Genomic DNA, 144,179 nt, shown 5'->3' with positions numbered 1-144,179 from the left:
GCAGCAGTAGATCAGGACCAGCTTCCCCACCTGAGCATAGTGGGGGGGAAGAGTCCCAGGTATCGGGGGTAGCGTCTCCCCCAGCAGGGAGAGAAGAGGAGTCAGGGCTGACCACGCCTCCATCGGAGAGTCAGGCAACGGAGGGGAGGTCAGGTCCAGCTAGCATCCCGGAAGAGGGAAGCAGTGACAGAAGCAGTGTAACGGTCAGGAGGAAGGTCACTGGGTGGGCGCGAGAGCCAAGTTCAAAAGTACAGGCGCGCAGGGCAGCAGAGAACGAGGATTGGGAACCGGGTCCTAAAGCCCGCCGGAGACAGGGGGAGGAGTCAGGGGACTCGGCGTCAGAAGAGTCCAGAAAGGGGAATGCCCCAGCGGACAGGAGGACCCAGAGGAGAAGAGAGCAGAGGAAGAGGTGGAGCAGGGCTAGAATCTTAAACTGGTGTCAGGGGGGAGGAGATTCAGACGGAACTTCGGCGATCTAGGGTTTAAGACGTAGAGCTGCGCGCTACAGCTTTGGAATGGAAACTGAACTTCAATAAAGACTTTTGTATATAACGACGACCTGGCTTTGGTCCTCTGTGAGCTGGGACCTTGGGCAGCTCTGACAGCGTCTTTTCCAGGGAGTCTTCTCTTCTCATGAGGTGGCCAAAGTATTGGAGCCTCGGCTTCAGGATCTGTCCTTCCAGTGAGCAATCAGGGCTGATTTCCTTAAGAATGGATAGGTTTGATCTTCTTGCAGTCCATGGGACTCTCAAGAGTCTCCTCCAGCACCATAATTCAAAAGCATCAATTCTTAGGTGATCAGCCTTCTTTATGGTCCAGCTCTCACTTCCATACATCACTAATGGGAAAACCATGGCTTTAACCATACAGACGTTTGTTGGCAAATTGTGGTATCAATCTTAAATTTGTGGTATTCCATTACTGATTATGTTTTACTCCAGGGGTGGAGAATGTATGATTCTCCAGATGTTTTTGGACCCTGGATTCCAGTTCAGCAACATCTGGAGGACCATGAGCTCCCCATCCCTGATCCCCCCTTCCCCCTCTCTCTTTCACTCACAGGGTGTTTGGAGTGTACAAATATGCATTTTTCCAGAGTTTGACAACATATAAATAAAAAAGAAAGGGACTATATAAATGAAGGAGAGATCTAATGCAAGAGAATAATTAGCATTAATTGAATTTGTCACATGAAACTATATTTGCTTAATTGAAAAATAATGGTCACTGATGCCTGTCACTGTGAGACTGATTGTGAATGTCACAGTATGAATCCTCATTAAAATTCACCTGAGGAGAACCTATATTGTAGATATCAAGCCGGGAGAGGCTGTCGTTAATGGTCTAATAATGGACAAGAAGCTGTGCTGGTGACTATAAATATGCTTCCAAGGAACCTTTTGGATAATTTGCGTACATTTAAATAATCTGGAAACTTGAAGATTCTCAAATTGCTTAGTTACTTACTAGAATGACAGGTTGCAGTCACCATGCAGGCGACAGCAGGATATAGCTATGTGAGGCTATAACCGTGTGTAACACAACAGAGGGGAAACAGCTCAAAGCAATGTATCAGACTATAGCTTCATCAAAAATGCTGTATTACACAATAAATGACAGGATAGATAGGAATTGTGGCTATGGACAACAGGATTAAAATTTACAGCATGTTACACTTTGAAGGAGAATTATATGAAAATGATGTATTGTTGGTATTTAACTCCTAGAAAATTAGCTAAGATGTATAAATCAAAGTCTAAAACATGCTGGAAATGTAAAGAAAAAGAGGGTACTTTTTATCACATGTGGTGGTTATGTAAGATGATAAAAGACTTCTGGGAAATGATATATAATAAATGGGGGGGGGGGATGCTGAAAATAACTTTTCCTAAGAAACCAAAAACTTTTCTCTTAGGTATTATAGGACCAGAGATCCCAAAAAGACCAAAAACTATTTACAGTATGTTCGTGACCACAGCTGTTCTGTTATCCCAGAAATGGAAAGAACTCCGACCAAAGAAGATTGGCAGATAAAATTGATGAACTATGCCCAGATAGCAAAACTTACAGGAAGAATCAGAAACCAGGAAGAGGAGGTCTTTAATAAAGAATGGGTGAAGTTTATAATTTATTTGAAAAACTATTGTAAACAATTACATACATTGGTAGGACTGACAGAAAACTTGTAGTAAAAATTTGAAAAAGGATTTATAAGAATAGAAGAGAAGAGATGCAGAGCTGAAAATCATTATACAGTGGTACCTCGGGTCACATACGCTTCAGGTTACATACGCTTCAGGTTACAGACTCCGCTAACCCAGAAATAGTGCTTCAGGTTAAGAACTTTGCTTCAGGGGGCCACTAGGGGGTGCATTGGAAGATGGCCGACAATACCATCTCTCCGACTCACACGGGGTAATTAAGAGGCTGTTATGGGAGTAGGCAGCCTCCCTTGTTGCCCCAAGGAAATGGGGAACACTGCCCTTGCCTGCTGTGCCCATAAATCACCCCCTAATTTGAAAGAAGGGAGTGAGGGCCCTAGGCAGAATGCCCCCATGTGGACCTCGGCTCTCCTGGACGCTGTCTCTGATCGCGCACTAGTTGCAGCAATTTGGAATAATTAATTACAAAAGAAGCAAATGCACATATTTCAAGTGAAGAAGGGGAGTGAAGTCTGCTAATTTAAGTGACCTCTGCGAAAGAAGACGACGGGTTGGAGAAACAGGAATATTTTACGATGAAGATACACCAAAGGCTGGGTATGTTGACAACGGGACTGAATGGGGGGGGGGCTTTTTTACTTTCCTTCTATGTGATTTACAAGAACCCCTCCTCATTAGAATCGTTGGTTGAACTGACCCAAGCAGGATGATTAAGGTCTGTGTGGAGATAAACTTTAACCAAAAGTATGCTTTATGGAGATCAAGAAGCAATAAGAGCTTTTGGAATGGCGCAGCAATTAATTCGGAGTCGCCATCTCGCCAAAGGATTTATAGCCGAGAGAAGGAACGGACTTGTTTTCAGACTGCATTTCTGGTGAATCTCCTCAGAGGTTTTGAGAAAGGAGACAGATTGGTGAAGATTAATGACGCTAAGACTGTTTTGATGTATGGAAGTGATGTTACATGGAAAACGTCTGGATATGGCTACTGGATAAAAATAATAATATCCACGCAGGATTACAAACTGTCTAACCAGATTCTGGAGACTATCAGAGGTCACAAAGAGAAAGGAAAAATATATGAAAATAACAACAAGAGATGTGGAAAAACAAGAAGAAAGGACTGGATAGTACTGTGAACATCATAAGGTTAGATTTGTGGACATTAAAACAGCAGTAAGAAGCAAGAAGTTGATTGGATCCCCTTCAGAACTTGAAATATGGGTACCCCCAACAAAAAATTAAAATTCGGTTGTGTAATTTGGACTTTATGTAATTTGGTTTGATTTGATGTGATTGGTCGGTTAATAAAAAATTATTCTTAAAAAAAAAAAAGAACTTTGCTTCAGGATGAGAACAGAAATCATGCTCCGGTGGCGCGGCAGCAGCAGGAGGCCCCATTAGCTAAAGTGGTGCTTCAGGTTAAGAACAGTTTCAGGTTAAGAACAGACCTCCAGAATGAATTAAGTACTTAATCCAAGGTACCACTGTATAAAGATCCACAATGGGGAGGAGGGAAGTCAAAGGGGATTATATTTCTATGTTTTTAATTTGTTTGTTTATGTAAAATAGAAAATGCAAAAAGAATTTATAAAAATTGTGGCTAATATCCTGTGTATACCAAAATTAGGGGTGGAAGGATCTGTTGATTTTGGTTTCTCGGTTTTCCACCTTCAATTCAGATTTCCACATTTCTGCAACAATTTGATTTTGATTTTTTTTTAAAAAGTCATTAAAAATCCTTCAGCATTTTTGTGCAGGTTAATCCTGATGAGAGAACGGGTGTTTTCTGTGGTGGCTCCCCATTTGTGGGGTACTGTCCCCAGGTAGGCTCACCAGGCACCTTCATTACATATCTTTAGGCATAGCTGTCAACTTTTCCCTTTTCTTGCGAGGAATCCTATTCGGAATAAGGGAATCTCCATTTTAAAAAGGGAAACGTTGACAGCGATGTCTTTAGGTGCCAAGCGAAAACATTCCTCCTCTTCTAGGCCTTTGGCTAATTGCACAATCTATGGCCTTTTAAATTGTAGGGGTGGATTATTATTAATTTTTTTGTTACTATGTTGTGTGGGTTTTTTGTGTGTTTTTTAAAACCACCCTGTGATCCTCAGATGAAAGTGTCAGTTTGCATTTCATAGTGCAGAAAGTATTGATTTGATGTATGGAGATTTTTTCTATTCTGATTAATACGAGAGGATTCTAGAAACTACTAGAAGCTTCTCTGTGTGAGAGAAGCAGGCAGAAGGGTCGTGATATATTAATAATAATAATAATAATAATAATAATAATAATAATAATAATACTTTATTTATACCCCGCCTATCTGGATGTTACCATAAAGAAGCAATGCAGCAGCAAGCAGCAGCTACGTCAGCTGCTGGTGGCTGGAAAGCCAGACAGGATGTTTGTGACTGTTACCATGGCAAGGAAGGGGCAGTCCATTCTCCGTACTGAGCACCGGACGTTAGCTCAGTGTGTGTCTTATGACCTGTACAGGATGTACATGGGTGGAGTTATATTCTCTCTGCTGTTGTTGTAAAAAGGGTGCAGACATCTTTATCTGTATGGCTGCTAAGGACAGGAATAAAAGCATGTAGATACATTTCTGTCTGTCTGATTCCCCTCCCTGGGGATAGCAGGGAGGAGAGAGAAGCAGTGGTGTGTTTTTCTCACGTCTGGGAAAAATCGCCGATTACAGACCTCGTTTGTTTTCCTGCCGGGAGTCGCAGGAGGGAGGTCAGCAAGGAATTCAGCCGGTGCCCTGAAGAGTGGCACATTCCTCTGACCGAGGCAGAATTCCAACGCTGGCTGGGTTTCCCCAGCCACTCTGGACAGCTTCCAACCAAATATTATACCAGGCTTCCTCAACCTCGGCCCTCCAGACGTTTTGAGACTACAATTCCCATCATCCCTGACCACTGGTCCTGTTAGCTAGGGATCATAGGAGTTGTAGGCCAAAGACATCTGGAGGGCCGAGGTTGAGGAAGCCTGGATTATACCTTCTGGGAAGCTGGTTTGAACTGTTTCTCTTATCTCTTCCAATTAAGGTCATGCTGACTATAAATATAGGCCGGAAGGAGCCTGGGTTTCACTTTCTCTTTCTATCTCTCTTCCTTCTGGTGTGGTGTTCTGTACATAGTATGCTTAGTGTTAAGTTTTAGTCTTGTTATAAGTGTATAAGTTTTGTAAGTGCTGCAAATGGATTTCTTATGGACTGTGCCAATCCTGATTGTGACGAATTTGTGACTATTACGCTCATTTGCCTTCAGCACAAGTAAAAGCTCTGCTGGGTGAAATATTGCCTCTGGTCTATGTTTGCGGACTCTGCTGAACTCTGCAATGTGTTTAAGTTTTTCCTCCACACGTATGACAGAAAGATGACATAGAAAATACATACATACATACATACATACATACATACATACATGAGTTACATCCCTTCTCCTTAATGGAAAACTGAGCTGGAGGGGAATGAAATGGAATATCATGGCAGGAGGATGGCATATTGGCAAGAACGATGAAGAGGAACACTTCACAGTGCAACATTTCATAGCAGTTCCTATTCCGATGCCATAGTAACATCCTAGATTCTAACAAAGGAGATGGAGGAGGGTTGGATGATTCAACCACCAAATCAGGGGTGGATCTACACACAGGGGGGGAAACTAATTAAATTGTTATAACACAAGAAAAAAACGCTATGGAAAATTACAAATAAATTTATTTTCCTCTCCAGCGCCATCTGGTGTTGCATGTTTATAACGCATTCAAAACTTTTTTTTTACTAATGCAGCCGAGTCCCAGATCTCAGCTGAGCCATTCAGTCCAGAAGGCTAGTTCAGTCCCTCCAGTTGTAGCACCAGTTACAACAGTGAAAAATGTGTCCACTTAAGAGAAACAAGAGTTTCCAGGAAGAGACATCTGTGGCCTGTACAAATTTAGCTATTAGCTTGTTGTGACAGTTGCATTAAACAAAACAACTTTGTCAAAATGAAGATGGGTTCAGGCTGGCATGTCAGCAGCTTAGAAAGCATATAATGATGTTGCATAGGCAAATTGTTCTCCTTTGCTTGTAAGTCTTCAAGCCCATAAATCCTTGGCCCATTAAAGATGTTGTCCCTGTCTGGCAGCTAGCATACAGCCGCTAGATGAAAATAAAACAAGAATAATGCAATTGCCGTTGCAACTGTCAAAAATATCAATTACATTTTTCCGTCTTTTGAGTGTCCTACTGCTGTGAATATATGTTGAGCTCTGAGTGAAACACTCAGAATGTTCAGTGTTCTTATCTATAGGATTTTAGCATGCCATTGTGAGACAAGGCATGGGCAATAATAACTATCTTCACATTTTATGGATGCTCACATACTTGTGAGGAGTAGTAACAACCAAGACATGGCATTTCATTGGCCAGCCCCACTGAAAAGCTTTCTAGGAGACCTGTTAAAATGACATGATTTAGCACATTGCAGTTTCAATTGGGGCCTGCTGACATTGCACTTTGTGGAACGGAAGATAAATGTATGGCATAAGGAAGATGAATATAAATTGAAAACATGGTAGTTAAAGAATGTTGGATTACTTCAGTGATATTAGCTTGTCCATGTTTGTTGGAAAGCACTCCCTAAATGTATTAAGCTTTGTGGATTTAACAACAACAACAACAACAACAACAACAACACTTTATTATTTATACCATGCCCATCTGGCTGGGTTTCCCCAGCCACTCTGGGCGGCTCCCAACAGAATATTAAAAACATGATAAAATATCAACATTAAAAACTTCCCTAAACAGGGCTGCCTTCAGATGGCTTCTAAAAATCAGATAGTTGTTTATTTCCTTGACATCTGATGGGAGGGTGTTCCATAGGGCGGGTGCCACTACCGAGAAGGCCCTCTGCCTGGTTCCCTGTAACCTCACTTCTCGCAGTGAGGGAACCGCCAGAAGGCCCTTGGAGCTGGACCTCAGTGTCCGGGCTGAATGATGGGGGTGGAGACGCTCCTTCAGGTATACTGGGCTGAAGCTGGTCCGGGCTTTAAAGATCAGCACATTACATAGTACATCCACTAGACTGTTATGGATTAGAAGGGATGTCTAATATTAATACAATACTATTCATACTGCTGAGATAGCGCAACAGGAGCTAACTCCATCACATGGAACTGAACTAGGTTCTGAGTCAGTGAATAGTGACAATTTGCACAAACTGAGGGGCCAAGCCTGAAGCAACAGTTATATAGACTCAATCAATGGGCACTGGTTCCTCAAGTAACTTCTCTGACCATTAAAAGAGACACTGTGGGCCAACTGCTTGATTCTCTGGTTTAAGGAATGTCACACATTCTTCCAAACTTGATTTTAACATTCTCAGTGTCACACTGTAAGTTAGCATTAATGTGTTTGGAAGAATTCAAATGCAGTTTTAAGCTGCATTTAATCAGATGGCTTATTTATACAGGGAAGATTACATGAGTGGAGAATGATTAAATATTGTAGAATGATTTATTAGAATTTTTAATTTGCATAGTGTTTTTGCTTAATGATATTTGATGGATATTTTTCTTTATATGTAGCTTGTTAATGAACCAGAGAAGAATCACAATGGAAGTGTTAATTTCCCTTGTGCACTTTTGCCTAACTACTGGAGACTGGAGATTTATCAAGGTACTTGTCAAAGCTCTGTGAGATAAATTACACTGACATGACTTTTTGATAAATTAAGGAATGTCATGAGCATAATATAGAAGTGTTGTTTCTGACATCAGCACATGTTCTGGTACGTAGATTCCTTTAACAAAGTGGGACTTTTATAACTGCATTTGTGTAATTGCACTTTGTTTACATTTGGGTTAATAAATTGTGTGCAAAGGCAATCACTCAGTTCTGCCTGCCAAAATGCAACCTTGCACAGTCTAGTACATTTCTGAAAAATTGACTACTCTGTATAAAACTTTGATAGGAGAATATATGCTCTGAGATAGATACTCAAGAAATGGAAGAGCCCTTCTCATGGTCTCTTGTGGAATAGAAGTCAGTGCGATGTATCAGAAGAGATTTGCCAGATGGGGTGAAGCTACTCTACTAGCTTCTGAGGTGTAGTCAATATTGCTTATGAAGATGGAAATGAGTAAGAGGAAGGCAGTGAAGAGGTTGGCACAATGCAAATGCACTGGTGAGGGGAATTCAACACTCCTGCTAGTGCACCTGAACTGCGCCAACCTCCCTGTTGCCTTGTCCCTCTCTTTCCCAGTAAGCCACAGGAATGGCGATTGACATCATGCTGTTATGACTCCTGTGCTATGAAAGTAATGTCAGAAGATCAGTTTAGAACCTATATCCCAGCAGTTCTCAACCTGTGGGTCCCCAGATGTTGTTGGACTACAAATCCCATCATCCCCGAGCTCTGGCCTTGCTAGCTAGGGGTGATGGGAGTTGTAGTTCAACAGCATCTGGGGACCCACGGGTTGAGAAAGGCTGCAATATCCAGTCACAGACTCTGTTGACTATTAATACCCATATTACCAACAATGAGGGCCACAGACCTAAAACGTGCAATCAGGAATATCCCAGCTGCAACTATTTAGACACATATGGGCTCAGAAATTGTGTGTGTCTTTCCCCCATTACAGCTTGTATTAGCCTACATCCTGCCTAAGACTATGGAGTTCCTGGAGAGCTTCATTATTACCTCTTACTCCCATTCTGTCTGGGAAGGAAAGACCAAAGACCAACTCCCTTCAAAATGGTGATTTGAAATTCAATGCCTTAATCACCTGATCTAAGGTTAAACACTCATGTGTTAGACAGCAGAAAATAACAACAGTTCATTATCAACCTATCTAGGTGCTTAGAGAGCTATCCTTGCTCTTCTTTAGCTTCCATGGAATCTTCCAGTTAAACCCTTTCAGCAATACATACAGGCATGCTCCACTGCAGTGTGAATTAAGCATTCTTCAGTTCATTCTTAAGCAGAATTAAGCATTCTTCATTCTTCAATTCTTGAACCTTGTAAGACTCTTGCTGTGCAAACAGCCTGCAGGTCAGAGTAATCCTAAGAGCAGAAAGGGCTCACTAGATCAGGAACGCTACTTCTCACCAAATCCAGGTTTCTTCTCTTTTGCTTTGGGACAGCTCAGAAAGATCATTTGGGAGAAGACTGCTTAAAGGAAGGTAATCACCTTAAAAATCCTTAGCAAGACTTTGAAATGGATTTTTGCTTATTACAATTGCCACTCTTGTGTTTTGATCGATGTTCTACAGTCTGGCACCATATCATGAAAATATTGTTTGATAATTTGAAGCAAGTAAGTTTTTATAAAGACCTTTTCTCAAGCCTGGCACAAACGGATCTGTCTTCCTCAGAAAAACCATAAGCCGTAGTTCTGTAGTAGATTGTAAATGTTTCCGTTTTTTGGTACATTTGGTTTATAGCCTCTATTGCATTCCATATCTCAAAGGCTTCAAGTTTAGGGGGTGGAAGAGCAGTGAGAAATAAACTGGTGCATTGTCCTTGGCTGAACAAAACTATATCAGCCACAATATATTTTTCCCTCCCCCTACAAGACTTTTCTTCCAGCACAAATCACTCCCTTCTCCCCTTTATTCAGCCTCCCACATCCCCCTTTTAAAAATTGTCTCCTTTTATATACCACAAGCTCTGCTATTGCACACACACAAACACACACACATAATTTACTCTTCTTTTAAATTACATGCCACTGGGGAAATCTTTCAGGCTTCTCTACTGTCATTGATTCTTTGTTAAACAATTAAGCAAGTCCCAATAGGACATGTGAAACTATCTCCTTACAGTACACATTCCAGGACATGTACCAAAATAACATGCAACCATTATCCCACCACATTCGTTTTTCTTGATAATAACAAATAGTCTTAGGGATTGGTTGCAGCTGTGAGGGTATTGGCGGCGAGCCTCTTGGGCTCGGGTGGCGGTTAGCCATTGGAATGTGTTGTTGGTGAGTGGAACGGCAGGTGTGGCCATCGCCTACCCCTTCAATTTTGGGTATTCCGTTAAAGGAATCCGGCAGCCGTGGAACCTGTCCGATGCCCTGTGTGGCGGGGGGCCATGGCACGACCCCCGGTGACATCAGGGGAGAGCTTACAGTTGTATTTGCATCAACAGGCTCCCCCTACTGGTGGTTAACCCCTCATCAGACTCACCCCTCTTTGAGTGGGTGTAGTCAAATCTGCTGTTCTCCAATGCCTAAACCAATACCTTCTCACATGCTGTAATCAATAAAGTTGTGGCCTTTTCTAGCCCATTAACCTAATATTCTGTGTCAACGTGTCTTTATTATTCCCAAGCGGGGGTGGGTCCTCGAATCACAAACAGTATTCCAAGTGTACCCACACTGTGTAAGAGGGAGAGCCAATCTACACATCCAGACAACTCTTGTGGTGTAGCCTTTTGGAGGCTGTTGTGCTTTAGTCTGTAGGTGAGCTGTTGAATCCCACCAATGGTAGAAAGATCCCTTTGCAGACAGAAAAGAAAAAGTCCAAAAAGAGTTCGACTCTGGTGCAAATGGATGAGCTCCTTCCCTCTCTTGATACAGAGATGATTAAGAGTCTGCTATTAGCACTTCAAGCATTTCCTGACAGCAAAAGGTCATAACCTCATATTCATTAGCCTTGTCACAAATTAGAATCACCACAGATTTACATATTAGCAATAAAAAGATATGTAATTCATATAATTTATGTTCATTTCTACTAGGACCTTTTGCTTTAGTCTTAATTTCTGCAGATAAATAAGTCAGAAAAGCATAAAAGGGGTCGTGCCCAACACATAAGGTTAGCAAGGCAAGTGCTAGAAGCTATAAATATGCAATCTGCAACATGTTAATACTGGGCATGCTTTTTAATTTTTAAATGCCATTTTACTTCTCTGTGAATACTCATGCTTCAAATTTCAATCAGTGATGAGCTAAACAGATGTAGTGCCTTGACTCAATTATGAATCTGAGATTGTTTTCATAAACACACTTATGTAGAAGTAGGATCAACTGAAATCACATAATGAGTATAATCCCATAATTTATTCCTTTTTATCTTTCTGCCCCATTCTAGTTTTAACAGCCATTACTGATGTTATCCAATCAATCTGCCTACAGCTCAGAATTTCTCTTACTCCCTTTCATTACTGAGAAGGATATTACATTAGTGGGGAGTAAGAGAGGAGACTAAATCACAGGAGCAACTATTAACTTTAAAATACATGATAAAAATGTTATGGCTGCCCCTATCCAGAGCTTAGACTAGACTAAATTTCTATACTATTAAGTTATATACAGTTTAATGAAGCCACCAAATGTTAATCTATTAATTGGTTTGATTAGTGGTTAATATCTATTAACACTGTAAAACGCAATATATTATTTGAAGTAATTCTCAAGGTTCAAGGTAGGTCATACATGATGTTCAGCATGGATGTTTGCAGAATAACAAGTCAAGAAGAAAACAAAACTTCTTCTAAGCCAGTGTGTGATTTGGGAGCAATCTGACTTCAGGCTTGGCTTCTGAAACAAACTGAGTGTGCTCAACTTCAGTCTTCGTCTTCTTGGTAATCACTCGTAGCCGAGTAAGATTGCCTTCCATGGAAACCATCTTAACAGTGAGTCTGTAAGTGACTGTGGAGGCCAGTTCTGGATCCACATGTCCTTCCACAAGCAGGGACATAGGTGATCACAGTGAGGGTTTGCCAAACGTGCCTTCCTCTTAGTTCATTTCTCCTTTTCGCCCTTAGTTCATGCTTCTTCAAAGTCCATGACACCTTTGAAAAAGGCTGTTCTCCAACTGGAGAGCTCACAGGCCAGTGCTTCCCAGTTACCACTGCTTAAATTACTTTTTTTTTTTTAGATTTGCCTTGAGAGCAACTTTAAACCTCTCTCTAAACTTAATCACATTCAAGGTTGAGGGGCTGGTTGGGAGGAGAGAGTGGCTAATGTTGAATGTGCAAACAGAGAGCAGCATGTAGGGGAATGAAGGCTTTCTATCAGGATACGTCCAAGCTTGCATTTTATCATGGCAAGCAGGGAAGAAATCTGCATAGCCTGCCACTCTAAACCTCAGCCACAAAATTATGGTTTTCACCTAATACATATACATCTTTTAAAAAACCATATGCTGCCATTCTTATTTTTCTGTGACTTCCCATATCACTCAATAAGACGTTATATCTCCACTCTCTGAACTGCCCATTTGTTTCTAACATTACACAAAGCATAAACTATAAACCCGAAAATAACATATTCTTGTTCTTCTGTTGCTGTTGCATCTCGTATTGAAAATGAATGAAAGTATTTACTTAAATAATCTGAAAAGGGCTTCCATTCTTCCACTGACATCTCATTATTAGAGACTCGTCATTTAGCAGTTAGTTTTGCCATTTCAGCATAATCCATTGGTTTGTTAATCCATTCTTCTTTTGTGGGTGTTGCTGTTCCCTTCCACTTGCCCCCTCAAATATTTTATTAGAAGGGGCCAAAGTGAACTCAGTCCCTAGGCATTGGCTCCTATGCTTCTCTGTCTGCAACAGAGTTACAGGCAGACTGCAGTGTGTGTGAAAGAGAAGAGAAACAATTGCATAACACAGGAAGGCATAATCATTGGACTTTTTGACCTGAGTCCTCTTCCCTCCATCCCTAAACCATTCTGGTATTTTCACCATCCCTGATTCCTTGAATACAGCGGTACCTCGGGTTACAGATGCTTCAGGTTACAGATGTTTCAGGTTACAGACCCCGCTAACCCAGGAATAGTACCTCGGGTTAAGAACATTGCTTCAAGATGAGAACAGAAATCGCATGGCGGTGTTAGTGGGAGGCCCCATTAGCTAAAGTGGTACCTCAGGTTAAGAACAGTTTCAGGTTAAGAACGGCCCTCCAGAACGAATTCAGTTCTTAACCTGAGGTATAGCCTTCAGAACAAATGAACAGGAGCTACCCAGATGAAGATGAATTACACATCACCTTGACCACCCAGGATCAATTAACATGGCACAATGTTGCAGTTAGCACCGAATTTTGAAGGCTGGCTGGTGAGGAGGAACGCAGGGAGAATTGCTGAGTACAGCTATTGGCCCCCAACAGGTTAGCTGCACTTGTGATATTACCAACTTCATTGGGTGAGAAGGAGTTAAAATTGCTCTAAAGTCTCCTGTGACCCTATAGTGTAAGGCAAATAAATAAGTTGGAAGACCCTCAAAGGCATCAAGATCTAGCCAATGCAAAGAATGTAAAGGAAAATCAATTAGATTTCTACACTGTTGAAAGATAACAGCTCTGCACAGCATGGTCTCTCAGTTGTTTACCCAGCTAACTGTGAGGCATTAATTTTATCCCAGCTATACAGTACAATATGCCCTTGCAGCTTGTTGCAGTTTCTCTACAAAGCAATTGGAAATTTTCTTTTGTTTTAATAGGGGTTGGGAAAGGTCGAGCCCACAGAGGCATTAAACAAACAACTCTAAGGAACAGGCAGAACACTTCCATTTCATTTCACTCAAGTCTTTTCTCCTTTGTTACTTCAGACACAAAATTGCAAAATGTCCAAGTTTTCTTTATTTCCTTTTCTTCTTTTAGGCAGGCAGTCCCTGTTTTCTCGCATTCTTTTTCTTTTCCAGCCTGACTTTGGTTGCGCTGCAATGGAGAGCAGAGGCAGCCTGAATGCAGCTCATGTTGATAGACCATGGGGAGTCAGACCTTCTAGCTCAATATTGTCTACACTGACACATAGCTGTCAACTTACAGATTTGAAAATAAGGGACCAGCAGCATCAAAAATAAGGGATCAGCAGCCAAAATAAGGGATTTTCTGGGCACAGGTATGTTCAACTTCTGAGCCCCTCTGAGCCAAAGACAGAAAGCCCAGCCAGCAGCCAAACAAAGCCTCAAGCAGTGATTCCCACAGCGCAGCAAGCCGACAAAGGGGATGCAGCAAGGAAAACCACCATCACCTCTCCGCTGGGAAGTGCTGAGCAAAGGCGAGTCCCCAAGCAACATGGCCGATTTGATCGGCACAAGGCATGCATTTTTTTTTTTTTTAATAATAATTTTTATTAATTTTCCACACAAATAATATAGAACAATATAAACCAGTACAACTTCAAGCTCGTCAGTTCATACCCTTCTTTCTTTGACTTCCCCATACCTCCCCATCCCTGCATCCTTGTTTAATGGTTCTTTAGCAACCCTTAGGTCCATTGTCCTAATTCCCTTTCATTAAAAAAAATTCTTAAATTTTCTGTTTACTGCTGCAATTCTTTACTTCTTACCCCCTGACATCTTAACACTCCTCAATTTTGCAATTATTTTTAAGATATATTTTGAATTTCTTCCAGTCCTCTTCCATTGTCTCTTTCCCCTGGTCTCGGATTCTGCCCGTCATCTCGGCCAGTCCCATAAAGTCGATCACCTTTGTTTGCCATTCTTCCAGAGTAGGTAGTTCTTGCGTCTTCCAATACTTTGCCAATAGTATTCTTGCTGCTGTAGTGGCATACATAAAGAAAATCCTATCCTTCCTTGACACCACTTGGCCCACCATGCCCAAAAGGAAAGCCTCTGGTTTCTTAGGAAAAGTCCACTTAAGGACCTTCTTAATTTCATTATAGATCATTTCCCAGAAAGCTTTAACCCTTGGGCAGGTCCACCAAAGGTGGTAGAAGGTGCCTTCAGTCTCATTACATTTCCAACACTTATTACTAGGCAGATGGTATATTTTTGCAAGCTTGACTGGGGTCATGTACCACCGGTAAATCATTTTCATAATGTTTTCCTTTAAAGCATTACATGCAGTAAATTTAATACCGGTGGTCCATAACTGTTCCCAGTCAGCAAACATAATATCATGACCGACATCTTGTGCCCATTTAATCATAGCTGATTTCACCATTTCATCCTGTGTATTCCATTTTAACAGCAAGTTATACATTTTTGATAAGTTCTTAGTATTGGGTTCCAACAGTTCTGTTTCTAGTTTTGACTTCTCTTTCTGGAATCCTATTTTCCTGTCCTGTTTAAATGTCTCATTTATCTGATGGTAGTGCAACCAATCTCGAACCTTAGGCTTTAATTTCTCATAACTCTGAAGTTTCACCCTTTCGCCATCATATTCTAAAATCTCATGATATTTTGGCCATTTAGAATCCATATTAAGCTTTTTTACTTCCCTAGCTTCCATTGGTGACACCCACCTAGGGGTTTTACTTTCCAGCAAATCTTTATATCTAATCCAAACGTTATACAATGCTTTCCTCACAATATGGTTTTTAAAGCTTTTGTACACCTTTACCTTGTCATACCATAAATATGCATGCCAACCAAAACTATTGTCATACCCTTCCAGGTCCAAAATGTCAGTGTTCTCAAGAAGTAGCCAGTGTTTCAACCAGCAGAAAGCTGCCGATTCATAGTAAAGTCTTAAGTCCGGCAGGGCAAACCCCCCTCTATCCTTTGCATCAGTTAAAATCTTAAATTTAATTCTGGGCTTTTTGCCCTGCCAGACAAATTTTGATATGTCTTTCTGCCACTTCTTGAAACAGTCCATCTTGTCCACAATCTGCAACGTCTGAAATAAGAACAGCATTCTAGGCAATACATTCATCTTAATAGTAGCGATTCGGCCTAACAAGGAAAGTTTCAACCTTGACCATATTTCCAGATCCTTTTTAACTTCTGACCAACATTTTTCATAATTATCCTTAAATAAGTTCACATTCTTAGATGTTAGGTTTACCCCCAGGTATTTTACCCTTTTTGTTATTTCCAAGCCTGTTTCATTCTGAAAACTCTCTCTTTCTTCCATTGTTAGGTTTTTTTCCAACACTTTCGTTTTTTGTCTATTCAATTTAAAACCTGCTACTCGGCCAAATATTTCAATTAGTTCTAATACTCTTTTAGTACTAGTGTCTGGCTGTTGCAAAGTCAATACTAGATCATCTGCAAATGCTCTTAATTTATAATGTCTAACTCCGACCTGAACTCCTTTAACCAACTGGTCCTTTCTGATCATGTTTAACAAAACCTCCAGGACTGATATAAAAAGCAAAGGGGATATTGGGCAACCCTGTCGTGTACCTTTTTCTATAGGTATTTCTTCTGTTACCACGTTATTTACAATTAATTTGGCCTTTTGTTGAGAGTATATTGCACCTATACCGTTTTCAAAACCTTGGCCTACCCCCATCCCTTGGAGATTCTTTTTCATAAAAGTCCAACAAATGTTGTCAAAGGCTTTCTCCGCGTCCACAAAAATCAAAACTGCTTTCCTGTTAATGTCAACGTCCAGCAGCTCCAAAATGTCTATAATGTTCCTCACATTGTCTGACATATGTCTACCTGGGAGAAAGCCTGTTTGGTCCTTATGAATCTCTTCTGCCAACACTCTTTTCAATCTTTTTGCCAAAATGTCTGCAAAAATTTTGTAATCCACATTAAGTAAAGATATAGGGCGGTAGTTTTTAACCTGGTTCTTCTCAGTCTCTGTTTTCGGTATAAGTGAAATGAAAGCCTCTTTCCACGATTCAGGTGCCTTTTTCCCCTTCAAAATTTCATTGCAAACTTCCTTCAATGGTTGTATCAGCCATTCTTTCAGCATTTTGTAGTATTTGGCCGTCAGGCCGTCTGGTCCTGGTGATTTTCCCAATTTCATATTTTGAATGGCACCCTCTATTTCTTGTTCTGTTATTTCCTCATTTAAGATCCTTTTACTTTGTTCTGGAATTTTTGGTAGGCCGTATTTTCTAATGAATTCTTCTATTTCTTGTTCGTTGATTGGCCCTTGTGTGTATAATTTCTTAAAGAAACTTTGAAAACAATTGTTTATCTCATTGGGTTTGTGGATAATTTTTCCATCCATTTCTAGACTTGTTACAGTGTTCATTTTCTGCCTTTTTTTCAATTGCCATGACAGAAGTTTCCCACATTTATCCGCTGATTCAAAAGTTCTTTGTCTCATTTGCTTTATCTTCCATTCTATTTGTTGGTTCATGAGCTCCATGTACTGCATCTGATAAAATTTTATTTCTCTCAAAATCTCATGAGACTTTGGTTTGGACCTCAACTTCTTCTCTCCTTCTTTTATTTTTTCTAAAAATTTTTCCTTCTTCTCATTTTGTTGCTTCCTCTTTATAGAATTTTGTTGAATTAGGAAACCTCGCATCACGGCTTTACTTGCGTCCCAGATTATTCTTTTTTCCACATCTGTTTTCCTGTTGATCTCAAAGTAATCTTTTAATGTTTTAAGGGCCTTCTTGTGGATCTCTTCATCCTTAAATAGGGTGTCATTCATTCTCCATCTAAAGGATCCAGTTGTTGTTAGTTTCATCTCCATCTTCACCGCATTATGGTCGGAGCACGTTTTTGGACATATTTCTACTTTTTTTGTTCTTGACGCCAGACTGCTAGAAATCCAAATTTGGTCTATTCTTGTCCATGTCATTTTTGCTTCAGAGAAGAAAGTTCCCTCTCTCTCTAGAGGATTCTTTGTTCTCCAAATATCAATCAAATCCATTGTTTCAGTCATTTCGAAAAAGATCTTTGGTAGTCTCCCTTCTTTTGAAATCACTTGTCTCTGTGCCTTATCCATGTTTGTTGAGACAACTCCATTCATGTCTCCCATCATTAGGATTTTATAGTCTAAAAAGTCAACTAATGTCTCATGCAACTTCCTAAAGAATTCGGCCTTCCCTTCATTTGGGGCATAAACTCCCACAATTAGTATCTTTTCTCCTTGAATTTGTATTTCAATTGCCAGGTATCTTCCTTGTTCATCTTTAAATATCAATTTTGGAGCCAATTTTTCCTTTGCGTAGATCACCACACCTCTTTTCTTTACTTTGTCTGATGAGATAAATTCTTGACCAAGTCTCTTGTTTATCAGTAATTTCCTATGTATCCTGGCAATATGAGTTTCTTGCAAACATATTATATCTAATTGTTCTTTCTTCAAAATATGAAAAACCTGTCGTCTTTTCCGAGGAAGGTTCAAACCGTTACAGTTCCAACTAAGGAGTTGCAGAGACATTTTGTATTTAAGTAGCTGTTCCTCCAACTGCTCCAAGCTTCTGCTCTTCCTCCGATGGTGGTGGTAAAAGTCCAAATGACAAATTTGCTATATCAGGTGGTTCCCTCTCCTCCACAGTTCCTTTCTGCAAATCCTCCAGGTATCTCTCCAGAAATTGTTCTTTGTCCTGAACTGTTTTTATTTTAATCTTCCTTCCTTTAAAGTTAAAGGACAATCCTTGTGGAAACTCCCATCTGAATGGTATGGTGTTTTTCTTCAGCAGATCTGCTAGGCTTTTGTAATATGTTCTCACCTCTAAAATGTATTTGGGAATGTCCTTAAAAATCTGTATCTGACAATTTTGTATCACCAATGCCTTTTGATAATGTAGATTCAATATTTTATCTCTTTCTTCTTTTGATCTCAATGTAATTAGACAATCCCTTGATTTTTTATCCTGCTTTCTACCCAGTCGAAAGGCTGATGTTATCTGAAATTCATCCTCTTCCTCCCATTCCTCCTGCCAAAAAGCTATAATGTTCTCTGTGAGAAATTGCACAAGGTTGTCCCCTTCCCCTTCAGGCACCAATCTAAGTTTTAGGTTCTTCTCTTTACGTTGAAGTTCCAGTAAGGAGAGGGCTGCATCATGCTCATTCACTTTTTTAATAATAGGCCCAAACTGTTCCCTTGTCTCTTCAGCCGTTGTTTTTGCACTTTCTGCAATCTTTCGTGTTTCTGAATTTTCCTGAATTAATCTATTTATAGAATCTGTGTTAGATTTAACACTAGCTGTATTCACATCCAATCTTGTTGTCAACTCTGTTAATTTTTTAGAATTCTCTGTCGATAGCTTTGTCAATGCTTCCAGGGATTGATTTATTTTAAGTAGTGCCTGAGTCATAGGATCCATAGAAGCTGGTGTTTTTTCCTGTGCAGCTGGAACAGTTCCTGATATAGAGCCCCTTTTCTTCTGAGATTGTTTTGCTTTCTGCCTTGTTACTATCTCTTCTGTAGGGGCACTCATATCCTCAAGGTCGTTCTCACAGAGTTGATTTCCAAGTGGAAAATCCCACTGTTACTTTTCCAAGTGCAACAGTTTCACTTAGAGCCCTCTAGAGGGAGCATTCAATTGTATCCAAATGGCAAAGATAAAGAAAGACAAAGAAGCAAGGAAGCATAACAATAGCCAAAAGTTTCCAATATCCAATATCCAAACTGTAACGTCTCTATCTTCTATGTGGCCAAAATGCAACAGGGTAAATCTAAGGTCCGGTAACTTTGTTACGAACAAATCCCCACTTCGCAAAGTTTGACAGTCCACGTCCCGGTGTCTTATTTGGGCAGCCCGACCCAGGGGGGGTTTGGCAATGGAAGATCTTAATTTTCCAATAATTTTCCAGCAGGTTAACAACGTCCCAATCCCTTCCCCCCTTCTCCTGCCAATCTGGGGGGAAGTTTTAAGTCCGATGTCAGTTTGACAGCTTAAAAAAAATAGAAAGGTTCCCTTCAAATGCAGCTTGATTTTCGTTGCTTTATCTCTCCTGCAGTTCCAGGGAGGCAGACTTCCTTAATTTATGCCTTTCCCGTTTTCAGCCGAATTTCTTATTTAATGTCCCGTTACTTTTTCGATCTTACTCACGGGTGCTGTGGTCAGATTCCAATTGCAGGAAGGAATCGGCGCTCTCCGCTCATGGCGACGCGGCTTCACTCCGTTAGCTGGGTGACGACTCTCAGCACCGCGCTTGCCCCGATGCCGCTCAGAAGCCTTTAAAAAGGCTCCCTCACAGTGCCGGGGGGCGCGAAAGGTGCCCACCGAATCTCCTTTGTTCACAGGCTCCGCGCCTGTGATTTTAGGGGTCCCCCGCTTGCCGTAGCGGGTAAGACCCGAACTAACGAAGCAGTCCTGCCTCGGAGCTCGAGGCTCGGACCGCCATTAAGCGCTGGCGCCGACCGGAAGTCCGGCACAAGGCATGCAAGCTCCACCCCCCAATCATTCTTAGACTCCTTATTGGGTGAGCAATGCAGCCAAGCAACACAGTTGGAGCCTCCCTCCTCCCTGGCCGGCAGGGAGGGAGGGAGAGGAGCTGCTTCCTTTGAAACCCGGGAAATTTAAGGGAAATCATCAATAAGGGACAGCAGTGGGACACGGCGCTGGGATAAGGGACTGTCCCGCCAAATAAGGGACGCTTGACAGCTATGCACTGACAGGCCATGGCTCCCCAAGCTTTCATACAATAGTCTCTCCATGCCTGAGATGCCAGTAATTGAAAATGGGACCTTCTGCCTGCTCTAGCACTGAACTACAGCCATTCCACAGGTTCAATCCGTGACGTCTCCTGATAGGGCTGGAAATGTCCTCTGCTTGAAATTCTAAAGAGCTGCTTCCATTCGGTGTAAACACTACTGAACTGGACAGTGGTGTCTGACTCTGTGTAAAGCAGCTTCCTATTTGCCACTCTTCTCCCTGCCACTGCATTCATATTAATGCACCATTGCTGAAAAATGTTTTAGCAAGGCATCCACGCAACTACAGGAAATTGAAATGACGTGGGAGGGGAGAAGCAGCTGTGTGTGTGTGATAACTATTCTTATAATGCTTTGGCTTTATATGAGTAAAGTACCGTATTTTTTTGCTCTATAAGACTCACTTTTTCCCTCCTAAAAAGTAAGGGGAAATGTGTGTGCATCTTATGGAGCGAATGCAGGCTGCGCAGCTATCCCGGATGCCAGAACAGTGAGAGGGATTGCTGCTTTCGCTGCGCAGTGATCCCTCTTGCTGTTCTGACTTATGGGATTCAGAATATTTTTTTCTTGTTTTCCTCCTCCGAAAACTAGGTGCGTCTTATGGTCTGGTGCATCTTATAGAGTAAAAAATATGGTAAATAAAATAAAAAAGGTAAAGGACCCCTGGTGAACGGCAACATTATAGGATCTCATTTTGAAACCAGATGGGTAGAAACCCACAAGAAGTGTGTTCTCAAGGTTAGGGAAGTGAAAGTTATATGCATTTTTCTCCAGTTTTGACTGTGTGTCACAGTGTTCCAGTAAATCATCTTTGTTGCTGAAATACACAGAACTAGCTTTTTTTCTGCAACTGCTAGTATAAATTCAAAGACTTTACAGCTCTGTGTTTGTGATTATTGAGGGTACAAATGAATGGAGAGGGATGGTGATCTCAGCCACAGATCGGACTTCTTAACCCACACACACATTTGCACTGAGGTATACACATGAATGTTTATCAAGCTCCCCACTTGATATCTCTTCTAAAAATGACCCCTAATAAAATTGGACCCTGAATGTTTTAATTTCCAGGGCTAGGTACAAGTTCTCGCCCTAGCCTCCGTCATTACACATACATTTGTATACTTGAAGATGTTCTGGACAGTGCTTACATTTCCCGCCTTCACCACAAATGGGAGAGATAGGTCATTAACATTTCCACTGTACACATGAGACTAAAAGAGAATGTTCTATCCCATAGGTAAGGTAAAGGACCCCTGGATGGTTAAGTCCAGTCAAAGGAGACTATGGGGTGTGGTGCTCATCTTGCTTTCAGGCCAAGGGAGCTGGCGTTTGTCCACAGACAGCTTTCCAGGCCATTTGGCCAGCATGACTAAACCACTTCTGGAGCAACAGAACACCGTGACAAAAGCCAGAGCGCATGGAAATGCCATTTACCTTCCCGCCATAGTGGTAGCTGTTTATCTACTTGCACTGGTGTGCTTTTGAACTCCTAGATTGGCAGGAGCTGGGACAGAGCAATGGAAGCTCACCCCATCGCACGGATTCGAATCGCCGGCCTTCTGATCGACAAGCCCAAGAGGTTCGGTGATTTAGACCACAGCGCCACCCGCATCCTGACTAGACAGAAGGCCTGTTGATTCCTCCTTTCTATCACAAATTATATTGGGGTGTCAGACCTGTAGGCCCATGCCAGAGACAGAGGTCATGCTGGGCATTTTCCACGGGGGGATTCCTAATGGGGCTTTGAGACTGAAGGCCCAAACATGCCACAGGGTGGCAAGTTTGCAGTGCTCTTCTAGAAGATGTTTTCACAATGTCTCTAATATACCACAAAAGACTGGACAAATTTGCAAAAACAGAGAAATTTGTATTTGTTAAATCACACTTAATAAACCACCAGATTCATAAAGTTCACAGCTGCTTTCATTTTAGGTGTTATGAAAACTATATTCACAATTTTGTTTATTAAAAAAACCCCCAATAAACTAAGGGGGGGGGGAGAAATGTATCATTGATAAATTCTGGTTAAAACGTTATTGAATCAGGAAGTTACTGAACAGAAATGCATTATTTAGTGGTCTAATATAGACAATGGATAAGCTTATACCACTAATTAAATGGAGCACATAGATGAAATATACATGGGGACATGGAATATTCATTAACAGTTCTTGTTATGTAAAACTTCCAGTCTAATCAAGGTCATATGTGCCTCCTTCCTATCTAATGTCATTACAAATTCTATAGAAATTTAAGGCGCTTGCAGCCTCAACAGAGAATGCAAGCTGCCAGGATTGCCAGGTTTCCAAAGTTGCCAAGAAATCCTGTTCTGAAGCTCGTCTTTTGACCTTAGGGAACTGATAGAATAGCAGGAGTAATGCTGGATGAGCAATTCAGAATTCCACTACAGTTAAAACTTGGGTGAGTATCTACTAGTGCAAACTGAGGGAACTTGAGCAAATTAGATCGGGTAGAGTCAGAGCAGAGCCACTGAAATTTTGGGAGCCAGCTGCACAGATGTATGTGTGTGACATGTTAGATAACACCATTATTTCTTCCCTCAGAGTCTTGGAGACATCATGCCACTATATGTTAAAGGGTAAAGGGACCCCTGACCATTAGGTCCAGTTGCGGATGACTCTGGGGTTGCGGCACTCATCTCGCTTTATTGGCCGAGGGAGCCAGCATACAGCTTCCAAGTCATGTGGCCAGCATGACTAAACCGCTTCTGGCAAACCAGAGCAGCACACAGAAACACTGTTTACCTTCCCGCCACAGTGGTAGCTGTTTATCTACTTGCACTGGTGTGCTTTTGAACTGCTAGGTTGGCAGGAGCAGGGACTGGGCAACGGGAGCTCACCCCGTCGAGGGGGTTCAAACTGCAGACCTTCTAATCAGCAAGTCCTAGGCTTTGTGGTTTAACCCACAGCGCCACCCGCATCCCCCACTATATGTTACTGTTTCTTTTGGACTGGTGGAGCACTTCAACGTTCCACGTGCCGTGCTGCAGGTGGGAAGAAGGGGAAGATTGGGTTCGCCCTCTGGAAAGAAGCAGAAGTCCCAACAAAGGAAGAATGGATACAAGAACTTACAGAACATGCAGAAATGACGAAACTTGTCGGAAGAATAAGAAATCAAGGTAAGAAGCTTTTTTTATATAAAAGAATGGAAATGGTTTATTGAATATTTACAAATAAATTGTAAACAGATAAGAACATTGGCAGGATTGTTGTAATAACCTGCAGTTTCATAAGAGTATATATTTAAAGAAGATGAATAAATGAGCAAATAAGCTCATTTGGAGATGCAGAAGACATTAAAAATAAATTTAAGGAACCGCAGAAAGAGGGGGAAGGAAGTCAAGCTTTGACTGTAATGATGGTAAAATCAGTGAAATGTATAAACCTGAAAAGTATAATTAATTTTTTTTTTTTAAAAAAAGAAAATTGGGTTCCCTCTACCCAGATCAAATACTTATGCTTCCCTCACCCCCAGCCTGTGTGCCTGTCTGCCTCTGATAGAGTGAAACAATAAAACACTTAGCAAGGTGGTGATACAATGACTACTGCAATCGACACAAGGTAATATCACCATGTGGGTAGGTGGAAGGCCTTCTAGCAGAAGACCCAGAAACAGGAAATTCTGGAGGGGCTGAGCCTTAAGCATTTGCACTGAGATAGCATGATGGCAGCAGGCCTAATTTAGGCTTGATGGTTGGTCTAGCAGCAGGCTGGCATAGCATTTGTCCTGCCCCCATGTTCCCTCTGGGTTGCTGTGCACAGCTAGGCTGTGCTTATGGTAGTGATGTTGCCACTCTGTAAAGTCCCACCTGTCCATTTGGATTGCCCCCTAAGTCCCAGAGCATCGCTAGCAAAAGGAAGTTTGAGTTATGTGACCAGAGACTAGAACAGTGGAGCTCAAATATATTTTCAAGTACAGTGGTACCTCGGGTTACATACGCTTCAGGTTACATATGCTTCAGGTTACACACTCCGCTAACCCAGAAATAGTGCTTCAGGTTAAGAACTTTGCTTCAGGATAAGAACAGAAATCGGGCTCTGGCGGTGCGGCGGCACTAAAGTGGTGCTTCAAGTTAAGAACAGTTTCAGGTTAAGAATGGACCTCCGGAACGAATTAAGTACTTAACCTGAGGTACCACTGTATATGGCAGTTAAGGATGAGCATTTCTTCCAACCAATGTTGGAAGCTTCCGAAGCCATTTGAGTTGGAATTGCCAACAAGCAAAAAATTCTAGGAAGAATGGTGCAATTCTGCAGAGGAATTTGTGGATTCCTGACTTGCTTCAAGTCCAGTTTGACACGATTTTTTAGGTCCCTGATTACCAGAGAAGTTAAGAGAATTTCAGGAAAACAAACACATTTTTCCCCCATGGCATTTCATACATATCATCCTAAAGTAGCTCCCCCCCCCCTTCTTGAAAAAAGAATGGTAGAATACCTTTTGGGTAAACTTGGTTAAAACTCAAAATATATCTCTTCTCTTTGAATCCTGATTTATTTTTCAGATCTCTTCCATTGTTCTCTGTGGTGAGGGAGCCAGTGAGGGGTGCTTAGCCTGGAGTAGGTCTCCGTCTACCATAGCACACATCAAATTGCCAAAGGAAGAAATGACAAATTACTGGACTGTTACACCAACAGGATGCCTGAAAATAGAGCATTGTATTTGTAGATGCTTCGACTACATAGTTCAAAACATGGAGTTCACCACAGTATTCCTACTGTGGAGAAGTTGCCTATCACCTTATCAGGCTTCCTGCTACTTATTCACTGCAGGAACTTCCATGTCACTTACTTTGTTCTTGGGTATGAACAGATCTGTCATGAAGTCTCTACCTCCTTCCTGGAATGCCTGCAACTAGTGAAACCTGAAGAGCTTTGTGTGTTCTCTTATAACTCCAAAACACCCAAAAGACAACTGAAAGATGGCCTGGAAGCTGATAATAGTGGATTACCAAGGAATGAGGGCTTTCGATGACTACCAGGAAGTAACTGATACTAAAAAAGACTGTAAGATGGTTCTTTTCCAGATAGCTATTGAATGCAATGTTTCATTCCAATGACTTCCTATGTTTCGGTAATATTTCAATGTGATTTTATTGATGTATTTTTTACATTTGATTTGTAAAAAGCAGGATATTAATTACAGTAATAAAGGGGTTTTTTATTTTTAAAAAAATCATTAAATAAATTTACATGCAGCCAATACTTTTCTTCTAGAAGAAACGGTGCCCGTGCTGTGTATCCTTGAGTACTCCTAGGGAAAAATGCTGCATGCATGCAGTGATATATCTCATTCAGGTAATCCCGGTACCAGGGTGGCGTATGTTTTTGATCCTGAGAGCCATGTTCCCTTTGAGGCAACCTTCCAGAGGCCATATGTCTATGGTGGATGCATACCCTTCAAGTGTCCCAATTTTCCTGGGAAATCCTGGACTTACAGAAGCCACCCCAGCTTCTGATTTAATCCCAGAATACCCTGTTTTCCCCCTCCAGTGCCGCCACCACTGAGCTTGGGCTGGTGCTTGCAGCCAACGCTGACACTTGCGGTGTTGCAGTGCTCTTACGAGAGTCAGCTGGCTCCTGCGAGAGCACGGCACCAAGATATGCACATCCCCATTTTTATCAGAGCGATGTTGGAGGGTATGGGGTGGCGCCAGAAGCAAAAGTGAGCAAAGCAAGAAATGAGATTTTTATCTTTTTACAGTCGGCTAATTTCTACTGTGCAACACACACACACCCTTGACCAAGGCAGGCAGGATGCATGATCAAAGTTCAAGGACACATTGCAGCCATGCAAAAATTCTCAAGGACTCTGAAGAACAGGGCCAAAGTTCAAAGTCCAGATAGGGAGACCTGTATGGCTTCATTTGACTCCCCGATCTCAGGTTTCCAAACCCTGGCCTCTGCCAAAACAATAAATTTTGATCAAGACCGGGAGGATACTTCCTCATTATTTCACCCATCAGATTTTTTGACAGCCCAGTAGTAATTAGAGCTGTAATTTCCATACTGCGCAAAATGCACACCCTCCGTGTTTCATCCTCCTCTTTCTTCGGAGCATTTAACAATTGGATGTTTGGGGCACTTACGATTTTCAATTTTGTATTCCTCACTAAACCCTGAACTAAGAATCTCTGCCCATCATTTAACAAATGGACTTCTAGTGTGGACTGTTATTAGCATTTTAATAGAGCTCTTTAGGGAGAAGCAACTTGGCCTCTTCTGGCAATGGAGGAAAATAATAATTGAAAAATATGCAGGGGAAAATATTCTTTTGCTGTTGCGTAAAGAGAAATTGTAGGTTGACTTACAGTGCTGAAAGTGCCTGTTAGAAAGGAACTGAAGTAGAGAGAACCATATATATGTAAATGCTGATGACATCCCAGCCTCAGGAAAATGTACTTTTATCAAGAGGGTGCATTTTAATGAAGAGTTAATATGCAATTGAAGGGAGGAAGAAAGGAATTATTGGCCTGCTTCTTATCTCACAGATATAATAGTACAACAGGAGCAATTCAATGAATGAAGGAAATTAAATTATGGCGGACAGGAATTGGAAGGCGTGTTAGCTTCAAACCTATTGGGAACATATAGACCAGAAGTAGGACTTCATTTTTCAAAGACATCTTCACAGATGATCCAATAGGAACTATCACATTCTAAGGGTGCTTGAGGAATTTGAACTTTATAAATTCCAATAGAAACTGGTCTGATCCACACCTCCTGGACTAATTTGTGTATTGTAAGGCAGCCACCCCTTTCCCAAATGTTCTAGTAAAGCTTCCAGTTTTGAAAACAAAGGCATATTATGAGAGTGAAAAAATATTTGGAAATAAGCTGCCTTGAGCATGGTTTGAACTATAGAAAGGTGGCATACAAATAAAATTTTGTACGTATGTTTGTTTGTAACGCCATCCAAGTTGGTGGCCATCACTGCCTCCTGCGGGAGCAAGTTCCATTGTTTGACTATGCGCTACATGATGAAGTACTTTCTTTTATTTATCCTAAATCTTCTAACATTCAGCTTCATTGGACATCACAAGTTACAGTGTTACAACTAGTTACAGGTAGGTAGCCATGTTGGTCTACCGTAGTCGAAACAAAATAAAAAAATTCCTTCCATTAGCACCTTGGAGACCGACTAAGTTTGTTACTGGTATGAGCTTTCGTTTGCATGCACACTTCTTCAGATATCTGAAGAAGTGTGCATGCACATGAAAGCTCATACCAATAACAAACTTAGTTGGTCTCTAAAGTGTTAGAACTCTTTGTGTCCCATGGGGGGGGGCATTGTTCACATACAGTAGCATTTGAAGGATCCAGAGTATGGTATTATCCATACCTGTATACCTAAAGCCTAATTGATCGCAGATACTGCCAAGAATGTTACCTTTCATCAGTCAGTTATGTCATGTGTGCCAAAACCCCAAAGCAACTTCAGGTACACTGTACAATGGAGGACTCTGATGTGGATAGTGATCAAGCTACTTCCTGGGTGAGGGACCACAAAACAAAGCCTCAGTACCATCTTCTGACTCAGGAGATGCGTCCCCTGGAATACCTTGGTCTTTTCAGCCTAACAGAAGTCCAAGACAACAGAATAAGGTTGTGCTCCTTGATTCAGCCAGCTAGCCAGCTCCACCAGTGAGATGGCGTCTACCATACTTCAGGTCTTCCTAGTCTACATAAGGCTTTCAGTTGGTTCTAGCTCTCTGCAAAAACACCTGTAGATGCCTCAGGAGGAGAATGCTTCAGTCAACTGGGCACCTTGGAGTTGTCCATGGTCCTGTTTCTGCCCACTCTCTTCTCAGGGCCATATTCTGTCTGCTTGCCCTGCAAGTCTGAAGCACCCATTGAAGGGGGCAAGCAAGAGCTATTCCATTCTGTTGTAGTTAGTTCAATTCCATTCTAGGCACGATGTGCTTATGAACTGGAAACTATTCATAGGAGAGCTTCCAAGATGATGAGGATCCAGAATAATCAAATATTTACAGGGAGGAAAAGTTTACCCTATTCACTGAAGACAAGATGAGAATAAATTGGTTTAAAGGAAAGGAGACCTAGAATTAGGCTAAACAGTAAGAAGAATTGCTGAGTAGTTCATCTCTGGGACAGATGTTATAGCTTTTACAAGAGTTGTGAGATCTCTTTTCTGGGAGGTTCTGAAGAAAAGTTTAGACCAGACTTCCCCAACCTGATGCCCTCCAGCTGTTTTGGACTACAATTCCCATAAGCCCAAGGCAGCATGTGGCAGAGGCTGGTGGGAGCTGTAGTCCACAACAGCTGAAGGGCACCAACAAAGGATCAGTTAGACAATCATTGATTGAGAAGGTCATATGTATAGGATTTTTGCTTTGAGGCAGGGGACTGGATAAAATGAGTTTTGCTTTGCCTGATCCCTGTGAGATCCAATTTCAGTATTTAAGTAGATCCTTTGTTTCCATGTTCCATAAGTATTTCTTCAGACTGTAATCCTATGACCATGCTGGTAATAAGTTGTGATCTTATTGGAGTGTATGCAATCAAGGCAGAATCTAGATTGATGCTGAACACAACAGAACTTACTTTTAAGTAAAATGTTTTGGATCACAGTTCACTGCACTTAACCCTGAGTTTAAGATGGACCCAGACTTGTCAACAGCGGATTAACTTCTAGGTTCCATGACTTTGAGACAGACTGTGAAATGTTGCTCACCATGTATGTATTTTAATGCCATGGGGTTAGACAAATGAAAAGCTATTATAAAATAAATGTGAATAATTCATGGATGTGAGGATGTTGGTGTGAAAGAGAGACTCACCCTGTTACATAAATTATTGATCACAGATTATTATCTAGGCTGTGCTCAGAGTGTATGAATGGAGACAGCACACAGGAGAATAAAATAATAGTGTGATTTGCATAGGACTCTGATCAAGCATCTCTTAGTGGCTGTGATACCATTGAGCATCAGTATGTAGCTCTGTAAGAAAGCACTACTTGTTTCTGAAGCATAAGAGATCTGAGGCTAGCGGGGATTTCAGCAAAGGATAGCAACAGCAGGCAGAGAAGAGTCCAGCGGTCCCAGAACTATACAAGGCTGAAAGTTCTTTTAAAAAACAAGCAAACCCTAAGAAATCATGTTGAATGACTCATTATCTCATTGCTCTGTTTGCAGGCTTGGTAGCACCATGACTGGTGTTTATTCTTTTCAAGCACACTCTATTTTTATCATTGTTATGGATTGCTGTTATTGCATAATCAATCATAACTGGGGCTCAGCTGCAAGGATGAGTGATTTTTGATAACAAGTTCATCAGTACAGAGGGGTGCCTTCTTGAAGCAATCTTTCATACATTGCTGTGAAAGGAATGTGAATATTTGTTTATTCAAGAAATATTGTCCTGCAGAGACTTCATTTGTCACTGCCTTCTGGATGGGCTAGGATCACAGATTCAACCAGTCCAGGAAGTTTTGCTTTCACTCTAAATCGGTTGGGTTAGTTCTTAGTGAAGTCAGCACATGGCTATATCTTAGTGACTATGTAGCATTGTGACATCACTACATGCTCTCTGATTGACTGGGAACATGCAGTGAAGGAAAAATTCAGGGGAGGACCAGCAGCAGCTGATGATGGAACCTGCAAACAGGCCAAAGAAGAACAACCATTCTGAGAAGCCAGATTTGTTGGAGGCAACATTTTGCCCTTCCAGAAAGCACTTTTTCTGTGCTCAAAATCTGAACAGTAGAATATTTGGCCGAGCCCTAATTATAACTGTTGCTTACAGTTCTTGTTATGGCTTTTATTTCATGTTGAGCCAAAAAAAAAGTAGCATGATTGATGACAAAGCAGGACTTTTCCAGGAAAAACAAAGCAAAACCTGAAAAGCAAAATAAATGAGAAAGGACTGGACAAAAAAGAAAGGAGGAAAAAGGTAATAACTGACATAAAAAATGTGCTTCTGTTCTCATTGGACCCAGTTGTAAAAAACCAAGCAACCTAAAATCAATAAGAAAAGTATGAGTCCTTGAAGGACCTTTAATATAGGCTGCATTTCCAATTATCTTTAAGGTTCAGCAGTAGTTTACTCCCACACTAATACTGCAGAAAAGTGCTTTGCTTTAGTATTAGTGAGGACAAATTACTGCTGTGCAAGAGGGAGGCTGAAGGGTTTGTTTCTTCCCCAATGACCCATTGTCAGGAGTGTGTGCAGGAGCCAGGCCTTGTGACTGGTAGGGCCTCGCAGGACTGGGGCCTTCCCGAGTTTGGTCTGGAAAGGCAAGGCACAGCCCCACAGGTGAGGCTTGACAGAAGACTCGGAGCACCTGGTGGCAAGGGCCAGGAGGGGTATATAAGACCAGCATTTCCCTCTGGCTCTTTGCCACAGCAACATTCTACCCACCTAGCTGTGCTTTGGCTTCCTGACTCCTGGTTTCCTGACTCTTGGACCCTTGGCTTCCTGACTTCTGGTTTCCTGATTCATGGACTCTTGACTTCCTTGCCTCTGGACTGCTGATTCCTGCTTCCTGACCTCTACCCCAGTCCCAATGTACCAAGCCAGGACTCTGACTGCCCGTAACCTGGACCGTGACACCCATTCCCTATGAGAGTCTTTCCTGCCTATTGGGGGAAAGGCAGTGAGGGTGTCCTTAGGTTGCAAGTCAGCCTGTATAGGATGGGATGCATGGCATTGCTATGCATCTCATTGCTCTATTCCCCAAATGCTAGAATCATGGGTAACCTGAAGTTGTAGAAGCATATTTGAAATGCTTCACGGAGCACTCTACTGTGAGATGTATAATTTCATTGTAAGTACAGGGCTCATCTCAGGAGTCTTCTCCATGTGCGCAACCAATGGGAGGAGAGGGCAGTGAGACCACACCTACTAGCCCTGATGTCGGCACATCTGCCATGCGCCAAACACAACATTGGACAGTGTGTGTGTTTGTGTGTGTGTTATGTACATGCAGCTGTACACAGATAAGATCTGCACTCCAAGGGGAGCCCTGTGCCATCAGGATAGCTTCTGGCATGAAGAACCTCCATGCATACAACTGTATGAGCACCAACCATCTTTACAGGGACATCCCTGATTTAGAGAAGCCATCCTGATTTCAGATTTGATCCTGGAATGTCCTGGAATGTCCTGCTTTTCCTTTAAAAGGTAAAGGTAATGGGACTGCTGACCATTAGGTCCAGTCGTGGCCGACTCTGGGGTTGTGATGCTCATCTTGCTTTATTGGCCGAGGGAGCTGGCATACAGCTTCCGGGTCATGTAGCCAGCATGACTAAGCCACTTCTGGCAAATTAAGATGTCCCTATTTTCATTGGAGAAATGTTGGAGGGTATGGTAGGATGTCCTTATTTTCATTGGAGATATGTTGATGGGTATGGAGTTATCCAACCCCTGAGTCAAGGGGATAAATAATTATACAACCTTCAGAAGACATCCAAAGGCAGTCCTGTACAGTGGTGCCTCGGGTTACAGATGCTTCAGGTTACAGACTCTTCAGGTTACAGACTCCGCTAACCCAGAAATAGTACCTCAGGTTAAGAACTTTACTTCAGGATGAGAACAGAAATCGTGCGGCGGCAGCAGGAGGCTCTATTAGCTAAAGTGGTACCTCAGGTTAAGAGCGGACCTCCGGAATGAATTAAGTTCTTAACCAGAGGTACCACTGTACAGGGAAGTATTTTTCAATGTTTAATGCTTTATTATATTTTTTATATATGTTGGAAGCCGCCCAGAGTGGCTGAGGCAATACAGTTAGATGTGTGGCGTATAAATAGTAACATTTTCATTATGGAATGGGATGTACCTATTTTCACTGGAGAAATGTTGGAGGGTATGGCATCAGGGTTAGGACTTGAAAGCTGCCCATTCATATGTTTGCTTTACAAACAGATGAGCCTGTTGTTGAAGACACCATATTCAGCAGAGTCTGCAACAGCGGTGAAGACTCAGTGCCATTTTTCTAGAAAGAGGTTCCAGAACCTCCCTTCTTCTCTTATAATGGCAATGGTTCCCACCTGAGAGGGGCCAGAACTGAGTTCCAGTGAGTTCTGGCTTTTGAAAAGCCTTGGTTATACTGAAGGGTTAGATATTCACATACCTCATTCCACCCAGGGCAATTGTGGTTTTACCCAGCTTGTCTGAATGCTACCATGTTGGGAATTGCTGGTACTACTTTGCTAAAATCAGCACAGATCCATTTTTGATGCCTGGTTGCAATTACAATTCTTCCCTCGCTTTCCTGCCTTTCCACAACCTTGAGTGTAGCTCCCTATCTGAAAAGCTTTACATTAAAAAACAACAACACGGACCTACGAACTAACTGGAATAATTAGTGCTGTAATTAAAGAGCTGAATTACAGTCTGTTGTTCTTGGAGTAAGATGAGCAGATGGCATATGTGCTAAAAAGCAAATTTTAGCAAAATGAGATGCCTAATTTGTTCTCTGCTTAATGGCACTGCTTATTGAAAATGTAAAATCCATGGATTAGGTATCAACAGGATTTGAGTGATTTTGCTGTACACCTGTATTTCACCTTGTGATTAGTCCTGTTTGAAAATGCTGCCTGCGTTGGAGGTATGTGATGACCAAACCGCTCTTGAAAACCTTATAAATAAGTAAGGGCTTTTGGAGACACCTGGGGATGTAATGTAATGCAGTAATAATGTGCTATAATCATTGCTTCATAGCAAAGAAAAGCTTATAGGCATGTAAAAAACCACATTTTTGCTTCTGTCTTAAACATAACAGAGTTTCTAGAACGTAGTGAAAAACTGAACAAAAATGTATACCATATTTTAATTTTAAAATCTTCATCTTTTAAGGAGCTGCAAGGCTCTCTGTTTATTTTGATTTGGTTTGGGTTTGGGTTTTTTTGCTGATATAGACTGAACAAGGCCACCTCTCTGGAAATTCTAGGAAGCAGACCATACATGACCTAATGAAATGGTATACATTTTTTTATTACTTTGGTAATTGCAAGAGTTCATTTTAAGTGACAATCCTATACATACTTATCTGGGAGTAAGCTCCATTGAACCTCGTGAGGCTTACTTCTGAGTAGACTTGCACAGCCTTGTGCTGTTAGTAGTATCTGAAGTATGGAGCTTTGTAATAGTAAATCCAGACATGCAGCTAACAAAAGCAGGGACTGTTACATTGTAAATATTTTCTTGCCTTGCTAAAATCTACTTTTATAAGAAGATGCATGTATAAAGAAATATACTAGAAGTTCCAATTATCTGATTGTGTCAGCTGTTTTGTGGAGCACAGGGGGGAAAAGCTGAAACCGTAAGTTTCAAATATCTAAGTAAGAGTAAAATACAATACCACATGGTGAATGATGATGTACACTGAGAAAGATGGGCATTCCTCTAGGAATTGCATTGTGTGGAGGAACTTCTAGAAAAACAAGGACCCATTTAAATCTGAAACTGACAATAAGGTATGTCTTAAATCTCGAAAATGATTTTTATTTGGTTTTACAAACTCATTCACACTCAAAATCACAAATAATAAAAATTACACAAGATTCTTCCGAATCTCTAGACTTCCTTCTTCCCCTCCGTGAGTTCTTTAGTTAACCTTTTCAACTACAAGTCCTCCTAATTTTTCAGTCCTCCATTGTATCCAAAGACTGTGTAATATTACAAGAGTTATTTAAGACCTGCCAAAGAGTTCAAGTGTTTACAGTGGTCTGTCAAATATAAAATAAATTTCTCCCGTTCTTTCTTGAAGTTTTGATCCTCCTGGTTTCTGATTTTCCCAGTCATTCTTGCCATCTCTGCACAGTCCATTAGTTTAGTCTGCCAGTCCACTCTGGCAGGGACCTTGTCGTCTTTCCAACTCTGGGCAAGCAGCATCCTTGCAGCTGTTATAGCATAAATAAACAGTCAGGTATGTCTTGAATCTCATTCTGGTTCTCAATTCTTAACTGTTCATCCTTACTTTGGTTTCTCTTCAGATCATATAAACCTTAACTGTACCTCTATTTGCATCATCACCTTCCCATTTGCTCCTGAAACAGATCCTACATTAACTCTCTCCAAACCCAATATTTCCTTTGTGACCGGCAAGGACCTTTCCAGTGTACTATTATCCTTTGTTTCTGTTCTCCTCACTCATTTCTTTTTTTCAAAATATATTTTTATTAGAGATTTCTTGGTTTACAAAAGTATGTGCAATGTCTCTTTTTTTTTCAAGTTACATTTTCTACAGATCAGTTTCATTTGTCAAGACATTAGTGTTACGTTAGGAAGAAAAGGGCAAAAGAGGGAGAAAGAGGTGAGTGGCGAGTGGTGAGTGGAGGCAATACTTGTATTCTACTTAGTGTATGTGTGGGGTTATGTGTGGGTTCTCTTTACTATTCGCTTGTATTTCTTTGGTGGTGAGAGAGGTTGGGGTTGGTCTAGGTGTGTTTGGCTGTCTTTGGTTGGCTGTGGTGAGCTTTGTTTTCAGGTGGGGGGGATGTGTGTGTGTTTTTGATCAGGTTAGCCAGATTGATTCAAATGCTGTTGTTGTTGTCTTGCTGGGCTGTGTATGTGATAAAGGGTAACCATATCGGGGTGAGGGTGTCTTCTTCTATTTGTCCCCATGTCAGTTTCAGTTTGTTGGTTAGTTTTTCTAATAAGGCTGTTTCCCATACTACAGTGTTACCTCAGGTTACAAACTAAGCCACTTCTGGCAAATTAGGACGTCCCTATTTTCATTGGAGAAATGTTGGAGGAGAAGAAGGGAGGTTCTGGAACCTCTTTCTAGAAAAATGGCACTGAGTCTTCACTGCTGTTACAGACTCTACTGAATATGGTGTCTTCAACAACAGGCTCATCTGTTTGTAAAGCAAACATTTGAATGGGCAGCTATCAAGTCCTAACCCTGATGCCATACCCTCCAGCATTTCTCCAGTGAAAATAGGTACATCCCATTCCATAATGAAAATGTTACTATTAATACCCACTGCAGCGGCAGTGCGGCGGCAGCAGGAGGCCCCACTAGCTAAAGTGGTACCTCAGATTACAAACAGTTTCAGGTTAAGAACGGACCTCCAGAATGAATTAAGTTCTTAACCCAAGGTGCCACAGTATTTCATACCATTGGTCTATGTTTACTCCTGACAGGCCCCTCCAGTATAAGGTTACCAGACATCCCTGTTTCCCGGGGACAGTCTCCGGATTTGCAAATCAGTCCCCTGACAAAATCCATCTATTTAGTAGGAAGTTGAAAAGTGTCCTCGGATTCATTGAAAAAAATCTGGTAACCTTACTCCAGTAGACGTAATCAAAAAACAATGGGAGGATGACATAGGCTATGAGATTAATCCTTACTCATTTCTGATGCCAACATCAGGCCCAGTGCTTGCCCGCTTCTTTTCTCTATAAACCTGACTGATAAATCCAGAATCATGTTCCCAGTCATTATTCAAAAGTAATCACCCTGAAAAATATGGTGTTTTACTGAGTTGATAGCAAACAGCTTACTTTTAGAGAAGGGGATAAATGATTCAGAAAAGAAAATACACGAGCATATCACCAGGACAATCTCGTCCCATTTCATATTGTTGAATACTTTGTTAATAAAAGTTAATCATGGTTTTAAATCTGATACATATTCTGGTCAAGTTGCAAGTCTCATTTTAACGGCTTGGCAGGATCTAAGAGTTTTATTTCCTCGTGCCTCTAAGTGCTATATAATTATATACAAAGCATTCGTGTCCATTGCTGGCTTCTAATGACAAGAGCAAAACATCTAAATAATAAGAAAGGAAGCCTGCACACTGTGCGTTGTCAAATTAAAAGCATGGTTAGCTGCTGCCTAATAGCATACCTTTATCCTTTAAGGTGGTGTGTGCTTTTAATTCCATTGGTACAATGGGGACAGACTTCTTAGCAGACTTCTTGTGTTCAAAATTGAAAGTTTTGAAAACTGTGGGACTTAACAGCACAATGTGAACCAGGTCTACTCAGAAGTCCCATTGAATTCAATGGTGCTAGTGGCAGACTTTGGGGTCTCAAATTTCAGTGGTGCCCTGCGCGATGCCAAAATTCAGCACACACACCCCTTTTCATTCTAAAGCATAGTTGCAGTGTCCCTAGTGGCACCCCAGAATTTTGCACCCAATGCGACCAAACCTGTAGCACTCACCTAAATCTACCTCTGATGGGGCTTACTTCCAAGCCAGTGGGCTAAAAGTGTTTACAGTAGATTATGCTATATAAAAATAATCAGTATTGATGCTTGTTTGGAAACTTCAGCTAGTGCAGAATTTAGGGGCCAAGTTGTTCACTGGGGCAAAATGGTTTGAGCATATTACCGCATTCCTGGTCTGACTGCATTGGCTACCAATCAGTTTCTGGGCCCAATTGGAAGTGCTGGTTTTCACCTATAAAGCCTTACATGGGGACTGCAATACCTCAAGGACTGCCTCTTTCCATATGAACCTACCCAGACTTTGAGATCATTATCTGAGGCAGATAATGTACCTTCTCCACGAGGTCCAGAGGGTGATAACATGAGAACAGGCCTTTTTTACAGTGGCTTCTCATTTGTGGAATGTTCTCCCCAGGGAAGTTCAGCTGATGCCTTCATTACACACTTTTAGGTTCCAGGCAAAAACTTTCCTCTTTAACCAGACTTTTGGCTGATTTGACATCCAATGCGCTTTTAAAATGTGTTGGGGGGTGGGGGTGGTTATTGAATGGTTGTTCCTGTTTTTATTATGTATTTTATGTTTTTGTTATGTATTTTATGTCTTTATGTTGCAACCGACCTGAAACCTGCAGGTATAGGGTGGTATACAGATTTATAAAATAATAAAATAATAATTATTATATATAAACTTTTACTTTTCATTGTCCTGTTTTCAAGGTTACTTCTATACTGTCACACTTCTGTGTAGATCCGTCACCCATTTAAAAAGAGCTGCGTAGACGTCCTTCATGCCATAAGAGTGCACCTTCATAATACCTTATAAATAAAGTAGGCACATTGCAGTAAATAGCAATGGCACTGCAGCACACTTGCACAACAAATCCATGTTTCGTTTTATTTCTGGGAATAAAAGTAATGGAAAATTATAGTAGAAAGTGCAGGACAACCACTTAACAGTGGTGGCTAATAAACTGTAAAAAAAAGAGGTAAAAATAAATCAGTACTATTACTTAATATGTGCTTCATCTAGATTTGAACCAAATGAGCTGAGAGGAAAGGATGTTTTAAGATTACTTAGAGAATTTCAAATACTGTTGCCTACCTGAAATCTGACTTTCTTTGGATTGGGTTCATCAAGTATTTTGGACTGGTCTGTAGGATAAGCTTATTGTATGCTTCCTGCCAATCTAGCAGTTTGAAAGCACAACAAAAATGCAAGTAGATAAATAGGTACCGCTCCGGTGGGAAGGTAAACAGTGTTTCCGTGCACTGCTCTGGCTTTGCCAGAAGCGGCTCAGTCATGCTGTCCACATGACCTGGAAGCTGTCTGTGGACAAACACTGGCTCCCTTGGCCAGTAAAGCTAGATGAGCGCCGCAACCCCAGAGTCGTTCGCGACTGGACTTATTTGTCAGGGGTCCCTTCCCCTTCCCCTTTGCCTAGCTGCCCAGGATAGCATAAGCAAAGGAAAAGGGGTGGGGTGGGGAATCTAACTCATGGCAGTAGAAATCCTTTCAGAAACCTGCACATCAGACAGGGTGAATTACAGAGCTAATATTAATATGGTTTTTCTCATTACAGTCATGAGGATGTGAGATTATAGAGTGCACCTACTCTAAGTAGCAATTGGGGGCGAGCAGTGAGGGGTTCAGGTTTGCTGATGACAGCCAAATATTCAGGGTGATAAAAATGAAAAAGCTATTCTGAGAAGCTCCAAAAGAATCTCTCCAAATGGTGTGACGATGCTTTAAAACAGCAACTACGTTTCAATGTAAGTAAATGCAAAATAGTACATATAGAGAATCTTAACATTACATCTGCACTGATGGGGCTGGAAATGGGCAGGAAAGAGACCTTGGGATAGTGGCAGATTGCTCAAAGAAAACATTGAACCAATGTGCAGCAGCTATGAAAATGGCAAATTTGGTGCTAGGGATAATTAGGAAGGGGACTGAAAATAAATCTGGGATTTGCTACTGTATCTCCGCTTGGACTCAGTGAACCCCCTCACATTGGTATTCCCATCAGGCAGATGTGGCAGATTTTCACCAGAATCACACTCTGCTATGTCTACAACAGACGACAAGATGGTTGGACAGTGTTCTCGAAGCTACCAGCATGAGTTTGACCAAACTGCGGGAGGCAGTGGAAGACAGGGGTCACAAAGAGTCAGACATGACTAAACAACAACAACAACAACATGTCTACCACAATGCTCTGCCCTGTGGCAGTTCTTTCCTCTCTCTTGCTGCCTGTGATGACTGCAGAGCATGGGATAGCTCAGTTGGTAGAGCACGAGGACTTTTAATCTCAGAGTCCTGAGTTTGAGGCCCATGTTAGGCAGGGAGTTCAACTAGATGATTCTCATGGCCCCTTCCAACTCTACAATTCTATAGTTCTATGATTATTCACTTATGAGTTAGAACAATTGACAATAGAATAAAGGTAAAAGGTAAATAATGGGAGCAGCTGGTTCTGTGGTCTAAACCACTGAGCCTCTTGGGCTTGACGATAGGAAGGGCGGCAGTTTGAATCCCAGTGGATGGGGTGAGCGCCCGTTGCTCTGTCCTGCTCCTGCCAACCTAGCAGTTCGAAAGCATGCCAGTGCAAGTAGATAAATAGGTACCACTGTAGTGGGAAGGTAAACAGCATTTCCATGCACTCTGGTTTCCATCACGGTATCCCATTGTGCCAGAAGCTACTGTTAGGTCCATCATGAGACGTCCGCCAGCTTCTAATCACAGATACCAGCAGCCTTCAAGCAAGCAAACTTGCCTTATTATTGCTCCATAGCATCCCACTGCCAGAGGATTGCCTCCTTCCATTCACCACTTTGCTTCCTCCAAGTGGAAGAAACCTGGCAGTGCTGAATGTCATATCCATTGCCAGGAGTGTCCTGTTGGAAATAGAAAAGGACTTTTCCCTTGGCCTGCCTTTATATCCGCTCAGTTGCCAAGTGCTTTTGTGACATCACAAGAAACCCACAGCCAATGGCAACAGCTGGGGAGGCAACATCTTCATTGCTTTGAGCCTCACAATGGTGGGTGGACCTATCAGTGATTGTGTGCTTGTTTATTCGGGACATGGGTGGAGCTGTGGCCTGAACCACTGAACCTCTTGGGCTTGCCGATCAGAAGGTCAGCAGTTTGAATCCCCACGGTGGGGTGAGCTCCCATGGCTCTCTCCCAGCTCCTGCTGACCTAGCAGTTTGAAAGCACATCAAAGTGCAAGTAGATAAATAGGTACCACTGTGGCAGGAAGGTAAATGACGTTTCTGTGCACTGCTCTGGTTTCGCCAGAAGCAGCTTAGTCATGCTGGCCACATGACCCGGAAAAACTGTCTGCGGACAAATGCCGGCTCCCTTGGCCTGTAAAGTGTGATGAACACCACAACCCCAGAGTCGTCTGTGACTGGACTTTACCTTTACCTTTATGCTTCCTCCCCACCCAGCTACATTTTGGCTTTAATCCACAATGTAGTGATTTTAACGGGATTTACTTACTTTTTCCAGACTAAGCTCATTGCTCTGAACTGGGCCTCTTTCAGCTACCTTTTAACCTCATCTATAAAAAAAATTCAAAAAACACATCAAAGTGCAAGTAGATAAATAGGTACTGCTCCAGCAGGAGGGTAAACAGCGTTTCCATGCGCTGCTCTGGTTTCGCCAGAAGTGGCTCAGTCATGTTGGCCACGTGACCTGGAAAAACTGTCTGCAGACAAATGTCGGCTCCCTTGGCCAAGTGAGATGAGTGCCGCAACCCCAGAGTCATTCACGACTGGACTTAACTGTCAGGGGTCCTTTACCTTTACCTTTTTATGAAAAAAGATAATTAATATTTAAATCTCATTGAAGTCATGGGTCTTCATTAAATGATCAGATATTAACCTCTTTATTTCAGCAGGGCTTATGTGCATCTTACCTTCTCTGGATGGAACCTGAAGCATGGTAAGGTAAGAAAGAAGATGGTTTTTATGTATAGATCTCTGATGCTTGCTGATCTTGGGGATCTGATGACCTCCAGCCAACATTTCAGGGGTAGGATCATGCTTTGAATCCTATACTTTTAACGGGAGAGGTTTATTATTTTATTTATATGCCACCTAATTAGAATTGCCTCTGCACAGTGTGCAAATAACTCAGTACAAAATGTAAAAATCATAACTGTAAAATCAGAATTCAGGTAAGATGTTTGCTGGAAGGCCTATTTGACCTCAATGGAAAGACAGTTCTGGAAAATTGGGCTAACAATGCTCAACAAACAATTCATTGTGGATATGATGTTTTATTGTGCTTTAAATTCTGTTGGGAGCTGCCCAGAGTGGCTGGGGAAACCCAGCCAGATGAGCGGAGTATAAATTCTTATTCTTATTCTTAGCCATGGGAGACCACTAACTCATACCCTCCAACATTTATCTGATGAAAATAGGGACAACCCATTCCGTAATGATAATTTTACTATTTGCACATCTTACTGGGTTGCCCCAGCCACCCAGGGCAGCTTCCAACACATGTAAAAACATAATAAAACATTAAACATTTTTTTTAAAAAAACTTCCTTATACAGAATTGCCCTCAGATGGCTCAGGGGTTGGATAACTCCATACCCTCCAACATTTCTCTGATAAAAATTGGGACGTCCTAAGGAAAAGTGGGACATTCCGGGATCAAATCAGAAACCGGGACAGCTTCTCTAAATCAAGGATGTCCCTGGAAAATAGGGACACTTGGAAGGTGTGCTAACTGTGACTTCCTGAAAGGCCTCTGGAATCAGGCAGGTATATAATGAATCAGGTGGTCCTTGAGGTATCCTGGATCCAAGATGTTAAGGGCCTTGTAAAATAATGCAAGAGATGTAAACATGTTATTTAATCATCCACTAACATAATGAAAATGGTAATCTATTAGCTTTGAGTGATGGTGGTGGTGGTGGTCTTTATGGTGACTTCAAATCTACGTGCAAAACACTGAGGTTAAAAATAAACATAAGCTCAGCCCAGGGCATACAGCATAAAGTAAAACAAAGCTTTTTTAAGTGTCTTCAAAGATTCTGGAATATTGAAAGCAGTTATTTTCTGACTTCCTTTTTCTGATTCACATCAGTTTCCCTGACTTCCTGATCCCTTTCATACAGCTGGGTATCAAGTTGACTAATTCCAAACACACACATTATAACTTTTGGTACTCTAACAGATTTATTATGACACAGTATTTCATTGACTAAAGCCCATGACATCCGATGTAGAGTTTGGGTTTATTTTCAAAGCCCCACATTTTCCCTCTCGCCTGTAAATATTGATATCTACACTCCGCACTGTTAGTCCCACTGCATTTAATAGACAAAGACAGATAAACTTTAAGAATCAGCTACTGCGACAGTGATGATACCAACATAGGCACACTGGATAATCCTTTTCATCTCACATGTTGTAAAAAAAAAAAAAAGGTGGGTGCATTATTAGGCTGACCTGTTATCGGGCCTTGATAAGGACCAGCCTTCTATCAACTGTGAAAACACAGTGATAAAACCTTACTACAAGCCTATGATTCACCATTATTATGTCGGAAATTACAAAAAAAGGAAAATGGCATAGGAAGTTAGAAATCCATCCTCTGGCTGCGTTTGACATTTCCAATTTAAAGAAAATGTCTTTTGTCTGAAATGGAAAGTATGATGATGTATTTAATCTGTACATCTTTTGGAAAGATGTAAGGGTGAAAAAAACCCAGAAACCATGACACACTCCTTTGCTAGTTTTCCTCTCATTCCTTGGAATAAGCAATGTGAAAAACTAGATACTAACCGTACAACTCTGCACTGTTACCCATAACTCATTCTTACAGGGTTTGATGGGACTTTCTCCCAGGTAGGCATGCATATGATTTATTATTTTATTTTATTTTTATGTATGTATTTGTTTACTTATAAAACGTATATCCTACACTTCATCACAAGTAATCTCAGAGTGGGTCACAAAGTGTATTTTTTAAAAATATAATAGCCAATAAAGTCAAAATACAAAAGTACAATGTAAAAATATTAGTCACTAATACATACATTAAATAGAATACAAACAACATGGCCATGTTGCCCAATGTCCAGCATGCCCATACACCATCAATTCATGAGGCCTAGTAGAAGAGGATGCTATTTAGTTGTTGCTGATTGATGGACAATGAAGGTGCCCATCAAAGCTGATCAGAGAGTATGTTCCACAACTGAGATGCTATTGCTGACAAGGCCCTCTGGCAAATTATAAATTTCTTGCCTTCAACCAACTAAACAGCCTCAGTTCTACCTACCTCAAGGCCTGAGGTCTCCACAGCTGACCTCAAATATTTCTTCTGGCCTATTGTTACACAGAAATTTGGGGGTCAAAGAAACATAAGACACAGCCCTAGTTTCTCTCTCTCTTTCAATTAATTTACAATCACTTATATTTAATCTTAACCACCTTTCTACTGCCCGTTAACCTAGCTAGGAAGAAATGACAAAATGGCAAATTATTCTCAATACTGAAAATTGTATTGTTGGCAATATCAAAACATTAGAAAGTAGATGGATGGGGTTTTTTCCCCCTGTAAAAGAATTAAAAACTACCGGCTTTCTGGATTTGTTACAAATAGAATAGCCTGTTTGAAAGATCAACACCGGCAAAAATTGAATTGCCATAATAGTTCTTTAATAGCCACAATTGAGCATTTGGTAACACATTGCTTTCCTCTGGAACAGCAACCTTAAATGCTGTAATTTATTATAGCTTAGCCACAGTGATATTTTTGCTAACCTTTCCAAGTATCCAAGAGTTCAACGAACAGCAGTGCTAGATGCTGTGCTATCCTGACCGATACATATTATTACAGCTCAGTCCGCCAAAGTTTCCTGTGAAAATTGTAGCTGGACCATGTAAGTGATCTGTAAGGTTCTGAAATCCCCCCGTATATTACTACATAAACTTTAATGGTAAATGAAATGCCTAGATAATAGGAGCCATGATAAAATGGTATGTAATCTGTTAATACAAAGGAATTAGGAGTCACAGGGAAAAATACAGCTACATGTTTGCCAGAAGTAGCTTATCAGAATTGAAGATTAAAGTTGAAATCCCTGTGGTGCAGCTTATGGTGTGAAAATCCTATTTTTGCTTTACAGATCATGCCTCTCAGTCAAATATTATCCATGCATTCAAGAAACGAATCCGGTGCCCAGTACAAGCGCAGGACTTTGCAGCACTGATTTCAGGAAAGCCGCTATTTTCCATCTGTTGGAAACCCTTCAGCAGACAATTTGAATATGACTCTATGCTCCATGGAAGCTGCCCTGAGAATAAAAAAAATAATAAAAAAAAAACAGAAGGAGAAGAGAAAGACTAATTGCCAAAGCCAGTTCAGTAAATGTAAAAGATGCATGGCTGTACATGACATGGTTTTTTTAGCACCGTGCTCTGAAATATTTGAAAGACTATTTCTTACCCACAGATCCCCTTGTGTGTTAAGATAACAGGGGTGGCAGTTCAGCAGGGTGGCAGTTTGGGAGAGGAAATTCTCTGTGGCAGCTCCTAAACTGTGGAATCCCCTCCTTGCAGAGGGGTGTGTCTTGCTCCTTTCTTCTATAGCTGTTGGTAACCTCTTTGACAGCTTAGGGACCCAGGTGGCACTGTGGGTTAAACCACAGAGCCTAGGACTTGCTGATCAGAAGGTTGGCGGTTTGAATCCCTGCGATGGGGTGAGCTCCCGTTGCTCGGTCCCTGCTCCTGCCAACCTAGCAGTTTGAAAGCCCATCAAAGTGCAAGTAGATAAATAGGTACTGCTCTGGCGGGAAGGTAAGTGGCGTTTCCGTGCGCTGCTCTGGTTGGCCAGAAGCAGCTTAGTCATGCTGGCCACATGACCCGGAAGCTGTACACCGGCTCCCTCGGCCAATAAAGCGAGATGAGTGCCGCAACCTCAGAGTCGGTCACGACTGGACCTAATAGTCAGGGGTCCCTTTACCTTTACCTTGACAGCTTAGGTATGTTGTGGTTTTCAGGATGCACTCTATTCTTCTGATTGTAGATCGTTTTAGCTAATTTTACTATTTAGTATTCTATTGTAAAAAATAAAGGTAAAGGATCCCTGAACAGCTAAGTACACTCAAAGGCAACTATGGGGTGCAACACTCATCTCGCTTCAGGCCAATGAAGCTGGACTTTGTTCACAGCTTTCCAGATCATGTGGCCAACATGATTAAACTGCTACTGGTACAAGCTCACAGAAAATGCACATAGGTCCTGCTAAAAGAAAGAGGCGTTGTGGTGTTCTTCTCACTTTATAGGCCAAGGAAGTCGGCATTTGTCCGCAGACAGTTTTTCCGGGTCATGTGGCCAGCATGACTAAGCTGCTTCTGGGGAAACCAGAGCAGCGCACAGAAACGTCACTTACCTTCCCGCCACAGTGGTACCTATTTATCTACTTGTACTTTGACATGCTTTCGAACTGCTAGGTCAGCAGGAGCTGGGAGAGAGCAATGGGAGCTCACCCCACCGTGGGGATTCAAACTGCTGACCTTCTGATCGGCAAGCCCAAGAGGTTCAGTGGTTTAGACCACAGTTCCACCTGTGTCCCGAATAAACAAGCATACAATCACTGATAGGTCCACCCGCCATTGTGAGGCTCAGAGCAATGAAGATGTTGCCTCCCCAGCTGTTGCCATTGGCTGTGGGCTTCTTGTGATGTCACAAAAGCACTTGGCAACTGAGTGGATATAAAGGCAGGCCAAGGGAAAAGCCCTTTTCTATTTCACTGCCCAGGTTTCTTCCACCTGCAGGAGGCAAAGTGGCGAATGGAAGGAGGCAATCCTCTGGCAGTGGGATGCTATGGAGCAATAATAAGGCAAGTTTGCTTGCTTGAAGGCTGCTGGTATCTTTGATTAGAAGCTGGCGGACGTCTCATGATGGACCTAACAGTAGCTTCTGGCACAATGGGGCACGGTAACAGAAACCAGAGTGCACGGAAACACAGTTTCCCTTCCCGCTGCAGAGGTATCTATTTATCTACTTGCAGTGGCGTGCTTTTGAACTGCTATGTTGGCAGGAGCTGGTACAGAGCAACGGGCACTCACCCCATCACTGGGATTCAAACAGCCTACCTTCTGATTGGCAAGCCCAAGATGCTCAGTGGTTTAGACCACAGCTCCACCCATGTCCCAAATAAACAAGCACACAATCACTGATAGGTCCATCCGCCATTGTGAGGCTCAAAGCAATGAAGATGATGCCTCCCCAGCTGTTGCCATTGGCTGTGGGTTTCTTGTGATGTCACAAAAGCACTTGGCAACTGAGTGAATATAAAGGCAGGCCAAGAGAAAAGCCCTTTTCTATTTCCAACAGGACACACCTGGCAATGGATATGACATTCAGCACTTCCCAGGTTTCTTCCACTTGCAGAAGGCAAAGTGGCAAATGGAAGGAGGCAATCCTCTGGCAGTGGGATGCTATGGAGCAATAATAAGGCAAGTTTGCTTGCTTGAAGGCTGCTGGTATCTGTGATTAGAAGCTGGCGGACGTCTCATGATGGACCTAACAGTAGCTTCTAGCACAATGGGACACTGTGATGGAAACCAGAGCTCACGGAAACACAGTTTCCCTTCCCACTGCAGAGGTATCTATTTATCTACTTGCACTGGCATGCTTTCGAACTGCAAGATTGGCAGGAGCTGGGACAGAGCAACGGGAGCTCACCCCATCGCTGGGATTCAAACCGCCAACCTTCTGACCAGCAAGCCCAAGAGGCTCAGTGGTTTAGACCACAGCACCATCTGCTCCCATTATTTACCTTTTACCTTTATTCTATTGTAAATTGTTCTAGCTCATAAGTGAATAATCATAGAACTATAGAATTATAGAATTGTAGAGTTGGAAGGGGCCATGAGAATCATCTAGTTCAACTCCCTGCCTAACATGGGCCTCAAACCCACAACTCCGAGATTAAAGGTCCTCGTGCTCTACCAGCTGAGCTATCCCATGCTCTGCAGTCATCACAAGCAGCAAGAGAGAGGAAAGAACTGCCACAGGGCAGAGCATTGTGGTAGACATAGCAGAGTGTGATTCTGGTGAAAATCTGCCACATCTGCCTGATGGGGATACCAATGTGAGGGGGTTCGCTGAGTCCAAGCGGAGATAAAGGAGCAAATCCCAGATTTATTTTCAGTCCCCTTCCTAATTATCCCTAGCACCAAATTTGCCATTTTCATAGCTGCTGCACATTGGTTCAATGTTTTCTCTGAGCAATCCGCCACTATCCCAAGGTCTCTTTCCTGCCCAGTTCCAGCCCCATCAGTGCAGATGTAATGTTAAGATGCTCCATGTGTACTATTTTGCATTTACTTACATTGAAACGTAGTTGCTGTTTTAAAGCATCGTCACACCATTTGGAGAGATTCTTTTGGAGCTTCTCAGAATAGCTTTTTCATTTTTATCACCCTGAATATTTGGCTGTCATCACAAACCTGACCACCTCACTGCTCACCCCCAATTGCTACTTAGAGTAGGTGCACTCTATAATCTCACATCCTCATGACTGTAATGAGGAAAACCATATTAATATTAGCTCTGTAATTCACCCTGTCTGAAGTGCAGGTTTCTGAAAGGATTTCTACAGCAGTGAGTTAGATTCCCCCACCCACCCCTTTTCCTTTGCTTATGATACCCTGGGCAATTAGGTAAAGGTAAAGGGACCCCTGACATTTAAGTCCAGTCGCAGACGACTCTGGGGTTGCAGCGCTCTTCTAGCTTTACTGGCCAAGGGAGCCAGTGTTTGTCCACAGACAGCTCTGGTCATGTGGCCAGCATGACTGAGCCGCTTCTGGCAAAACCAGAGCAGTGCATGGAAACACCGTTTACCTTCCCACCGGAGTGATACCTATCTATCTACTTGAACTGAGTGCTTTCTAACTGCTAGGTTGGCAGGAGTTGGGACCAAACAACAGGAGCTCACACTGTCGTGGGGATTCGAACCGCCGACCTTTTGATCGGCAAGCCCAAGTGGCACAGTCCTACACTGTGCAGCTAGTAAACACCAAAGCTAAGATCACATAAAGGAAACATGCTATATTTTGGTTACAAAAAGAATTGCCATTTGGTTTTTTATACAATATTCCTTAACTGTAAGATTGCATGGGGGGGAAAAAAAACAGAGACAATGAGAGCTCTGTAGAATCAACATTTACAACTGCCCTGTAGAATCAACATTTACAGAGTAGTGATAAAAATAATAATAAAGGAGATGACATTTTCTTCCAGGTTATTTGGTTCAACGTGATGGTGCTGTATGCATAGAATACACCCAAAACAATTCCTGCACAAGCCCCATTAATCTAAATATCAATGGAAAGGTATCTCTGAGCTTGCACAGGAGATGCTCATGGCAGATTGAGTTGCACATCATCAAACAACTTCTACTTCAGCTCATTATCTGCTGGATATGTGTTGCTTGTGTTTGTTTTATGAACTCCTCTCCATCCAGCAGGGTATGCAGAGAATAAGCTGGTGAGCCACAGAGAAACAGTGTCATAAAATGTCTTGTCGTCTTTTGAGTGTGTGTGTCTTACTGAAAATTCTACCCAACTCCCAGATCCTGAATGCTGCACAATACATTCCTTTTACAGTGTTCAAATGCAATTCTGGCTATATTTCTATTTAGAGCAATATTATGGAATTTCCATTTAAATGTTAATTTTTACATTATTTTCCACTTTCTATAAATGCCTTGGTGACTTGGGGCAGTGCTTGGAAGGTTTATTTTTAAAACAGAACTTATTCAGGTTCATCTCATACCAAAAGGAACTAGTTCCAATTAAATTTTGTACTTTTGCTAAATGAACTAGTTCAGCCCAAGTTCATCCAAAGGAACTTTTTTCATTCATAAAATTCATCATGTTACAAACTGCTGTGCTGAAGTAAATCAGCGGTCTCACACACAAGTAATAAGATGTCTAAAAGACAGGATGTCATCAAGTGAAGCGTTCCCCATAATTGCATTTTTATTAGAAATGGCTTGCCCTGTTTATTTTCTGCCTGCCACATAGCTCTTAAAGGCACAAGGTGTCATTGACTTTAGTCCTGTCCCTCTGGATCTCTCTGAAAACTGTTCCGATGGAAGAAAGCAAATCTCTTCAGCAGGGAAGATGCAGGGAATGTCTCATTCTATCCCTCTGATAGCTTAGCAACAGTGATTAAGGGGCTAAGCATCCTTAGTAAAAGCAGCACCTCTGCAGCTGAACAATGAGCCGTAGATTGTTGTCTCTGTGTTTCGTTTTCAAACTTTATAGATGCCTGATTGACTTACATTTGAACTTAATTCACCTTTAGTTCACCCAATGATTATTGGAACTACATCCATACCTACTAGCGAACTAGTTCAGTGAAGTTCATTTAGCTAAATTAGTTCATTCCAAGCATTGGCTTAGGGTAAACTTAGAGGGCTGGTCCCCATTTGAACTCTGTCATCCAGCTGGGTCCTATTTATTCCAGATCAGTCAAAGGGGAGGGATCACAGCTCAGTGGCAGAATAGGCATTTTGTGTGCAGTAAGGCCCAGGTTTTTTCTGTGCCATCTCCAGTTAAAACGATTAGGGGTTGTATCAGGGGATCAACAGAAGTAGAGTTTCCAGATCAAGGGAAGTAATAGTACCATTTTATTCTGCCTTGTTCTGACCACACCTGGAACACAATGTCCAATTCTGGCCACCAGAATTTAGGAAGGAGGGCAACAAAAATGATCAAGGGTCTAAAAGTTGAATGAGCTGGGTATTTTTAGCCTGGATAAGAGGAGACTGAGGGGAGATATGATAGCCATGTTCAAATATCTCAAAAGCTATCACATGGAAGATGGAGCAAGCTTGTTTTCTCCTGCTCTGGATGGTAGGACTCAAACCAATGGCTTCAAATTACAAGACAGGAGATTCCAACTAAATGTATGAGAAAACATTCTGACAATAAAAACTGTTAGACAGTGGAACAGTCTCCCCCAGGAGGTTATGGACTCTCCTTCCGTGGAGGTTTTTCAGCAGATGTTGGATGGCCATCTGTCATGGATGCTTTAGCTGAGATTCCTGCATTGCAGGGGTTGGGCTAGATGATTCTTGGGTCCCTTCCAACTCTACAATTCTATGGTTCTATGATGGGAAAGATCTTTGCCAATGATCCTGGAGAGCTGCAACCTATCAGTGCAGATGATTCAAGGCCAGATGAACAAATAGTGTGACCTGGTAAAAGCCAACTTTCTATTGTCCCATGACAATACAACCACCCAAGCCCTTAGTTTCCATTTTCAATGTTCCTGACTGTGGCGTTCATACGGAGCCCCCGGTCATCTCACGGACTATTGACCCGTACACCACTAATCCGCTGCCGCCAACCAGGTCCTCCCCAGTAAATCACTTAGTCTCAGTCAGTTTCTTAAGTTAACAAAGAAGAGTGTAGTTTATTGCAAACATAAATAAACTTGAATTGCATTCAAAACTTTGATAATCTTATTTTATTCTTAATCATATTTTAATTGTTTTAAGATTAAATCTTAATCTTAATCTTCTTAATCTTATTTTATTCTGTCCCTAACTCTTCTACCTCCCCTCACACAAGAACCAACTGCACTAACTGTCTCTCTAATTCCAACTGTCTGCCAACTGCTTTCCCAACTGCCTTTTCCCAACCAACCAACCAACGAACTACCAACCCAAACCTTGGGCTAAGCCCTTTTATAAACAGGTAGGCTCCGCCTCTGGCTTTTCTATTGGTCTACCTATTAACTCTTTCTCTCCCCCTGTACAGACATTTTAAAAAGAATGGGCAAATGCCACACTGACCTCCCCCCTTGTACACTTACATCAATTCAGGTCTTCCCTGAGAAGGTATAATCCATAACTCTAATTGACCATCAGTTGGAGTTGCTGTGGCTTATCACACTGCTACTGTCCTCACCTGGGAAGGGGCATCTGTTTCCAACCCTGTGTCCAACCTTGATGTCCCCAGTCCTACTCAAAGCCAGCATTTGGTGCCAATTGAATTCTGAGAGCCCTTGATAAGTAATATGAAATCGAAATATGGAATAGATGGGAGGTTGGGTCTTTAGTGTTAAGACCAATATATGTTTTATTGTTTGTTAAGAAAATTATGTGTCTATGGTTATTCCTGTGTGTAATTTGGTATTTGTGTTTTTTTTTCTTTTTTCTTGCTATATCAATAAAAAAATTTAAAAAATTAAAATTTAAAAAAACACAACAGAATTCTGAGTGCCCCTGGCTCTTCTATCAGAACTGTTTTGCACATACCTGTAGCAACTGTACTGGCCGTAGGAAGGGACACAAACCTCAGAAAGTGGTGTCAGTCATCAGTTTCTGAAACTTTAGCAATATGTCATTAAAACAGCATGCTCTTTTATAAAGTAAGAACTGAAACATCGAAATGAGGTTGATAAAACTCAGAAGCATTCTACCTAATCCCGAAGGCCTGTTTATGACTGAAATGAAATGTGTTACAGATTCCCCTCTCCTCTCTCCATGGGAAAAACACATTCAAGTATGTTTTCTAAAAGTCTACCCATTTTGGGGAGACACAGCCCTCACTTTTGGAAGGCGAAAACTGCTTTGGAGAAAAGAAAGGAGGTGGGGAGCTTCCATTTTCTTCTAATCTCTATGAAGTGAAAATCTGTTACTTATTTGATTAGCTCCTGTTCAATGAACTGAACCCAGTGTTCAAAGAAATACATTTCTGAAAATGGCAGAGCAACTACATTCGGTTATAAAATATGCACAGGCTACAGAAACATTGGAATGATTGCACACTTCAATTCATTAGAATGGCTGCAACTTCTCAGCTTTGCCCCATCGACTCACTGAGGTGAACGGTAACATTACAGGATCCCATTTTGAAACCAGACGTGTGGAAACCCGCAAGAAGTGTGTTTTCAAGGTTAGGGAAGAGAAAGTTATATGCATTTTTCTCCAGTTTTGACTGTGTGTCACAGTGTTCCAGTAAATCATCTTTGCTGCTGCATTACACAAAACTAGCTTTTTTTCTGCAACTGCTAGTATAAATTCAAAGACTTTACAGCTCTGTGTTTGTGATTACTGAGGATACAAATGAATAGAGAGGGATGGTGATCTCAGGCACGGATCTGAGTTCTTGACCCATACACATTCACATTCCCATTTGCACTGAGGTATACACATGAATGTTTATAGCACTCCCTATCTGTAATTTAAATGGGACGCGGGTGGTGCTGTGGGTTAAACCACAGAGCCTAGGGCTTGCCGATCAGAAGGTCGGTGGTGAGGAGCAATTATTTTGCATCTACTGACAATTCCTGCCCCCCCAATTAGTAGTCCAAAAACTGAGCCCCACATGCCATCCATAAGCCCAAACTCTACCAACGCTGGGTGAATTAAAGACAATCCTTTTATAAAAATGGAAAGCTATGAGCAATACTGAACACATTACTAGGCTTTTCTGCTAGATTCCCAGAATTCAAATTACCATATAATTCTGGTGCGACCTCTTTGGTTGCATACCTGTTTTGTGGGAGCATCAATAAAGGTTTTACCACTTCATATTTCCTGTGTGTGATGCAGGTTTTAATATCTTCCACTGAAGAATTACAGTTACATATAAACTGTTGATTCTTTAGGGGGTATAAAAAGCCCCCAATTGTTCATCCTCAGGGCTGCATATATGCTCCAGACAAATTAACTCATTTCCTGGAGTATTTTAACATTCCCTTCATGAGTTTTTAATTTTCTCACTAAAGTATGGAGAAAAATGCAATTGGCTGCAACATAGAGAAGGGGAAGATGGTATTCAGTTTCCTTCTCTACACAAAGGGAGGGGGAATACACCTATGTAATTGATCTTAATAAAAACAATGATAATCTAGTAGCTCTGGGTTACTTTAACATTTAAGTAATATGAGATATCAAGGTATGATTCCATGTCTTGTTTGTTTTAAAGTGACTCATAGTCATTGATAATCTTATTCTTCATGAATTTGCCCAATCCTCTTCACAGGACTGACCCACTCATGAGGCGGACTGAAGCAGCCACATCAGGCAGCAGAATTCCATGGGGCAGCACCACCACATTTGCCCCATCCCTGCCACTGGGGTTGCACCATGGCAGCGGCTTTCAGCAAAATCTTGCAAGATCTCATTGGAAGCCACTACAGCCTCTTGACCCTAGTGAGTGAGGCTTCAGTGGGGGTGGGGTGGGAGGGAGGCAGCAACACCTTCCTGTTTCACCTCTTGGCAGTGCTGGATTTATGTATAGGCTAAGTAGGCTGAAGCTAATGTCTCTAAATCTAGGGGGCCTCACCAGCCTGCCCGCTCCCCAGCAGGCAACCTCCCCTCTCCCAAAATTGCAAACCCAAGACTTCATGAGACTCAGGGCTAGCCAGTGGGGCCCAATATGAAGCAGTGGGGCACAACTTGATTTTTTTTTTTTTTTTGGCAAGGCCCCAGTTCACAGCCAAAGTCTGCAAAATCTTATAAATAAAATGCATCTAGATTGCCCTGGTGCGGGGGGCCCCTTAGGAACAGCACACGGGGCCTAATTTGGCCAAATTGCTCCAATTGCCTTGTCAGCCTTGATGAGACTGTGCAGGGGTTGGACTGACAAACCCTGCACCTTCTATGGTTTCACTATTCAGAGTACAGACTCAAGGACTTGTTATGGAAATAAAGAGGGGGGCACTTATTGGAAATCATTTTTGTCACCTCCCCCCGCAAATGGCCTGAGACGATGAACCCAGCCTCCTTTTATTCACAGTCACATAAGCACTACACTACAGCATGGCCATAAACCTATACGCTCAACCACTGAAATATATACCCAACATGTAGCAATGGAGATTTATGTTACTGCTTTATGAATGAACGTTGTGTTTTATGACTAGACTCTGTATTTTGTGAATTACCTAAGAGCCACCAATAGGGAGCTCTAGAATCTGACAGCTAACCAATTGGGTACTACCAAACAGCGACCCCTAAAGCTGAAAGCAAGTAACCAGCAGGAAACGCTTCAGCTCAGCCTTTGCACTGTTGACTGAACACCCCCTGCTGTGCAGATAATGGAGAAAACTCATAAACTGTATCCCTTCTGGCATCCTGGCCAACTCTATTACACTGGTGTAAACCCTGGTGCACCAGAAGCCCAGAACAGCAGCAAATAAAATCTGCTCATACATCAGAGACTGATAAGACTTGTCAACCAGTTCTTCCAAAGTCTCCCTAAATTATAAAGCTCCAAAATACAGGCCAAAAGAGAGCAGGTTTGGAAAGAGTGAGGCATACAATGGCCACCACCAGTGAAAATGCCCTCCTCCATGTAGCTCCTGCCTTGTCATTTGATAGGCTGCCCACTTGCCCTCCTTCTTGACATCGAATGCTCTATATTGGAGTCTCCAGGTTCAGTACAAAGACCATAAGAAGGGAGAACTAATCAGAGGCAGGTACAGTTGCAAATGGCAACAAAATATCTGTGAAAAGAAGAGGAGCAGGTTTGCTCAAGTGTGTTGCAGGTAGAAATCCTGTTTGTAATGAAGTGAGAGCAGTAGTTTACTTGCTCGAATTAATAAATAAGAAAGTTTTGAGAATTTAAATTCTAGATTAAAATTGGTTACTTAATTGAGAAGAGGATTGTAAGAAAAACACTGGGGCCTAATTTGAATAGTAGAGTGCCTGGTATCTGGTGAGCAATCTCAGCCTTTATTTCCACACTGTGGCTGCAGACCAAATCACCAGTCAGGAGAGTTATGAGATTCAGGTGAGGGTCAGATGCCTTGTCAATCCCAGCAGGTATATAAGAGGGAAACCACCCTGGATACCTCTTGGACAAATCCTTTTGCATATACCCTCTCATTTTGTTAAAAATGATCTTATTCCATCCCATTGATGATTATGCTGGACTTATCTCTGGCATGTACATATCAGGACTGGGTTCACCCTGAGGCATAATTAAAATATATCTGTTTTGAGTTTGGTTGTCTGGCCCAGAGTTGTTCAGTCTCTCCTGGGTTGTTCTTTCATACTCCCCATCAGTTGCCACCAGAGTTTTTTTCAGCCAGAGCTCACTGGAGCTCAGTTCTGGCACCTCTCAGTGCCACTGCCATTCTAAGAGAGAAAGTGTAAGCTCCATAACTTTTTCTAGAAAAATAGCACTGGCTGCCACTATATAATGGCTGGAGTTCGTGCGAGTGGTGGGCAGTTGTGTGGCCTGTGATGGCTGCTTGATGCTGGTTTCCCAGTTTGCTGTGTGTTAGTGCCAGTCATGTCTAGGAAAACAAATCATATATTACTCCTAGTGTGGCTGGGGTGCAGTGGGGGGTGGGAAGCAGCTCATTGTAAGAATTCTGTTCATGGAATATGCAAGACATATAATAGGATTTATCATTGCTATTTTAATAATATCGGGAAGAGTATTCTGAGTCCCACCACCTTCTGAGGTAAGGTGGGTTGTGACTGAAGACAGACCATTTTAGTTTTGGAAAGTTCTGGAATTTGTTCCTCAAGGAAGTTGCCATCCCTGTTTTCTTAATTTGCCCATGCTTTGGAGTATTTTAAAACCCATTTATACTGACATTTTATACTATTGTGGTCTGATTTGCAGCAGGTGGGTTGTTTCTTTAAAAGTATGTTATTCTATTTCAATTTTCTGAAAACACTTGGGCTATGCACACACCATTTAAAGCACATTAAAAGCACACTCATCACATAGTAGTTCACCATCACATAGTACCCCTTAACAAACTACCGTTCCCGTGATTCTTTTAAAATTTAAATTAACAGGCTTTGTCACATACAAAAAGCCAGCACATTGTAATGAAGAATTCTCAGTACTTCAGTGCTATCATGGTAAACAAGTCCTTTACACCATGTTCTTGAAACAGTTGTGCCTGAAGATCAGCCTGCAATGCTGTCAGACACAGTGCAATACTAATGTAATGTCCTGTTCAGAGATGTTGTGCTGCCGTTGAACTGCTCCATTCTAAGCACATATTTGCTGGTGCAGCAAATCTTGGGAGACTAATGCACTCAGTAAATTCTGCATACAAAGGAAACCTTGTCCTTGATAGCATTGCATTGTAGCTGTACTACCAATTTGAAAGGAGCAAGGCCCTGCCACAAAATAAATGGCCTAGGGCAGGAAAAAAAACCCCATGTATTTCATAATTGTTGTTTTATGGATGTGAGGAGATATCAAAAACCTGGAGAGACAGGGAATGGAATGAAAGTGGCTGGAACCCTATTCAATGTGTCAATATGAATGAAAGTTGTTAAAATTGCAGCTGCGATATAAGGGACTGTGGGTTAAACCACAGAGCCTAGGATCAGAAGGTCGGCGGTTCAAATCCCCATGACGGGTGAGCTCCCATTGCTCTGCCCCCGCTCCTGCCAACCTAGCAGTTCGAAAGCACGTCAAAGTGCAAGTTGATAAATAGTACCGCTCTGGCGGGAAGGTAAACGGCGTTTCCATGTGCTGCTCTGGTTCGCCAGAAGCGGCTTAGTCATGCTGGCCACATGACCCAGAAGCTGTATGCCGGCTCCCTCGGCCAATAAAGCGAGATGAGCACCGCAACCCCAGAGTCGGTCACGACTGGACCTAATGGTCAGGGGTCCCTTTACCTTTACCTAGACTGGAGCATTATTGGAATTTATAAGACTTTGGAATGCCGGAACAAAGGAAAGCATCAAACCATTCATTCTAGCACATGGGGGACACCTAAATTGTATAATTTGACATTTCAGTGATCGGTATTATTAATTGTATGATAATTTGGCATTGTTATAATGAGACTGTTATTGGATTGGATTGTTGTAATTGAAAACTAATAAAAATTATTATCAAAGAATGTGGCTGGAACCCTTAAAGGGAGCTTTTCACAATGCAACACTTTGTTGTAGGCCCTACCTGTTTCTCCTTATTATTAAGAAATCAGAAACTCACAGTAGTTGAAAGAGTAACTCTTAATCCTCACCATTCCTCTTTTTCTCCTTCTCTTCCTTCCTGTAATATATTCACCTGCATGTACACATTTACAGACACATACACCTGATAAGATCGTTATTCTTCCGCTTTTCCTTCTAGTCTAATCAGATGCAAAAAGGCAAATAGAATGCAAATAATGGAATTAAGCTGACTGCCCTCCTTGAAACGACATTCTGTCACACAAAATGTATACCACTATTGAACAACTCAATGCAGTGCAGAAACCAAGAAAACTCTAATAATTGCATGCAGGTAGAAACAAAATGGGCAGTTTGAACAATCGGAGCTCACCAGAGCATTTACTTGCGAAAAGAAGGGGCATGGTTGAATCGCCAGCTTCAGTTATGTCTTGCAATTTGCAATCTGAAGAATGCATTTTTGAAAAAAGTTGTACTTTAATTGTATATCAGGGGAATGACTGTGGCTCAGAGCATCTGCTTTGCATGAAGAAGATGCCTGCTTCAGCTGTAGGACTGTAGGAGAGTAGGATTGAGAGACACCACAGTCTAAAATGCCAATGATGAAATGCTTGGGAGAAATTCAATTCAGTCCACATTTAAAGGCATATCTACCTACCTGTATTTTTCGTTCTATAAGACGCACCAGACCACAAGACGCACCTAGTTTTTGGAGGAGGAAAACAAGAAAAAAAAAATATTCTGAATCTCAGAAGCCAGAACAACAAGAGGGATCGCTGGGCAGTGAAAGCAACAATCCCTCTTGCTGTTCTGTCTTCTGGGATAGCTGTGCAGCCTGCATTCGCTCCATAACACACACACACATTCCCCCTCACTTTTTAAGAGGGAAAAAGTGAGTCTTATAGAGCAAAAAATACAGTAATTCACACTTTCCAAAACAATATGTCAACTAAAACACAGATAACCCTCAAAATTTGCACTTCTCTGAATTTTGCAATGATGATTTCCATTCAAGTAATGTGTTCCAGAGTGCATATAATAGAGCATGTGTAGAAATGCATATAGGGATGAAATACCATACAATGATATGTATTAGAATAAAATGTTTTGCAAAATGCATCCATTAGAGAAAATTGCATACAAAGTCATGAATATTCATTAAATAAAACAACACAGACATATTCATTCTGTTAGAGAAAATTGCTTGTGAAAATATGAACATTAGATTAGTCACAACTGCATATAAAGTGAAAAACTGCATATATTTGCCCTACAAAACTGATGAATTTTCATAAAGAAATTTCTGTGGAAGTAGGGATAATTTAAGATTGGGAAAATTAAGACACTGAGAGAACCAAAACTGACAAATAAGTCCGTTTAATGGTGTCCATTTGTCAGGAGGCTGGGAGACCTTCTGGGGGAGAATTTTTGTGGGTGGAGGTGGGGATCTTCAGGGCAGAGGAGAAGAAACAAAGTCCCATTGCCTGTGGAGAAGTTTGTCTGTGTGGCATTGGATATCACCCAAAGTTTAGGAAAAAATGTTAAACCAAGCTGGGAAAAGCGGCATGAAGAAGCTTATTTATATGTCAGGCTTTGGGGAATCAGCTTCCTTCCCCGTGGCTGTAAATAAGATCAAATGAAAGGAAGTCTTACCAGTTAGAGTCTTTAATAATCACAGTGAGAGACAAAAGACCATGTCTCCCTAGAAATGGCGGTGCTCCCAATTAAGGCTTACTCCCCCCTCCATCCCTATTAATCTATGTCACTCCTACGTCTTGTAAACTGAGCTTGTACCCTCTGCGCTTTTTTCCCTGAGACTTTCTGAGCTCTTCTCAACCTTGGAGAGGGCGGTGGAGGAATGCTGTCCAACGACTGTGAATCTGTTAACCCTCCCTCTCCCAGTGTTTCTTCCTCTTCTAGCTGTTCCCCATCCAGTATTTCCCAGCTTCTGCCTTCTGAAGTATGCCCCTCTGCAAACCACTGTTCCAAATCTACACTATCCTCCTGCTCCTCCTGGAAAGATCCAGGATCCGGGGGGAGGGGGGCTCCAACCCTTCTTCTTCAGTGCAGCCTCCTCAGCACAGTCCCTGACAATATATGAAAGACACTGTAATTAGTACAGGGATAATGGGAGACAAATGTGAGATCAATATCACAGTCCTAAGCACTTTTACTTGCATTCCTTGGGACTTACTCACTGGGGTATGTGCGTGGGATTGTTGCCTGGATGAATGTGTCAAGGCTGCTGATCTGAATGCACTTGTTTTCAATCCAGAAAGAAGCACAGCCTACACAGATATATGATTATTTGAACTGGAAACTCTCAATTGCCCCATAAAAAAGGTAAAGGTAAAGGTACCCCTGCCCGTACGGGCCAGTCTTGACAGACTCTGGGGTTGTGCGCCCATCTCACTTAAGAGGCCAGGGGCCAGCGCTGTCCGGAGACACTTCCGGGTCACGTGGCCAGTGTGACAATGCTGCTCTGGCCAGAGCCAGAGCCGCACACGGTAACGCCGTTTACCTTCCCGCTGGTAAGCGGTCCCTATTTATCTACTTGCACCCGGAGGTGCTTTCGAACTGCTAGGTTGGCAGGCGCTGGGACCGAGCAGCGGGAGCACACCCCGCCGCAGGGATTCGAACCGCCGACCTTTCGATCGGCAAGCCCTAGGCGCTGAGGCTTTAACCCACAGCGCCACCTGCGTCCCTCAATTGCCCCATAGACATCTGTAAATTGGTTTGTAGCCCAGTCTTTCTTACTATTGGAATATTTTACTGTTTTTAAAGAAATTAAACTGAAGCATGCTAATCCCCCCAAGACCCTTTATAAATGCACCATGGGAAAATGTTCATTTCCATTATATTTCTGCAAGGGTAAAAAGTTAAGAATATCCATTTACTCATAATTGGGAATATTAGCTTGCATACTGATTTTCTCTGTGGACTCTAAATCCTTAGGGAACAATATATTCTGGAAAAAATAATTGCTTTGAGTTGCCACCACAAATTAATTTGATCCCATTCAGCGTAAAATATTGTAACGAGCTGCACAAGTTGCAGCCAAGTTTTCAGATTTATATACCTTGAAAGGTGGGGTAATGGATTGAGCGCAATAAGTCTGATATAGTTACCTCAGAGAGAAAAAGAAGTAGAGCATAAACAATTACCTTGTGTTCAGCTTTAAACATCCTGACACTACATATAATTCAAAGAGCAATGGACACCAGCAGGCTGAAGAAAAGGAGAGGGCAAGCTTATCTCATCTTTGGTAAAAGGGGCTTAAGATGTATACAAGTATTTAGAATAGGTTAGTTTCCGGCAGACTTAAGTAAAGGTAAAGGGACCCCTGACCGTTAGGTCCAGTCGCAGACGACTCTGGGGTTGTATGCTCATCTAGCTCTATAGGCTGAGGGAGCCGGCGTTTGTCCACAGACAGTTTCCGGGTCATGTGGCCAGCATGACTAAGCCACTTCTGGTGAACCAGAACCGTTTACCTTTCTGCCGGAGCAGTACCTATTTTTCTACTTGCACTTGACATGTTTTTGAACTGCTAGGTGGGCAGAAGCTGGGACAGAGCAAGGGGCTCTCACCCCATCGCTGGGATTCAAACCTCCAACCTTCCGATTGGCAAGCCCAAGAGGCTCAGTGGTTTAGACCACAGTGCTACCCGTATTCCTTATCTCCTACAATACTGTCTTAAATATTTTATAGTACATTACATTGATTATTGCTTTCATTTTGTGGATCAATGGTCTCATTAGATAGGAAAATTCGTGTTAAATTACTGCTTTAGGGGTTGTTTTAAAAGTCTGGAACAGATTAATCTGTTTTGCATCACTTTCTATGGGAAAGCGCACCTTTGTTTTGGAACACTTTGCTTTTGGAATGGACTTCCGGAACAGATTAAGTTTGAGAACCAAGGTACCACTGTATCTGAATCCCTTGTCTTCTGCCATTACTCTGGCTCTGGCTCATGTGACTTCACATTCCACCACCTCCAGGGTGAATTGTGAACCTCATAAATTTCCACCAAGGTGGATTCTCGATCTAATTCTTCTTCTCCTTTGTTTCCACATAAATTCTACCCCATAAATTAGATCTTGACTCATTTCACAGAAAGCAAACTATGAAAGCTTCTTGCGTTTAACCTCCGGGGGCTGGCTTATGAGCAAGCATGTTAACAGGCTCTTCAACAGCAAAATGGAGGTCCTCAGGCAAGGCAAGAATTTTGAGATAAATTTAAGTGGCTTCTTCTTGTCAGAGCATTACATGATGCTTACAGTTCTAAGGTTGTTTATTTGTTATTGTTGATTTAAACCACTGGATCTCATCTGAGGATTTTCTTCCCCCCTAACTGTTTCAGTGCTGTCCAGTGTGAAAGAAAAATGATTTCTGCAAGACCAATCCAAGTACAGAGTGAGCTTGTGATAATGTTCGATGTTTCCATTTAAATCAGAAGTGGGAAATCCATTGTCACAGTTCAAGGACACATTGCATAGAATCATAGAATCATAGAATCATAGAGTTGGAAGAGACCACAAGGGCCATCGAGGCCAACTCCCTGCCAAGCAGGAAACACCATCAGAGCACTCCTGACATATGGTTGTCAAGCCTCTGCTTAAAGACCTCCAAAGAAGGAGACTCCACCACACTCCTTGGCAGCAAATTCCACTGTCGAACAGCTCTTACTGTCAGGAAGTTCTTCCTAATGTTTAGGTGGAATCTTCTTTCTTGTAGTTTGGATCCATTGCTCCGTGTCCGCTTCTCTGGAGCAGCAGAAAACAACCTTTCTCCCTCCTCTATGTGACATCCTTTTATATATTTGAACATGGCTATCATATCACCCCTTAACCTCCTCTTCTCCAGGCTAAACATGCCCAGCTCCCTTAGCCCTTCCTCATAAGGCATCGTTTCCAGGCCTTTGACCATTTTGGTTGCCCTCCTCTGGACACGTTCCAGTTTGTCAGTGTCCTTCTTGAACTGTGGTGCCCAGAACTGGACACAGTACTCCAGGTGAGGTCTGACCAGAGCAGAATACAGTGGCACTATTACTTCCCTTGATCTAGATGCTATACTCCTATTGATGCAGCCCAGAATTGCATTGGCTTTTTTAGCTGCCGCGTCACACTGTTGGCTCATGTCAAGTTTGTGGTCAACCAAGACTCCTAGATCCTTTTCACATGTACTGCTCTCAAGCCAGGTGTCACCCATCTTGTATTTGTGCCTCTCTCTCTTTTTTGCCCAAGTGCAATACTTTACATTTCTCCCTGTTAAAATTCATCTTGTTTGTTTTTGCCCAGTTCTCTAATCTGTCAAGGTCGTTTTGAAGTGTGATCCTGTCCTCTGGGGTGTTAGCCACCCCTCCCAGTTTGGTGTCATCTGCAAATTTGATCAAGATGCCCTTGAGTCCATCATCCAAGTCGTTGATAAAGATGTTGAATAAGACCGGGCCCAAGACAGAACCCTGTGGCACCCCACTAGTCACTCTTCTCCAGGATGAAGAGGAACCATTGATGAGCACCCTTTGGGTTCGGTCAGTCAGCCAGTTACAAATCCACTGAGTGGTAGCATAGTCAAGTCCACATTTTACCAGCTTCTTTACAAGAATATCATGGGGCACCTTGTCAAATGCCTTGCTGAAATCAAGGTAGGCTACATCCACTGCATTCCCTTCATCTACCAGGCTTGTAATTCTGTCAAAAAATGAGATCAGGTTAGTCTGACATGACTTATTTTTCAGAAATCCATGCTGACTATTGGTGATCACAGCATTCCTTTCTAGGTGCTCACAGACTGTTTGCTTAATGATCTGCTCCAGAATCTTCCCTGGTATTGATGTCAGACTGACTGGGCGGTAATTATTTGGGTCCTCTCTTTTCTCCATTTTGAAAATAGGGACAACATTTGCCCTCCTCCAGTCTGCCGGGACTTCGCCTGTTCTCCAGGAATTCTCAAAGATGACTGCCAGCGGTTCTGAGATCACATCTGCCAGTTCTTTTAATACTCTTGGATGCAGTTCATCTGGCCCTGGAGACTTGAATACATCTAAACTAGCCAAGTATTCTTGTACTATCTCCTTAGTTATTCTGGGCTGGGTTTCCTCTGCTGAATCATTTGCTCCAAATTCTTCAGGTCGGGCATTGTTTTCTTTATCGGAGAAGACTGAGGCAAAGAAGGCATTGAGGAGTTCAGCCCTTTCTGTGTCCCCTGTTTGCATTTCACCATCTTCTCCTCTGAGTGACCCCACTGTTTCTTTGTTCTTCCTTTTGCTATGAACATACCCATAAAAGCCTTTTTTGTTGCTTTTAACCTCTCTAGCAAGCCTGAGTTCATTCTGTGCTTTAGCTTTTCTGACTTTGTGTCTACACGTGCTGGCTATTTGTTTTAATTCCTCTTTGGTGGTTTCCCCCCTTTTCCATTTTTTGTACACATCCTTTTTAAATCTTAACTCAGTTAAAAGTTCTTTAGATAGCCACCCTGGCTTCTTTAGGCACCTTCCATGTTTCCGTCTCGTTGGTATTGGCAGAAGTTGTGCTTTTACTATCTCCCTCTTAACAAACTCCCAGCCATCATGAACTCCCTTTCCTTTTAGTATTACTTTCCATGGGATCTCACCCAGCACTTCCCTAAGTTTTATGAAGTCGGCTTTCTTAAAGTCAAGAAATTGAGTCCTAGTATGCTTGGCTGCTCCTTTCCGCTGTATAGTAAACTTCAGAAGAGCATGATCACTCGTGCCTAATGATCCTTCCACTTCTACCCCACTAACCAGGTCATCAACATTGGTTAGGACCAGATCTAAAATGGCTGTTCCTCTTGTTGCTTCTCCCACTTTCTGGACAACGAAGTTGTCTGCAAGGCCAGTGAGGAATCTGTTTGACCTTATGCTCTTGGCTGAGTTTGACATCCAACAAATATCCGGGTAATTGAATTCCCCCATTAATACTATCTCCCTTCCTTTTTTCCTTCCACCACTAGGTCTGCGTGCTGTTTGCTCCATTTGGTCTATGATATTTGGATGATCATCTTCATCAATTGATAGACTCCTACCTTCAGGAGCACGGTCTCCCTCCCCCACATTAGTCAGTTTAAAGCCCTCCTGATGAGGTTTCTGAGATTTTTGGCAAAAACATTCCTCCCAACCGTTGTGAGGTGCAGCCCATCGCTTGCCAGAAGTCCATCTTCAAGAAACTGCAGTCCGTGATCTAAGAATCCAAACCGTTCCTGTTTACACCATTTGCGAAGCCAGCTGTTCACTTCCACTATTTTTCCCTCTCTCCCTGGGCCACGTCGTTCAACTGGGAGGACAGATGAGATGACAATTTGTGCATTTAATTGCTTCAATTTCCTGCCCAGAGCCTCGTAGTCTCTTTTGATCTTCTGGAGGCTATTGCCTGCAGTGTCATTGGTTCCCACATGAACCAAGAGGAAGGGGTATTTGTCAGTGGGTATTATGATTCCTTGCAGTCGTTCAGTTACATCTTGGATCTTAGCCCCGGGGAGACAGCACACTTCCCGAGACATCTTGTCAGGCCCACAGATCACTGCTTCTGGTCCCCTCAGTAGGGAATCCCCTATCACCACTACACACCTCCTCTTAGGTCTGGTTGGGGTTCTTCCGTGAGCTGTCCATTCCAAGGTCGCCTGCACATTCCCTGAGGACTGACTTTGCTGCTCGTCTTCATATACCTGATCGACTGTAATGAGGGAGAGATCCTCAAATGGAGTCTGCTCTTCATCTTCCATGTTAGGGGAGAGGACCTCAAAGCGATTGTGTATTTCTAAACAATCAGAGCGAACCCTGGGCCTCCTACTTCTTTGAGTCACGTTTCTCCATATATCTGGCTCCTGTGTTGGTGAACTAGCCTCCTTCTCAGGGGAGTCCCCTGTCTCCTCCTTGGTGGAGACGGTGTGCTCTGTTGCTTCCAGGAAGAGCTCCAGCTCTCTAATTCTTTGGAGTGTAGCTACACGTTCCTCCAGTTGCTGGACTTTGTCTTCTAAGAGGGCAATCAACATGCAATTGCTGCAGGTAAAGCTGCCTGCAACCTTTGGCAAGATGGCAAACATTGCGCAGGAACCGCAGGCGACTGCAGCTGTTCCCTCACCCTCCATCTTGAGAACGTGTCATTGGGGGTGACTACAGCGGTCCTCTATCATAAAAAGTGTGAAGACAGGACAAATAACCCCCCCCCCAAAAAAGCTAGGTCTCCCCAAACAAACGTTTGAGACTAGCTCCCCTAAATCTAAAAGATGGATCAAACTGCGCGTGTCGCTAGGCGTGTGCCGCTGCCCTGCAACATCTGATAAGCTCCTCCCACAGCTAATCACCTACCTCAACAGAAACCCTGCCCCCTCTGACCTTTGCACAGGGAGAGCAGCAATCAGCCACAAGAAACACACACACAAGAAAACCCTTTTTGCAAAAACGTTTGATGAGGCCATGGAGAAGTCCAATGATGGATGTGAACTTTGAAGGATGCATCTCCTCAGGAGAGTCCTGCAAGTCAAATAGCAGACCTTCCAAGTGTCCCTATTTTCCAGGGACAACCCAGATTTATAGAAGCCGTCCCTGTTTCTGATTTGATCCCAGAATGTCCCACTTTTCCTCAGGACATCCCTATTTTGATTGGAGAAATGTTGGAGGGTATGGTGTTATGTGACACCCCCCCCCAAGCCAAGGAAATAAGTAATGATACAACCTTTTGAAGACATCTGAAGGCAGCCCTGTTTAGGGAAGCTTTTAATGTTTGATGCTTTATCGTGTTTTTAATATTCTGTTGGGAGCCGCCCAGAGTGGCTGGGGCAACCCAGTCAGATGGGCAGGGTATAAAAATAAAATTAAAAAAAACAGTTGTACCTTGGTTCTCAGACGCCTTGGTACTCATATTTTTTGGCTTCCGATTGAGTGCAGGAAGCTCCTGCAGCCAATCGGAAGCCGTGCCTTGGTTTTTGAATGTTTTCGGAAGTTGAACGGATTTCTGGAATGGATTATCTCTGAGAACCAAGGTACGACTGCAATAAATTAAATTAATTAAATTAAAGTATTATCGCTGTTGTTGCTATTATTATTAGTAGTAGTATATAGGGCATCCATATTGTTATCAAAGAATTGTTGGAGGATATGAATCTAGAAGGTCAGATTCAGCCCCTGGGCTTGAGGTAGCCTGTTACTGCTTAAATTCCCCCACACCCCATGATTTGTCCTGTTCCTTTACCTGCCACCAATTATCTTTTGTAGAAACAGACATTTTCACAGACCCTTGGCTACCTTTAAAAATAAATAAATCATCCAGTCAGTGATTAATTCCATTTTTTTTAAAAAAAAAACCTGCTCAAGATTCTGGGGCTTGTGCAACTGGAAGTCCTGATCCATTCTATTAGTTGTGAGCAGGATTGCCCACTATGACAGTTTGTCCTTCAAACTGGGGAGGCTGGCAGGGCTGGTGGCAGGGATGTGATGGGCAGGGAGCTGCTACCTTGCAAGTCCATTTCCTTCCACCTTTATCACACGAGGGGGGAAATGACTAAATAGGGCTAATGACAGAGGGCGATGGATTATTCTGAATGAAATTCTCATTTCATCACTTTCTGCAAGCATTTAGGAATAATGATCTATAACGGAATGTGCTGTGATTAGAATCTTTTTCCTGATGTCTGGTATATGCTGATATAGAAAACCAAGTAAGCAGCACACATTTAAATTTTTATATTTTATTAAGGTGATTTCAGTTAAAAGAAATAAAGCTATACTGGGTGGGGGGAGAAGGAAAAGTGAGAGGGAGGAAAAACAACAACAAAGATATGCATAAAAGCGAAAGTATAAAAAAAAGAGAGTAAATAGCACACATATGCTCTTTGTTAGATATTTGTATTCAGGATGCAAAGAGGTATAAATGAATGGATAATTTTTATTGATAAGCTGCCAGGGCCATTGAAATTTCAACAAACACCATAAAAGAGCAGCTGCGTGTCAGGCAAAGGTTAGATGAGTACACATAGAAATCATTTTTATAAACAAACAAATGCAAGCAATCGTCTTATTTTCACTACTCGCCTTGAGAGGAAAGGCAGCAAATTATATTTCAATACCAGGAAGTGCTATATGAATATTTTCTATTGCTGTTGTTAGTATATCTGTAGTATATATCTATTGCTGTTGTTAGTACAATATACTTGCATATCATTCCTAAATGCTCATCTGGAGAGATCATAGCTGTCAAGCGTCCCTTATTTGGAGGGACAGTCCCTTATTCCAGCGCCATGTCCCGCTGCTGTCCCTTATTGATGGATGTCTCTTAAATGATGTCCCTTAAATTTCAAAGGAAGCAGCTCCTCTCCCTCCCTCCCTGCCGGCCAGGGAGGAGGGAGGCTCCAACTGTGTTGCTTGGCTGTGTTGCTCACCCAATAAGAAGTCTAAGAACGACTGGGGGGTGGAGCTTGCATGCCTTGTGCTGATCAAATCGGCTGCGTTGCCTAGGGACTCGCCTTTGCTCAGCGCTTCCCACGTGGAGAGGTGACGGTGGTTTTCCTTGAGGCTTCATTTGGCTGCTGGCTGGGCTTTCTGCCTTTGGCTCAGAGGGGCTCAGAAGTTGAACATACCTGTGTTGAGTGCTTGGATCGGAATCGGATGGATACGTCATCGACGGCCCACACCCTTGCCAGCGAAAAGGTCTGTCTGGAGCGGGGGCACATGGTGGGGGAAAAGGAAAGGAGATCTCGTGGGGGGGGCTTTTTAATTTGTTTTGGAGGCTCCTTCGATTGACTTATGGGGGAAAAGAAAGGAGCTGGTTGACTAAAATGGTGGGTGACTGGCGATCTCGTGGCGAGGGAGGGAGGCTGTGTGTGTGTGGCTAGTTAATGCAAGCTGAGGGGGGTTTTGAATGCTGGACGCCATTTTGTTGCACGTGCTGCTGCAAACTTTGCAGTGCAAAGCCAGGCCAGGGAGCCATCTTAAGTTGAGGCTGCATAGGCCTTGTGGTGCATGTGATTCAGATTCTATTCAGTTGAACCTCTGGTTACAAAGTTGGTTGGACAGTGTTCTCGAAGCTACCAGCATGAGTTTGACCATGCAAATCGAGCTCAAGGCTAGGAACTGGGGATACTGGAAGCTATTGTGTGTGCCTTTGGAGCTGTGTATTTTCTCTCTGCTTAACTCCTAGACTTCCTTCAGCTTTCCCTATGCTCTATTTACGTCCTTTTCTGATTATCTTCTCCAGAAATGGCCTCCTGTTTCTCTCAAACAGGGGGTGGGGTATTACTTGGCATTTGAAATGGCCTGAGCAGGTTTGTTTTGTATTGTGGATTGAGGTGGAGTTTGGATTTGATATCCCACTTTATCACCACCCTAAGGAGTCTCAAAGCGGCTAACATTCTCCTTTCCCTTCCTCCCCCACAACAAACACTCTGTGAGGTGAGTGGGGCTGAGAGACTTCAAAGAAGTGTGACTGACCCAAGGTCACCCAGCAGCTGCATGTGGAGGAGCGGAGACGCGAACCCGGTTCCCCAGATTAAGAGTCCACTGCTCTTAACCACTACACCACACTGGCTCATCCTGATGAGGAATCCTGATGATATGAACCAGGGCTTTTTTTCAGCCAAAACTCAGTTCTGACACCTCTCAGGTGGGCGCCATTGCCATTCTAAGAGAACAAGGGAGGCATTCGTGGTGAGTTCCTGCACCTCTTTTTCTAGAAAAATAGCATTGCTGTGAACCCTCTACTCTTACTTTCTGAGTCAGAAGTGAAGAAAATGAAAGTGAGGATATTCTCAGGCAACAGCAAGGCTAAGGGAAATCTTCTAAACTCTTCTTTTGCTCAAGCCTAGGTAAACCTAGGTGTCTTAATAGCTGAACATAGCTAGCATCAGGCTCTAAATAACATTAAACACAAGAAAAATCATTTTGATATTTTAAGGAACATACAAACACCCTAGCATGATATAAATCTATACTCCCTAAAGCAGTAAGATGCTACCAAAACATATTGACATTATTCAGTTTGCAGTTTTCAAAGTGAATTACACATGAAACAATAACATACATTTATGTAGATAAATATCAGATCTCATGGGGTTTATCTAGTAATACTCCATAATGTTGCCAGGCATGCCTAAGAGATCTAAGAAAATATATATATGAAGGAAACCCGCAGAGAATATCATACTACTGATAATGCCTAATGATTCTTAGAATTTAACCTGATTTTGTTGTTGTTCAATCTAGTTTCAGAAACACTTGTTGACTATGGAGACTCTGTTGAAGTCATTTTTATGCATATACCGTTGCTAGAGGAGAATGAAGCTGACTTTTTTGTGACTCACATTATACCTAATTTCAAACAGCTGGTAGCAAATGCTTCTGTTTTATTCAACAAATGCCTTAAAAATTACTCATCTCTTACAGCTCCTCCAAGGCCAATCAATACATTGTTCATAAACATCCCAGTCCCCAAAAGGACATACCATCGCTTCCACTGATGCACGCACAGAAGACTTCTTCAAGCAAAATTCAGACCTGTCTGTGTAGCTGACAAAGTCAAATAGTTCCCAGGGGAAGCCTATGCATTGATCCCTTCTAAACCCTTCTAAGTATCATAAAACAGACATTAATCCACATGGCTTCTTTTTGGGATGGCAATTATAATCTTCTGTATATGTATAGATTCAAGTTAGGTAACCTTGCTCTGGAATCCAGGCAACCCAATTGAATACGGTCTAAATGGAGACCAAAGAAAATACAGTCCTGTGAGGGCATTATCCTCTTTCACAATTATTAGCTTTGTACAAGTGGCAGAGGAGAGCTTCCTGGCCCATAGGAGCCACCCCCTAGCGGCTGAGGTCCCTTTGCCCACCTCTCCAAAGCTGATGGGTATTGCCATTTAAAGAGTGTGTGCACTCCTGTGTGCGCGCGTGCTGCATCATGTGATCAGTTCTGCAGGGTGTTGGTTTACCTGCCCCCCAATATTTTATTCAAGTTGACTCCCCTGCCCTGACCCCATAATTGCATCCCACCCATTCACCACCCCAGCAACACCCATGGATTGTGTGAATATGGAAATGTGTTCCACTCTCATGCCTAGCCCTTACCTGGTGCCAGATACTGAGTCCTTGGAGGATGAATGAGACACCCCACAAATCAAGGACTTTGAAGAACAAGTTGGGTACCCTGAATCCAATGCTGAGAGCCCTCTGGGTTGATACCTAATGAAGAACCCCTAGAACCATCTGAGACGGACTGTTTGCTGACATTGTTTCTGGATAATGTTTTGGACCTACTGTAGATTTGCTTTCTGTGCTTGACCTTGACTTCTTGAGACTGTGCTGCACCTTGAATGCTGTTCTCTTGGGCAAGTGTTTTGGGGAAAAGCTTTACTCACCTTGGGCTGAGACCCTACCTCCTGGGGCATTCTTTAGAGAATGATATTTAGATGCATACCCACACACCTCTGCCCAGTGACATTGAACCCTACATGATCAGGATTCTGCATCTTGCTCCAAATGTATGCTTGTGAATAGAAAAGGTTGTCCCCTTCATGTTCCCTTCCCATCACAGCATGGGCAGTTGGGTTGGTTGACTTTTTTTTTAAATAATATTTATTTGATTTTACAAGTATAGAATTATAACAACACAACCATACACATCCATATTTAAAGATTCCGTTGAATCTCTGGACTTCCCACCTTCCCCTTCTTGGGTCCTATTGTCAACCTCTTCAACTGCATATTATTAGTCCATATTTTAAGTCACTCCATTATCTCCATAGTATTTGCTACAAGTGCTATTGCAATTCTGCTAATGTTTTCATCTGCTTACAGTGGTCTCCAAGATAAATTATAATTTCCCCCCACTCTTTGTTAAGATTTTGGTCTTCTTGGTTCCTGAGCTTTCTGGTCAGTTTTGCCATTTTGGCATAGTCCAACAGTTTAATTTGCATTGGTAGGGACTTTGTCTTCTTTCCATCTCTGGGCTAGTAACATCTGTGCGGCTGTCACCGCATACATAAAAAGCCTTTTCTGTTCCTTTGGAATGTCAGCACTTAAAATTCCTAATAGAAAAGCATGGACAGTTGGGTTGGTTTACCCCACTCTCCTCTTCATGCAACTGAAATTGAGTAAGGGGATAATGCCAGGCTGCAACATATGTGTTAGCAAGACTAGTGCTACTATGATCAGATATGCATTCCAATGTCATGAGTCAATGCATCTGATTCATAGTTAATATTTTTATGCATCCACATGCTCAGGACTACTGCACATCACAGAAAATTTTGAAATTTGCATTGTTGTAATTCTGTGACCTAGAAATGTTCCTGGAGGCTTAATATCTAGTGACATCCCCAAGGATAAAAGGAATGTATTCCTTTATGCAACAGCAGCGACCAGAATATTAGTGGCAAAAAAATTGGAAAACAGACAAAATTCCAGAATTATTAGAATGGCAAGCTAAAATTTGTGAATTTGCGGAGATTGCAAAGTTAACAGCATCTAATAAAAAAAATTTATAAAGAGTGGGAATGCATAAAGGATTACATGAAAAGAGTTGGCTTCGGAGCCTAAAATTAATATGCAATAATTTAAAGGGCGCAAGGTTATAGGATGATATTAAAACAGATATGGAACAACAATTGCAAAGAGCTGTTAGCACAAAAAAAAACCAACCCCAAACAGTATGTAAGGAAGACTGCACATGAAGGGAAGTAATGAGTTTAGGGGGAGGGAGATGAGGGCATTAATTGAAAAATTGTTAAAGATATATATGGGACCTAAGAAATTAAGAATTAGGAACCAAAAGAAGGAGACAAATATTAAGGAATAGTAAAATAAGGGAATCTGAGAAGAACCAGTACAAACAAAAATATGAGACTCAAGGTTTTGTTATATACTGTTTTGTCTTGGATGTGAAGTCTTCTGTTGTGAAGATTGTACATAAAATTAATAAAGAAGTATCTTACAAAAAAGAAATGTTCCTGGAGGTTTTGTTGTTACATTCACAAGAGTGCTGCCATAGCATGTGAAACCTGCAGGTTTCCAAAACTGTGGAAACAGGTCGAAATGGTCCCTTTCTAAGGATGTTTAAGCTCCTGTGAAGGCTTGGTTTACCTTAGTGAAGCTGATAAATTTGAAGTGTGTGTGTGTAGGAAAACTCCCCCCTCCCCCCCCCCCCCCCAAGTTGAATAATCCAGTTTGAGTAGAGTCTGGATCTCTGCAATTGCCCATTGTTCCTTTCTAGTTTTCAGCCGCCAATGCCCACACATGAAGAAAAGGAGTTTGTGTGTGTGGATTCTGTTCTGTTCTTATTCACATTATCTGAAAATCGAACATTCATTGATTGGAACTTATGAACTGTCTTCTGTGATTCATCATTTGGCTCTCCTATTTTTATTTTTATTTTTATTTTTGTTTTATTCCGTTTCATCCCATTTCACAAAACAGTAGCCAAATATTCTGACACCTGCAATCCATTTGGTGCGCTCAATGCTATTTCCATAAACTTTAAGGAAGCCTGTGTTTAATCCCTAAACTGTAGTCTAGGCACAACGCCTACAAACCACACATTCGGTGGCCAGCACAGTGACCACACACCCTGGTGTCTGGCCAAAAGGCTGTAGTTCAGATACGAATAGATTCTATTTTCATTCTTCCCATAATCCTGAAAAGAAAGAAAAACAAGGTATGAGTTACAGAATGATATACACTTCCATTTTATTAGTGCTACTAAATAAACCAAGGATGTGTTCTTCAGATGCGCAATTTAGTAGCAGTAATAAAAACTGCGATGTCTTCAGTGAATGTGTATTTTTCAATCTTCTCAGTTTCAAAAATGCTCCCATTCATTACAGAAATATAGCTTCGGGGAAAAGGTGGTATCTTGGATTAGATGTGATAAGTATACCACAGGGGTGCTGGTCACCAGAATTCTAATAGCTGCCTCCGTTATTCTTATTATCATCATTTCTTTACTGTCAATCATGTCTGTGCAAATGATTTCCATCCCTCAGTGGACTTCAGGCATATGAGCAGTATCTGCTTTTTCCAGTTCCCATTCTCAAAGGGCTAGTTAAAGCAGGTAGCCTTGAATGTAGATATCAGAATTCACAACTCAAGCATTTGGTTAGTGCCAAACTCATATGGCTTGAAAAACAATAAGCCCCCAGGGCCTTGTGTGCAGGCAGAATAAACCAGGGATTAATGCATTTCTGGAATTTGCAGATCAATTAATAGGTATTGCAGAGCCTTTCTACTGAGTCAGCATCTCTAGGCTTATAATATCACTTTATAGTAACCTGTGGTTAAACTGTGTATTAAAATATATGGGCCTTAAAGTTTTACCGCATTAAAAATCATGAAACAGAAATGTTCACAATTCCAATGCTGTAGGACGATGTGGCATTTTCTTATTTTAAATCTACATGTGGTATTTAAAAGTATTTCTTTTTCATACAGTTCTATTTTTCTAAAACGCTACCTCCATTTTTACACTGATTTATAGTCAGCAGCAGGTTATAAAATTGCCCGTGATTTCTGGACAATTCATATAGACTTTACCCCAGGGAGAGCCCCTGCAGTTGCTTTCAGACATGTTCGCCGGGCCTGATAGGAGTTTGAGTCAAACAGCATCTGGGGGGTGGCCACAGGTTCCCCATTCCTTTATGTTTAACCCATTAAGTCTGGCTCTTTATTCCTCTTCCCACATTAGATATGGAACGGTTCAGTCATTTGAATGTGGCTGTGCAAGGCTGCTGTGTTTCACACAAGATAATTCAAGCTGAGGAGCAGAGCCGATGAGCATTCAAAAGTACAACTTGAAGTCACCTGTGGTTTCAAACACAGACATGAATAACCAACGGCCCTGGATTAGCATGTGAAACCTTTCAGGTTCTATTCTGGACTTTTTGTATTTAGGGTCAGAAAAGGCCATTTTATAGGCTTTTGTGCTCATGAAAGGAAAATGTGAACTTCAAACGCTCAGAATTCCCTCCCACAAATCTTTAGTGTTTCTTACTGTCCTCTTTCCATTAACAATGCCCTCAAATGTCAGCCAAGACCTTGTAATAATGATACAAATACAGTGGACTCACCGCAGAAAATGCTTACAGGACCAATACGTGATCTGCCTCCTCCCTTAGCTTTCCTGACCTCGTGCGGCATGTCGACTTCCTGGATAGCCCCAATTTGACATGGCTGTCAGCAGAAGCTTATTGGAGAGACATTTGGACTCAGCTTCCAGATGGAATTTCGAGATTTCTTGATCAAGACCATGTCTCCCTGACATCTAAAAGAGCAGGTTGTGGGTATTGACCACACAAGAAGCGCATTCCGTTGCATGGAATCCTGAACACGCAGGTGCTGTTTGTGATGGCAGCCATATTGCTGTGGTTGCTGCTTACTTGGTGAAGTCTGGTGCAGTCTTCCCAATTCTTGAGCAGGTGGTTGCCAATCAATTCCAGGCATTCTTGGGTGACTATACATATATATTCTCATTTCAATCAGAATTCATGTGGTGCCTGGGGAATATTGTTCAGCTTCATGGAGCCTCCAGTATGGGATAGACTTAGGCTCTATACTCTTTTTTTATGAAATCATTTTTATTGGTTTTACAAAGTATAAATAAACACAAACTAGTAACAACATATCTGTATAAAGAGATTCTCTGAATCTCAAGACTTCCCCCTATTCCCTCCATGAGGTCTCCTTTTAAACATCTACAACTGCATATTCATCGGTACTCCAATTTTAATATCAAACCATATTGTCCATAGTAATTTTTACACCACAAGTGATTCAAAATCCTGCTCATTTCCATCTGCTTACAGTGGTCTCCTAAATAACTTATAATTTCCCCCCATTCTTTTATAAAGTTTTTATCCTCTTGATTTCTGAGTTTTCCAGTCAGCTTTGCCATCTCGGCATAGTCCATCAGCTTGGTTTGCCATTCTTCTCTTCTTTCCAAGTCTGGGCTAATAAGAACCAGGCGGCTGTTGTTCCATACATGAAGAGTCTTTTCTGCTCCTAACTTAGGCTCTATACTCTTGATGTAGCAAATCCTAAAAGGAAATTATGTCCATTGTGGCTTCTGCTGTCTCTACAGCAGTGCCCCCCATCCTTCCTTGTTGCTTGAATATAAGTCCTTTCATCCCTGAGCATTGGCTATGCTTGCTGGGGCTGATGAGCTACTGCTTTCTTATCTCTGTTCAACAGCATTATAACCTGGCAAAGCAGTGCAAAGAGGTGAATTAGTAGTAGTAGTACACCGCCCATTACTCTGGATGTCTTCTGACAAATATAAAAGCATAATAAAACATCAGACATTAAAAACTTCCCTATACAGTGGTACCTCAGGTTAAGAACTGTCAGGGAACTGACATCAGAGCGAGAGGCGGAGGCAGGGCTCCAGAGCGATGCCAGAGAGGGGACCAGCAGGGGGGAAGGAATTCAGCGTAACACCAGTAGAGAAGAGAGGGAGATGGAGGAAGTGGAGACAGCTCTCCAAGACCCTTCACCAGAGACTAGTGGAGAGTGCGCTGACACGCCCCTGCGTTCCCCGTATTTGCGCAGACGAGTTCCGCGCAGGGAAAGTAGGAGGAGACTAGGCGTCAAACAGCTCTTATGCTGGAAGAGGTTCAAGAAACGCCCACTGACGGATTCTGCAAGTGACTGACCAGCCACGGAGTGTGAGCTGTCAGCCAAAGCATGGTTGGCCAGGCAATATAACTAAAACCAAGGCAACTTACGCACAAGTAACCCCCTTACAACCATTAAAGGTAAAAGGTAAAGGTACCCCTGCCCGTACGGGCCAGTCTTGACAGACTCTGGGGTTGTGCGCCCATCTCACTCAAGAGGCCGGGGGCCAGCGCTGTCCGGAGACACTTCCGGGTCACGTGGCCAGCGTGACATCGCTGCTCTGGCCAGAGCCAGAGCCAGAGCCAGAGCCGCACACGGAAACGCCGTTTACCTTCCCGCTGGTAAGCGGTCCCTATTTATCTACTTGCACCCGGAGGTGCTTTCGAACTGCTAGGTTGGCAGGCGCTGGGACCGAGCAGCGGGAGCGCACCCCGCCGCAGGGATTCGAACCGCCGACCTTTCGATCGGCAAGCCCTAGGCGCTGAGGCTTTAACCCACAGCGCCACCTGCGTCCCAGCTTACAACCATTACAAGAACTTAATTTGTTCTGGAGGTCCGTTCTTAACCTGAGGTACCACTTTAGCTAATGGGGCCTCCCGCTGCTGCTGCGCCATCACCACACAATTTCTGTTCTCATCCTGAAGCAAAGTTCTTAACCTTAGGTACTATTTCTGGGTTAGTGGACTCTGTAACCTGAAGTGTCTATAACCTGAAACGTCTGTAACCCGAGGTACCACTGTACATGACTGCCTTCAGATGCCTTCTAAAAGTCAGATAGTTGATTATTTCATTGACATCTGATGGGAGGGTGTTCCACAGGGCAGGCGCCACTACCGAGAAGGCCCTCTGCCTGGTTCCCTGTCACTTCACTTCTCACAGTGAGGGAGCCACCAAAAGGCCCTCGGAGTTGGACCTCAGTGTCCGGGCTGAACAATGGGGGTGTAGAGGCTCCTTCAGGTATACAGTGCTGAAGCTGTGTAGGGCTTTAAAGGTCAATGCCAACACCTTGAATTGTGCTCAGAAATGGAATGGGAGCCAGTGTGGATCCTTTAGGACAGGTGTTATATTTGTTTGAAACAACTGGCCAATTGCTCGTCCGCAGGCATCTGGAATTGTTACATAGCAATGAAATATATGAATGTCTTCTTGTACATTTTTCTGCTTGCATCTAAAGCTTTATTTACATTTTTATTGCTTTTGATATTTTAACTGCCATAATAGCTATTATTACTATTGTTATTTCACTTACGTGATAACTGAAACTAGAAATAAAGCCAATAGGGCTTTAATAAAGTAGTCTTTAACCTCCATTTCTGTGTCCGGTGCAATGAGCATCAAACAGTTTCACTGGGAAGGAATCTAATTCACTGTCGCCCATTAACAAAATGTCTTGCATTAGTAATTCAGCTCCATGCAGAAATAACAGTGGCTTTTACATTATACATTTCAAAAGTAGCTAAATTCAATTAAACAAGAAATTCCTCCTGAAAGTAATTTTCTTTCTCAGATCTTCTATACAGTTTTGAGATTCTCCCCATTAAATACGGGCAATGATTATCTCCATTACTTTGCAGAAGCTGCAGGGGCTTTCATCCAGAAGAAAGATTGCTTATATTTATTAATATCGGGCCATTTTTCTTTCCGTTCCACTGATAACAAGCGGTGAACATTCTGCCTTATAAATGAGTGTGAACTAAAGTATTAGCTCCAGTCTCCTGGGGGTTAGGATCTGGATTTCACTTGGCATCTACTGCCAGTCTAGAAAACGACAAACCCAAACAATATAGTCTTGTGCCCTCTTCTCTCACCCCTACAGAACAACAGATGGCGATACATTGTTGGCAGTAGTCCCAGCTTTTATGAGAAATCTGTATGTGCTTGGCAGTGATGCCTTGTGAATTATCCCGCACCCCCTTATGTACTAAGAGTTGAAGGAATGACAGGACTTTTCAATTCTGCCTGTACTCCAGCTCCTTGCTTGCCACTGGAGCAACCTTTAGCTTTTTCTGATGTTGATCCTCTAGAGTCCAGGGGTCAGCAACCTTTTTCAGCCGTGGGCCGGTCCACTGTCCCTCAGACCCTGTGGGGGGCCGGACTATATTTCGAAGGAAAAAAATGAACGAATTCCTATTCTACTCATGTAAAAACACCAGGCAGACCCCACAAATAACCCAGAGATGCATTTTAAATAAAGGACACATTCTACTCATGTAAAGACTTGGAGAGCTGGGAAGACAACTCATCTGTCAAACATATGGCAAATTATGCTGCCACATGATTGACAGGTGAACTGTCCCAGGCACCTGTCAAAATCCCAAACACCTTGCTATAATGGGCATTGGCAGCCCTATGGTTGGTGCTCTGAGAAGCTCTGAGCATAGATGTGCTGGTCCCGTGGGTTAACAGTGAGGCGAGGTCCGAGTCCAGTTTGAGGTCGAGGGTGCAGTATGGAGGTAGTCCATCAAAGCCGAAGCTGGGTCCAAGGCAGGGAGTTGGGTGAGGTCAGGAGCTCCGGCAGGACAGGGTGCAGGCAGGAACTGGCTACCAACAATGTTGCTCCTGCAACTTGGGACTGGGGCTGGCCGGCTTTTATCTGTCCCGAGGCATAGGGCGGCCCCGGTCCACAGGTGACTCGCCTCTCCTGGCCTGGAGGCAAGCACTCCTCCTGCGGGAACTTAGTTCCCTCCGCCGTTCTGCCCTGAGCCTCTGCAGCTCAGGAGAGGCTGGAGGGTTACCGGACCCAGAGGTAACCTCAGCTTCCCCTGACGGGACTGAGAGTGGAGCACCTGCAGGCAATGGGTCCTCCATCACCTCAGGAGCCAGAGCAGACTCAGCTGGTGCCTGCCCCTGAGGATCCAGCACAGGTGAGGACCCTTCGGGCTTATGCCCCAGCCTCAGCTCAGCTGGTTCTGGAGGCGGGGAATCCTGTGCAGGCTGGGATCCCTCAGGTTCAGCCTCCGAGTTCAAATCCCAGGCCATCGCAACAGAGCTGGCAAAGAGCTACTTGCTCCCCTGCCCATCAGCTGAAGGGAGAAGGAAGCCTGTCTTCTGCAACCACCTGCCAGCAGATTGACAGGTGGGCAGTGCCTTTGCAGGTCAAGTTGGACCTCCTGATAGGCCAATATTTTTTTCATGAGTCAGAGGCTCCTCACTCCTGCTATAAACCAAGAATGGGCAACTTGGGATAGCAACTCCCATCATCTCCAGACAGTGGTCAGGAATGACAGGATTAACATCCAACAACATCTGGAGGGCCACAGATTCCTCATGCCCACCATAACAAACACAGCTGGGGTATGAATACACAGTTGGGATATGAATATTTCTGGTTTGATTTCATATTCTAATTCGGACATTTAAAATAAACGCAAAACAAATCCACTAGCATGGATATTTAGATGAGGCACAAAACAGCTGGGCCTTGGAAATCCTAGCTACATTTTTTTCCAATTTATGAAGATAACATTGTTTTTAACTGACTCGAAGCCACTAGAGAATGTCATTATGCTTCATTCTTATACATGGATTTCCTTATGGCACTGCCAACCATGTTAAGCCACGGTATTCCAATTTTAACTTTTTCTAATTGATTGAACACCATTTTATAACAGATGAAAGGAGATGTTCTCCAGTGAGGATGCAGTGAGATGAGTCAATGGTATCTGGCCTATAGAGGATTTGACTAATCCCTTTCTTATCTGTGGTTATACAGAGTCTGCATATATTTTAATGCTCTGATGAATAAGTATCTACCTGGCTAATACTGACAGAAAAATAATTATATTTGGGGCTGGTTTTATTTCTGTTTCTGTCAAGACATCCTTGTAAATGAAAATATTGATGGACAGGATTTGCTTATGAACAGTGCAAGCCTTGCTCGGTCTACTCAGAAGCAAGTTCTTTTGAGTTCCATGGAATTTAACTCCCAGGTAAGAGTGTCTAGGATTGTGTCCTGGTTTCCTTAAATTTCATCCATCCACTATGGAACTTCAGACAGAAGTCATGGGGTCTTATCCTGCTAACACCACTCTATGGTAGGTCAGGCGAAGAGATGGTAACTGGCTCACGGCTACCCAGTGAATTTCCATTAGCCAAATAAAGCTATCTATTGATTATACTGTGCAATCAGAAATAGTTTGTTTAGAAATATGTTAATGATATTAAAACATTTTCATTCATTTCTATGTAGAATCAGCGACAGACAGGGGCGCCAACTATAGGGGGCTCTGGTTGCCCAAGCACCCACAAAAAATTGTTGTGGGTGCTCAGCACCTGCACCACAGGGTCCCCGATGCCACTTCAGGTTCTGAGGATGGGGGGACGAGCGTGATGTCATAACGTCACGTTGCGACATGACATCATTATGTCACGCACACTAGGCACTCATAACCCGGGGCCCAAGTCAGCTCCCCTGGTGAGAGATGAGCTCTATGCAGGCTTGAATTAGATTAGCTCACGATGATCTGAACTATTTCTCATCTGAAATAAGAAATGGGAAAATGGCTTATTTCTCAGATACAGTGGTGCCTTGGTTCTCAAACTTAATCCGTTCCGGAAGTCTGTTCCAAAACCAAAGTGTTCCAAAACCAAGGTGCGCTTTCCCATGGAAAGTAATGCAAAATGGATTAATCAATTCCAGACTTTTAAAAACAATCTCTAAAACAGAAATTTAACATGAATTTTACAATATAACGAGACCATTGATCCACAAAATGAAAGCAATAAACAATGTACAGTGGTACCTCGGGTTACATACGCTTCAGGTTACATACGCTTCAGGTTACAGACTCCACTAACCCAGAAATAGTGCTTCAGGTTAAGAACTTTGCTTCAGGATGAGAACAGAAATCGTGCTCCAGCGGCATGGCAGCAGCAGGAGGTCCCATCAGCTAAAGTGGTGCTGGAGGTTAAGAACAGTTTCAGGTTAAGAACGGACCTCCGGAACGAATTAAGTACTTAACCAGAGGTACCACTGTACTGCAGTCACAGAATCAATCCATCAGTAGCTGGACTGGGTTCTACACAGTCACAAAAACAAAACAAAAAGAGCCACAAAAACAAAACTTATTTGCAAAATAAGTAGCAAAAACAGACAGACCTCAGCATACACTCAAAATGGAAGCAAAGCACTCAAAAAAGGAGCACTTTCGGCTTCCAAAAAAAGTTCACAAACTGGAACACTTACTTCTAGGTTTGCAGTGTTTGAATTCCAAGTTGTTTGAGTACCAAGGCATTTGAGAACCAAGGTACCACTGTAATTCAGTTGAATTCCCAAGCAGTCCAACCCCCAGTTCTGCCAGCCTCCAAAATGGCAGGTATCCAACAATGATTTCCTAAATCTCTTTTCCCTAGTCCTTCCCACTTACCCAGGCATAGGCAAACTCCGTCCTCCAGATGTTTTGAGACTACAGTTCCTATCATCCCTGACCACTGGTCCTGTTAGCTAGGGATGATGGGAGTTTTAGTCCCGAAACATCTGGAGGGCAGAGTTTGCCTGTGCCTGCACTTAACTGTTTTCTGCTGCTCCTTTCAAAGAAGAAGCAAGCAGTGGGAGCTTGGTGTCTTCTCTTCACTCCTCTCATACCTGACATGCAGCAGCACCAAGAGAGAGGGTGAGATTGGAGGCTGTGTTGTTGTTTAGTCATTTAGTCGTGTCTGACTCTTCGTGACCCCATAGACCAGAACACGCCAGGCACTCCTGTCTTCCACTGCCTCCCACAGTTTGGTCAAACTCATGCTGGTAGCTTCAAGAACACTGTCCATCCATCTTGTCCTCTGTTGTCCCCTTCTCCTTGTGCCCTCCATCTTTCCCAACATCAGGGTATTTTCCAGGGAGTCTTCTCTTCCCATGAGGTGGCCAAAGTATTGGAGCCTCAGCTTCAGGATCTGTCCTTCTAGTGAGCACTCAGGGCTGATTTCCTTAAGAATGGATAGGTTTGATCTTCTTGCAGTCCATGGGACTCTCAAGAGTCTCCTCCAGCACCATAATTCATAATTGGAGGCTGTATGGGATGTCAAAAGAAAGCTGTGGGGTTTTCCAAGATTCAAATCTGAGCTGAAGAGAAACTAGATGCCATAATGCCCACAGTGCATTTGAGCTGAGCACTGCAATAACCTAGCACCCCTATTTCCAAGCCTGGGAATAAGTGTCTCAGCAACATATCTACTTAGGAATTGAGCATAAAGGAAACTTAAAGGCTGCAGGTCCATAGATATTTTGTCAGAGGAGAAAAGAACTTGAAACTGCTTCTGGGTGGCTTTGTGAGTATATATGCTCTTTCTTTTATCAGCTTCCAATAAAACTGGGGAATTATTCTGACACATATTTGGAGACCACAGAATTTGTGATTCCAACCTTGCTTTGCTTAAGTCCTTGAGTGAATGCTATCCCATCGAAACCTTACGGATGCTGATTTATGAATACGGCATTGCCAAATAGGTAATACACCAGCAAACTGTCAGAGTGCTAGAACTTATAAATCACCCAGCAGTGTTCTGTATATTCAGTTCCTTGTATAAAATATGATTTATCCTGCTGAGATTGCGCCTACTATCACATGAGCCAATTTCCCCATAAGTATATTTCATATATTGGACTATTTTTGTATTTTACACTGCTAGGAAATCATCTGCCTTTTTTCATGATGCCATGGTATCAATATGCTATCATTCTTTTCATTACACACTGTTTTCCATTTACTAGGAGAGATTATTGCTATTGCCATTTGAAAGTCCCTCTTTGTTTCTTTGCAGGCTCTGTAGCAAACAATGTTTCAGTGCAAAACACCTTTGCTTGGCCCGGATGACATTTAAAGTTCAGAATGTCTGCTTTTGAGTTAGATAGAGCTTTTTTTAGGTGGTGGTGTCTGGGATAATTAAACATTTTTTTTTTTTTTTTTTTAAAAAAAGAAAATTTGATCTCACAGAATAGTATTGCGCAGGGTTTTGCCTCACGTTGTAGAATTTCTCAGTTTGATACTGGAAAGGGAGGAACATAGCAGACTTGGGACCCTGTTCAAAAGCTGGTCTGCATGCATTTGCTCCTATAGACTCATATAATTATAGAATTGGAAGGGACCCTGAGGATCATCTGGTCCAACCCCCCGTAATGCAGGAAGGTGCAGCTGTCCCATATGGTTGAAATCAGGGGTGGAGGAAGTGGGGTGCAGTGGGGGCAGGCCCATAGCTGTCAACTTACAGATTTGAAAATAAGGGACCAGCAGCCTCAAAAATAAGGGATCAGCAGCCAAAATAAGGGATTTTCAGAGCACAGGTATGTTCAACTTCTGAGCCCCTCCAAGCCAAAGGCAGAAAGCCCAGCCAGCAGCCAAACGAAGCCTCAAGGGGATGCAGCAAGGAAAACCACCATCACCTCTCTGCTGGGAAGCGCTGAGCAAAGGTGAGTCCCCAGGCAACGCAGCCAATTTGATTGGCACAAGGCATGCAAGCTCCACCCCCCAGTCGTTCTTAGACTCCTTATTGGGTGAGCAATGCAGCCAAGTAACACAGTTGGAGCCTCCCTCCTCCCTGGCTGGCAGGGAGGGAGGGAGGGAGAGGAGCTGTTTCCTTTGAAACCCGGGAAATTTAAGGGACATCATCAATAAGGGACATCAGCGGGACACAGCGCTGGGAAAAGGGACTTTTCCGCCAAATAAGGGACGGTTGACAGCTATGGGCAGGCCGCCCCAGGTGTCACTGTGAGGATCAGAGCTTACAGGGTTAATAGCTCAGTGTGTCTTGCGTCTGGGGAGGAGCTTTCCCCACTTCCGGAGAAGCTGTTTCTTTGTTCTGTCTGACTTTCGAGGGAGCCATTATGTTTTTTGCTCCTGACAATGGCTGATTTGTTTTCTCTGCTGCTGTACATAATACAGCTTCTAGATTAGTAAGAAGCCTAGTACAGACTCTGCTTTTCTGCAAGCTTGCACACTTTGCACACACAGAAGGACACACGCTGTGTTTTACTCTGCTATGCTCAGCTATGCTCCGAGGGAGCAGCTGCACAACGGAAGCCTTCCAGACCTACACCCTGGGCAAAACTCCACAGTCACCACTTGAGGGTGCGTGACAAAATGCCAGGAGGAACTGACTGCGGGGCCTGCAGCGCACCCGGGCTACGCGTCTCCCAAACGGTCACCCCGCCGCCTCCCCCTCAGCTGTAGGGCGGCTGAGTGGGAAGAGGCAGGCAAACTCCTCAGAGGTCCCACAGAGCATCCTGCCCTATCTCGCCCCGCCCCCACGGGCAGCTGGCCCCGCCCCTGGGACGGACTAAAAGGAAGCCACTGCAATCATTTTATCGGTGCCATCCATTTAGTACCCTATGCTTTAGAGCCAAGGTGAATGACTCATGCTCAGATATGGCTTCCATGACCTTTACAGACATCATTCCACCTACAAATGGCGCATGGAAATCAGGAGGAGCATTGTGGCTGAAGGTTGTCCCCTGCATTCTGATCAGTAAGCAGTTGCTCCTTGTGATGTCCACATTTCAGCATCAGAAATGAACCCATGCATATACATTTGTACATGTAAAGTTGTTTCTTTTCCTTTCTTGTATAATAATATTTTATTATTTTCCCAGATTGAAAGTTAAATTTTGTTACTCAGCAGTAGAGATGGGAAGGCCTGGAAAAATGGGGAGGGGGGGACAGGTTTCTTCCAATTCAACAAAACCAGTGACTTCTTGCTCACCCAACATCAATGTTTAGAACCCGCATTATGTACAGTTGTGTTTTAAGATTCCATCTTATCTAATTTCGTCCTCTTTAACATGTTTCTTGATATATTTTGCTTTTTTCTTACACTTCAAATGCTGCTGTGGTCTTCATATATGGGAAATAACTTTTTTAATAGACTAGAAAGGGTTTCCAGTCTTCCTTAAATGGTTCCGGTGCTGTCAGTTTTGCCATCTCTGTATATTCCAAGATTTTCATCAACCATTCTTCCTTTGAGGGTGTTCTCTGTCCATACAAAGTTGTTCTGACACTGAACTGACGTGTGTAGTTTCTGGCTAAATCATGGCTGAATCGAACACCTGGGAAGAGTCTGACTCTGGAGATGAGTTACAGACAGAGTGAAAGTGGGTTAGTTTGGCCCCCCTTCATTAAGAGTTCCCAGACTCAAATAGAACAGCAGACTCATAAAGCTTGCAGGCAGAGGGAGGGAAATAGACAGCATTGAGGGGGTTGCTATGCAACCAGGAGGGAGGCAGCGTTTAGAGGGCTCTTCGTCCACCCATCTTCTCCCTGAACTAGAAGAGCTGAAAGGGTTAAAATGCAACAGAAGTACAAGAGAGGAAGAACTGTACTTTGGCGCCTTTCATGCTGCGAAAGGGGCAGAGACTCAGAGTGACCAACTCATCGCTAAGAGCAGCGGGCTCAGAGCCACTCTCTGGGTGTTAATTGTAAATAAATGTACCATAAAACTGCCAGAGACTCCTTAATTCTTATCAGAGCTTGCTTGCCTGCCTAAGATCATTACAATGGGAAAGACTGAAATCCCAGAAAGCTGCTTTCACTCAACTTACAAAAGAGCTCAGCCATACTGTCTCAAATACATTTTTTTTTGGGGGGGGGGATCTAAGATTTTTGTTCATTCTCTCTCTCCCTCTTCCTCCCATCTCTCACACACCAAGTCACCAAGAAAACATTTCTCCAAGCATTCTCCACCATTATCCCACACATGCACACACAAAATGCCCCAGAATAGTACTAGGTCTGGAACATTGTGGAGGAGGCAAGATGGCGGCCAGGTGGCCAACAGAATTGCTCTTACCTATATAAGTATTAAGGAAAACATAGCACAGGTAGAGTTTCTGCTAAGCAAAACTTGTCCCCAAGAAACCAAGGAGGATTTCTCCACTCCATAGAGAAATTTCATGAAATGGTCCCTTCAGTTTCCTTGCGCACAAATTGCATGTATAATTTCTAGGGACTGTTTGCACAAAGCTCTTCTCATCTTTTCTGTAATATTCAGAGACATTTGAGGGGCCAAAAATGTGAGTTGACAAGACAAGATACCCCAGCAGCCACGGTAATCCATCTTCCCCACTTTTCAACTCTTTCTAGTATTTCAGGAAACCTTCCAAATTGCTCATAGTTTTAAAGTTTATGAAGAAAAGATATCCGTTCTGCATTACATTCCCCCCCCCGACCATCTTTCAGTGGGTGGGTTGGTAGTTCCTTACACTACAGAATGGGTAGGCAAACTAAGGCCTGGGGGCCAGATCTGACCCAGTCCCCTTCTAAATCCGGCCCACAGACGGTCCAGGAATCAGCATGTTTTTATATTAGTAGAATGTGTCATTTTATTAAAAATGCATCTCTCGGTGATTTGTGGGGCATAGGAATTTCTTCATCCCCCCCAAAAAAAAAAATATAGTCTGGCCCCCCACAAGGTCTGAGGGACAGTGGGCCAGCCCCCTGCTGAAAAAGTTTGCTGACCCCTGCGCTACAGCATGGGTAGGCAAACTAAGGCCTGGGGGCCAGATCCAGCCCAATCGCCTTCTAAATCTGGCCCGTGGATGGTCCAAGAATCAGCGTGTTTTTTACATGAGTAGAATGTGTCCTTTTATTTAAAATGCATCTCTGAGTTATTTGTGGGGCCTGCCTGGTGTTTTTACGTGAGTAGAATGTGTGCTTTTATTTAAAATTCTGGGTTATTTGTGGGGCATAGGAATTTGTTCATTCCCCCCCCCCCAATATAGTCCAGCCCCCCACAAGGTCTGAGGGACAGTGGGCCGGCTCCCTGCTGACCCCTGTGCTACAGGATAGCTTGCTGAAAACGTGCTGCAACAAAATAAACAACACAGCCTTCTTTCTCCCTACCGCCCCGCACCTCCATCCTGCATTGAATGCTACCCGAGAAATGGGAAAGAAACATTATACTCAGATTGTCTGGAATGGAAACTAAACAGGACTCTGCAGGAGTGAGTAAATAACAGTGCATCTTTGATTTGAGCTGTTCGCCAGTAAAGCGGGCAGTTTAACTTAAACTCTCCCCATTGCTTATGAGATGGAATGAATGGCTCCAGATAGGGCACACACGGCACTAAAAGTTTCCTGCAGTGAAGCCTGAATGCAGCAGGTAATTGCCATGTTAGAGAGAGAGAGAGAGAGAGAGATAAAATGTGATAATATGTAAGGAAACATTTCAATAGAAAGGTGGCAAAGCAATAAAGTGGAGAGCTATCTGAATTCTACTAGCCATGAATCTATTTGCTGAGCATTCAGCTGGCACAGGGAGTAACGGAATACGTTAAACCAAAAAGAAAAAAAGGGGGGGGAAGAGTTTGTGTGAAAATCTTGGCAGCTGTATCTTTGCAAGCAGTCTTTGAAAGAAGAGAGGGAGCGAAAGCAATAGGAAACAACAGAAGCTGCCTCAGTCTGGACTGTGTACCTTAAGAAGAACTGGGTGCCTCTATGAAGTGTCCCATCACCTCCTGGCAAATAGAAGGGGGGGAAATGGAGGCAGTGAGAGATTTTACTTTCTTGGGCTCCATGATCACTGCAGATGGTGACAGCAGCCACGAAATTAAAAGACGCCTCCTTCTTGAGAGAAGAGCAATGACAAACCTAGACAGCATCTTAAAAAGCAGAGACATCACCTTGCCAACAAAGGTCCGTATAGTTAAAGCTCTGGTTTTCCCAGTAGTGATGTATGGAAGTGAGAGCTGGACCATCAAGAAGGCTGATCGCCGAAGAATTGATGCTTTTGAATTCTGGTGCTGGAGGAGACTCTTGAGAGTCCCATGGACTGCAAGAAGATCAAACCTATCCATTCTGAAGGAAATCAGCCCTGAGTGCTCACTGGAAGGACAGATCCTGAAGCTGAGACTCCAATACTTTGGCCACCTCATGAGAAGAGAAGACTCCCTGGAAAAGACCCTGATGTTGGGAAAGATGGAGGGCACAAGGAGAAGGGGATGACAGAGGACGAGATGGTTGGATAGTGTTCTCGAAGCTACCAGCATGAGTTTGACTAAACTGCGGGAGGCAGTGGAAGACAGAAGTGCCTGGTGTGCTCTGGTCCATGGGGTCCCGAAGAGTCAGACATGACTAAACGACTAAACCACAACAAATGAAGTGTTAAGTGACGCCCACATGTCACTTTGGGCATTTTCATATGTGAAGATAACGTAGCCTTTGCACCTCTCCCATGCTAACACACTGGATGGCTTTGAAAGAGGATTAGACACATTGATGGAGGATAAGGCTTTGTTCTACCTCTACAGTGGAAGGCAGCACTTTTCTGAAGACCAGTTGCTGGAAAACTGCAGGAGGGGAGAAACCTCTAGCAAGCTTCTCATAGGCAACTGGTTGGCTACTGGGGGAAAGTATGCTGGACTATATGAACCATGGGCCAGCAGGCTTCATTTAGATTCTTAGGCACTGTCTGCTGTCAGAAGGCTGGAGACTTAACGAGCTTCTGCAATGTAAGGTTCACTTATGCAAAATCTTCCATCTCGGAATGATCCGTGTGAGTGTCTGGAGGTGGCTGGAGATTGAAGGTTGGTTAACAGATTGATTAGCCCCAAAATGGAAAACGAGCAAGGTCCCAATCAAAGAAGAATGGCAACTTAAACTGATGGAATATGCGTAGCTTGCGGATCTAACGTATAGAATAAGAGAAAAAGAAGAACATTTGTTTAAAGAAGATTGGAAAATGTTTACTGAGTATATGGGGGGGGGGGAGAATAGTATACACTTGAAAACTTTGGCAGCATTAAGATACATTCAACAGTGTAAATAAGTTTTGGTGGAAGTAATAATGGAATACTGAATGGTTTAGTTTATATAAAATATGCAGGGATTTATGCTATGTAAAATGAACCATGGAAAGAGAAGAAGGAAAGTCATTGATATTTTAAGGTTGTACCTGTATAAATGAATATTCTAAATTGTAAAACAGAAAATTTAATAAGAAATACACACACACACACACACACACACACATTGTGGTGGAATCCAGACAAGACAGAAGTACTGTTTCTGAGGGACAGGGGGCAAGTAGGTGAAAGGACTCCCTGGTCAATAATAATAATAATAATAATAATAATAATAATAATAATTTATACCCTGCCCATCTGGCTGGGTTTCCCTCTGGGCAGCTTCCAACAAAATATTAAAAATATGATGAAACATCAAACGTTAAAAACTTCCCTACACAGAGCTGCCTTCAGATGAATGGGGTTACTATGCCCTTAAAGGACCAGGTGTGCAGCCATGGAGTCATTCTGGACTCTCAGCTGTCCATGGCAGTGCAGGTCACTTCTGCGTCCAAGGCAGCTGTCTACCATCTTCATCTGGTACACCAGCTGAGACCCTACTTTCCCGTGCAATTACTCACCAAAGTGCTACATGCTCTAGTTAACTCCCACTTGCAACACATTCTATGTAGAGCTACCTTTGAAGGTGACTCAGAAACTGCAATTCATCCAGCTGTCAGACTGGTGATTGGGAGAAGCTGCTGGGACCACGTAACATTGGTCCTAAAACATCGACGTCTCCCAGTATGTTTCCGAGCACAATTCAAAGTGTTAGTGTTGACATTTAAAGCCCTACATGGCTTTGGCTCTGTATAACTGAAGGAGCAGTGTTCAGCCCAGACACTGAGATCCAGTTCCAAGTGCCTTCTGATCGTTCCCTCACTGTGAGAAATGAGGCTACAGGGAACCAGGCAGAGGGCCTTCTCAGTAGTGGCGCCCGCCCTGTGGAACACCCTCCCACCAGATGTCAAAGAGAGCAGCAACTACCAGGCTTTTAGAAGTCATCTGAAGGCAGCCCTGTTTAGGGAAGCTTTTAATGTGTGATGCATTACTGTATTTTAATATTTTGTTGGAAGCCTCCCAGAGTGGCTGGGGAAGCCCAGCCAGATGGGCGGGGTATAAATAATATATTATTATTATTATTATTATTATTATTATTATTATTATTATTATTAAACACTGTATACAACTAAAAACATCTGCAGGACTTGAGTAATGCTAGTAATGTACAAAAAAACTATGGAAAATGGGTTACTATTCTTTTAACAAATTAGAGAAAATAAGGTAAGCAGATTAAAAAAAATTGATAATGATAACTACAGAAGGGCAGAGGGAAGTCAAGGGATTCAGAGAATCCTAAATGAGGAGGTGAATGGTGTGTTTGAATTTAAATTTGTTATGTAAAACTTAATAAATATATATAATTTTTTAAAAAATAAGAAGACAGCCCTGTTTTAGGAAGGTTTTGTTGTTAGATGTTTTGCTGTGTTTTTTATATTTTGTTGGAAGCCGCCCAGAGTGGCTGGGGCATCTCAGTCAAACAGGTGGGGTACAAAATAATAATAATAATAATAATAATAATAATAATAATACACAGGGTCTCACTATGTCTTAATTAAATTCTAGCACCCATTGGATCCAGGACTTTAAGGGTGCCTAGCATCCACAATTCATAACAATATATATAGACTAAGCATAAAAAGGAATGCTCACAGCATTAATACATCAAAAGAGATCCTGCAGCTCCATTAGAGAGACCATTGAAGCCATAGCTTTTGATGCTCAACAGACAGAAAGTCAGGCCTTTGTCTCTTTCCATCTCTAATCTCAAGACTGCCAGTCTATTTTGCTGTCTTTGACACATTCAGACCTTGGTGGGATGCCTTTTCCTGCTCACCTCCCAGAAGGATCTCCAACTAGTAAGATTCAGTAGCAACTCACGACCCTAGCTTACATTACAAAGCAGACACTTAATGGACCTTGACAGGCTATTTACATAAAAAAAGAAAGTGCTCTTGGCCATTTTAGCTGTCCCTGTTTGGGCAGATGGCTATACAGCTATCAAACTACAAAGCTGCAAGGTAACCAGAGAGGATATCCATTGCAACCTCAAATACAATTAACAAATCCTTAATTAATATCCATTTCGTAGTTGTTGTTGGGGGCAAGGAGGGGAAGCAAACAGAAGAGGAACATTTTGATTCAATTAATTAATTTAACCAAAAGCATATACAGTGGTATCTTTGTTCTCAGACTTAATCCTTTCCGGAAGTCCGTTCCAAAACCACAGCATTCCAAAAGCAAGGTGTGCTTTCCCACAGAAATGCAAAATAAGTTAAAAACAACCCCTAAAATAGGAATTTAACATGAATTTTACTATCTAATGGGACCACTGATCCATAAAATGAAAGCAATAATCAATGTACTGTACTATAAAATAAATAAGACAGTATTGTAGATAATAAATATCAAAATTACCTTTTTTTCTTACCTGCACTGATGATAGTCATTGTTTGGATGGGGGGCTTTTATCCATTTCTGTAGTCACACAATCTATCAGTCAGTAGCTGAACTCAGTTCCACGCGGTCACAAAAGCAATTTAACCCCAAAAGCCTCAAAAACAAAAACGCAAAATAAATAGCAAAACCAAAGCGCCAAACTTAATCTGTTCCAGAAGTCCATTTGACTTCCGAAATGTTTGAAAACCATGGCTTCTGATTTGTGCAGGTGCCCTGGAAACAATAGCTGACAGCCGCATCTGACATCCAGCTTCCGAAAAACATTCAAAAAACATTAAACTTACTTTTGGGTTTTCGGTGTTTGGGAACCAAGGTATTTGAGAACCAAGATACCATTTGATTGTGATAAAACCTCAAAGATGTTACAATAAATATTAACAGAATCATTAAAAACAGTTAGAAACAGTTACCAGTAAAAAGATTAAACACATCAACACATGGATTTCTTAATTATTTGACAAAGGTAAAGGTAAAGGTACACCTGCCCGTACGGGCCAGTCGTGACCGACTCTGGGGTTGTGTGCTCATCTCGCTTAAGAGGCCGGGAGCCAGCGCTGTCTGAAGACACTTCTGGGTCATGTGGCCAGCGTGATGAAGCTGCTCTGGCGAGCCAGCACCAGCAGAGCGCATGGAAACGCCGTTACCTTCCCGCTATAAAGCGGTACCTATTTATCTACTTGCACTTAGGGGTGCTTTTGAACTGCTAGGTGGGCAGGAGCTGGGACCAAACAACAGGAGCTCACCCCGCCCCGGGGATTCGAACCGCCGACCATACGATCGGCAAGTCCTAGGCACTGAGGTTTTACCCACAGCGCCACCCGCGTCCCATTATTTGACAAAATATCATACAAATGAGCATTATGGCCAGTCCTGGCTCCCACTCTGCCTGATACTAGAAAGACATAGGATAGGAATAAATCTCCTTCTCTACATAATCTCACAGATTCCCTCTGCGCTACTGTGAAAATCACTGCAGGCTGAATCTCACCAACCATCCATGGGTAAGAAATTAGTAAAGCAAAGAGCACTGAATAGGATGGAGAAGTGTAAGAATACTGCAATGGCCTGACTTCTGCCCTGGGCAGTCGTTGGATGAGACACATCTACCCCTTCAGTTCTCTCACACCCTAACTTTAGGACTGTACAGTGGTACCTCAGAAGTCGAATGGAATCCGTCCAGAAGTCCGTTCGACTTCCAAAATGTTCAGAAACCAAGGCGCGGCTTCCGATTGGCTGCAGGAGCTTCCTGCACTCAATTGGAAGTGCAGAAGCTGCGTTGGATGTCCGGGTTCCAAAGAACGTTCGCAAACCGGAAGACTCACTTCTGGGTTTGCGGTGTTCAGGAGCCAAAACGTTCGACTCACTAGGCGTTCATCAACCAAGGTACGACTGTATTATTTTGTGGCATTTGCAACAAATTATTTTTGTCCGTTCTGATAATGTAATTGAAGGTCAGAAGACACATCTAAATAATAAAAAATAAACATAAATTATGGATCTCATAATGGCATATTTATGTATGAGCAGACCTTCTGAGCATGATAGCAGTAGAATAACCCCCCTCCGCATTTTATTTTCCCTTCGCTTCCCAAAACCAAATGTATATTCAGCACTGCGTTCAGCTGCACAAAGAGGGCCAATCCTTCATTTCCAACTACTTCTAGATAGTGTGGGAGGATAGCTGTCTGTCAAACACTGTAGCTGTCCTTAGAAATCCTAAAGATATACAAGCTTTTTGGCTTTATAGGTATTTTTTTAAGGCTTCTGCAATGCAGCAAATCAAGCTTATATGGCTGATACTGTGATTTCATTTTAAATCTGCTAGGAACGTTGACAAATTGAACTTAAACTTTATTTTGTTGACAGATCAATATGCACTTCATAGTCATGGAGAAAAGGCTTCTTGCTTTAACATTAATAAAGCCTGTGTTTGATATGCGACATCAAGAAACATTTAGAAAACAACAACTCCACCAATCATACCATATACCATTTTCTGAATTGCAAAAATAATAAACAAAGTGGAGAATGATACATAAACAAGCGCCATTGTTCTGTCATCTTCAAGCAGCTCTACACTTGCAGCAGAATTTCTATACAGTTTAGGTCCCTATAATTCCCCTAAGGAAAGCTTCTGGGTTTTTTTACAAAAGTTATTTTGAACATCCTTTTTCATTCATTATATATCATTTTCTAGTAATAACAGGAATGCTATTCCACAAAACAGCCCCGCCGAAATCCCTACGCCACTGGCGGATCTCAGGGTCTCAAATTTTATTGGCTCCCTGTGCAACTCCAAAATTCCCCCCCCCCCCAGCCTCTCACCTTCCATTCAACATAATAGTTACAGAGCGCCCCATGTTGTCCCAAGGCTCTGTACCCAGTGCAACTGGTCACACTTCCCTAAATCTGCCTGTGCCTGCATCAGGGTCTGTGGAGCAGAGTTGTGATATCTTTGGAACTTACAGAAGTAGCTCTGCAACAGACCACAGTGATCTACCATGGAACAAGAAGAGCAAGAACAAGAAGAGCCAGTGTGGTGTAGTGGTTAAGAGCGGTAGTCTCGTAATCTGGGGAACCGGGTTTGCATCTCCGCTCCTCCACATGCAGCTGCTGGGTGACCTTGGGCCAGTCACACTTCTTTGAAGTCTCTCAGCCCCACTCACCTCACAGAGTGTTTGTTGTGGGGGAGGAAGGGAAAGGAGAATGTTAGCCGCTTTGAGACTCCTTAAAGGGAGTGAAAGGCGGGATATCAAATCCAAACTCTTCTTCTTCTTCTTCTTCCTTCAAGGACCCTGGTCCCAAGCTATATAGGACCTTACATGTTACCAACACCTTAATCTTTGCCTGCTAGTAGATGGGCAGCCATTGCAAATCCCCAAGGAAGGTGTTATGTGTTGGTGGTAGTTTGCCCTCCACAAGCCGCAGGCTGCCATTAGATGGAGACCTTGCAATCTCCAAGTTCCAAGTTTCAAGTTACAAAAATGGAGATTCCAGCTTAAACATCAGGAAAAACTTTTTGACAGTAAGAGCTGTCCGACAGTGGAAGGGACTCCCTCAGGAGGTGGTGGACTCTCCTTCCTTGGAGGTTTTTAAGCAGAGCTTGGCTGGCCACCTGTCATGGATGCTTTAGCGGAGATTCCTGCACAGCAGGCGGGGGGCCTAGATGGCCCTTGGGGTCCCTCCCAACTCTACAATTTTATGGTTCTATTATTCCTTCTTCACCAGACCGTGAAGATCGAAACTATAAGTGGAAAGCGACTGGAGGAGAAGGGGGCAGAAGCTGAAGAAAGAACTGTGAATGTATTAATGTAACTTTGTATTATGTTAACTGTATTTCTGTAATACTGGTTGTTCTCTAGGTTGTTGTTTCTTTAGTTTACTGTACACTACTTAGAGGTAGAGAGGTGATAGATGATAGATAGATAGATAGATAGATAGATAGATAGATGATTGATTAATAGATAGATAGATAGATAGATAGATAGATAGATGATAGATAGATAGATGATAGATAGATGATATATAGATAGACAGATGATAGATAGATAGATGATAGATAGATAGATAGATAGATAGATAGATAGATAGATAGATAGATGATAGATAGATAGATAGACAGATGATAGATAGATAGATAGATAGATAGATGATAGATAGATTAGATAGATAGATGATAGATAGATAGATAGATAGATAGATAGATATAGATAGATAGATAGATGATAGATAGATGATAGATAGATAGATGATAGATAGATAGATGATAGATAGATAGATAGATAGATAGATAGATAGATAGATAGATATAGATAGATAGATAGATAGATGATAGATAGATAGATAGACAGATGATAGATAGATAGATGATAGATTGATTAGATAGATAGATGATAGATAGATAGATAGATAGATAGATGATAGATGATAGATAGAGATAGATGATAGATAGATGATGATGATAGATGATATATTGATAGATAGATGATAGATAGATGATAGATAGATGATGATAGATAGATAGATAGAGATAGATAGATAGATAGATAGATAGATAATGGAGGATAGATAGATAGACAGAGAGAGAGGGTGTGTGTGTGAGAGAGAGAGAGAGAGAGAGAAAGAGAAAGAGAGAGCACGTGGTATAGAAATGGTGTAAAAAATACTAGTAGTATTATTACTATAATTCACAATGCTATACAAATTCCAGATGAATAGTCATGTTAGTCTGCTGCTAGCCCCTTATTATGAAATAGCTTGGCTTTATATAAATTCTGCAGAAAGTGCAGCTGAAACAAAAAAAAAAGGAAACTGCAAAGTGACAACTTGCACAAGTAGGACATCTGTGCAGGGAAAAGGTGAAGCTGGTGAAATAAATGTGGACCATCTGGCTTAAGTATATTGACAGGGGGGAAATGAGTAACATATTTCGGAGAGGTAAAGGTCTGGTTTAATTGTTTCTTAGGTTAGAAACAAACCCTTTATGGGCCCCCACTTAGTAAATGAATTCTAATTAAAAGCCATTCTGCAGAGAAGCTGGCAGTGATGAAGAGAGGGGGTTGTGCTCATGTTGCCATGAACATTGTGCACAAACAACACACACACACTTGCACTTTCTCTTCTGTTGCAAATAACAAACGATCTTCCGAATTACATAATCATTAGATGAAACCATGCATCAAGTTTCTCTTGTCAGGGGACCCTTCAAAAGTTTAACCTAATAGAAACCCTTTTTTAAATAAAAAAAAAAAAAACCAAAGGGAACGATAAAAGACAGAATTGTCACGGCGCTTGTCAACAGCTTGAGACTTGGCTGCGACAAACAGCAGGGAAATTAGTCGATAAACATTTGCAGAATTAGAAATCACTTCCCTTTCCCATCTGCACACATTGTCTTTGAACATTTGTCCACACAGTTTTCAGTGAAATCAGCAACTCCGGCTGCCAGCGTTTATACGGGAACTATTTGTTAGCGGGTATCTCTCCTCGGGAATGAGAGAGTCTGGGAAAGAGCACAAAGAATATTGCTTCGAAAGAGATTAATGGTTGGGGAAGGAAGGGGCAAATATGCAGCTGAGAGCTCCTCTAGAGTAATCACACTTGGTTTTTATGGAAGCATTATACAGTGGTACCTCGGAAGTCAAACAAAATCCGTTCCAGAAGTCTGTTTGACTTCCAAAACATTTGGAAACCAAGGCACAGCTTCTGATTGGCTGCAGAAAGCTCCTGCAGCCAACCAGAAGTCGTGTCAGATGTTCGGGTTCCAAAGAACGTTCACAAACCAGAACACTCTGTTATGTACTAAGCTTGGATCCTAGAACAATAGGCAGATAGGATCCTAGAATGCAACAACTGATTGGCTTGCAGGAGAAGACCAATCAGGCTCCAGGAGGGAAGCAGAATCAGCCAGTCAGATGGGACTCATTGTGTAAATAATGTATATAAAAGCCAGAGGTTTGGGGGGCAATTCAATCACTGTTTTAACAAGCTGCAATAAAGAGCATGAAATCACTGCTGGACTCTGAGTATATTTCAACTCACTTCCGGGTTTGCGGCATTCGGGAGTCAATATGTTCGACTCACAAGGCATTTGGGATCCAAGGTACGACTGTATCTATTTGTCTAGTCCTGGACACTGACCATGTTACTGGTGTGAGCCAATCCCAGAGGTTAAGTGATATAGTGTTTTGATCTGCTCACGTAGTGGTTTAAGGGATCCCAGTATTCTTCTGAGCCTGATTAAAAGTGTTTGTTTTGACATTTAAGCTTATTCTCAATACTTGAAGGATCACATCTTCCCACATGTACCTAACCAGACCCTGAGATCTGCATCTGAGGCCATTCCTTCAGTGCAACTACTTTTATATGTCTTTTTTTGTGCCTGGAAAAGATCTTCTCAATTTCCTAAACCTTTCAAATCATGTTGTAGCTTTTAGCACTATTTCAGCTCTACTGATCTTTATTTGTTCACCTCCAATTTGTTTGACCTGGTTTTTATTATTATTTTGTACAGTGTTTTTAATGTTGCATTTTATTTTATTGCCTTGTTTTGTTTGTTAGATTTTTATACTGTGAGACACCCAGAGCACTTCTTGCTATAGAGAAGCCTATAACTAATACAAATAAATCCTGTTAGATGTCTGTATCATAGATGCTAAAAAGGTTTATTTAATTACCTTTAAAAAATCTGACTCATCCCTCAGAAGGGACCATCCAGGGTCACTCAAAATGACAGCCCCTGCCTTTAGGCTTACAATTCAAAGACACATGACACAAAAGGAAAATTGATTGGGAAAGAGAAGGAAAGTGTGAGGCAGAGCTCCCCTGGTTTTCATACCAAGTGTACAACCCATGGACCACACACTGTCTTGTCATGCAGCAGGGGGAGGGTGGTGAGCAAGGCCAAAATTGGACTCCACACACACACACATAGCCCTCAAGCTACCTTCCCAAGCAAGGCACCAAGCTTTGGGAAGAAGGTGTGAGGCTCTGGCAGGGTCCTAGAGCCCTCCCAGCTTCTTCCCAAAGTTGGAAAAGCACTAGCTAGGCTTTGGGAGGAAGCAGGAGGACTCTAGGACCTTGTCAGAGCCTTCACACCTCCTTCCCAAAACCCTACACTCCACTTACCCAGCTCTGGGAAAGCAGCATGAGGGATGGGTGGATGTCAGATGTAGCCAAGGGCCACCAAAAAGGCCTTGAGCGCCACGCATTGGACCACTCTGATGTGAAGCATTTGGTATGACTACACTCTACAGCAGAGCTTTCCAAACTGTGTGTTGTGACACATTAGTATGTTGGCTGCAGTGTGTAGGTTTGTCGCACGAACACTTACCGTGCTTCTCGCGGGGTTGAAAAGGGGTTAGTTTAACCTCCGGTTTGCTAGTAAAACTGAATTAATGTTTCATGAAATGATGCATGTTTAAAAAGTGTGTTAACAACATGAAACATCTAGAAATCTCTGTGCAGCATGTGCTCATATTATTAGCGTAAGGAATTATAAAGGGACTCTTGAACAATGGATGTGAAGCGATGTGCTAGTTGTCATGACATACTTTCTTAGAGTCACCTTTGATGAGACACATCTTTAAAGCCCTAAACGGCCTCAGCCCACTATAACTGAAGGAGCGTCTCCACCTCCATCGTTCAGCCTGGACACTGAGGTCCAGCTCCGAGGGCCTTCTAGCGATTCCTTTGAGAAATGAGGTTACAGGCAATCAGGCAGAGGGCCTTCTCGGTAGTGGCGCCCGCCCTGTGGAATGCCCTCCCATCAGATGTCAAGGAAATAAACAACTATCTGACTTTTAGAAGACATCTGAAGTCAACCCTGTTTAGGGAAGTTTTTAATGTCTGATGTTTTATCGTGTTTTTAATATTCTGTTGGGAGCTGCCCAGAGTGGCTGAGGGGCCCTGGCCAAATGGATGGGGTATAAATAAATAAATACATTACTGTTGTTGTTGTTGCTGTCATCGTCATCATTTTAGATCCAGGGTTTCCAATCCAGACTGGACCTCTAGCAGAGAAAATTGGGCTTGACCGCTTGCTCCTGCTGTAGTCCTGATGTTGATCGAGTGTCAAGGACTGGCTGGATGAGGAGGAGTCCCCTGACCAAGCCCCCCCCCCCCCCCGGTGAAAGCATGGAGGGAGAGGATTTGGATCTTGGCTCCTGGTGGTGGGAAACTGGCCACACCCCAGATGAGGGAACGAGCTGGAAAGTACTGGAAGCTGGAAGCTTGAGGGACAGCAAAGATGCAGAAACAGGAATCAGACTTCTCCCACAGAGCCACTCTGACAGCTTCTCTGCTGACAGTTTGCAGCCCCCTTCACTCCCAGAATGAGGCATTTTTTTGCACGTTACTGAGCCAAGAGCCAGGCAGACACAGAGAGGGTCCTTCAGAGTACACCACAGCAGAAGAACATAGAGAAAGGGTCCTGACACCCAGGGCTAGGGAATGAAGGGGGAGCTACAAACCAGTCCGGACAACTGCTTCATTAAGACAGGAACAACCATTAGAAGTCTCTGTGTGTTCTATGTCCTGTTTCCTTAATAAAGAAACTAACGGTAGGTCAGCCAAGTCTCTCTCTCTCTCTCTCTCTCTCTCTCTCTCTCTCTCTGACCTGTGAACGACCTGCTCTCCCTGTTGGCTCCCTGACATAGGGATCCCCACACTTGCTTTCGGTGGTGCAAGTGAAAGTTTATTTCTAATGCAAAAAGCAAGTGCAGACGAAAGGATTAAAGCCCCTCCCTCCCCATGCTGGGGTCCCAATTGCGATGAGCCCCACTTCCTCGCCAACACCTTTATTGACTATTTAAAAATCTTTCACACTTCTGCTAATTGCACAATGACATTTCTTCTACTTTGACCTTTCTTTAAGAGGTGAAAGCTTCTGAGATAGGAGATGGTAAATCATGTTAGAATGTCAAGCTCTTTGTGATTATGATCCATCACTGTAGAAGTTCCGAGTTCAGGGTGGGAAATGACTAATTTCTGGAGTGCTTATCTAACATCAGATCCTAACACTGAAGCTTGTTGATACTTAATCATGCACCAGCCGTGAATGTGGGCTGCAAACACAACCGCTAAGCCTCTGTCCGTCTCGTTTCTGTATTTTAAAGAGGCTTCCAGCTGGCTTTCCTTCAAGAGCTTAAAGGGTAAAAGGCGAGCACATCACACAATTTTTCCAAAGGAGCCCAGAAGAGCTGGTTTGCCAAAGACACAGTCCCTGATTGCCAATCGCACTTCGAAGTTCTAATCAGATTGGACTTTTGTGCTGTGAATAGCTCTGTGAAGATTCCCACAGGGCACGGTGCTTAGCATCTTTTCATCTTCGTATACACATTTCCCCCCCTCCCAGAGCTCATCTAAATGCCATCTTTGTATCATACTTCTGCCAAGAGCAATCAGATTTATTGCTCCTTAACGTCATTTAAATAATTTATTTAGCTGGGTTTCATCTTTCCTCAGACACCGACAAGGGACCTGGAACTGAATCAGCCCAAAATAAAGCTTCTCAGGTGCAGCATCTACTTGGAACAGGAAAAAATCAAAACCAAAAACAGTGATTTAATTAAGAAACCCTTTGGTAAACTCATTAGTTCTCAATAGGCAGGACCAGGCAGATCTAATTTATGAGCCAGTATCTGGGAAGAGCTACAGCTCAGAGGTAAGACCACCAACAAAGGGAAGTACCATCACTTGGGGGTCCTAGGATTATGTTTCTTAGGGACAGGACCATAGCTCAGTGGTAGAACATCTGCTTTGCATGAAGAAGGTTTCATGTTCAATTCCTGGCATCTCAGAGTAGGACTGGGAGAGACTCTCCATCTGAAAACTTGGAGAGCTGCTGCTGGTCAGTGTGGACAGTACTGAGCAAGATGAACCAAAGGTCTCAGTACTGAGCAAGATGAACCAAAGGTCTCAGTACTGAGCAAGATGAACCAAAGGTCTCACTCAGCATAAGGCAGCTTTCTATGCTCATGGAGCATGTTCTTTTTAGGCAGAAATTATCAGGACCGGTTCCTAGTGTGTGTCCAGTCAAAAGGATGTCAGATTGTACAGACTGTACAGTCCAGGTATACACTTGTAACAAAATAGCAGGCCTGGATGATAGCAGACCTTGGGAAGTTAATGCTGGTCGCAATAGACAATACTGAGCTAGATGTATGTTTGTGAGGTCATGCCATTATTACTATGACCACAGTGCTATCAGGGCACATTGACAATCAGTAGTGAATGGTGCAATGGGATAGCACCACTCACCTCAACTCTCAACAGCTGTTGTTGCTGCTTACTGCAACGAGGCAATAGGAAGGTCAGTTGCGAACACACCAGCAGCAGCGTTGATCTGGCTTAGCTGGTGCATTTGCACCGTGTTGACCTCCCCATTGCTTTGCCCCTCACCCTTTCCAACCTGGTGCGCACCAGTGACAGCAAGTGAGTGCCACCATCTCCCTGTCAGTTGCTACTGCAAGATACTGGATGTAAGAAAGAAGAATGAAGAAGTATCCTGTTCTGTGACATAACCAAATTCCAAATGTCCACATTTTTATACATCCTCGAGTCTTATCAACTGAAACTCATTCAACACAACATGACTGCTCTGGACCCCTCCTGAGATCCATCTGCTGTAACAGTGGAGTCAAGGTCCCAGCAGATGCGGGTGATATTATCCAGAAAGTGCTTTGCAAACAAGTCACAGCCAGCTATCAGTTCTGTCAACCTCCTTCAGGCCAGACTGTAAAAGGCCCCACCTGGAAAAGCTCTGTGGGATGGCGCAATGAGAATGCAATAGAGGCCACAAAGTATGCCTTCTTTGCTGCCTTCATTGCCACTGTTGTTGTTGTTTAGTCGTTTAGTCGTGTCCGACTCTTCGTGACCCCATGGACCAGAGAACGCCAGGCACTCCTGTCCTCCACTGCCCCCCGCAGCTTGGTCAGACTCATGCTGGTAACCTCGAAAACACTATCCAACCATCTCGTCCTCTGTCGCCCCCTTCTCCTTGTGCCCTCCATCTTTCCCAACATCTGGGTCTTCTCCAGGGAGTCTTCTCTTCTCATGAGGTGGCCAAAGTACTGGAGCCTCAGCTTCACAATCTGTCCTTCCAGTGAGCACTCAGGGCTGATTTCCTTCAGAATGGAGAGGTTTGATCTTCTTGCAGTCCATGGGACTCTCAAGAGTCTCCTCCAGCACCATAATTCAAAAGCATCAATTCTTCGGCGATCAGCCTTCTTGATGACCCAGCTCTCACTTCCATACATCACTACTGGGAAAACCATAGCTTTAACTATACGGACCTTTGTTGGCAAGGTGATGTCTCTACTTCTCAAGATGCTGTCTAGGCCTGTCATTGCCCTTCTCCCAAGAAGCAGGCGTCTTTTAATTTCGTGGCTGCTGTCACCATCTGCAGTGATCATGGAGCCCAAGAAAGTAAAATCTCTCACTGCCTCCATTTCTTCCCCTTCTATTTGCCAGGAGGTGATGGGACCAGTAGCCATGATCTTCGTTTTTTTGATGTTGAGCTTCAGACCATATTTTGCACTCTCCTCTTTCACCCTCAATAAAAGGTTCTTTAATTCCTCCTCACTTTCTGCCATCAAGGTTGTGTCATCTGCATATCTGAGGTTGTTGATATTTCTTCCGGCAATCTTAATTCCGGCTAGGGATTCATCCAGCCCAGCCTTTCGCATGATGAATTCTGCATATAAGTTAAATAAGCAGGGAGACAAAATGCAGCCTTGTCGTACTCCTTTCCCAATTTTGAACCAGTCAGTTGTTCCATATCCAGTTCTAACTGTAGCTTCTTGTCCCACATAGAGATTTCTCAGGAGACAGATGAGGTGATCAGGCACTCCCATTTCTTTAAGAACTTGCCATAGTTTGCCATGGTCGACACAGTCAAAGGCTTTTGCATAGTCAATGAAGCAGAAGTAAATGTCTTTCTGGAACTCTCTAGCTTTCTCCATAATCCAGCGCATGTTTGCAATTTGGTCTCTGGTTCCTCTGCCTCTTCTAAATCCAGCTTGCACTTCTGGGAGTTCTCGGTCCACATACTGCTTGAGCCTTCCTTGTAGAATTTTAAGCATAACCTTGCTAGCGTGAGAAATTAGTGCAATTGTGCGATAGTTGGAGCATTCTTTGGCACTGCCCTTCTTTGGGATTGGGATGTAGACTGATCTTCTCCAATCTTCTGGCCACTGCTGAGTTTTCCAAACTTGCTGGCATATTGAGTGTAGCACCTTAACAGCATCATCTTTTAAAATTTTAAATAGTTCAGCTGGAATACCATCACTTCCACTGGCCTTGTTATTTGCAGTGCTTTCTAAGGCCCATTTGACTTCACTCTCCAGGATGTCTGGCTCAAGGTCAGCAACCACACTACCTGAGGTATATGAGACATCCGTTTCTTTCTGGTATAATTCCTCTGTGTATTCTTGCCACCTCTTCTTGATGTCTTCTGCTTCTGTTAGGTCCTTTCCACTTTTGTCCTTTATTATGGAAATCTTTGTACGAAATGTTCCTTTCATATCTCCAATTTTCTTGAACAGATCTCTGGTTCTTCCCATTCTATTGCTTTCCTCTATTTCTTTGCATTGCTTGTTTAAGAAGGTCTTCTTGTCTCTCCTTGCTATTCTTTGGAAATCTGCATTCAATTTCCTGTATGTTTCACGATCTCCCTTGCATTTTGCTTGCCTTCTCTCCCCCGCTATTTGTACGGCCTCATTGGACAGCCACTTTGCTTTCTTGCATTTCCTTTTCATTGGGATGGTTTTCGTTGCTGCCTCCTGTATAATGTTACGAGCCTCCATCCATAGTTCTTCAGGCACTCTGTCCACCAAATCTAAATCCTTAAACCTGTTCCTCACTTCCACTGTGTATTCATAAGGGATTTGACTTAGATTGTATCTTACTGGCCCAGTGGTTTTTCCTGCTTTCTTCAGTTTAAGCTTGAATTTTGCTATAAGAAGCTGATGATCTGAGCCACAGTCAGCTCCAGGTCTTGTTTTTGCTGACTGTATAGAGCTTCTCCATCTTTGGCTGCAGAGAATATAATCAATCTGATTTCGATGCTGCCCATCTGGTGATGTCCATGTGTAGAGTCGTCTCTTGTGTTGTTGGAAAAGCGTGTTTGTGATGACCAGCTTGTTCTCTTGACAGAACTCTATTAGCCTTTGCCCTGCTTCGTTTTGATCTCCAAGGCCAAACTTGCCAGTTGTTCCTTTTATCTCTTGACTCCCTACTTTAGCATTCCAATCCCCTATAATGAGAAGAACATCCTTCTTTGGTGTCACTTCTATAAGGTGTTGTAAGTCTTCATAGAATTGGTCAATTTCAGTTTCTTCAGCACCAGTAGTTGGTGCATAAACTTGGATTACTGTGATGTTAAAAGGTCTGCCTTGGATTCGTATCGAGATTATTCTATCATTTTTGAGATTGCATCCCAGTACAGCTTTTGCCACTCTTTTGTTGACTATGAGGGCCACTCCATTTCTTTTACAGGTTTCTTGCCCTCAGTAGTAGATATGATGGTCATCCGAACTGAATTCACCCATTCCCGTCCATTTTAGTTCACTGATGCCCAGGATGTCAATATTTATTCTTGCCATCTCATTTTTGACCACCTCCAACTTACCCATGTTCATGGTTCTTACATTCCAGGTTCCTATGCAATATTTTTCTTTACAGCATTGGACTTTCCTTTCGCTTCCAGGCATATCCGCAACTGAGCGTCCTTTCGGCTTTGGCCCAGCCGCTTCATCAGCTCTGGATCTACTTGTACTTGCCCTCCGCTCTTCCCCAGTAGCATGTTGGACGCCTTCCGACCTGAGGGGCTCATCTTCCAGCGTCATAACTTTTATATGCCTGTTGTCTTTGTCCATGGAGTTTTCTTGGCAGGGATACTGGAGTGGCTTGCCGGTTCCTCCTCCAGGTGGATCACGTTTGGTCAAAACTCTCCACTATGACCTGTTCATCTTGGGTGCCCTGCTCGGCATAGTTCATAGCTTCTCTGAGTTCTTCAAGCCCCTTCCACACGGCAAGGCAGTGATCCATGAAGGGGTTCATTGCCACTAGGTGAGTTCAATAATGACTGTTCAGTTGCGTTTGACTGGAGTTTTCATCTACTCACATTCAAGCTGTTTGTTTCCTTGCCCTAAGCTTTGGAGTACACCAGGGAGTCAAACAGGCACCACGAAGTGGGAAAGGGTGCTCAGGGGCAATCATGTCAGTAACCCAAGTTATTCAGAATTCCCAGAAGTTGATCAGGGCTTCAACAGGCCAGTCTATCAGCCAGAAAATTCCCAGAGCCATTTGAAACCCATTGGATCCATCAGCCTCCGAGGGCAAACCATCCTCAGAAGTCCCCCACCTCTATAGAGGGGAAAAGGTGCTGAAAGCTGGCTTCATTAGCTACGAACCCCAGAATCTGGGATCCTTTCGAAAATGGTGCCAAAGTTTATTCACACCTGGGTTTGAGTGGGTATTGCTCCATTTGTGGGGCACTGCAAAATACAGTTTTTTTGCTGCAAAACGCTGCAAAACTTTGGCGCTGGTATGGAGTAAATTGGACAACATTGGGTTTGGAGGCATTAGCTACATTTTGATGTATCAATTACTCCGTTTGTGGGATGCTGCAAAACGTGGGGGGTTTGCTGCAAAACTCTGCAAAACGATTGCAAAACTTTGACACCCATTTTGAGGGGATCTCAGATTTTGTGGTTCATAGTTAATTAAGCTCTGAAGGCCTCAATCTCAGCAGGAAGTGATCTGACCATGACAAGGGACTGATGTCAATACCCCCCATTTTCAGAACCACCTCTTCCTGCCTAGTTGATAAAGCAAAGTCCAGAGTGTGGCCTGCCTCATGCAGTTGGGACAGCCCCGTGGTTGTCATGGAAGCCATGAAGTCCTGAGCCAGTGTGGTGTAGTGTTTAGGAGTGGTAGACTCGTAATCTGGTGAACCGGGTTCGTGTCCCCGCTCCTCCACATGCAGCTGCTGGGTGACCTTGGGCTAGTCACACTTCTTTGAAGTCTCTCAGCCCCACTCACCTCACAGAGTGTTTGTTGTTGGGGAGGAAGGGAAAGGAGAATGTTAGACGCTTTCAGACTCCTTCGGGTAGTGATAAAGCGGGATATCAAATCCAAACTCTTCTTCTTCTTCTACCCCAGAGCCAGTTGCCTCAGCATGAATATTGAAGTGCCCCCAAACCAGCAGTCTGGGAGGCCTCAACACTGCCTCTGAGACCATTTGTGTCAGCTCAAGCAGGAAGAATACTAGGCAGCGAGGCGGACAGCAAACCAGCAGAATCCCTAATCTGTCCCAATTGCCCAATGCCAGGAATGTGAGGCTGTAGACATTGTGAATGTTATGTTCTTTCTTTGGGGAAAATGAATTAGTCATTTCAGCATGGCCACAAGCCTTCTCTAGCAGGCACACTTGGAACAGCCAGTATGGGATGAGATGCAGGGAAAATTAAAAGAGTCCAGGGCAGGAAGCCAGAAGAGAAAATTTTCCATAACTAGCAGCTCCCACAAGGCTTAATCACAGTAGCTACCAAAGGATGCTGCATTATAAACTGCTCCTTCTAACTCAAACTCTTTCCACAGCCCCTTATTTAGCATAGTTTTAAGTGATATGAGCTTCCTTTGCCTTGCTGTCCCATAACCTCAATAAAACATGAATGATCTCATTTCACTTCCTACAGCATCTGCTTCCCAATTGCGCAGTTATGTAAACGTTGGCTGTAGTGTGTATTCTCTTTACAACACATGAAGACTCTGGGTTGCTTTCCAGGTTTGCCTTTTATAAATGGCAAAAGGATTTACATTTCTTACCATCTAATAATATGCAATGGCCCCAGGCAGCAGTAACTGGACTTGTTGTGGCTTGCTATTCTAAAAAAAAAAATCTGTTATTTTCCTTCAAGATAATCCTAATGTACACCATTGTCATTTGCTGTTAAAGGCATCTGTCAGGGGCTCAGGAGCAGAGGCACAGGGAAGAGAGGAGATGGAGAGCGAAGGGGAAGAATCCGAGGGGAGCGTAGGAGAAGAGGACAGTGGACCGAGGGATTCCATGAGCCTCTCCAGCGAATCGGAAGATTCACAGAAGGGGGCGCCAGTGGCCAGGGGTAGGGGGTTCCCAAGGGGAACGCCCCAGGAGCAAGGGGGCAGCAGGGACTCCCAGAGCAGTAGTTGGAAATCAGGACCAGCTTCCCCACCAGAGCAGAGTGGGGGGGAAGAGTCCCAAGGATCGGGGCCAGTGCATTCCCCACCAGGGAGAGAAGATAAGGCAGGGCTGACCACACCTCCATCGGAGAGTCAGACAACGGAGGGGAGGTGAGATCCGGCCAGTATCCCGGAAGAGGGAAGCAGTGACAGAAGTAGTGTAACGGTCAGGAGGAAGGTCACTGGGTTGGCGCGAGAGGCAAGTTCAAATGTACAGGAGCGCGGGACAGCAGAGAATGAGGATTGGGAACCGGGTCCTAAAGCCCGCCAGAGGCAGGGGGAGGAGTTAAGCGACTCAGCGTCAGAAGAGTCCAGAAAGGGGGATGCCCCAGCGGGCAGGAGGACCCAGAGGAGGAGAAAGCAGCGGAAAAGGTGGAGCAGGGCTAGGATCTTAAACTGGTGTCAGAGGGGAGGAGATTCAGACGGGACTTCGCCGGTCTAGGGTTTAAGGCGTAGAGCTGCGCGCTGCGGCTTTGAAATGGAAACTGAACCTCAATAAAGACTTTTGTACATAACGACAGCCTCGCGTTGGTCCTCTGTGAGCTGGGACCTAGGGGCAGCTCTGATAGCATCCATATTTAAACTGCTGTTCTTCTAGATGACATTTGAGTCTCATAATGCAAAGCATCTTTTGTTACTTGGTAAGAATTCTTGCACGGCATTAGAATAAATAGAACATCTCAAAGCGGAATTAAAGGAGCATCATTTGTGGTCCTTGGCACATCAGCAGAAGATGCTTGTAATATATGTTTGATTACACTTCACAGTGAAAATATCTGCTTGTTTTGATTCGAAATGTTTGGCACTGTGCCTTATTCTTAGAATATGCTTCATGGCCCAATGCTATGAACAATGGACTTGAAGCAATGATCTACAGAAGCTGGCATAAGGGTCTTAGCATGGCGCTTAGTGTTGCATAGTGATTAACCATCCTCTCAACTCAGATCCGTCTAGAGTCCTACTATGTGAGTCCTTTCTCCCTATACCCTGTCTCAAATTCTGCTCAAAGTACCGTGCGTCGCTTAATACACAGAATCTTAACACTTGCACATACATATTTTACAGGAATTGCTGATACTTTTATGAGATGTGGGACAATGGATCCTTTGAGATATAGATATGTATTTCCTGCCGGGGTGGGGTGGGGGGAATCAAAATGGACTTTTGACTCCAGCTGGAGGTGAATGTCTATCACGATGCCTTCCGACCTAAAGAACCAATGTCTGAAGTGTACTATGACATTTGAAGAATCTCTGATGTGCACAAAGGATGTCCTACAAGAGAGATGGAGAACCAATGGACTTCCAGATGCTGTTGAACTCCAACTCTCATCATCCTGAACATTGACCATGCTGTCTGGGGCTGAAATTCAGCAACACCCAAAGGGCCAGTGTCAGGCAGCAGAGAAACCAAACCACATGGCAGGTTGCCCGGAATGGACAAGAAAAATCTGACCATCCATTTTTATTCAATATTCACAGAGAGAGGCTTGGGAATGTGGCCTCTTGGAATAATGGTGTTGCTCCGAGTGAGCCTCCACCCCTCCTTCTCTCCCATTATACATCATCACTAAGGGTGCTAAGATCCCAAGTTCAGTTTCCAGTTAAAGGACCCCTAGTAGCAAGGGTCCATGGAGTTTTCTTGGCAGGGATACTGGAGTGGCTTGCTGGTTCCTCCTCCAGGTAGATCACGTTTGGTCAAAACTCTCCACTATGACCTGTTCATCTTGGGTGCCCTGCTCGGCATAGTTCATAGCTTCTCTGGGTTATTCAAGCCCCTTCGCCACGGCAAGGCAGTGATCCATAAAGGGAGAGAGACCTCTTGAGAGTCCCATGGACTGCAAGAAGATCAAACCTATCCATTCTGAAGGAATCAGCCCTGAGTGCTCACTGGAAGGACAGATCCTGAAGCTGAGACTCCAATACTTTGGCCACCTCATGAGAAGAGAAGACTCCCTGGAAAAGACCCTGATGTTGGGAAAGATGGAGAGCACAAGGAGAAGGGGATGACAGAGGATGAAATGGTTGGACAGTGTTCTCGAAGCTACCAGCATGAGTTTTACCAAACTGCAGGAGGCAGTGGAAGACAGAAGTGCCTGGCATGCTCTGGTCCATGGGGTCACGAAGAGTCGGACACGACTAAATAACTAAACAACAAGTAGCAAGGGTAGGGAAAACCCTTCCTCAGGCCTTGGAGAGCATATGCCAGTCAGAGCAGACAATATTGGCCTACATGAAATCAACTATCTGATTATGCTCAGCACCTTTACATAAGTACAGAATAAGATGTGAGAGTGTGTTGTGATATGTCAGGCTGCTATCTAACCCCACCCCGCATGAGAGTAAGCCCCATTGAATTCAATAGGAATTACTTCTGAGTAATCATAGTACAGGGTTGCTGTGTTAATAACTTCAGTCCAGTGAGCTGTGCTCCAGGTCCACATAGTAGCTGATTCTCTGCGGCCGGCAAGCTTTAAACAGCAAAATGTCAACATGAAATACAATTCACTTTTCTGCTTGTTGACCCATTTGGGAATTAGAATGAAAGCTAGTTGTTTATAACCCAAGTCAACTGATGGGCTACAATTATTGCATTAACAAAAAACTTCCTCCCTAGCAAGATTAATGTTGAGCCTGCTGATTAGCTTGTATTAGGAAATTAAAATATATTTAAAATAGAAAAGGAGGACATACTGATAACACCCTGGGAGAATTTAGTAGCTTTAAAAAATCAATAGGACAGAGCATTTCCTTTGTTTGCAATGGGATTTCAGTTAAGAGGACAGTCAAATCAAGTTCTGCACAGTATCTTTGACTGGGGAAGTTATCTGTGGAACACTGATTAGTTTCAAGTACCTATTTCTGTCCTCACTTAACTTCTTCAGTCAATGTTGATTATCAGTCCACATCCCGACAACTTTCTAATTGCATGTTAAAAAATACCGCTGTCTAACTTGACCACTTAACTTGCGGCAATGCTGCTTGGTAATATGGAAGTACAAAACTTTTCAGCCTGTGCTGAATGGATTTAAGGAAAATGCATTGTATGTAATTTCGGAAAAGGCAAAAAATGAAATATGAGTCTTCTTCTGGTGATATGATTCAACATCACCTATATCAGAGCAGAGAGGATGAGCATGCCAGCTCCATTTCCTCAACACTGCTCTCATCTCCTCACAACTCAGGAAAGGTGAATTTGTGAAGCTGGGAACCTCTTGGACCCACAGAGTTTGGAAAATCAGGGTTCTCAAACACTCAACACCATACAACACCATGCAACACCACCAGTGGTGTTGGAGGAGACTCTTGAGAGTCCCATGGACTGCAAGAAGATCAAACCTATCCATTCTGAAGGAAATCAGCCCTGAGTGCTCACTGGAAGGACAGATCCTGAAGCTGAGGCTCCAGTACTTTGGCCTCCTCATGAGAAGAGAAGACTCCCTGGAAAAGACCCTGATGTTGGGAAAGATGGAGGGCACAAGGAGAAGGGGACGACAGAGGATAAGATGGTTGGACAGTGTTCTCGAAGCTACCAGCATGAGTTTGACCAAACTGCGGGAAGCAGTGGAAGACAAGAGTGCCTGGTGTGCTCTGGTCCATGGGGTCACAAAGAGTCGGACACAACTAAATGACTAAACAACAACAAACACTCAAAGCTCTAAAACACACGGATTGCTCCATTGGTTCTAAAAGTTCCCCAATTCTGACAGTCACCATCCATAAGAATACAAGAGGAGCTTGCTGGAACCGGCCAATGACCCATCTTAGTGCAGCATCCTATTCTCACAGTGGCCAACCAGATGCCTGTGGGAAGCCTGCCTCAGCACTGTCAGCGTTACTTGTATGGGTTCTCTTACTATTCACTTGTTGTATTTCCTTGGTGGTGAGAGAGGTTGTGGGTGGCTTAGGGTGTGGTTGGTTGTCTTTGGTTGGCTGTAGTGAGAATTGTTTTTGTATGAGAGAAGGATGTGAGTGTGTATTTTTGAATCAGGTTAACCAGATTGATTCATATGCTATCAGCAGATTCTTCTTGTTGTCTTGTTGGACTGTGTATGTAATAAAGGAGAACCAAACCAGGGTGAAGGTGTCTTCTTCTATTTGTCCCCGTGTCAGTTTCAGTTTATTGGTTAGTTTTTCTAATAAGGCTGTTTCCCATACTATTTGATACCATTGGTCAGACCTTGAAAGCCTGCAAGACTCCTTTGTGGAGACAGCATTTTGCAAACACAGTCAGCATGGCCCATTGGGAGCTCTCCAGGGTCCTGATTCATGAGACGGATCATCGCTATCGCCTGCCAGGAGATCACCAAGATCTCAAATAACAAGATAATAATTAATTATGAGTTAAAGAGGTTTGGAGGAGAATTAAAGCTGGTTCTATATGAGGATATGACTTATATCAGTTAAAGATGGGGAGCTGGTGAGAGAAGATAATCAAAGGAAGTGCTCAGATACAGGATGGATTCCTTTGAAGAAAAGCCATGGTAGAATTGACTAGGGAGGTGGAGAACGGTGTCTTCCTTCCCTGCCATTTCATAGCTCAAAATGCTTCCAATGGATATTAGGTTTTGACTTCAGACTCATCATCTGGTCATTGATTTCCACAGATGTTTGCTACTTCTGTGAAAATATGACAAGAAGGGAGGGGATTGAAACCAATTATGCTACTGAGGAGCTGAGAGAACAATGGCGAAAAAATGTTATTGGGGGCATAGACAGAAGCAGGGGATACATTCCCCACCGAGAAGGGTGAAATTGTCTATTTAAATTATTTGGAAAACTAGACATTGGTCAATCCCCAAATGTATGCCTTTCCTCATCTGGTTTCCTCTCAAGATATTTTGGTGCCTCGAGACAGAAGCCATCTTCTATTCCATGAAGAGAAGCTGACCAAACTGCCTGTGATGGGACAGTGTCTTCTCTGCATCTGAGGACAAGCTTACAGTGCAGGGCAGGTCACATGACATATATAGCTATGTCCTCAAGCTTATCACTGCTGCCATTCACACACACACACACATACACACTTTTCACTTTGCTGAAGAGCATGGCTGGCCCTGTTCCCTCTTTTCTGGCACTGAAATAAATATTTGGAGAAAAATTTCAAGGAAATCCTCCCACTTTAATTTTGCTTGCAAAAAAAGTTATATTTATATTAACAGTCTATTTTAACCTTCCATTCTCAATTATGAGTGCCATTACATTTTTATGTTTTCTTGGAGAGGTTCAGGAATATTGAGTTCAGCACAATATTTGGTAGGCCTTTTCTTATTCTGCTCGTGACAGCTTGCATTCACATATTAAATTTAACTGTCTTATTCAATGTCACCTGGCTAAGTGATAGTGTCCTGAAGAGTTCATTGTTTCAAGAAGAAGCCCTCAGAAAACCTCTAGAGCTGACCAAAAGGTCACATAGATCCCACCTGCTGTCTTCCAAAGCTAAAGAAGCACTGACAGAGCCTTCAGAGGCACGAAAATGAAGTTTTGGCTCGCTTTAAAAAAAACAAAAACTTAGTATGCCTCAAAGAAATGAGATTTTATTATTCACGAATAGCAAAGGTATTGCCAGTTGTATGCAATTTGACACTGTATACAACCTGAAGTAGTGACAGGGTGAAATAGAATTCCAATGACTTTATTATTCTGTTTGAGGGCAAATGGAAATCTATGATTCATAAGGAACTACTAACATTTATTCTAACTGTAGCAAGACTCATTGTAGTGGAAGAGCACAGAATTAGACTTTCCCCCCCAGAATGTCTCCACCAAGTATGGTCGTTGGCCTAAGTGGAAAAACTCACTAAGCAATTCCTAGCAATAAGAAACAACAAGCAAGATAACTATTTGCAAAATGGTGCTGTTTTACTGATCATTCAACAACAACAACAACCACAACCACAACAACGGAAAGGTAATTTGGGCTAATTGATTTCTTTTGAGAGGGATAACTTCACAAAACTTTTTTATAGAATAGTAGAGTTGGAAGGGATCTCAAGGGTCATGTAGTCCAACCCCTGTCATGCAGGAATCTTAGCTAAAGCACCCATGACAGATGGTCATCTAACCTCTGCTTTAAAACCTCCAAAGAAGGAGATTCCACCACCTTTTGAGGGAGTCTGTCAAAGAGTTCTTACTGTCAGAAAGTTCTTCCTGATGTTTAGTCGTAATCTCCTTTCTAGTAACTTGAATCCATTGGTTTGGGTCATACCCTCTGGAAAGCAGAAAACAAGTTTGTTCCATGTGACAGCCCTTTCAATATTAGTTGATGGTTATTATATCTCCTCTCAGTCTCCTCTTTCCAAGCTAAACATACCCAACTCCCTCGAATGTTCCTCATAAAGCTTGGTTTCCAGACCCTTTATCATATTGATCACTCTTCTCTGTACAGATTCAATGCTAATCTGCAAATATCATGTACAGTGGTGTCCCGCAAGACGAATGCCTCGCAAGACGGAAAACCTGCTAGACCAGGGGTGTCAAACTCAAATTCATCGGGGGCCGCATCAGCAGTTTGGTCACCCTCAAAGGGCCGGTTGTATCTGTAGGACTATGTAAAGGACATGTAAAGTGGAGTTTTCCTGTGTAGAACGGCCGGCGCTGCTAGAGGGCAGACGTTCTCTGGCTTGTAGGCTGCCGCGCATGCGCTGAAGAGGCGGCTTTCTTGTGTAAAAAAAAAAAAAAAAGCGAGAATAAAAGGTGAAGGCTGGCGGCCGGTGGCGGCTACACGGGCCACATGACGAGGTCTGGCGGGCCGGATTCGGCCCGCGGACCTTGTGTTTGACACCCGTGTGCTAGACGAAAGGGTTTTCTGTTTTGGAGGCGCTTCACAAAACGAATTTCCCTATGGGCTTGCTTCGCAAAATGAAATGTCTTGCGAGTTTTTCTGACTTTTTTTCCCTTTCCCCCCCTTTTTCTAAGCCGCTAAGCCGCTTATCTGCTTATCCGCCAAGCTGATAAACCGCTAAAAGCCGCTAAAAGCCGCTAAGCCACTAATAGCGCTAATCCGCTAAGCCATCAATGGGCTTGCTTCACAAGACGAAAAAACCGCTAGACAAAGAGAATCGCGGAACGGATTCTTTTCGTCTTGCGAGGCACCACTGTACATGAATGATTTTTTTGTCTGCAACAGTAAACACACTTACCTGGCAGTAAATCTCATTGGATTCAGTGGAACTTGTGAGTAGAAATAGAATCATGGAATCATGGAATTGTGGAGTTGGAAGGGACTTCAATGGTCATCTAGTCCAACCTCCTGCAAAGCAGGAATCTCAGCTCAAGCATCCATGACAGATGGCCATCCAAACTCTGCTTAAAAACCTGCAAGGAGAGTCCACAACCTCCCAAGGGAGACCTTTCCACTGTCAAACAGCTCTTACTGTCAGAAATGTAAGGGGGTACAATGCAATCTTCTTGTATGCATTTTTTCCCCTCCCAGAACCATTCCAACTTTTGCTAGCCTTTCCTTATTGTATTTGTTTCTTTTCAAGTTGAACTCCCATTCTCGGCTAAAAGTTGAATGCACGCATCATGTGCTTTTTCTGATAAAGGGTGACAGGCTTCTTTTAATATTCAGAACGACAGACCCAAAAGCAAAAAACCCTCTTTCCTTGATTTATATCAGATAAGTTTAAAAGCTTCACTGAAACGTGGACATTTCCCCTAAACTAACTTGGACAAGCTTTTTTAAATAATAATAAAAAGCTACGCACGATAAAAGAATAATGAGTACAGTACTATAGATCATTTCTGGGGTGGAGGGGGAGGAAATGAGAATTTGCCCTAAATAATAACGCTCACCTTTAGTTTAAGATTCATCAAAGTCTGGAAAAAAAGGGAAAGGCATTTCAGCAGTTTCACAGCTGCTGTGGTTGTGAAGGGGAGAAACGTGAATCATTCAACATAATAGAGGCCCATAGCACTCTTTTCCTTGGCATGCCAAACACTATAGAAAAAACATCATTGAATTGGCATGGTGTGAAAAAGGTGATTTGATGATGCTTAACATCTTTGACAGTATGTAAAGTCCTTTGACATTTACTTCGTCTGCCCCCATAGCACTCGTACAGATGTATTCCGGGGACAGTCAGTTTGAGGATTATTATTTTTTAAATGCAGGTCTTCTCTCCCTTTCAAGGACATTTAAGCAGAGTACGTGTGTGTGCGTGCACATGTGCTTGTTCAAGCATAAAGGTAAAGGGACCCCTGACCATTAGGTCCAGTCATGGCCGACTCTGGGGTTGCGGCGCTCATCTCACTTTATTGGCAAAGGGAGCCGGCGTGCAGCTTCTGGGTCATGTGGCCAGCATGACTAAGCCACTTCTGGTGAACCAGAGCAGTGCATGGAAACGCCGTTTACCTTCCCGCCGGAGTGGTACCTATTTATCTACTTCCACTGGCGTGCTTTTGAACTGCTAGGTTGGCAGGAGTAGGGACCGAGCAACGGGAGCTCACCGCATCGTGGGGATTCGAACCGCCAACCTTCTGATTGGCAAGCCCTAGGCTCTGTGGTTTAACCCACAGCGCCACCCGCGTCCCTTGTTCAAGCATAGGCTCCTTTTAAACACAAGAACAGGAGAAAAGCACTGCTCAGTTAGGCCACAGGCCCATCTAATTCAGCATCATTTTCTCACAATGGGCAACCAGATGTCTGTGGGAAGCCCACAAGTGAGCATCAGTCAGGGCAGAGCCTGCCACAGGGATATATCAGCCTGGTTTTGTGTTCAGTCCAGACTGTTTCTACTTTCAGGTACAGTGACGTAGCGTGAGGAGGGACACAGGGGCAGTTGCCCTGGGCGCAAAATTGTTAGTGGTGCAAAATTTGAACACCCGGTGCTACCTCCATACAGCTACGTGCTTCCATCGCTTGGCTCCATGGAAAACGGCTTCTCCATGCAAACCAGGAAGCAACCTCTCCAGACAATGGAATGACTCGTCTTTCCTTATCTCTGTGGCTGCAATCTCTTGGGTGATGCAGATGACATTAGGTAGTTGAATATGCAGGCGTACTCCATTTCCCTCCCACCCACCATCCACTCTGCATGGCCCCGGGAGCTGGCAACCCACGCTATGCCACTGTTCGAGTGGGATTCAGTCACATATCACAAATTTACATGGATAGTCTTGCTTGAACCGAAAAGCATGCCAAAAAAAAGAAAGAGAAGAAGAAGAATACAGAGGAGGCACCTGCCTAATGTCAATGGGAAGGGAGTTCCAAGGTGCGGGAACTGGCACACTGAAAGATTAGTTCTTCCAAGTGTGGAATTATAATTATGTTGCACTTGCAAAAGTGGCAGTGCTGTGGATTGAAGTGGTCAAGTGTGCATATGTAGGGGAAAGCAATCCTTCAAGGTAGACTGGTCCCAAGTTGGTAAAAAAAACAAACCCAACAACCGACACCCACTACAGATCTCTGAGTTATATGCTGACAAGGTCTCATTCCTGCCGGCAACCGTGCTGTAGCATTCTGCACTTCAGTTTCAGGACCAAGCACAAGTGAAACACCAGAGGAGACTGACATCAGAAAAAGGGAAGCATTGTGTCAGGATCCCACACAAATATTCACTGACCTTTTCCTTCACTAGGACTAATGAACTCAGTAGTGCTGCCATCCATATTCATACTCAGAAGTAAGTCACATAGAGTTTAGTGGGTCTTACTCCTCGGTTCGCATATAGGATTGAAGCCCACCCAATAAATATATGAAGGACTGGATCCTGTCGACTGTTACAATTATTCTTCAGTGAAAATAGTTTCTATCAATATGATTTTTGAACAAGAGTTCGAAATCATTGTCACAGGATTTCCTTGAGTTAAATTTGTTAACCTAAAATACAGACTAAAATGGGAGCGGGGAGAGAGAGAGAGAGAGCCATTCAACATAAAATGAAATGAGACAAAACATTTCAGTTAAAGAAACTAAGCGAAGTAAACTGATGGGTGCCTCTAAATCCTCTGGAAGCATCGAGTAATATAGACTGATAAAATGTTTCAAATCTAATGACCCGAAACTGTACTAAATAAAGCTCACATGTGGTTTGTGGGTTTTTTGTGTGGTTTTTTAATGAACCCACAATTTTGGGCATAATTACAAACCAGCCTACCAGCATCTTGAATAATATGCAGTAGGAAATAGCCAAAGCTGGGGAAATAAATCTAGTGTAATAAAATCCCCTTTTGTGCCTGAAAATGAAATAGAATCCCTGAAGTCAATAAAACACCTCGCTGCCCTCAAATACTCACAAACGCCCACAAAATGAAATCATCATAAAATGAAATAAGGAAAATAAAACACTTTGCAGAGATCCCATATTTCATTGGGGCATAATGTATACATAAAACCCATTTATCTGTATGAAACACCTTGGAATCGACAGCTTTACATGATTCGGGTCTTGTTTCTCAGCTACTCAAGGCATTTCCACGGCCTGGCAGAACGGTAATATAAACCTCATTCAGTTGTGGTCAATCAGCTTAGTTAGTCAGCTCCACTACACAAAGCCTTTAGGGACTGATTCAATGAGCACTGCATGTGCACTTCCCGCTGAATCAAGGACTATGCACGCAAAAGCACACATCATTTTCATTGATGGATCTCTGGATGTCGTCAGGCTACTCAGACAGCTCTTAAGTCTGCACTGGATGCATGTTCACAGCACTGAAAAACCACTAGCTTTATTTGTTTGATTGTAGGGGAGGCTGAAAGAGTACGACAAGGCTGTATATTGGGAAAGGAGTGCAACAAGGCTGTATACTGTCTCCCTGATTATTTAACTTATATGCAGAATTCATCGTGCGAAAGGCTGGACTGGATGAATCCCAAGCCGGATTTAAGATTGCCGGAAGAAATATCAACAACCTCAGATATGCAGATGACACAACCTTGATGGCAGAAAGTGAGGAGGAATTAAAGAACCTTTTAATGAGGGTGAAAAAGGAGAGTGCAAAATATGGTCTGAAGCTCAACATCAAAAAAACAAAGATCATGGCCACTGGGCCCATCACCTCCTTTCCTATCACACTACTAGGGACGTGGGTGGCACTGTGGTCTAAACCACTGAGCCTAGGGCTTGCCGATTGGAAGGTTGGCAGTTCAAATTCCCGCGACAGGGTGAGCTCCCATTGCTCTGTCCCAGCTCCTGCCAACCTAGTAGTTAAAAAGCACCTCAAAGTGCAAGTAGAGAAATAGGTAATGCAGGAAGGTAAATGGTGTTTCCGTGCGCTGCTCTGGTTTTGCCAGAAGTGGCTTAGTCATGCTGGCCACAAGACCTGGAAGCTGTCTGTGGACAAACGTCAACTTCTTTGGCCAGGAAAGCAAGATGAGCGCCACAATCCCAGAGTTGTTTGTGACTGGACTTAACTGTGAGGGGTCCTTTACCTTTACCTTCATCACACCACTAAGGATGTTGGAAAAGTCTGACAAAAACAGGAAAAGGAGCAGAAATCGCCAGCGTTTGCTTATCCATCTCATGTACAGTGAATAAAATCAGCAGTTGCTGCTATTATTTCTTTCAGTCCATAAGCAATCTGTAATTTATCATGGGTTTCCCTACATACTCTCCATCTTTTTCTAGTCAAAATTTGGGGCTCACGTCTTCCGGGATGCGCTCCTAGGTGAATCACACAATATCCACCACGATCTCGACTTGAAAAAAGCATTTTTCCCAGGATGAGAGCCAAAATGGCCACTGTGATCTCCCTCGAGAACATGGGATGTTCCTTTTTTCCCAGGATCCTTGGCGGGTAGGTTTCTCCCTCTCTGATGCACATTTGGTTTCATTTGCACTGAAAGGAATGGGGTAGAATACAGTGGTACCTCAGGTTAAGAACTTAATTCGTTCCAGAGGTCCGTATTTAATCTGAAACGGTTCTTAACCTGAGTTGCGCTTTCACTAATGGGGCCTCTTGTTGCCGCTGCGCTGCTGGCCCGTGATTTCCGTTCTTATCCTGGGGCAAAGTTCTTAACCTGGAGCAACCACTTCCTGGTTAGCAGACGTAATTTAATTTAAATGTAATTTATGCAATTACAGTGGTACCCCAGGTTACAAACACCTCGGGTTACAGAATCCACTAACCCAGAAGTAGTACCTCGGGTTAAGAACTTTACGTCAGGATGAGAACAGAAACTGTGCAGTGGCAGCACGGCGGCAGTGGGAGGCCCCATTAGGTAAAGTGGTACCTCAGGTTAAGAACGGTTTCAGTTTAAGAACGGACCTCTGGAACGAATTAAGTTCATAACCAGAGGTACCACTGTATTTATGTGAATTACTCAAGTCACATCAGTTCACCACAGGGGATATTCGGATGGCAAATGCAGTCTTTGGAGAAGGCAAACTGCTGCAGAATGGGAGGATTTGAATCATACAGGGCAGAAAGGAAAATGAGGTCTGCTTACATCCCTGCTTACCAGTCACACTATGGTACATGGTTCTCCAGTCAAAGGTGTCAAGAATACAAACCCAGACCTATCAGCAGGGAGTGAACAGAGCTGCTATTGGTGAGCAGTAGTCCTGTTTCGAAAGATACTGTACAACACTAGCATTTGTTGAACTTATGGCATCATCCTGGTCAAATTTACCATATTTTTCTGTGTATTAGACAAGGTTTTTTGACTCAAAAATCATGTCAAAAAACTGGGGTCATCCTATACACGGATAGTGGGGGGGGGAGAGAAAGCTCTGCAATGCTAGCCAGCTGGTTGGCGGGCGCGCAAATCCCCCCCATGCCGCCGTGGGAAGGGCTCTCTCTAGGGAGCGCAGTGGTGTGGGGGGAGCGGTTGCCCACTTTGCCAACCCCCAGCAATGGCCCTGCTGGGGTGATGGCACACATGCAATTCCCCCTTTAAAAAGCTCAACAACTTTGGGCCATCTCCCCTCATTTTCTTTAAATGTAGTCCCCGAAAATAGGGGGTGTCTTATACATGGGGGCGTCTCATACACGGAAAAGTATGGTATTCACAAAATGCATTGGACCCTCAGGTATTCACTAATGGCCGTAGTGAGTCTGCAAAAACTGAGCACGGCAAGTAATTTGGGGACTGTTTCCTGAAACATACCTAATGAGGGGTTTTGCAGCTTTTGTCCTATATTTTGCATTTTTGACATGTTATCTTTCACCCGAAACAGTGCAATTTTTTTTCTTTGAAGAGCCATTGCCAAGGTTGAACTTCTGTCTCAACTACAATATTTTGCTTTGACAGGATGGCTCTGGTATGGATAATTTGAGGATTCATCAGTATGGAGCCAGTGTGTACTTTTGTCAACACCCATGTCATCAAGTTCAGGTACTTCAAATTTTATTACAGTGGGGGGAAGTCTCCCCCCCCCTTATTTAACTGTGATATGTCAGAATGCAAGAGCCCCCACTGAGTTCCTGACAGTTTATATCTGATGGGACAAATCAAAATACAATGTTCATTTATCAAGGAATTCTACTTTAGAAAGAAACAGCGTGCCGCCATGAAAACCTGCATTTTGAACACAGCATGATATTCATAAATAATGAATATTCTGCTGTGTTTCAAATACCGGTGCTGATATGCCATGCTGTTTCTCTTTAAGAACACTAATCTGGAATAAACGTTTCAAAATATGCTAATCTGGAATAAAAACACACGTGCAGGGAGGGGGAAAGCCCTTCTGCGTAGAGTCACTAAGATGGGAATAATATGAAAGGCAAAAGTGAGTAAATTATGCTTGCATGAACATTTTTAATCGTGTTTAAAGCTTTCTTTTTTAAAAAAAGAAAGCACAAAATCAATGTGGTTTTTTTTTGTTTGGAGGAGAATCCAGGTGCCTTGCAGTATTCTCCACAAGACACAAGGCCAGGCTAAGTTTTATTGAGTTCTGAGAGTTGTTTCCACAAGTGCTAAATGGGGAAAGAGGCTTTCTTATGTGATTCCAGGCCTAATATTCACCTTCTGTAGTGACTGTGAAGAGCAGACTTTTATATATATATTTAAAAAAAATGCATTGAGAGCTTTAGGAAAGTGAAATGCTACAGCTGAGAAGAGAAATAAGTATATGAAAGAACAGAAAAGACATTTCCACCATCGGAATAGAAAAGGATAACTTGCGGGGGGTGGTCTATATGTCCGATTTCATAGACATTTCTTTGAATTGATTCTTCTCCACGGTTCTGGCATTGCATCGTAGAGTTAACTTCAGCTTCAATAGACTCCTCATTCTGACTCACAACACAGCATAAGCACTTGAAGGTTTGATTTTTTTTTTTTTTAAGTGGCTAGATTTAAACTGTGACCCAGGAAGGCTATTTAAGACGAATAAACCCTCCTAAAAAATCTCTTGACTCTCAGATAAGAGCTGCCTAATGGCTGTTGAATTCTCCAGATAGGGAAGCAAGCATTTATGTGAGCCTGATGGCTAAAGCGCAGCTCCTGAGTATGTACAAAAGTGGCTGTAATTTACCTCTTAACTCTCCTTTCCTTGTTGTTCTTCCACTGGAGTCATACCCTGAGCCGACTACAAACAGTCTGTGAGTGACCCAAAGGCATTAGAGCAGACAGACTAGACATGGAGTGGAAGGGGCACCATGTGCTGACTCCTTTCATGTTTGTAACCTCAGCAACAGAGATGGGAGTGCAGATTGTAGCTATTGTTCCATTAGGAGAACTTTATTCCATAGTCCATTAGCCCAGGCAATATCACAGCATTGTGCAAGGAACAAGCTTGATCACAGCGCATAAGTGTCCTCCTTTTTTCTTTGTGTTCTGCTCTTTCCCACTAAATCAAGATAGCAGAACTTAATGACTGGGGTGGGAGGGGATCGGGGGTGTTCTCTTGGTAGCTGGAAACTTAAGCCCAGGTTTTAGAATGTGATGCCCATCAAAATTCGGGAGGGTCCCACCCACTAAAGCTCAAGAGAGAGCAATAAGGGTTGGTGGTTCTGTTGATTGGCCAGTTTCTCTTCTGGGTGGAGTCATACTTCCTCTGAAAGAACAGGTTCAGAGTTTGGGGGGTGCCCCTGGGTCCCTCATTGCCATTGGAGGTTTAAGTAGTGGTGGTGGACTTTGGGCTTTCAAATTTAAGCGAAACACTGTTTGATGCCCAAATTTGGTGCCTCTCAACTTCCATTGTTGTGGCACCCCCTGCACCACCATTTCGGCTCAGTGCCCAGTGTGGGAGAACCAGAAAAGTCCCCCTAAATCAACCTCTGCAATTAGTCTCAGTGGCTATGAGTGCCTGTTACCAGCTATGGCCGGTATATCAGCTATGGTCATTCTCAGACAGGGATAGTCTGGCCATGGTGATTGCGCATCGAGCCCCCGAAACCCGCTCCCTAGGAAATAAAGACGCAATGGGCACAGAATTTAGTTTAGAGGTTAATGCCCAAAATTTAGGCCACAACTTGATTGAATACACAAGTGTGACTGGTATTGGCTTAGGCATTGGTATCAATGACTATAACTGGCTCCTGTTCACCCCGCAGGGAGCCTGAAAGGGTCAACTAACAGCAAAGGGAGCTCAACAATGGCTAATGACTGGTCTTCACCCCTGGGGTTCCCAGGGGTCCTGGCATGAGCCTAGCCCCTCCCCAGGCAACAGACAAGATCCAAACCCCGGGATTCCTTTAACGGAATACCCTATCAAATGGAGGGGCAGAGGATGGCTGCCCCTCCCCTCCACACGCTCTCCTTAACCAATACCTAACCACCAAACCTTACAAAATTGTGACGATTGCTAAGAGGCAGGCAAAAACCAAGTGACCACTGCCAATTTGCCACATTGGAAAAAATTCCTACCCGGTCCCTAATCCATAACAGGCAACCAACCGAAGTCCAAAGCAAGGCCAGACACTGACCTAACAATGGGTGGGTGGGTTAACAGCAGCACAAAGCAAGAGGAGGTCCCCACACCACGCTGCCCCTTAAATATCTTAACCCCGATCACGCCACAACGCCAATTGGCTAAAAGCCAGTGGAATGATCATGGCTCCACCGGCAGGTACAGGGCAAAGCCCCACCTACCAGCCGGTTGGGGGAGTCCCAGGGGCGCACGCAACATGGACCCTCTGTAAGGGAGGTTCCAACTTCATGCATTGGAAACTCAGGTCTTGATTATTGCAGTGTGCTGTATGTGGAGCTACCCTTGGGCCTGGTCTGGAGACTCCAGCTGGTGCAAAACTCAGCTGCTAAACTTAATGGAGACAACCACCATTACATAACTGTTGCTCAAAAGGCTACACTGGTTTATATGAAACCAAAAGCCTATATGCTACCAAGCCAGATTCAAGGTACGAGATCCCTAACAAATTGGATCCAGGATCCTTTGTTTACTGAGGTCTTTAGAGGAGTCACTAGCTCAGATGCATGGCTTGTATCCCACAGGAACTATGCATCAAGGCACAATTTTTGTGGCACTTCCTCCATGTTGAACTGGCACTTACTGAACTTTTTATTATTATTATTCCAGCAGACTTTTAAATTGAACTCTGATTTTATATTTAACCTTTTGCTAGTCTTTCTGCATTGGGTCTCCAGTACACTGCTTAGAAATAACTGTGGTGAAGTGGTATACAAATAGTTGAAATAAATAATAATAAAATAAAATAAAATAATTAGGACAGGAACAAGCAGATACTGTCTGAGATTCCCAAACTTTTCAGTTGCACTTAACCTGTTCCCAGTGGGCTATGGTATTGACAGAAACATAACTATTCATGAAAGCACTTGGCTGTATAAAAAGTGAGCCCTTTTAATACATACAAGTTCTAATTTCCTCATCAGTGAACACATTTATTAAAAGATCGTACCACTGGAGATATACCAAGCCTGATGTGCAGTGAGCATACCTATCTTGTGTTCTTCAGAAATTACAGACATCCGGAGGAATGCATGTTAATAAGTCTTAAAGAATTCTAAAACTTAATATTGTTAAGAATGAAATGAGATTATTTGATGATCCTGCTCTTTTAAACACAAACAAATTGAAAATTAAGAACATGTAGAAGGCACACAATAGGTTCTCCCCCTCCCCTGCCTTTTGACTTGCATTGTTTCAGTTCCTCCTTGCAAAATTAATACAGTATAAGTGTGGCACGTTAAAGATTTCTCTAAGCATCTGCTCTGTGAAAATAATGAATAGCCAGCTCTGGACTGCAATGAAATATGAGGGAGAAATATTATTCGACATGGAAAAACTCGATTTTTTCCTACCAGATATAAATTAATGATAGGCATTTTAAATAAATATTCATGTTTTTATGAATCTGGCCTTTGGGGCAAATGCCAAAGCCATGGCTATAACAGCTGCCCAATGGCAGACAATCCTTCTGCCCCGAAGGAAGTTTATAGATGCTAGCACTTTCTGCATAATAGATCATCATCAGACACCAAAGGGCTGCTTGCAAGTGTGTTTTGCTTGGATTCTGATGTTATGTGAAGATAACATCTTTTTATAGCAACAGCAGGCATTTAACTTGCTTTTCTGTTTTACTTTAGAGAGTAACAGACTGCTTCATCAAAGGGAATTCTTGGGACAATTCCTGACCACAGCAGAACAAACATTCAGTTTTAAAAATAGTCAAATACAGAATGAAAAAAGAAGGAGCAGCCTCAATTTCCCAAAATCAAATACCTGATTTAAATGTGAGGCCTTAAAATAGCTTCATGTAAGGTCCATCAACTCCAACCTATGCTATCTGGGGATGTTGGAAGTTGCAGTCCAACTAAACCTCTGGAGAGCACCAAGTTGGCAAAGGTCTGCCTTAAAATATATCAGGGATGGTGATGATGCTGACTCAGAAAACAAATGGAGGTGCATGTGCATGTTCTCCGCCCCCCCCCCCCCGTAAGCAGTATAAAAATTGCTCACTTTATAAGAAACCTATTTGGTGATAATGATGTATAATGCTCCCCTCTTCCAACACACTCATTTGCTTCAGAGACCAACAGGAAAAGGGAGCATTTCATGCAGCCACAGGGAAGGATACAGTGCCAGCCAGATTATGCTGAATTCCATGAAACTTCTGCCTCCTGGATAGGTTTCTCCTTCATCTTTTCTTTCTCAAAGAAATTGGTGAAATGAGGGAGGGGGGAGCACTTGCTTAACCATCACTTATTCTTTCCTTGTAGCTCAGGAGAGGAAATGGCCGGGCTTCCAGCTCCTTCCTCCACAGAAGATGCAGGAGGGAGAAGCTGAAGGCCACATGTATGCCCACACAAAGCAAGAGATACATGAGTAATTCACTCACTGTCCTTGTGAGTGCTCTCCCCTTCTGTTGCTAGAGGCCCTCTCCTCCAGGAATTTGTCTAATTTCACCTCAAAGAAGCACTTTTTTTAGCAGTTGGCCTATCTGAAGTTAAGAGAGAAGCTTGGCTAGCATGGTAGCATGAAACTGCCCTCAGGCAGACCAGAGAAGGCTGTGGAAAGAGACCTGTTAGTGCGAGGACAGGTATCTGGGGTATGAGAAAGCAGGAACACAATGAAGCTGAGATAGGAAGTGGTAGGTCGAGACTGATAGCAATTGATGAGGTGGGTTGGAGAAGGGCAGCTCCACAGAGATTGAGGAGGAAAAGAAAAGAGGAACAAGTCTCAGCGTGAGCAGGACATTACTTGATTATAGATCGAAGAATCCATTATGGAACTTCGACCTTTGAAATCAAAGTCTGTTGTTTCATAATGTGCATTGTTTGAGTCCATTTGTAAGCTGTCTGGAGAGAAGAGCTCCATGTACAAGCAGATTACCCTCCCCAATATAGAATAATGAGTGCCAGCAATTACCAAAGTTTTTATTTATTATTATTATTATTATTATTATCATCATCATCATCATCATCATCATTATACCCACTCATCTGACTGGGATTCCCTAGCCACTCTGGGCAGCTGACAGTGCACAAAAAATTGTAAAACACAGAGACATTAAAAAAATTCCCCCAAAAATTACCTTTAGATGTTTTCTAAAAATCAGATAGTCGTTCATTTCCTTGACATCTGATCGGAGGGCGTTCCACAGGGAAGGAGCCACTACCGATAGATAAAGAGCTTTGGCAAGGGCAACAAAGGAGACTCTCCTGATGAGGGAGAGACTGCCATACTCTTCTGAGGAAATACTAATACTTTTATTATTTATATGCCACCATCTGGCTGTGTTGCCCCAGCCACTCTGGGCACCTCCCAACAAAATACTTAAAACATCAACCATTAAAAACTTCCCTAAACAAGGCTGCCTTCAGATGTCTTCTAAAAGTCAGATAGTTGTTTATTTCCTTGACATCTGAAGGGAAGGTGTTCCACAGGGCGGGCGCCACTACCGAGAAGGCCCTCTGCCTGGTTCCCTGTGGCTTCACTTCTCACAGGAAGGGAACTGCCAGAAGACCCTCAGAGCTGGACCTCAGGCAGAATGATGTGGATGGAGATGCTCTTTCAGGTATACTGGGCCAAGGCCATTTAGGGCTTTAAAGATCAGCACCAACACTTTGAACTGTGCTCAGAAATATACCCATTCATTCATTTCATTTATTAAATAAATGTCTTCCAAACAACCTCGAGCCCCATTACCTCTCGTTTTAAAGATTACATAGCACAAAATGTCATCGCAGTACCTGCCTAGCGTAAACAATTGCTAACTGTAAAGCACTTTGAATATTTTTAATAGAAGCGAGTGATTTAAAAAAATTATAGTTTGGGACTAGAATAGCCTTGTTTCAGCAATGCATGTCCTAAAAACTTCACAGCTTGGTCTTGCGATGCACTCCGCAGGAGGCAACACTTGAAGATGGTACATAAATTATAGCTTATGCAGAACAGCACAGCCAGGTTGCAAAGTGGGTTGGGAGATGGAATCATGTGTCACCAATCCTGAAAGCTCTGAATTGGCTGCCTATGAGCTACTGAAAATTAATGACCATGTGTCCCTATTCAGCTGTACTTATATAGGATTATCTCTCTGAGATAGCCCCTTGAATACTGCGTCACCTGTAAACAAATGTATTCAACTAAATACTTGCAGGAGTGAAATGTGATTTACCCCTTCTCCTCCCCCAACGCCATCACCAAATCTGCTCTGAAGAATTGGGGGAAACCTCAGAAAAGATTTAGGGGGTCTCACTGTAGCACACTGGTTCCCAATTAGCTAAGTACTGCAGACCCCCCTGTTTTTCAAAAACCAAACCATGGACCCCCTACTTATGAAAATGTTAATCTCTCTGTGGTAGTTTTTTGCTACATGAATGGGGCCACAATACCCTCCAACATGTCCCAGTGCAAAAACAGGCCATGAGTCTTCTGGGTCATGCTCCCACCTGAGTCACATGACCTGCGCGAAAACATGGCTCCCCCAAAACTGTGTTTGGGGGCACATCAATCTCATGCAAGATGTGCATTTCGCCATGATCTCATGCATTTTGGGATTCCGTGCTCTTGCATGAGAGCATGGTCCCCCAAAACGAAATGTCCTGGACAGTAGATGGATATGTGCTACAGACCTCCTGGGTGAATTAGGGGGTCTGCAGACCACCAGTTGGGAACAGCTGCTGATGTGCGCACGGTAGCACTACATTGGCTATAACCTGGTACTCTTAAGAGACTTGGATTTCCTTTTTTTCACCACACATCACTTCCACATGCACCATACATTGAACATCACACTTAAGGGAAGATGCATGAATTTCTCCACCGCATATTCAACTCAATGTGTAAAAAGTAACCCCTGGGATTATATTTGGTATGCGCTTCTTTTTAATATCCAAACCACTTGGGAAAGTAGCGGTCGTTCTTATGCAAATATTTCGTATCTCAACTTTTTGGGGCATTGTTACTTAAATAAAAGTGGAGGACTTTGTCCCAAAAGAAACAAAGAGCTGCAAGATTTATTTTGGTCTGTAGTGAAACAGAGTGAAATAGTGTGATTCATGGAAACAACAGAGAAGACTGAGACTGTGATTGAATGGCCACCTATTTTTAATTAAAAAGATAAGATCTCAAACACAGAGTAGCTAAGTCAGCTTTAAAGTAACTTTTGTTTTCTTGTTTCCAGCTGGGAGCGACAGTTTCTATGTATGATGTGTGCATTTAAAGAAGTTTTTGGTTTTTTTAAGTCTTGTACCATCCTAACATAGGGGATGTGGGTGGCGCTGTGGGTAAAACCTCAGCGCCTAGGACTTGCCGATCGCATGGTTCGAATCCCTGTGGCGGGGTGAGCTCCCGTCTTTCGGTCCCAGCTCCCGCCCACCTAGCAGTTTGAAAGCACCCTTAAGTGCAAGTAGATAAATAGGTACCGCTTTATAACGGGAAGGTAAACGGCGTTTCCGTGTGCTGTGCTGCTGCAGGCTCACCAGAGCAGCTTCGTCACGCTGGCCACGTGACCCGGAAGTGTCTTCGGACGGCGCCGGCTCATGGCCTCTAGAGCGAGATGAGCACGCAACCCCAGAGTCGGACACGACTGGCCCGTACGGGCAGGGGTACCTTACCTTTACCTTTTGCCATCCTAACATAAAATGAATATCACACTCTGTAGCATATTCTCAGAGTTTATGACTGCATTTGAAAAGCAGAAGGTATATTCCAGTCTTCCTCAATTTGGCAGAAGCTTTAGACCAAAATATCTGGTGGACATCAGGCTGGAGATGACTGGCATTGGTTATATCTAAAATTAGGAAGGAACAGGAGATTGTTCACAAATATGAGAATGGAGATGAAATCTGAGAACTCATAGCTCTTGCCCACGTTCTGAATCTTTAGATTATATGGATGCTTGAAAGAACCTGTACATAGGACAATAGAATGCACTAATGGCCTTAGGATGAAGCCCTGCTGCTTCTTGAATCTTCACAACAGTGATCCTCTAATTAGGGTGAAGAAAAAGGCCAAAACCTGTCCTTCAGTTTCTTGACATTTTTATTTCTCTGCCATAGAGGCTTCCATTTTTCTGTCTCCTTCTCTGGGAGTTGTATCATTTTGCGGGTGCAGCTCTGAGCTGACCTTATCGCCGTGAAGCAGCTGTGTGGGTGGTTAAGTATGGTTTTCTTTCTATTAAATGTTTCTCCAGCCTTCCCAGATGCCTGCTCTTTCTGATCTGGAAAAGCCCATGGGAGAAGATACCTCATTATATATTCCCATGAGCTTTAAGTGAAGTCAAGGAAGCCAGGCATATTGGCAGCCAAGCTCCCGAGACTGCTGTGGTTCCTCGACTTGTTGTTTTTAAGAGACGTCCTTAAAAACTTTCTGCACAGATTTCACCGAAAGTGGAAATATTTCATAATAAAAGAAAAGAACGGTTCTGCAGTTTCCCTGTACTTAGAGGGCAGCCCAGCTGAGGATGTAATGCGGCTTTCAGAAAGCACCTGTCATGGCCCATGAGATGAGGCAGAGCTGCAGAATTGCCCTACTGACACCTGTGTCACTGTTACTTACCTGAATGGGGCTGTGGTAGGGAAGGGAATGTCTGAGCGCATTCTCTCTGGGTCCTGGCAGGGAGGAGGCAGAGGAGGGGGACTGAAGCAACAGGGGGGAAATACAGGCAAAGCAGGATGGACACCAAGGAGAGAGAGGTTGGTGAGGAAAGGGGAAGGGAAAAGGTGGCCTGCAGAAAGAATTTGGGTGGGCTCAGTGAGGACAATTGATGTCAGGGGCTGGTCTGGATCAGAAGATTGGGGAATGCAATCACAGGGAGATCAGCTCCTAACAGAAGAGAAGGGGGAATATTCACACACACACACACACACACACACACACATCGCTTCCAGCGTTTCCAGAAGCAGAGAGACAGGCAGACACAGAAGCTGCTCAGTTGAGAGTGGAGCTGCCCAGCTATGAGATAGTAGCTAAGCAACCAGAAGGGAGGGAGCAGCTGGGTGATACATCAATAGAGAGTGGGGGAGAACCTCCTACCTCCCCCCAAACTCGGAGGTCCAAGTGTGTCAGACAGCAAAGGAGATGGGGGGGGGGGACTTCCCATTGGCATACTTCTTGCTGTGGGAAGGAGTCAGAGTAGGCAACTGATATCGTTGCAGAGGGTTGCTTACAACATAATGGAATGGAATGAAAGGACTAGAAATCTACCAAATGTTCATTAATTCTTATCGTTGAGCTGCCAGAAGGGACAGGGGAACTCCCATACTTGACAATTGAGGGAAGGAAAAGTAGCAGGAGGATTGAAAGGTCTAGGGTTGTCATCCTTAGTGGAGAACCAAGGAGGGGAGAAGGAAGAAAAAGCAGGCAGGAATGACACTGTCAGACCTGACAGGACTCGGAAGAGTGTGAGGTGGAGGCAGGGGACAAGGAAAGTGACCCAGGAGAGGACACCAGCGATTTATGGGGTTTGAAGCCAGAGGGGAGGGGGAGAGTCAGGGCAGTGTGAAACAGAGGAAGGTGCAGAGAATGTGGTGGAGAACAGGCTGTTCGGCTGATGGACGGCTCAGTATACTCCCCACCTTCTTCTGCCCCTCCGTCTCCAAGATCCAGGAGGGGCTTGAAGCAGGAAGAGCAGCGACAACCTCTGGGCAGGAGAAATCTCAGATAATGGGCACACAGTACATCTGGGGAGGGTATATAAGCCGGTAGAGGGGCAAGGTCTCCTTGTTGCCACAACTGCTCCACAGGACCTAGAGGCTAAAAGTGTGTTTCTCTCTCTGTGTGTGTGTGTATCTGAAGCACCATGAAAGCTGCTGTAAGTGCTTTTCTCATCAATTAACTATCAGAAGTGTGCCTTTCTTGGTTAGGGAGGGCCAGGGCAGACACTGTACAAGGGGAGTCCGGAGAAGAACTCTGTATTGGAAGAGAGGAGAGAAAAGAATGTATTTGAAACAAAACAAAAGTTTGGAATGGAGTCCTGTGGTCAAAGGAGGCAATGAAACTACAGTGGTACCCCGCAAGACGAACGCCTCACAAGACGGAAAACCCGCTAGACGAAAGGGTTTTCCGTTTTGGAGGCGCTTCGCAAAACGAATTTCCCTATGGGCTTGCTTTGCAAGACGAAAATGTCTTGCGAGTTCTGCAGGTTTTTTTTCCTTCCCCCCTTTTTCTAAGCCGCTAAGCTGCTTATCAGCTGATCCGCTAAAACGATAAGCCGCTAAAAGCCGCTAAGCCGCTAATAGCGCTAATCCGCTAAGCCGTCAATGGGCTTGCTTCGCAAGACGAAAAAACCACTAGACGAAGAGACTCGCAGAACGGATTAATTTCTTCTTGCGAGGCACCACTGTATTTGGAGTACGTTCCCCACTAGGGGGTACTTTGGGAACACCTGACCACCTGAGTTTCTGAGGTGCCCTCAAGGGATTCTGGCAGATGTTACAGTCTGCACTTCACTTGGCAGCTGAGTCAATGCACATTTGAGGAGTGGGAAACAGAAGCGCTGAGTGTGTCTCAGAGCATTCTCTCTGGCTCCCAGCAACCCCGTTGCTTCCCCATTTTGCTTTTTCCTGCTGGATATTTCCTGTGAATAATTTCCCTTAGATAAGGCACTTAGCTACAGCTGGGGCGCAATCACTTTTATCCTGAAAATGAAGGGCTTCCTACGCCCCACATAAAGTACAACCACACGACTTCTATCTCTGACCATAAACATGAGACAAGAGTCCCCCCTTAACATATTTTTAAACTATATATGCAGCCTTAAAAGAAATGTCACAATATAAGACTGAGTAATTTGTAATACAGCAAAGCTTTCCAAAGAAACAGACAGGTTCTTTGTTTTTTAAGAACATATTTACAGAGGGGTTTTTTGTTGTTGTTTTACTGTTATTATTTAAATGATTTCTTTCTGTTATACAGAGTTTACATTTCTTGTTCAATATAAAACCGTGTCCCCTTTGGATTTCTGACAAAGATTAACTATGGCTGTTGCCATTGTTCTCCATGTGTCTGGATGTTTGACGTATTTGAAAATTTCCATTTGAGGACATGAATGTGTGTTTGCCCCAGACACAAATCTACTGTTTTCTGCCTTCCATAGCAGATTAACTTTTCTTTGTAGGATAACCAGTTTACAACTCGCCATTGAGACTTTACTCACAAAGCTCAAAATTAAATAAAAGGAATATATTTATTGGTTCGATCGGAAGAAAGCATTTGATCAAGACAGAAATTTCCACTGCAGAACAGGAATTAAATCAGTACTGATCCTACTATGAACTTTAGAGAGGCAGCCAACTCTGGCAGCAGATACAGGGGAAGCATGGAAGTAATGGTGGCAACCTCTTCTTGACTATTCTTCCTGATCTCCCTGGCAGGGCAGAATGTGCCTTGGAGTCTTATCTGTGACGTCTCAGTCTACAAATTAAATAAGGGAAAAGAAAGGGAAACTGGCACAATTTAATTGCAGATCAACTGCAAATTGGAAGTTTTTTCTAATGCCCCGGTGCACAGTGTTTTTGAAATGTTTTGTGTTAAGCATTAAGGACAATATTCAACACAATCCTTGCCTAAGGATTAGTTCAAGTGCAATGGAATTACCTTCTCCAGCCCGTGTGTTCCCTGTGCTATCCCCAAATCTGCTTTGGAGGGTTGGATGGAAACCCAGAAACAGATTTAGTGTAATGATCTCAGGTGGGCAAGCAAGCTCCAAGAAAAATTAATGACTCTCTGGCAGTTTTATTGTACGTTTATTTACAAATTATATCCAGAGCACAGCTCCGAGCCTGCCACTCTTTGCTATGAGTTGTTCACTCTGAGTCTCCTCCCCTTTTGCAGTATGTAGGGTGCCAAAGTCCAGTCCTTCCTCTTATGTACTTCCGTTGCATCTTAACCCTTTCAGCTCTCCCCGCAATCAAAGGACAATTCCTCTGAACGCTGTCTCCCTCCTGGTTGCATAGCAACCCCCTCAATGTCTTCTATCTCCTCCCCTCCCTCTGCCTGTGAGTTCTCTGAGTCTGGGAACTCTTAATGAAGGGGGGGCCAAACTACCCCACTCCTGCTCTGTCTGTGGCTGCGATCTCTTGCTTCCAGAGTCAGACTCTGGCTCTCTTTGTAATGGCAGTCCTTCATCTCCAGGGCCTGACTCTTCCTAGGCATTCGATTTAGCCATGTCCCTGACATTTAGCATGTGTACCAAGGGAGGAGAAGGCAAGATGGCTCCACTGCACCAGAAGATATCCTTGCACCGACAGAACCTTCACCTTAATGCTACATTGAATATGATATTGTAGATTTACGAAGGAGCTCCAAAAGCTGGTAGCAGGATGTCCATAGGTGTAGATCTACCTCCAGTGGTGTTTCTATTGGTAGTAGACTCCAAACTGGAATTCCAGGTATGGAGCAGCATCAACTTTGGATCTCTCAGATCTAAAGGCCCTTATTTCCTCTGAAACTCCCCAGGATTGGGCCCCATAACTGTTACACCTTTACCTTTTTTTTTTTTTTTTTTTTTTTTGCCACAACCCATGTCAAGAGAGCAAAGGATTTTTTTTTAATAAAATAAAAATATGGGGGAAATGTGGCAGTTTCCCTTAACCCTTACTTGATTTGTTAATTTTGCACTGCAATATATCACAAATCTTATCTAAACATTGTCTTTAAAAATAGAATTCAGAAAACAGAAACCCGGCGAGCCTTAAAAGTAGGAGAGCAAACATTTTTGCTAGTTTTACTGGTGTGATATACCACCTGTACATACAGAACAAAAAAACTGTTGGAAGTGTAAAGGAGGGGAAGGTACATTTTACCACATGTGGTGGAACTGCAAGATTATTTTTTTAAAAAAAATGGGAAATGATATACAATGAACTGAAAAAAAAATGTTTAAAATAACATTTGTCAAAAAACCAGAAGCTTTTTTGTTAGGTATTCTAGGACAAGATTTGTCGAAAGAAAAACAGACATTATTTATGTATGCTACAACAGCAGCAAAAATTTTAATAGCACAGAATTGGAAGACCGGAGAAGTACCATTAAAAGAACAATGGCAAGAAAAACTGATGAATTATGCAGAGTTAGCAAAGTTAACGGACAAACTGTGTTAAATGGACAATAGTGATTTTGAAAAAGAATGGGAACCTTTTACAATATATCTGCAGAAACAACAAAAATATGGACTCGCTGGCAGGATTTAAATAAACATTTACAATTTTATTTACAGAGAACAAGAAGTATAACAGTGTGATAACATAGTATTATATACAAACAGCAGAATGTATCATTTGATGTAATAAACCAGAAATGGAAGCTGAGGGAAATCAACAGGGAGGGGGGAAATGGAAAAATGAATGTTTAGTAATGATATTGGATATTTGTTATGAGAAAAGAAAATAATTAAAATTTATTATTTTTTTTAAAAAAGTAGGAGAGCAAAGAGCTTGAAGGCAGAGGGCACTTAGCGGCACCCGTAGAGAAAGCGATGAGGATGTCAAATGAGGAAATGGGAGAGAAGGGGGGGTGGAAATTCACTTGGGACAATACCATTATCCAAGCGGCTGGATTCTATAGCCTCTCTCTGTAAAGTTTGAAGTAAAAAAGGACTGTAAGAAACTTTTCCTCATCTTTATACTTTCCTGGGCAACCAGCTGGGAGCCCCTGACAGTAACCTGACACAGCTTCTGACATCTTAGCAGTTCAAAAGCACACCAGCGCAAGTAGATAAATAGGTACCACTGCAGCAGAAGGTAAACAACATTTCCATGCGCTCTGGCTTCCGTCACAGTGTCTCATTGCACCAGAAGCGATTTGGTCATGTTAGCCACATGACCTGGAAAGCTGTCTGTGGAGAAATGCCGGCTCCCTCAGCCTGAAAGCGAGATGAGCGCCACACCCCATAGTTGCCTTTGACTGGACTTAACTGTCCATGGGTCCTTTACCTTTACTTTTACCTTGTGTGTGTGTCCCTACATTTGGGTCTGGGCCTGCCCACTCTGGAACTCAGGCCACAGAGCTTTCTATCTAGGCATTCTGATCTTCTGGCTGCAAATCTTTGCCGACCTTCATTTTAGAGGGATGAATTTGAGAGGTGATTATGCAACCAGCCTCATCATTCCTATGTGTGGAAAGCTCCTGTAAATCACTGGAGATTGAGGGAAGGCCAGCATTTTTCACTACATGCATATTGCTTCAGCAAATGACATAACAAGGCAAATGATGGTGTTCTGCTTTTTTAATTTATGCCTTTGTACTGATCTTTAAGCTTCTGCCATTAATTTCTGATGAAACATATAGTTATCCTTTAGATTAATTCATAATTATATTTAATAGATGTACATATCATTTATGGTACTTCCAGAATTAATAGTCGATATTAAGCTGAAAAATGAACGCTGCATATTAAAACCATTTACTCAAGGCGAGAGAGAGAAAGAGCTCATGGCGAACTGAACTGTTTCTTAGGTTTCTTAGATTTTTACAAGATTTTACATAATGACATTGACTTTAAATTACCGAAGGGCTTGTACAGTGTTACAGCTTTGAATTGTAAACAGTTAAGACCTGGTTCTGCAGTGAAGGTTTTAAAATCTATTAGAGATATAAGGGAAGTTTAAAAGTCTACATTTAAAATTAATGAAATTAAGAAAGAAGAGAGTCAATTATCTGTGGAAGCAAATTATTCACCCAGAGCCAGTAATGTGTCATTAACTGTAGTGGGTATCTATGCCTTTAATTATCACTTACACCTAGAAACTGTTCAGTTATATATGCTGTGTCAAATTCTGCCAGTGAATCACAATGGATGATCAATGCTCAGATCTCTAAAAAGCTTAATTTTGAGATCAGCAGAATTGGGAAAAAAATCTCCTTTTTTATGGTTTGGTCACTAATGAATTTTTGTATCGTTTTACTGCTTTATAACTGAAAATGTTTCAATAGAGAAATTAAATTAGAATATAGATTGATCTATGATCATTCATACTCTTAGACCAAACACTTAAAGGGCTAAGTTAAATTTGAATAATTAAAGAAGGTGTACCAGTCCCATCTCCCAATGTTTTATTGAATTTTTTCTTTTCGTTCTTGTTCTTTGCAAACCAATTCGCTTTCTGAGCAGAGCAACAAGATAAATTCATCACAATAATTTAGTTTAGAATATTAATTTTCTTGTACGTCTTTTTCTAAATATTAAAAAAACCCATTAAGACAGATTGAAACATGCCACAGGGCATAAAAAACAAAATGAGATAAAAAAAAATTAGATTAAAAAAAGCACAATATCTGTAAAATAACACAACCCTCAAATACATAATACTGCAAAATGTAAGAATTTACTAGTAGCAGTAACAAACTATGATATTATGAAATTGTTTATACTGTTATATTATTGTCATTTTTATTTGCTATTTCCAGCTTGTAATATTCTGACATATGCATAACTTTAAGAAACAAGTAGGAAAGTTTTGTTTTAACAGCAGCAATACCCATTTGTTGAGTCTCAATCCTGATCTGCTTTTAATCTCCCCCTTCCCTTTTCCTTTTTCTGTCCATTTTGTTGATCCCCAACTCCTTTTAATTTACAATGCACTCATGACACAGATTTACATCTTTCCTACCAAGAATGTTTGGTATTTGATTGACCTTATTCCTCTGTTTGCTCCTTTTCACCACGTCATAAGTCATAAGCGTTTTCACAACAGCAACAAAAATAGAGAGATGCAAAATTGCATTTGAGGCTTTGTAATACAAGGCAAACAGACTTTGAGTCTCAGGTTACCTTTTGATACATCTCCTCTTGTTATCCTCACTGTAAATCTGTACTGTGTGCACCAGCGAAGACTGGATTCAGTTTATAAAACAATCTGTTATTTATTACAGAGGAAATCTCTCCTGTACCTCGGTAGGCAGCAAAAAGCTTCTCTAAAAAATATAGAGGCTACCGGTGATTCTTTCTCTCTTCATAAAATCTGTAATTTATTAAAATGGCAGGTGCTAATCTGTTTGTTGTTGTTTAGTTGTGTCCGACTCTTCGTGACCCCATGAACCAGAACACCCCAGGTACTCCTGTCTTCCACTGCCTCCAGCAGTTTGGTCAGACTCATGCTGGTAGCTTCGAGAACACTGTCCAACCATCTCGTCCTCTGTCGTTCCCTTATCCTTGTGCCCTCAACCTTTCCCAACATCAGGGTCTTTTCCAGGGAGTCTTCTCTTCTCGTGAGGTGGCCAAAGTATTGGAGCCTCAGCTTCACGATCTGTCCTTCCAGTGAGCACTCAGGGCTGATTTCCTTAAGAATGGATAGGTTTGGTCTTCTTGCAGTCCATGGGACTCTCAAGAGTCTCCTCCAGCACCATAATTCAAAAGCATCAATTCTTCGGCGATCAGCCTTCTTTATGGTCCAGCTCTCACTTTTCTCAGACTAATCTGTTACCCTGTCTAAAACATGAGCTGATTATCTGGCTTGAACACGACGTTTTTAATGTAAAAAATACAGAGTTTGAGAAAATAAAAATTAAAAATAAATCTTCTGTTGAACTGCTCAGAATTCAAACCACATCAAATTCAGGCCTCCCCCTACGGACCTCCAAAATCAGCTCCAGAGTGTTTTCTCCCAGTCTCTCAAGCTGATCTCAAGGGCACAGAGCAGGTGCTGGGGGAGACAAGAGAAGAAAAGGAATGCCATTGCATGCATATCCGTCTTTTGTGTTAATGGAGCTTCAGCACTGAATACAGACGTTAAAGCACAATACAGTGGTACCTTGGGTTACAAACACTCCAGGTTACAAACACTTCAGGTTACAAACTCTGCTAACCCAGAAGTAGTACTTCGGGTTGAGAACTTTGCTCCAGGATGAGAACAGAAATCACGCGCCGGTGGCACGGTGGGAGCGGGAGGTCCCATTACCAAAAGCACGCCTCAGGTTAAGAACAGTTTCGGGTTAAGAACGGACCTCTGGAACAAATTAAGTTTGTAACCTGAGGTACCATTGTACAGTGGTACCTTGGTTTTTGAAGAGCTTCGTTCTCGAACGTTTTGGCTCCCGAATGCCGAAAAGCCAGAAGTGACTGTTCCGTTCTGCAAACTATTTTTGGTAGCCGGACATCCGATGGGGCTTCTGCAGCTTTTGATTGGCTGCAGGATCTTCCTGCAACCAATCAGAAATCGTGCTTTGGTTTTCAAACATTTTGGAAGTCAAACAGACTTCTGGAACAGATTCTGTTCGACTTCCAAGGTACGACTGTACAGAGGAGAACCTACCGAATGAATTGCCTGCTCCTGCTACAAAATTGACTGGATGTTACAGTTGTATGGAGATGAGCAACTCTTAAATGGGCCACATTTGCTGAGCCCTACTCTCTGGCGTTCAACTGACACTAAACCGCATCAGTTCTTGGTGCCAATTTAAAACACATTCATTCGTCCCAGGCCTTCGGCTAAATTGTTGTCATCGTAGATGGGTCCTGCCCCTTGCTAGACTTGCTAATTCCTTCTGTTCTTTTAAGGTTATATTATCTGTATATAAATGTGCTTTTATAATATTTTATGCATTATGTTTATTCTTCTGTAGTCCCCTCTGGGACGGAATTTAATGCAGAATAGACTAAAAGTGCCTGAAATAAATTATAAGAATAAATAATAGATAATAGATCTGAAAATAGCAAGTATTCCCCTGTACTTAGGGTCTAAGTAAAAGAATATTATGCAATGAGACCAATTTTAGGTATAATATGGGAAGTGAGAAATGGGCAGGAGATAGTGCTTTGCAATATATACATATATAGTTTTACAGCCCAGTAATAATTATTGAAAGATCTGCTCTCTGAATCATTTCTAACTCCACTTTCATGTTAAAATACTGTAATACCGCAGCAATTCTATTTGGATTCAGTGTGATCCTTTGCTCTAAAACCCGGATATATGTGCTGAGAGTAGCAAATAAGCAACTTTCTCAGTTTGTGTTTGTTTCATTTAGATTGAAGATACAAAATATGTGTTCTGTTCACTGGAAGCCTTGGCATAAAACTTCAGCTATGTTCTTAAAAGTGGGAAATCACAAACAATACTCACCTCTCTCAGTGGAACTCTTCAAATATACAATACAAGCAATAATATTCTGAGTTGCACTGAAAATCTTTCCCGTTGATCTCAGAGCTCTACACATAAGTCCATAAAAAAACCCCCATCTTATTCATGGTAGTGATTTTTTTTTTCCTTAACAGAAAATATAGCCTGTTATGCTGCAGTTTATGGAATCATTTGGACTGATTTTTGTACTTTGAAGATTTTTTTCACTTTAACTGCTATTTTTGACTCATGCATTCCTTTCATGCATCTCATAAGATAAGGCTCTAAAATCAATATGCACTAAAAGATTGGAAAGGAACTGACAAGCAGGGCCGGCCCACATATGAGGCAAAGTTAGGTGCCTGCCTCAGGTGGCAGAATCCACCAGGGCGGCAAATTCTGATGTTGATCTTAATTCTCTCCCTTGTTGCTGATGTAGATCTTCCCTCACTCCTCCTTCCCTGGCAGGGAGGGGAGGCACCATTGGAGGGTCTGCCTCAGGTGCCAAAATGCATTGGTCCAGTCCTGCCAATATGATAGTAAAAGGGGAAAAAAGAAGTCCAAGAAATTACAGAGGTATTAGCCTGACATCAATCACAGGTGAACTGGTGAAAAGCATTTTAGGGGGGAACTGGGGTCAAGCAAGTGCTTTTCCAACTTCTTACAGCACAACGTCAGTCAACATCAATACAAAAAAAAAATTAAAACCACAGCGCCTGTTTTTCTTTAGCCTCTAGGCATTAGTTTGTCATAGAAATCACAACCATCTGCTATCAATAACAGTGCATGAAAATGCATTTCAGCTTGAACAGGCATAAAGAAATTAAATCTGTACACACTCTGCAATATGTAAAAGTGGACATATTAATTAGGAAACAAGAATCACTGGGCAGTCAAGCATCAAAGCAAATAAATAAATAAATATGTATTTCTAAAAGCGAGTGGAAGAAAGTAAAGCGTCTTTGTTCCGAGGTGAAAAAGCACGATGCATATTAGTGCTGCTATGGGTTTCCAAGTCCATTTCCTAAAATCATATACAGAGCTCGGAAATTCAGCCACTGGCCTCCATTATGCTACGAAGTTCACTGATAAGCACATAGTCCAATCTCTGACATCTCTACGGAGAGAGTAAGGTTCCTGCCTGAAACCTTGGAGAATCTCTGAATTTATTTAAAGATAATTATGAGAAATATTGGTCAGAAGTTAAAAAAGACTTAGAAATTTGGTCAAAATTGAAGCTTTCCTTGTTGGGTCGAATTGCAGCTATAAAGATGAATGTATTGCCAAAAATGTTATTTTTGTTTCAAACTTTGCAGATTGTGGACAAGATGGATTGTTTCAAGAAGTGGCAGAGAGACATTTCTAAATTTGTCTGACAGGGCAAAAAGCCCAGAATAAAATTTAAAATATTAACTGATGCAAAGGAAAGAGGAGGGTTTGCCCTGCCAGACATTAAGCTTTACTATGAATCAGCAGCATTCTGCTGGTTGAAAGACTGGCTACTTCTTGAGAACACTGACATTTTGGATTTAGAAGGCTTTAATAATGCTTTTGGGTGGCATGCATATTTATGGTACGACAAGGTTAAAGCTCAGAGCATTCAAAAATCATATTGTCAGGAAAGCGGTGTTTAATGTCTGGACAAGATACAAAGACTTATTGGAAAGCAAGACCCCAAGGTGGTTGTCACCTTTGGAAGCTAAGGCTCTGAAAAGACTCAATATGGAGGCCAAGTGGCCGAAATATTGGGAGATATTAGAACAAGAAGGAGATACATTGAAATTGCAGAGCTTTGAGAAACTAAAAGATAAAGTGCGAGATTGGCTTCATTATTATCAAATAAGAGAGGCCTATAATTTGGATAAAAAATTGGGCTTCCAGGTGGAAAAATTGAAACTGGAAACAGAACTGTTAGAACCTAAAACTAAGATTCTTTCAAGAATGTATAACTTGCTGTTGAAATGGAATACTCAGGATGAAACAGTTAAATCAGCTATGATTAAATGCGCACAGGACATAGGTCATAACATCTTGTTTGCTGACTGGGAAAAGTTGTGGACCACCGACATGAAATTTACGGCATGTAATGCCTTAAGAGAGAATATTATGAAAATGATTTATAGGTGGTACATGACCCCAGTCAAGCTTGCTAAAATTTATCACCTGCCTGATAACAAATGTTGGAAATGTAAAGAAACTGAGGGTACATTCTTTCACCTCTGGTGGACGTGCCCGAAGATTAAGGCTTTCTGGGAGATGATATATAATGAACTGAAAAAGGTATTTAAATATACCTTTCTTAAGAAACCAGAGGCCTTCCTCTTGGGCATAGTCGGCCAATTGGTGTTAAAGAAAGATAGAACTTTTTTTATGTATGCGACAACAGCAGCAAGAATACTCATTGCAAAGTACTGGAAGACACAAGATTTGCCCACCTTGGAAGAATGGCAGATGCAAGTAATAGACTACATGGAATTGGCAGAAATGACTGGCAGAATCTGAGACCTGGGAGAAGAAGCAGTGGAAGAGGATTGGAAGAAGTTTAAGATTTATCTGCAGAAATACTGCAAAGTTTATGAATGCTAAAATGATGTTGGATTTAAATATAATATGGCATTAGTGATACAGTGTTAAAAAGTATGCAAAAACGTAATAGAAAAAGGGTGAAAGATTGAAGTTATATTATGTCAAAAGTAAATAATATGTTAAAGGTGTTTAAATATAAGGAGGAAAGATCGGAGACATAATAGAAGTGATTTTAATAATTAGAAACGAGTTTTGAAAGAGGGTAAGGATTTGCTGTATCTGATTGGACAAAGAGGAACACAAAAAAGGGAGGCATGAGGAAGTCAAGAAAGTAAATTTTGTAAACATGAATTTAAAAATTGGAGTTTTTATTTTTAACTTTTTTTTTTTCGATGAATGATTGGTTATGCTGTTATGTATTTCTTTGACCTTTCTTCTTTTTTTCTGTAAAAATAAATAAATATATATATTTTTTTAAAAAAGAAACCTTGGAGAATCTCTACCAGTCTGATGTAGATGAACCAATACAGTGGTTAATCCATTCCAGATGTCCGTTCCAAAACCAAAGCGTTCCAAAACCAAGGCATGCTTTCCCATAGAAAGTAAAGCAAAATGGATTAATCCAATCCAAACTTTTAAAAACAACCCCCAAAATAGCAATTTAACAGAATTTTACTATCTAACGAGACCATTGATCCATAAAATGAAAGCAATAATCAATGTACTGTACTATAAAATAAATAAGACAGTATTGTAGATGATAAAAATAAAAAATTCTTTTCCCCCCCTTACCTCCACAGATGATAGTCATTGTTTGAATGGGGTTTTTTTATCCATTTCTGCAGTCACACAATCAGTCAGTAGCTGGACTTGGTTCCACACAGTCACAAAAGCAAATTAACCCAAAAAGCCTCAAAAACAAAAACGCAAAATAAATAGCAAAAACAAAAGCACCAAACTTAACCCGTTCCAGAAGTCCGTTTGACTTCCGAAAGGTTCGAAAACCAAGGAGTGTCTCCACCCCCATCGTTCTACCTGGACACTGAGGTCCAGCACCGAGGGCCTTCTGGCGATTCCCTCACTGCGAGAAACCAAGTTACAGGGAACCAGGCAGAGGGCCTTCTCAGTAGTGGTGCCTTCCCTGTGGACCACCCTCCCACCAGATGTCAAAGAGAACAACAACTACCAGGCTTTTAGAAGACATCTGAAGGCAGCCTTGTTTAGGGAAGCTTTTAATGTCTGATGTATTCAGTATTTTAATATTGTTTTGAAAGCCGCCCAGAGTGGTTGGGGAAGCCCAGCCAGATAGGTGGGGTATAAATAATAAAATTATTATTATTATTATTATTATTATTATTATTATTATTAGGTGCAGCTTCTGATTGGTGCAGGCATCCCAGAAACAAAAGCCGACAGCTGCTGTTCAAAAACCGGAACACTCACTTCTGGGTTTTCAGCATTTGGGAACCAAGGCGTTTGAGTACCAAGGCATTTGAGAAACCGGGTATCAGCCTCTAGCCACATTTTCCAAGAAGAAGCTCCAAATGCATCTGACTCTAATTTCCTGCATCCTGGAATATTTCCCTCTGGTGTGGAGGCCAAGGAAACTCTGGCAAAAGGATGCCTAGCCCCTCTAGGGCATAAACAAATCCCTACAGTACAAGAAAAAAAATGTAGTGGCTTATGAAGAACCAATGAGAGGAGGGAAAATGTATGGCAGCATCTTTGAGATAGGAAATTGCATTTTATTATGTGTTGATGATTTTATTATATGCTGCTAGTATTAATTTTTTTCAGTTTAGAAATATTCATAATATCTGCATCCTTTAATTTTGTTTTTCCATATCCACAAACCTTATAGGAAGGGGAGAAGAATATTTTCCCCCAATGAAACCAGCTTCCCAAAGCCTACTTACAATTGCTACTTATAATTTTTCCTTCCTTCTTAACCAGTATCTTCCCTACATTGTGAAAAGAAACAAAGAGAAAAGTTGGCAGGATATTCATTTTAGAGTTAATATTCTCCAATATACTATCCAACACAGCCTAAATTCATCCATTCCATTTACATCTACTTAAGATTTCTACACCTGGCTGCAAGAAATTATTCCGTATGAAAGTTATCCATTATCTTCTGCAAGGAATACTCCCAAATATTTAATTGGTTCCCTACTAAATTCAAAGGTCTTAATCGTCAGTCATCTTTAGCTTTAGGTGACTTCTCAATATCACATCCTAATATAGCAGACTTATACCCACTTATTTTATATCACAAATGTCTGAGCGAGTCTAATTATAAAGATTATAAACCTTGGTGACTCCAATCACAGCAGTCAAATGATGGATTGAATATGTTCCAGGCCTTGGCACTCCAGCTCTGGGCCAGGGAGGCCCAAGATCCTGCACCAAACATTTCTGAGGGTGCACAGGTAGCTGTCAGCCCTCCCTTCCTAAATAGACCCTTTTGACTCACAAAATGCCACCTGAGGACCTCCAAAGCTTTGCAAACTTCTCTTCTGGGTCAGGGTGCTGCCACTGAAAAGGTGAAATACACTCAGAGTCCTGAAGTGATTTCATGCTCTTTATTGCAGCTTGTAAAACAGTGATGATTTCCCCCCCAAACCCCAGGCTTTTATATACATTCTTTACACAATGAGTCCCGTCTGACTGGCTGATTCTGCTTCCCTCCTGGAGCCTGATTGGGCTGCTATTGCAGGCCAATCAGTTGTTGCATTCTACAGTCCTACCAGCCTAATAGGCTAATTAGCTTCCTCCTGGGGTCTGATTGGGCTGCTGCTAGCCAATCAGGATCCTACTTGCCTATTGTTCTAGGATCCAAGCTTAGTACATAACATGGGATAAGGTTAAAAAAAAAAAAGGTAAAGGAACCCTGGACAGTTAAGTCCAGTCAAAGGTGATTATGGGATTGCGGCACTCATCTCGCTTTCAGGCCAAGGGAGCCGGCGTTTGTCCACAAACAGCATTCCAAGTTATGTGGCCAGCATGACTAAACCACTTCTGGTGCAATGGAACACCGTGACAAAAACCAGAGCACACAGAAATGAAGTTTACCTTCCCACCACAGCGGTATCTACCGGTAAAATGGTGGTGGGGGGCCTTAGGAGCAGCACACAGGGCCCAATTTGGCCCAGTTGCTTTAAGGTCAGCCCTGATGAGTCTGTGCAGGGGTTGGACTGAAAAGCCCTGCACCTTCTAGGTCCCTGGTGTCACTATTCAGAGTACAAAGGACTTGTAATGGAAATAAAGGGGGCGCACTTATTGGAAATCAGTTTTGTCACACACACGCACCCCGAAACCCCAGGATGATGAGCCCAGCCACCTTTTATTCACAGTCGCATAAGCACTACACTATAGCATGGCCATAAGCTGTACGTTCAACCACTGAAATATATACTCAATATATAGCAATGGAGATTTATGTTACTGCTTTGTGAATGAACACTGTTTTATTAATGGACTCTGTGTTTTTGTAATTATCTAAGAGCCACCAATAGGGAGCTCTAGAATCTGACAGCTAACCAATTGGGTACTACCAAACAGCGACCCCTATTGCTGAAAGCAGGTAACCAGCAGGAAATGCTTCAGCTCAGCCTTTGCACTGTTGACTGAACAACCCCTGCTGTGGA

General features: G+C 42.7%; 3 long non-coding RNA genes across 3 annotated transcripts; 2 read left to right on the top strand and 1 right to left on the bottom strand.

The window, feature by feature from the left end:
- Window positions 1-43,251: 43,251 nt before the first annotated feature.
- On the bottom strand, window positions 43,252-44,327 carry LOC307226936. Its single transcript, XR_013843716.1, has 2 exons — window positions 44,068-44,327; window positions 43,252-43,911 (listed from the first exon to the last, which is right to left on the bottom strand). It is a non-coding gene; the product is annotated as an uncharacterized lncRNA (long non-coding RNA).
- Window positions 44,328-50,239: 5,912 nt separating this feature from the next.
- Window positions 50,240-111,041, top strand: LOC307226906. Its single transcript, XR_013843681.1, has 3 exons — window positions 50,240-50,331; window positions 93,643-93,711; window positions 110,973-111,041. It is a non-coding gene; the product is annotated as an uncharacterized lncRNA (long non-coding RNA).
- Window positions 68,119-71,117, top strand: LOC307226950. Its single transcript, XR_013843732.1, has 2 exons — window positions 68,119-68,178; window positions 68,914-71,117. It is a non-coding gene; the product is annotated as an uncharacterized lncRNA (long non-coding RNA).
- Window positions 111,042-144,179: the final 33,138 nt, after the last annotated feature.

This window comes from Podarcis cretensis (assembly GCF_951804945.1).
Source record: "Podarcis cretensis genome assembly, chromosome: 11".
NCBI classification, from domain to species: Eukaryota; Metazoa; Chordata; class Lepidosauria; order Squamata; family Lacertidae; genus Podarcis; species Podarcis cretensis.
The sequence above is the reverse complement of the archived record's forward strand: the minus strand, read 5'-3'. Positions and strand labels throughout refer to the sequence as shown.